The sequence below is a fragment of the Muntiacus reevesi genome, chromosome 2 (genome assembly GCF_963930625.1).
Source record: "Muntiacus reevesi chromosome 2, mMunRee1.1, whole genome shotgun sequence".
NCBI lineage: Eukaryota > Metazoa > Chordata > Mammalia > Artiodactyla > Cervidae > Muntiacus > Muntiacus reevesi.
The window spans coordinates 265,721,362-265,845,172 of record NC_089250.1 but is presented as its reverse complement, the minus strand read 5'-3'; the positions used below and the strand labels follow the sequence as shown (position 1 = coordinate 265,845,172).

The 123,811-nt window shown below is 50.4% G+C and overlaps 8 protein-coding genes, 1 non-coding gene and 2 pseudogenes across 10 annotated transcripts in view; 6 read left to right on the top strand and 5 right to left on the bottom strand.

Annotated features, from left to right (window-relative positions):
* Positions 1 to 957, top strand: part of DACT3 (dishevelled binding antagonist of beta catenin 3) — a 9,904-nt gene extending 8,947 nt beyond the window's left edge. Inside the window, exon 4 of the mRNA XM_065926360.1 lies at positions 1 to 957. This exon is cut by the window's left edge and continues 1,307 nt beyond it. Within this exon, the coding sequence (XP_065782432.1) occupies positions 1 to 93 (93 nt within the window). The 3' untranslated portion in view covers positions 94 to 957.
* A 6,345-nt stretch (positions 958 to 7,302) lies between these two features.
* On the top strand, positions 7,303 to 11,862 carry GNG8 (G protein subunit gamma 8). Of its 2 annotated transcripts, none has more exons than XM_065920661.1 (3): positions 7,303 to 7,395; positions 11,167 to 11,252; positions 11,656 to 11,862. In XM_065920661.1, exons 1-3 carry the CDS (start codon positions 7,383 to 7,385, stop codon positions 11,782 to 11,784), a joined length of 228 nt encoding a protein of 75 aa, XP_065776733.1. In that variant the 5' UTR covers positions 7,303 to 7,382; the 3' UTR covers positions 11,785 to 11,862. The 2 variants fall into 2 exon arrangements, with proteins under 2 accessions (XP_065776733.1, XP_065776732.1); XM_065920660.1 differs by lacking the exon at positions 7,303 to 7,395 and adding an exon at positions 7,822 to 8,383.
* A 6,637-nt stretch (positions 11,863 to 18,499) lies between these two features.
* Positions 18,500 to 22,261, top strand: PTGIR (prostaglandin I2 receptor). Its single transcript, XM_065920659.1, has 2 exons — positions 18,500 to 19,626; positions 20,691 to 22,261. The coding sequence occupies exons 1-2, from the start codon at positions 18,859 to 18,861 to the stop codon at positions 21,075 to 21,077; spliced, it is 1,155 nt and encodes a 384-aa protein (XP_065776731.1). The 5' UTR covers positions 18,500 to 18,858; the 3' UTR covers positions 21,078 to 22,261.
* A 7,085-nt stretch (positions 22,262 to 29,346) lies between these two features.
* CALM3 (calmodulin 3) lies at positions 29,347 to 37,264 on the bottom strand. The gene is made up of 6 exons (XM_065926359.1): positions 37,068 to 37,264; positions 32,829 to 32,859; positions 30,494 to 30,637; positions 30,125 to 30,231; positions 29,609 to 29,744; positions 29,347 to 29,525 (listed from the first exon to the last, which is right to left on the bottom strand). The coding sequence occupies exons 1-6, from the start codon at positions 37,068 to 37,070 to the stop codon at positions 29,497 to 29,499; spliced, it is 450 nt and encodes a 149-aa protein (XP_065782431.1). The 5' UTR covers positions 37,071 to 37,264; the 3' UTR covers positions 29,347 to 29,496.
* A 14,587-nt stretch (positions 37,265 to 51,851) lies between these two features.
* On the top strand, positions 51,852 to 51,923 carry TRNAA-AGC (transfer RNA alanine (anticodon AGC)). Its single transcript has one exon. It is a non-coding gene; the product is annotated as a tRNA-Ala (tRNA).
* Positions 51,924 to 69,127: 17,204 nt separating this feature from the next.
* PNMA8B (PNMA family member 8B) lies at positions 69,128 to 71,676 on the top strand. The gene is given in 11 exon segments (XM_065919382.1): positions 69,128 to 69,215; positions 69,825 to 69,971; positions 70,055 to 70,459; positions 70,462 to 70,562; positions 70,564 to 70,704; positions 70,707 to 70,964; positions 70,966 to 71,009; positions 71,011 to 71,264; positions 71,361 to 71,518; positions 71,520 to 71,573; positions 71,575 to 71,676. Coding segments are annotated over 11 exon segments (1,752 nt in total).
* A 2,959-nt stretch (positions 71,677 to 74,635) lies between these two features.
* Positions 74,636 to 77,677, bottom strand: CCDC8 (coiled-coil domain containing 8). Its single transcript, XM_065926358.1, has one exon. The coding sequence runs from the start codon at positions 76,719 to 76,721 to the stop codon at positions 75,213 to 75,215; it is 1,509 nt and encodes a 502-aa protein (XP_065782430.1). The 5' UTR covers positions 76,722 to 77,677; the 3' UTR covers positions 74,636 to 75,212.
* A 7,845-nt stretch (positions 77,678 to 85,522) lies between these two features.
* On the top strand, positions 85,523 to 87,187 carry LOC136158832 (splicing factor 3A subunit 3 pseudogene; annotated as a pseudogene).
* A 6,567-nt stretch (positions 87,188 to 93,754) lies between these two features.
* PNMA8C (PNMA family member 8C) lies at positions 93,755 to 94,355 on the bottom strand. Its single transcript, XM_065920837.1, is given in 3 exon segments — positions 93,755 to 93,885; positions 93,888 to 93,968; positions 93,971 to 94,355. Coding segments are annotated over 3 exon segments (597 nt in total).
* A 219-nt stretch (positions 94,356 to 94,574) lies between these two features.
* Positions 94,575 to 100,084, bottom strand: LOC136157524 (actin-related protein 2/3 complex subunit 3 pseudogene; annotated as a pseudogene).
* Positions 100,085 to 119,133: 19,049 nt separating this feature from the next.
* On the bottom strand, positions 119,134 to 123,055 carry PNMA8A (PNMA family member 8A). The gene is made up of 2 exons (XM_065920658.1): positions 122,801 to 123,055; positions 119,134 to 122,655 (listed from the first exon to the last, which is right to left on the bottom strand). Exon 2 carries the CDS (start codon positions 122,565 to 122,567, stop codon positions 121,098 to 121,100), a length of 1,470 nt encoding a protein of 489 aa, XP_065776730.1. The 5' UTR covers positions 122,568 to 122,655; positions 122,801 to 123,055; the 3' UTR covers positions 119,134 to 121,097.
* Between the last annotated feature and the right edge of the window lie 756 nt (positions 123,056 to 123,811).

Here is a 123,811-nt window from a genome sequence, read left to right as displayed (position 1 = left end):
AAAGTCTTTGTGAAGATCAAGGCTTCCCACGCGCTCAAGAAGAAGATACTGCGTTTCCGTTCGGGTTCTCTCAAGGTCATGACTACAGTGTGAGTTTAGAGGTTTGCTTGGGATCCCCCTTCATGGCCTCTGCACCACCACACCCCCAATCACTGACCCTTCTACACCTCCTTTCCAAAGACCACCATTCTCTCTGCTTCCAAAGACCCTTCTTCACTGCCCCATTCATTGCAGTCTTGGTTGAAAAGGCTCCTCCTCCACCACAGGGAGGAATTGGGGAGGAGCCCTATTTGACCCAGTTGAGCTGCGGACTCTGCAGCCCTTGGGCTAGAAAGTTCCCTTTCTGTGGGCCTCACTTTCTTCATCTGTACTATGGGTGTACTATGGTATACAGAAGGGGTAATTCAATTTGAATTTCCCCATTTTAGTTTAGACAGTTAGTCCGTTTTTTCCTCTTCGTTTCTCTCACTGAACCCTCTTATTCCTAGTTTCCATGCCCAGTTATGGCCCCCGTTCACATTCACAAAGTGCCCCCTCCACGTCCTTGAACCCTTAGGATATCCCCTTAGCACCCTGGTCAGAGACTTTGTGGCTGACCCAGAGGGTGCTTGCAGAGTGCCCTGGAAAGGGAAGGAGCACTGACTTTGGGGTTTTGAGGGTCAAGTAGGAGTTGGTGACACCAGGAAAGAAAGACTCTTTCACCTCCCTCCCTGGACAGATATGAAGGATTGGGAGGTAGAAGAGGGGAAGGAAGATGGCTTCTATCTCGTGGCACCCCCTGTGAGAGGGAGTGGGGGAAGCCCAGGATGACCCTCAGTTGTTCCAATCCAGTATTTTTTCTTTTCTTTTTTTAAATTACTGTATTTATTATGACGATGGTGACTCCCCAGTGCACAGGGGGGCCAGAATCTGTGTGTTTCTTTAACCTCTTTGTAAATAAATGCACAGTGTTACATATGTGGTGGTGGACTTTCCTTCCGTGGTTAAATGGATTTTTCCTTTGGACTACTATTTATTGAGCAACTACTGTTTGCTTTGGATATGATAATGTCAGATCCAGATGTTAAATCCTAACCTAGGTCTCAATAGCATTTTTTTTTACCACTGAATATTTTATATCAATGAATCTAACCTTAGGTTGAGTTTTGTTTGGTCATAAATATGGTTTCATAAAATGGAAATAATAAAGAAATAAAAAACAAAATGTTTAGAAATGGAAATAATATAGGTAAAGTGACAGCCCCAAATGCCTCCTCTCAGAAGTCATCATAATCAGTTTGATGTGCATCCTTCTATGTTTTCCTTTATGTGTTTGCATACATGTAGGAATCCTAGTAGCTATATAAATATATGAGACTGTACATATGCATGAAGTGAAGTGAAAGTCGCTCAGTCAAGTCTGACTCTTTGAGACCCCATGGACGTATAGTCCATGCAATTTTCCAGGCCAGAATACTGGAGTGGGTAGATCCCCTTCTCCAGGGGACCTTCCCAACCCAGGGGTCGAACCCAGGTCTCCCTCATTGCAGGCAGCTTCTTTACCAGATGAACCACCAGGGATGTCCATACATATTAATATACATATAGTTATACTCCATCCAGCTAAAACTATTTACATAAGTTGAGCCATATGTATACATGGTTTAACAGTTTTTTAATCTGTGCCTGGAGATTTCTATATGGGAAAGGTTTTAATTAGTTGAATTTCTTTGAGAGGTTAGTACTATTTATTAGCTTTTCTGTTTACTTGTTTATGCTTTTCTATTTCTTCATATGTCAGTTTTACTAAGTTGTAGTCTAGGTATTTTTTCATCTCATCTAAATTTAGGTGGTGTATTTTCCTATCATTGTAGTAGCTGCATATGATTCCAATGGGGTTGGGGTTACCCATGATCTAACCTTATTGTCAGCTCCTCAATTTTTTCTATTTTAGACTTTAAGAGCCTTTCTTAGCTCAGTAGGCAGTGCATCAGTCTCATATTTTAGACTTTAGTGCAATTGTTTCTTTGTATATGCCTCTTTGTGCATATACATATTTCTGTAGGATCCTAGAAATAGACTCACTTGGTCATTACAGTACAATCATTTGAAATTATAATTGACATAGTCACAATTCCTTCCACTGAGACTGCCCTCAGTTGACATTTCCAACAGTAATTTCTGAGAGGCCCATTTTTTTTTCACCCCTTCACCAAACAAGAGATGCTATTAATCATTTTCATTTTTCCAATCTAGGGGAAAAATGTTTTTATTTTAATTAGCATGTCTCCCTACTTTCATACAACACATTTTGTATGCTTGTTGGCCCACTTGTAATTCTCTGAATTGCCTGTTCACACCTTTTGCCCATTTTTCTTTTGGATAAGCCCAATAATTATACTAACTGCATGGATGGGTAAATAGAGACTCAGAGAGGGGCTATTACCCTGGTCACAAAGCAAGAGGGAGCCAGGACTAGGATCCAATCTCCACTGACTCCACAGTCTGAAGAATGGGTATTTGTTGCTGCTTTGACCTTTGTGACTACATGCGCTACACGGGTGCGTCCACCTCTCTGTCCCTTTGACTTCTGAGAAAGTAAGGTCTGCTGTACTCACTTGTATGTCCAGGGCCCACTAAGGCAATCTGGATATAGTAAGGAACAAAACAGAGAAAAGTCCTTGCCCCGTGGAGCTCCCCTTCTGGTAGGTGTGAGTTGTAGTGGTGGTGTGTAAAAGATACTTCCTTTTACAGCAACAAAGTTTTTTTTTTTTACTTTTGTTTTGCTTTTTTTGCTTTTGGCTGTGCCACGAGATTTGCAGGATCTTATTTCTCTGACCAGAGAACTGAGGCATTGCACTAAAAGCGCCATCTAAAATCACTAGACCACCAGGGAACTCACAAAGTTATATTTTAAAGTTTCCGGGAAAAGTCATTGCTTCTCAGGCCCTTGGGAATATTTCTCCCATCTCTGTTTCATAAAAGGAGCAACTAAAGCTGAAAGGGGGAAGGGACTTGTCTAAGGATACGCAAATCTCTCAGTGGTCAAGATGGTTGAAGTGCAGATGGCTGACCTTTCTTCCTTTTTAAGACTTTAGTGCTTAATCATAAAAAATAACCAACACTCTATGAGCACTTACTATATGCCAGACTATTCTCAGTGACTCATTTAATTCTCACATTCTCACGGAGGTGGATATGATTCTTATGCCCAGTAAAAATTTTATTTATTTATTTATTTGACTGTGCTGGGTCTTAGTTGTGACATTTGGTATCTTTAGTTGCAGCATGTGGAATTTAGTTCCCTGCCCAGGGATCAAACCCAGGGCCCCCCCTCCATTGGAAGCCTGGAGTCTTAGCCACTGGACCACTAGAGAATCCCTCTTACGTCCATTTTGATGGAGAAACCGAGGCACAGCTCTCTGGAGTCACTTACCAGAAACCAAGAAGTAGCAAAGCCAGACCTTTAAGTTCAGACTGCCTACGAGTCCATGCTATAAGCCGTTGCCCCATCAGCCTATTTCTGTATGGATTATCTCTAGACAGATACACAAGGGACTGCTCACAGGGATGGAGGCTGGGCGCGTGGCGGGCAGGAGGGGATGCTGATACAATAAATAAATAAATTCTATAATTTTTAAAAGGTGATAAGGACTGTGAGGGGGAAACTGAGCAGAGATATGAAGGAATCGGGAGGGATGGGGAGGCAGAGGAGTTTTTAAGTAGACTGATCAGGGTGTTCTAATTGAGAGGGTGACTTTTGAACAGAGACCTGAAGGAGGTGGGGAGTTGAAGCTTATGGATCTCTTGGGAAAGAACCTCCCAGGCAGAGGGATCAGCCAGTGCTGAAGCCCAAACAGTGCCTGGTATGTTGGCAAAATAGTTGGGAGTCCAGAATGTCTGGAGCAGTGAGTGACAGGGGGAGAACGGGGCCTGGGGAGGGTTCGGGGGAGGTGAGGGCAGAGAATGGTCTGGGACCACTGCATCACGTGGGGTCTCATGGGCCATGGTGAGGAATTTGGTTTTTATTCCTCCAGAGAGATGAGAGCCATGGGAGAATTCAGAGCAGAAGAGCAACTTAGATGTTTGGGGTGTGGGAGGAGGGGGTTAACAGCTCTATTGAAACATAATTCACTACCATAAAATTTGCCCATATAAAATACAGGACTCAGTGGTTTTTGTTTAAAGTTTTTTCCCCCTTGTGATGGGAACTTTTAAGATGGACTCTCTTAGCACCTTTCAGACATGCAATACAGGATTATTAATTATACTCACCATGTTGTACTTTATATCCCATGACTTACTTGTTTACAACTAGAAATTTGCTTTTAACTCTCTTCACCCATTTTACCCATCCCCCAACTCCTCAGGCAACCATCAATCTCTCTGTCTAGGAGCTTGTTTTTTTTTTTAGATTCCATATATAAATGAGACCCCCATGGCACTGTCTTTTTCTGTCTGACTTATTTCATCTGTTGTCCATCCATGTTGTGACAAATGGCAAGATTTCCCTCTTTTTTATGCCTGAATAATATTCCATTATATTCACATTTTCTTTATTCATTCCCATCAGTGGACACTTAAGTTGCTTCCACAGTCTTGGCTATTATAAGAAACGCTGCAATGAACATAGGGGTGAATGTATCCTTTTCAATTGCTGTTTTCATTTTCTTTAGATAAACACCCAGAAATGGAATTGCTGGATCATATGGTAGTTCTGTTTGTTTGAGGAAACTCCAAACTCCATTGTGGCTGCACCCAGCTTACATTCCTAGGAATAGTGCACGAGGGTTCCTTTTTCTCGATATCCTTGAATGACACCTGTCATTGCTTGTCTTTTTGATGATGGCCTTTCTGATAGATGTGAGGTGATATCTCATTGTGGCTTTGATTTGCCTTTCCCGGGTGTTTAGTGATGTTGAGCACCTTTTCATGTACCTGTTGGCCACCTGTATGTCTTATTTGGAAAAATGTATATTCAGATCCTCGGCCCATTTTTTTAAATCAGATTTTCTTTTGCTTTTGAGTTGTATGAGTTCTTTATATATTTTGGATATTAGTTCTTTATGTATTCTGGATGTTAACCCCTTATCTTGTACATGGTTAGCAATGTACCTCATTCAGTAAGTTGCCCTTTCATTTTGTTGATTTCATGTGTAGAAACTCTTAATTTGATATAGTCCTACATTTATTTTTGCTTTTAGTGTCAAATCCAAAAAATAAAATAGTATCTCCACATCTGATGTCAAGTAGCTTACTGCCTATGTTTTCTCCTAGGGCTTTTGTGGTTTCAGTTCTTAGGTTCAAGTACTTAATTCATTTGAGTTAATTTTTGCATAAGGTGTAAGATAGGGATCCAGTTTCATTCTTCTGCATGTGGCTGTTGAGTTTTCAGAACACCATTTATTGAAGAGACTATCTTTTCTCGATTGTATATCCTTGGCTCCTTTATTATAAATTAATTGCCCATGTATGCGTCAGTTTATTTCTGGGCTTCCTATTCTGGCCTGTTGATCTATGTGTCTGTTTTTGTGCCAGTACCATGCTGTTTTAATTACCATAGCATTGTAATATAGTAAGAAATTTGGGCACATGATGCCTCCAGCTTTGTATTTCTTTCTCATAATTGCTGTGGCTATTTAGGGCCTTTTCTGATCTCACACACATTGTAGAATTGTTTGTTCTATTTCTGTGAAAAATGCCATTGGAATTTTGGTAGGGATTGCACAGAATCTGTTAATTGCTTTGGATAGTATGGACAGCTTAACAATATTAATTCTTCCAGTCCGTGAACACAGGATGTCTTTCCATTTATTTCTGTCTTCTTCAGTGTCTTTTATCAAGGCTTTATCAATGGCTTTTATTACAGTCACAGAGTTGTCCTGTGATTATATTATCACCACAGTAAATTTCAGAACATTTCCATCACTCCAGGTAGGAACTCTGCATCCCTTATCTGTCATCCTACAGTCTCCCCAGCCCGTGGGGATCCACTTTTGTAGATCTATTTTTGTCCTTATAGAGTGGCCTGTTCTGGAAATATATGTGGAATCACGCAATACATAGTCTTTTGTAACTGTGTATTTCACTTAGCATAATGTTTTAAAGTTTATCCATGTTGTATCACATGTCAGTACTGCATTTCTTTTTATTGCCAAATGATAGTCCATTATTTGAATAGACCACATATAGTTTATCCATTTATCAGCTGATGAACATTTGGGTCATTTCCACTTTGGGGCTTTTGTGAATAATGCTGCTATGAACATTCAAATACAAGTGTTTGTGTTACTACATGCTTTCATTTCTCCTAGGTAGATACATAAGAGTGGAATTGACAGGTTATCTGGTAACTCTGTAATCTTTTGAGGAACTGACAGAGTATTTTCTAAAACGGCAGCATCATTTTACATCCCCACCAGCAGTGTATGAGAGTGTCAGTTTCTCCACATTCTCACTAGCACTTGCTACAGTTATCTTGGGACTTTGTTTTAAACAGGGTCCCTCTGGCTGCTCTGTGCCTAACAGGATGAGGGAGACAGGTATTAATAGAAGCTGGAGACCCAGTGAGTAGGGACTATAATTGTCCAAGCTGCAGGGCATGGTGCCTGGACCAGAGTGGGGGCAGTAGAGGAGGTGAGAAGTGACTGGATTGTGGACAGACTTTGAAGATGGAGTTAATGGGATTTGTTGCGAGAGCAGTTGTGGGGTGTGAGAAAGGGAGGGGGGATCAAGATTGACCCATCAACTGAGATGAATAAGACTGTGGTAGGAAAGTGTTTGGCAGGTGGAATCAGCTCAGTTCTGGGCAACTGAGTTTGAGATACTGCAGACGTTCATATGGAATGTGCGGTAGGGATTGGGGATTCCATGCTAGATTTATTGTTGGCAGTCACCGCATGTTTCTTTAATAATTCAAGTCAGAATTGAATCTGCAATCCAGGGTCTCAGTTTCTCCCTCCAGAAAATGGGATCAGGAGTGCCGCTGTCATGAGGCTGGGGAATTCCTCTGCAGCACAGGGAAGGATTGCACATCTGGAAACCAAGGCAATGCGTAGAGTGGAAAGGTCCGCAACCGGGAAGAGAAATGGAGGTTACGCTTGGTTCAGACAGTGTCCGCCTGTCCGTCTCCCCGCCCCCAGCCTCTGGCTGCCATTAGAGACGGAGGGAAGATTGGGTCGTCACCCTGTCTTTCTCCGCTCTGAGCCGTGTTTCCTCCTCCGGGGCTGCCCGGGCCAAAACTGCTGATGGAAACCAGCTGCGGGAGGCGCCGAGGTTAGGCGTAAACCCAGGCCCCTCCCCGGCGCCGGCCGACCCCGCTAAGGGAGGGGGACGGGGGCGCCCTAACTCCCCTCCGCTCTTCCGCAGCCGGGCCCGGGGCCCTGGCACGTCCGGCGCGCCTGATGCTTTCCAGATGTGAGCCTAGTTCCCCTCCCCCCAACCCGGCCCTGTTGCTCCCGCGCGATAGGGTGTTGGGGAGCCAGGGTCCGATATCCCCCTATCAAATTGGGGACCCAGGCCCGTATCCCCTGCCGGCCGGTCTCGCTTCCCTGTTCAGGCGGTAAAAACCGAACTGGGATGGAAAGACTGCAGTAAAGACGCTTCTCTCCCCGACCTCCACGTCTTCCCGGGGTTCGGCCTCCTCCCCTTCGGCAGCCAGCTAGGGAGGCGAGGTCGGGAGCTGGCCCCAAGATCCGCCCCTCGCGGCAAACCACACCCTGGACACGCCCCCAAATACCCGCCCCGAACACGCCCCTTCCGAGCCCCGCCCCGAACCACCACGCCCCTTCGGCGGCCCTGAGGTCTTGCCTCCCCGACGCGCCTCTGCCTTCTGGTCCCCTGCGGAGGGCGCGGTCGGTCGTGTCTGTCTCTCTACCGCGTTCTGTCTGTGTATCGGTGTCCGTATTTCTCAGTCACAGCTTCTGACTCTACTTTTCTGTCTGTGTGTCTCTCTACCCTGCACGTCTCAATCTCTGCAACCCCCTGCATGTCTCTGTCTCTCTCCTCTCCAAATTTCCGTCTCTGTGTCCCTATCTCTGCCTCTGTCTCTCCTGGCACCTCTCTCCCCTCTCTCTGAATTTCTGTGTCCCAGTCCATCTTCAGTGAGCTTTCTCTAGCTCCCTTCACCTTCCTGTGTCTCTCCCACCTCTAATTCCCAGCCGGCCGGCGGGGGCGCTTTGCCCTCCGGGTTTCCACCTCCTACGGCTTTGGCGCCGGCGGGGTGGGCGGCTCGGCGGGCCGCGGGCGCCCCCGTGTGGCCGGCAGGGAGCTGTCAGGAGACGACTGCGGGCTGAGTGTGCCGCGCCCTTAGGGGTGTGTTCAGGGCAGGACACTGTGGGCGTCCGTGGGTGACACTCGCTGTGAATGTGTACTACTTTGAGATCGCGCGTGACGTCCAGAGGTTGTAAGTAGCTGTGTGACCTTGTGAGATTTTCTGTGACAACCATAAACTGGGCGTGACTGTGTGAAATCGTGTTCAGTTCAGTTCAGTTCAGTCGCCCAGTAGTGTCCGACTCTTTGCGCTCCCCATGGACTGCAGCACGCCAGGCCTTCCTGTCCATCGCCAACTCCCGGAGTTTATTCAAACTCATGTCCATTGAGTCGGTGATGCCATCCAACCACCTCATCCTCTGTCGTCCCCTTCTCCTCCTGCCTTCAGTCTTTCCCAGCATCAGAGTCTTCAAATGAGTCAGTTCTTCAGTCATGTTACACCGAGACATTGTGTGTGACCATGTATGTGACATATCGGTGACTGGATGTGACATCATGAGTTTGGGTGTCCCTGAGACACTATTTGGGGGACTGTGACATCGAGAGACCATGTGTGAGCAAGAGGTCATGTGTGATAGTGTGCAATATGGCAAGGATGGGAGAGTTGTGTGTGTCCACGGGGAGATAGTGTGTGAGAGAGGGCAAGAATGAATGAGAATGACCCACCAAGTAATGGTGTGAGAAGCAGTGTGAGAGACCTGTGGGGAGGGAAGCTGAGTGTGAGTGACCTTGTGAGTGTGCGACAAAGATGTGTCAGCCACAATGATGACGTGTGAGATGCCGGGTGTGACTGTGTGTAACACAGATCGTGTGGGACCCTGAGAGACTGGCAGAGTGTCATGTCAGTGCATTAGAGGGTGTGCAACTGTCCAGGGTGCTCAGATGAGCGTGCAAGAGAAACCTCATGGGTGTAAGTTGTGACATTGGGAGGCTGCGGTGTGAAGGCAGCACCTGTGTGTGATACAGACTGTGTGAGGCTCAGCAAGACATCTTGAGAGGTTGTGTGTGATCCTGTGTGGAACTGTGTGTGTGTATACACTGGAGGCTCAGAGGTCGTCCCTTTGACTGTGGTTGTGTAAAATGTCACTGGTGGGCCTCTCAGATTGAGGGACTGTGTGACATTTCGAGAAGTCGAGTGACTGTGGCCCTGCGGAAGGTTAGGGTGGTTCAGGAGACTGTACACAGCGAGGAGTTGTGCATCTCTGCGAGGGACTGTGGGTATGATTCTGTGTGCTGAGAGGGGATCATCTGGGATGGGGTGACACGGAGGCTGTGGGTGGGACAGGGTGGCAGAGAGTATGTAATGGAGTGTGAGGCTGTGTGGGACCCACAGGAGAGATTTGGATGACTGTGGGATGAATGCGGCAGAGCAGGGGGACTCATCCTAAGAGACTCTTTACCTGTGAGAGTGTGTGTGTGTGTGTGTGAGTGTGTGAGTGTGACAGAGATAGAGACAGAGATTGAGAAGGGAGACAGACAGAGAGAGAGGAAGGGAGAGAGACATAGACACACAAAGACAAAGAGAGAGATGGACAGACGTAATGAGAGGACCCAGAGAGGAAAGATGCAAGGGTGATGGGGATGCTGGTGGCAGGAGGAGGCGGGTCCTCAGGGGCTGTGCCCCAGGAGAGGGGGCGGGGCAGAACTGGGAGGGGGGACCCAGACGCTGTGTCTCTGCCACCCGCCTGCCTTCCCAGACCTGAGCAGCAACAGGTAGGGTGCTGTGGTCCTGAACCCCGACAGCTGGTCCCTCTGCCTGGGAATGAATGAATGCGTGAGTGAATGAATGACTTTATCCTTGCTCATCTCCATCAGCCTGTCTTCCCCTCTGTCTCTCCGTGTGTCCCCTCCTGCACCTCCACTTCCTTCTGTCTACCCTGCCCTTTCTCGCCTCTCTCCCCTCTATCACTGTCCCTCCCCTAGCGCTCTATGTGCCCCTCTTTCTGTTCTCTCCCACCTCCGTCACTCCATCTCTCCCCAAGCCTTCCATCGCCCCTTCTCTTTCCTCCCTCTGTCCTTTCGTCAGCTCTGTGCTTCTCTCCCTGTATCACTCTCTTTCCTCACACCCCTGTCTCCCTCCCTCCCTCTGTCTCTTCTCTCTCCATCGCTCCATCCCTCCCACCCATCTCTCCATCTTTCTCTCCCTCAGTCTCTTTATTCCCCCCTCCCCCTCCCCGTCTCTCTCAGTTTGTCCCCTCGGTTTGTCCCTGTCGCCATCCTCCCTGTCCCTCTCCCAGTCCTGGCTGGGTTGCCCCCCTCTCCAGCCCTTTCTCTGGCTGCTAATGAGCAGAGGAGCCTTTGAGGTGGCCAGGGCTGGGATGGGGGGCTCCCCGAGGGGGGCGGAGGGGGCAGCTGCTGCCAAGGCCCTAATGAGGCCCCCTCTGCTCCCCTCCCGCCGTGATCTTAATTCCTTCTTCTCCCTGGAGCCAGCGCTAATTGGCCTGGGGAGGGCCCCCTTCTGGCTCATGTGCTCTCCCCAGGAGGTGAGGACACCTGGATCTCTGGATCCAACACCTGTGTTCCTGTCCTTCTGTCTCTCCCTCCACCTGATTCTCGGCCTCCCATCTGTGCTCCCCCCCTGCCTTCCCTCTCTTCTCTGTTCCCTCCGTCACCTGCCTCTAGGTACCCCATCTGTGCACCCCTCCAAGCCTTCTCTTGGCCCTCTTGGCCCTGTTCATTGGTCCCTCTTTCGGCCGGCTTCTTGGTTCCCCATCTACGCAGATCTCCATCTCTCCCCTTTTCTTCTGTTTTTCTGTCTCTTCCTCCACTCTGGACACCGCATCGGTGAGCCCTTCCACGCACGCCCTTGTTAACTGGGTTCCACCACCACCACCAACCCTATCTGGGGACCCAGCTTTGCCCTAGCCTACTCCTTCCCCTCCACTCCCACGGGCTTTTAACCTTTTCCCGCCGCAGCCATGTCCAACAACATGGCCAAGATCGCGGAGGCCCGGAAGACCGTGGAACAGCTGAAGCTGGAGGTGAACATCGACCGCATGAAGGTGCTGGGTCGGGGTGGGGAGGAAGGCCGCGGGCTCCGGGGCTGGAGTCTGGACTGGTCAGAGTTGGGAGTGGAGCCGGGAGTCCGGGTGGAAAGATCCCCTTCGGAACCAGACTGGACTCCAAGGAGGGGGGTTGGGAGGGTGGGGGGAGGGGCTGGACCGAGAAGGGGCGGGGGCCAGACATGGGGCGGGGCCTAAGGTCGGGGCCTGGCCGTGGGAGGGGCCCGGGCAGGGGGCGGGGCCTGACCAGGGGCGGGCCTGACTAGAGGAGGGGCCCAGGAAGGGGCGGGACCCAGGCAGGGGCGGGGCCCAGGCAGGGGCGGGGCGGGGCCCAGGCAGGGGCGGGGCGGGGCCCAGGCAGGGGCGGGGCGGGGCGTGTACATCTCCCCCTGGGTGCCCGCAGGTGTCGCAGGCAGCGGCCGAGCTCCTGGCCTTCTGCGAGACTCACGCGAAAGATGACCCGCTGGTGACGCCGGTACCCGCCGCAGAGAACCCCTTCCGAGACAAGCGCCTCTTCTGCGTCCTGCTCTGAACCCTCCCGACAGTTTAACCCCCACCCCCCGTCAAAATATGAATCCAATAAACGTGGTGACTGCGGGGGTGCCAGTGCTCTCGGGGAAACTGAGGCACGTGCAGAACTTGGGGCCACCATGGAGGAGCCCGTGTCCCTTCTCATTCCTTCTCCGTGTGTGTGGAGTGGGGGCGTGGGGCGAGGTTATGTGGATGCGGGGCGTGGGGGGTGTCAGAGGATATCCTGCGTCCTGGCTCTGGCCTCCACGGAGTGTTTCCGCAATCCTGAATTGATTTAATCGTCCCAACAACCCCAGAAAGCAGTTGGCTACTTGTATGAGGAAACTGAGGCAAAGGGGGTCCCTTACTCAGAGTCACAAGATAAGAGATAATGGGGTGAAGACTGGACGCTCCCGCTCTCTGAACCTCTCTGCTGGCGGCTCTTCTCGCCTCTCTCCTGGGATGGAGGTCCTTAGAATACCCAGTACCCACCTTTATCTTCCCCGGAATGATTCCAGCCCCTTTTTTCACATGGGCCTACTCCCTACCACAGCGCCACCCCTACAAGCCCTGAACTTGTCTCTGTTCCTTTTTTCATTCTTCCAAACACTCTTGGTCCTGTAATGGTTGAAACAGGGGTCATGGACACGACCAAGACAGCCCTGGCCCTGGGTTACTGGGGTTCAGAATCCAGTGGAAGTGACAGTCCTCGGATAGTGATGATTCAGAGTGGGCAGGGCTGGGATGGGGGAATTCAGAGGGAAGCCCTGACTCAGCTTGAAGGTCAGGGAGGGCTTCCTGAAGGAGGGGACATCTGAGCTGGTACATGGTGGGAATTAAACGTGGGGACCCAGAGAAGAGAGAAGCGGGGCTACAGGAGACAAGGGGGACATGGATTACGGTGACAGCCCTGATTCCTCTTCTGTGTTTCTCACCTCATACACTGGTGATCTCCAGTACCTGTATTTGTTGTTTAGCCGCTAAGTTGTGTCTGACTTTTGGGGACCCCATGGACTGTAGCCCACCAGGCTCCTCTGTCCATGTGATATTCCAGGCAAGAATACTGGAGTGGGTAGCCATTTCCTTCTCCAGGGGATCTTCCTCACCTAGGGACTGAACCCTTGTCTCCTGCATTGCAGGTAAATTCTTTACCACTGAGCCACCAGGGAAGCCCTTTAGGACCTTTATAGCCTGCAGGTGAATGAGAGTGCTTCACATAAAAGCCCATCTTGATGGCTTCTTCCATTTGGAAGGTCTGGGTGACCTCAGAACTGCATAACCTCCAGGGTGACCAGAGGCTATGAGGTGGGGCCCTGGCTTTCCAGTTTGCCAAAGCCCCCAACACACCCTATTGTCTCCCAGTGAGGGACACTGGGGGTCAGATACTATTTATCACAGAGCCTGTGCCAGGAGCTTCTTACAGAGAAACGAAGAGAAAGGTAAAATGCCTTGAACCCATGATTCTGTTGAAAATAAAGAAATGCAGACTGGGTGAGCTATGGGCTTAGTTAATTATTTAACCTGGTTGGTCTGAGGTCCACTGAGTTTGCCACCCCTCCCCTCTCCACATGCCCCCTTGTCTTGAGTCTGCACCCCTGGATCTGGTCAAGATGACTCCCTGAGCCTCCCCTTCCCAGAGGGGCTGTGCCTGCGTCTGGAAAGTGCTCCATTATTCACATTGAATTAGGGTCCCCTGGGCCCCAAATCTGAGCTTCCTGTTGAATTGAGGCAAGAGACGCTGTAATTACATCTCCCTTCTGCCTCCCACCTCTCAGCCTGGCTCCGGCCCTGGTTGCATCATGTCTGTGGGAGCCCCGGGGGAGATGGGGGGACAGAGAGAGCCAAGGATGAGCTGAAGGGAGGAGGAGTGATACTGAGGGGAAGTTGCCAGAAGGATTCTGGAATTTCACAGACTCAGCATCCTTGCATCTTAGAACCTGAAATGCAAAGGAATCTCAGAAACTCAGAGGGCTGGAATTCTGGAGTGTTTGAACCCTGTGGGGCCAGGATGGTAGGGTCCTGTCCCCTAATTGGGCTAGGAATCCGGAGCTTCACACTTCAGAAGTGTATGGACTTCTTGAGCCTGGCCTGTTAGACCCTTTGAACTCTGGGATCTTGGAGTTGGTCTCGGGGAATGGGAAGCTGGGGAGAAGAAAGTGGGGTTAGCTGACCTAGTGGTGGGGCAGGGAGCTGGAGCAATGTGTGCCTGCCTGGAGGAGCAGGGCTGGGTGAGCCTGTACCCCGACTGAGGCTGGGAGAGACGAGAAGCCAGAAGGGAGCAGTCCTGGGTGACCAGCCTCCAAATTGGATAATCTCATTAGTGGGTATGATTCTGGGGCAGCACCCGCTTCTGTTTCCCCTTTCCTGCCACCCCCAGCTGTGAGGTCAGCTCTGGGGTCAGGCTCAGGCCTAGTCAGAGCCAGGCCAAGAGGCAGAGGTGAAAACCTGGGGAAGAACTGGCATTCAGCAGTTCCCTCCCACTTCACCCCAAATCCCAGGGCTTCGGGCTGCCCCATCCAGCTGTCCTGCCTCCACACCCCACCCCACATGCTTGGCACTGAGGGGCCGGAGAGTAGGAGTGGAGATAGCGGAGCCAGAAGGAGCCACAATCATGGCCATCACTTATCAGGAGTCTGGTTTCACAAGCCCCATCTTACTACATTCTAATGGCAGCTCCCACAAGGACTCTGCTTACCCCCATTTTACAGACATGGAAGACCCGCACGGAAAGATAACCTGGTCAGCTGGGGCTTGAGGTTGGAGTGGGAGGAGCCAATGAATGACCTCGGGAGGGGCCGGAGGGGTTCAAAAGGGGCCTTGAGGGACAGAAGTGAGGGGATCCCAGGGGAGGCACCCAGCCCAGACAAATGCAGGGCAGGGGCGGCAGAGTAGGGACACCAGGGGCCGGTGAAGGATGCGGCAGCTAGTAGGTGGGCAAGGGCCCATTGTAGGGTGGAAAACGGGGTGGTGGGCAGAGAATATTGGCCTCTAGCTGTAAGGGCTGGGGCCGGCTAAGGAGGGATGGGTCAGGATGGATACATGGCAGCTCCTCACAGCAGTGAGTGGGCACAGATGACAAGTGGGCCTGGTAGGCATGAGCAGCTGGTGGCACGTGGTGGGGCGGGGCGCGGGTACGAGGTGGGGCCAGCTTCCTCCCAGGTCACGATCTGGAGGACGGAAGCCCGGGAGCCGGGAAAGGGTCAGTCCCAGGGCAAGCTGGCATCTTCGGTCAACAGCGAGACCAGATGCAGGCCTGGGCAGGCAGCTGTAGGCACTGGCCGGCAGGAGTGGGAGAGCTTGTCCCGGTCCCATTTCCTGGCCTGCTTGGTGCTTGTCCCCATGAGAACACTCGCCCAGATGGAATGACTCAGCTGACTGCCTGCCCAGGCTCCAGCTATGACCTTTCACTCCCACACCACTTGGGACTACGCCCACATCGGACGGTACCACCTCTGAGTCCCTCAGCCCTATACACATGCTGGTTTGTTGAGTGAATAACAACCCCACCAGTAACTGTATTAGAGCTCCCTAAAAGCAGGCAGAGTGAATTCCATCTGTAAACTAGATCCATCTAGTCAAACCTATGATTATGCTGGTAGTCATGTAAGGATGTGAGAGTTGGACTATAAAGAAAGCTGAGCACTGAAGAATTGATGCTTTTGAACTGTGGAGTTGGAGAAGACTCTTGAGAGTCTCTTGGACTGCAAGGGGATCAAACCATTTCATCCCAAAGGAAATCAGTCCTGAATGCTGAATATTCATTGGAAGGACTGATGCTGAAGCTGAAGCTCCAATACTTTGGCCACCTGATGTGAAGAACTGACTCATTTGAAAAGACCCTGATGCTGGGAAAGATTGAGCACAGGAGGAGAAGGGGACGAAAGAGGATGAGATGGCTGGATGGCATCACTGACTCGATGGACATGAGTTTGAGCAAGCTCCAGGAGTTGGTGATGGACAGGGAAGCCTGGCATGCTGTGGTCCATGGGGTCACAAAGAGTCAGACACAACTGAGCGACTGAACTGAATCTTTGTTCAGTGACTGAACAAAGTACAACATGTACTTTGTTGTACTTTGTACAACATCTCAACAAAGGCAAGGCAGCCACTTGATGAAGACCATCAAGATACATACGGACACACGTGGGCTGACACAGCCATGAAGAAACACGTGGTCACCAATGAACAGACAACACACCAATAAACACAGATACACAAAGAGACCTCACAGCAAAGAATACCTACCCACCGCTCACACACACACCATGCTGATACAATGCTCACTTAGGTGACCCAAACCCACACACGAAGTTCACAGGTCCACAGTCTCTAGCACGCTCTCTTCCGGGTACCCATTCTGCCCCCACGCGGTGCTGCATGTCCATTCCCAGTCCTCCCGGGGTTGTCCTCTGTTTTCTGCAGTGCTGCCCCGGGGTCCCTCTGGGGAGGCTCGAGTCCCTTCTCAGCAGCGCGTGGCAGGGGGAGGGTGCTGACTCACCCATGCAGAGCAGTTCCCTCCCACAGCTCTTCCCACCCCCGGAAGCCACCACCCCACCATCCAACCCAGACCAGCTGGGGTGACCTCTCACAGCTGAGTAGGAGGCTGGGGGCTCCCCAGAAGATGAGCGTGTCTGACCCGGCATGGATCCCAGGGATTCTTAGGAAGGAGTGATAGTCGTCACCTCTCCTGCCTGCTCTGGAGCACAGAATTCATATCAAGGTCGCCAGGGCTTCTGACCCTCAGCGGCAAAGGTGGGGAAACCAAGGCCAGGAGGGGGGTACCGTCTGAGACCCCGTGGGTCAGAGGAGCAGCATGGACTTCCCGAAAGCTCGACAGTGCCTGGCAGGGGAGGGGGGGCAGGAAGCCAGTGACAGGGAGGCTCCAGGCACCAGAGCACCCCCTCCCACCCCTGCAACTCCCCTGATGCTGAGACAGGACGCTAGCCTGCCAGGCGTCATCCTTCATTAATATGAGAGAACTTCCTGAGTTCCCTTTGGTCTGGCTGGGGATCGCGCAGAGTATGAGGGGGGAACCACGTGGCCAAGCAGGCCTGAGACAGACACCAGCACCCTCGGAGCAGCGCTGAATGGTCCCTCTCCAGAGCCCCCGGTGTGGCCGGAGCCGGGGCACCCATCCTGGCGGAAGCTGGGAGTGCCAGCTGGGCGTGGGTGATAGGGAGATGGGAGATGGGGGAGGGGGGCGGATCGTGGTCATGGAGGCAGGGGTGACATGAGGACAGAGAGGAAGTCGGTAGCTGCCCAGGGTCCAGTCCTTGGGGTCAGGACCATTCTTCCCGGCCTTGGATGTGCTATGATATCTACACGGGTTCTCTCCTTGTTCCACAGAGGGGTCTGGGATGGGCCACTGGCCATGGTCAGCCCACCAGGCCCACGGAGTCAGTGTTGCCCCATTGTACAGACAAGGAAACTGAGGTCCCCTGGCTTCCTTTCCTGGCCTTGGGACCATCCCATAGCAAGGAGGTGGTTGACTGGGGACAGAAACTCCAGTCAAATGGCGTAGGATCTTGAATTGGTCATTTCTGCCTTTAAATGGCCTTCCTGAAAAATAGGGGGCATCTGAGAAGGTCTCTGAGGTCTTATCTGACCCTAGGGTGAGGAGGCCGCATGGGAAATGGGCTCAGTGGGAATAGGGACTGGTGACCGCTGTGCTGGCCGCGGGCACACACTGGCAGACCACACAGGCGGGAGGGTGGTGCCGCTGGCAGTGTGTCTGTGGAGGGCTGGGAGACATTCTGGAAGAGCAATGTTGGAGCCCTGGACTGGACTGCTGTCTGTGGCTAAAATATTATTCCTTGAAGTCAAGGTCACCAGCGCTTGGCCTGGGGCCTGGGAGGGCGCTCCCCTTTGATACTGACCAGTGGAAATCCTGGCGGGGGGAGCTGTCCCCTGCCCGTGGATGTCTGGTCCCTCCTCCCCCCACCGACGGGGCTCCAGGGACTGGCATTTCTTTTTTCTGGCAGGGCTACCTTTTCCCCCAACCTTGTGGAAGGAGTGAAGTGAGTCCAGGGAACAGAAATCTCAGTTGCGCCTGGAAAACACTCCATAAGGGAAGAATTTCCTGGTCGTTTCTCAATCCTTAGGCAATGCCCTAACCCCGAGGGGCCTGAGCCTAGAATAGATGCCAGAGGCCACCCCCAGACCGCCTCACAGACTGGCTGTCTGTGCCGCTCAGGTCCTGTCCGGTCCCCACAGGCGAGTTCCCAATTCTAGGGAGATGATGACTCAGGTGATCCCCACCCGGGGTGCCGCTGGGCAGCGCTGGGAAGGCAGAAGGGTGCAGAGTCAAGAGCGAGCCGGAGGAGGTGGCAGGTGGTTCAGGATGGGGTCCGTGAGAGGACGCGAGGAGGGAGAGGGAGACGCGGGAGACCGATGGGTGTCTTGGGCAGGGGGGTGGAGGGGAGCGCGCCAGGGAAGGCGGGAGGGAGCCAAGGGGCCTCTTGGAGAAGGCAGGGGGAGGGAAGGCGGGGCAGAGAGAGGAAATGAAAAGCCGGGGTGAGCGATCGGGGCTAGATGACTTAGGGAGGGAGGAGGGAGGGACGTCGGGAGAAGCTGCCACTCAGAGCCGGACCCAGAGAGCAAGACCTGGGAAAAGGAGCGCAGGGGGACAGAGGGGCTGAGAGTCGGCAGAGGTGCGGTGAGGAGGGGCTGGGCAAGCAGAGGTGCAGAGGAGGGGATAGGTCGGGAGAGGCAGGGAGGGAGGGAGGAGAGGTGAAGGGAGTGGACCAGGGAGGAGACTGAGCCAGAGCCGGAGCCAGAGACGAGGAGGAGAGAACGAGGGGCTTGGCAAGGGCGGGATTAGACGGAGAGGCAGAGGTAGCGGAGGAAAGAAACGGGAGGGAGAGTCAGGGAGGGAGTCTGGGGAGACAAGGGCAGAGAGAAACAGATGCCCCAGAAGTGCGGAGGGTAACCTGGGCCTCCCCTCCGCCTCCAGCTGCACCAAGGACCGGGGGAGCAGGGAGCGAGGTGCTGGGCATCACAGGGGTGGACCCGTCTCCCCTTCCCTTGCCACCTCCCACCCCCTACCTCCCCGGGGACCCCTCCAGCCCCGCTCCCGGGAGGCAGCCGGAGGCCGGGGATGGCGGATTCATGCCGGAACCTCACCTACGTGCGGGACTCGGTGGGCCCGGCCACCAGCACCCTGATGTTCGTGGCGGGCGTGGTGGGCAACGGCCTGGCGCTGGGCATCTTGGGGGCGCGGCGGCGGTCGCGCCCCTCGGCCTTCGCTGTGCTGGTCACCGGGCTGGCGGTCACCGACCTGCTGGGCACGTGCTTCCTGAGCCCGGCCGTGTTCGTGGCCTACGCCCGCAACAGCTCGCTGCTGGGCCTGGCCCGGGGCCGCCCGGCGCTGTGCGACGCCTTCGCCTTCGCCATGACCTTCTTCGGCCTGGCCTCCACGCTCATCCTCTTCGCCATGGCCGTGGAGCGCTGCCTGGCGCTCAGCCACCCCTACCTCTACGCCCAGCTGGACGGGCCCCGCCGCGCCCGCCTGGCGTTGCCAGCCATCTACACCTTCTGCACGGTCTTCTGCTCGCTGCCCCTCCTGGGCCTGGGCCAACACCAGCAGTACTGCCCGGGCAGCTGGTGCTTCATCCGCATGCGCTCGGCCGAGCCGGGCGGCTGCGCCTTCTCGCTGGCCTATGCCAGCCTCGTGGCCCTGCTGGTGGCCGCCATCGTCCTCTGCAATGGCTCCGTCACCCTCAGCCTCTGCCGCATGTACCGCCAGCAGAGGCGCCACCAGGGCTCGCTGGTCCTCGGCCCCCGGGCGGGCGAGGACGAGGTTGACCACCTGATCCTGCTGGCCCTCATGACGGGCATCATGGCCGTGTGCTCCCTGCCTCTCACGGTGAGTCCCCTGGGCAGCTCTGGTGGGCGGTGGGGAGGAGGGCAGCGCCCAGGTCTAGCTGCCACCGTTTGCACCCATTTCACGGATGGGGAAACTGAGGCTCAAAGAGGTCAGAGACTTTGTCCACAGTCAAACTCCAAACTTTACAGAGACGTTTCTCCCTGCTTGCTTCTGCTCCATTTGACTCCTCCTGACCCTTGTCTCCCCTCTTCCACATCCCTAGCCACCCCCTGCCAGTGCTACCCCCCACCAACCTTCCCCTACCCCTGCAAGACTAATAAGATCCATCATTCAGGATTGCACTCTGTCTACCCTGTGCTCAGTGGTTTAGAAATCCCTTCTCTGATCATCTCAAGAATGATCTTACGCATCTATTCCACAAGCACTTAGCAAGAAATGTGATGAAGTTTCTGTAGGCATTTCTACAAATGGGTGGTGATGATGTCTTTTGCCCTCGATCACGCAGAGGCAGGGCTGCACCCTGGGCTCCTCTGATGCCAGGGTCTGATCTCCTTGCCACCCCGCTCCCCATTTCTCCAGCCCCACCCATGTAGCTGCCCTTGGGCTCTCCTGGACTCACCCCTTCCCCACAGGAACTCCTGCCCTTTCTCTCCCAGAGGGCAGCAGGGCTGATCCTGGTCCTCTGGCCCCCAGTCCTCCTGATACTGTCCGGACCTCAGCTTCTCTTTCTGCAAAATGCAAGGGCTAGGGTTAGAGTTGAGAGTCACCAAACCTTTGAGGGGGTGACGGAGGACTCAGAGATGGCACACACACACACACACACACACACACACACACACACACAGCCGTGGGACCCAGCCTCACGGCCCCACCTCTCCCCCTCTAGGGCTTTGCTGACTGTCTCCTGGGGCTTTCTCTCCCTCTGCCCCTGGATGCATTTTTTATTTAGCTCTCATCTTCTTTCTTCCCCTTCCGACAGGCCGCGCCTCCCTCATTTCCGCCAGTGAGCAAGGGAGAGGAGGGGGTCCAGAGTGGGGTGTGTGTTGAGGGGTGGGGCAGAGGAGTCCTGGGGTGCTTCTTGATCACTCTCCACTTGCCCTCAGATCCGCGGCTTCACCCAGGCCATTGCCCCGGACAGCAGTGAGATGGGAGACCTCCTGGCCTTCCGTTTCAATGCCTTCAACCCCATTCTGGATCCCTGGGTCTTTATCCTCTTCCGCAAGTCCGTCTTCCAGCGGCTGAAGCTCTGGTTCTGTTGCCTGTACTCGAGGCCTGCCCAAGGCGACTCTCGGACGTCCCTCTCTCGGACTGCCTCGGGGAGGAAGGACTCAAGCGCCCCCCCTGCTCTCGAGGGGAAAAAGGGGAACTGGGTGCCTTTGTCAGCCTGGGGCGAGGGGCAGGGGGCGCCCTTGCCAGCCGCACAGCCACCCCCCAGCACCGTGGGAACACCCTCCAAACCGGGGTCCGAGGCAGCCTGCTCCCTCTGCTGACATCTGCCCAGTGATCTCCCGCCCTGTCTTCCGGCCGCAGCTGCCAGATATTCAGGGACATGACCGATGGCTGCGGGCGGATCAGCCTAGAGATGGTTCCTGGAGCCCTGCCGGCCGGAACATGGACCCTCTGGATTCAGGGGATGGTCAGCTGCTATTTCTCCTTCTTCCGGGTGGCCACGAGGGGCTGCAGGAGGAGGGAGATGTGGAAAGAAATTATCCTGGAACATAAAAAGAACAGTTCTCTCAAAATATCCGGCGACTTGGCTGGCCTGGTCTGGCCCTCACTTGCCCATCCATCTCACTGTCTAAATATTTAGAAGGCAGAAATGTTCCCAGCGGCTTCTGTGCGCTCAGGTCTGCTCTGGTTAGGGTTCTGCCTCTGATCTTCCTTCATTCAGGGTGCCCCTGATACCCACCCCAAGGCCCCAGTGGACACCCCTGAGCCCGGCTCTGCGTTGGCGGGGGGGGGGGGAGGAGTTCCCCAAGAGCCACCCTCTCTCTGCCTCATGAAACCCTGGGGTTCCCTGACAAGTTCCCTGTCTCCGTTTCCTTCCGATTCCTCATTGGACTTGGGAGGCCTGGTCCACCCCCCTCTCCACCAGGGCAGAAGGGGTGACTGTTGCCTTGGGAGTGACACCACTGGACAGATGCCTGAGAAAAACTGCATGGCTTGGTGAGTTGCAAGATGTGGATGGTAGGTGGCTAGAGAAGCTGGAGAATGATGGGGTGGGAGCTACAGAACCCAGGGATGGCCCAAGGACTCAGACCTAAGTCCTGTACCTATCCTGGATAAATAGCTGCCCCACCCCCAACTGCCCCTACAGAGCCTGACCTCACGCCCTGTGTCCTCAGAACCCTCGCAAGAATGTCATCCATTCATTCATTCATTCAACAAATAGTGAGCCCTGAATCTACCAGGTGCTGGGGACACAAACCGGTCTCAGCCCCACCTGGGACTCCTCTAGGGTAATTTCCAGCCTTCAAGTCCCCTTCTGATAGCTGGGGCTTTTCCAGTCATCCACCCCTCTCTCGTCACAGCCATCCTCTGCAGAACTCAAGGGTTTTCCAGGAGTGAGCATGAAAGAAAGTGGTGCTTCGGGTGGTGGGAGGAGGTGAATGGGAAAGCCCCCAGACTCTCCCCGGCCCTGATTCAACTTTCTCACTTGCTTCAGGGTTAAAGCAATCGTTCTGCCTCTGGGAGGGGTGAGGGTGGGGGTGGGTGGAGGAATAGATGAGGCAAGAACTTCCTATAAAGAAGGGCGGCTAAAGTGAGTCCTCCACCTCGTGAGTTACACCCTCCTGGTTCCAGCCTACTATTATTAGAGCCACTCTATGTCGGCTGGAATCAAGGTCCAGAGAGGGCAATCACCAGCCCCAGGTCACACAGCGAGGAGAAAGAGCAGCCTGCAGGTGGAGCTTTTTTATTTTTTTCCCCTCCGGCTGTGTTGTGCAGCTTGTGGGATCTTAGTTCCCCATTCAAATCTAGGGCTCTTTGAAGTGCAAGAGTGGAGTCCTAACCACTGGACCGCCAGGGAATTCCCTGGTTTATTTTTTTATCTCCTTAATCCAGATTGGGTTAGTGAGATTGCCTTGGTTTCCTTTAGAATGGTGATCGTAATCTAGTACTTAATTTACAGGGCTGTGCTGAGGATTAAATGATTCAATTTAATCATTAAAAAGCAATTTAGCATAAGACCTGGAGCAAAGCCCACAATATGTGTTACTGTTACTGCTGCTATTGCCAGCGGCTATGGCTATTTGTTGTCTTTGGCATCTGAGCACATGTGGCTTGAACACAAAACTTTTCTCCATTGTTCTGACATTGTTCCACACCCACCCCCCAACCCCAAGTCACTTTGTTTCATTTGAAGGAGTGGCTGTGAGAGGTAAAAATAGATCAAGATGACTGCTTAATGGGTAGGGGGTTTCCTTTTGGGGGAATGAAAATATCCTGGAACTAGAGAGTGATAGTGGTTGTACAATGTCGTCAACGTACTAAATGTCACTGAGCTGTACATTTTGAGATGGTTAAAATGGTACATTTTGTGTTATGGGTATTTTATCACAATTGAAAAAAAAAAAAACAATGCGTGTAATACTGGAAAAAATTGAGGAAGTTTTTTTTTTTTTTTTAAATTGAGGAAGTTTAGAAACTTTACAGCTGTCTTGCCAAAGTCATATTGTATCGCTTGAATTCAATAATAAACATGTTGGCTTGTACGAAAGCAAACCAGAAAACAGGTCAAGCAACATCAGACGAGGGTCTGGCCCTGGTTACCAAATCTGCCTCAATAGGAACCAACTCAAGGGACCTGGTGTGGAGGGGTTGTGTTTCAGGCAGGAGTCAAGGGTGCACCCCCCAGCCCCACCTGCTACCTGTCCAGTAAGATTCCTGGGAAGTGGGGGGGGTGCACATTTCCTCTGGGCCACCCCTGAAGGTGGGTCCATTCTGGCCCCTCAGAACTCGCTGAATGGCAGCGCAGGGCTGGGCTTTTCAACCCCCAGCACCCCAAGGTGGGTGCCACTATCAGTCCTCTTTTTCGGGTGTTGATTAAGGGAAGGAGAGGATTCAGTGTTGAAGCTGATTTTCTGCTGACTTTTACCCACCAGGCCTAGCATCTCAGGATTCCGCCCCCTCCTCTGCATCCCACTGTGGATGTCTAAGCTGTCCGGCAAGGGCCCCAACTCCCGCCCCATCTGCCGGGATCTGGAAGCTCCTCTCCCTGCTGGTTCCTGGGGTAGCGTCTCGCTGTCGGCCACAGTCCTGTCTGGAGCTCCTGTCTGAGTGGCCCCTCCCCTGCCTGCCAAGCTCCAAGGGCTCCCACTGCCTGGAGCCCAAGGGCCAAACTCCCACGCTCTCTGCTTGGCCACAGTAGAAAATCGTGATTTCCCCAAAGAGCACAAGACCTTTCAGGCCTCCACTTCTTTACTCATTGGGCTCACCCTTCCTGTAAGATGTTTCCCTTCGGCATTCATCAAAAGCACCCTTGCCTTTCAAGGTCCTGCTGAGGCTCCTCCTCATCCTTGAAGGCGTCATCACTCCTCTCAGGTGCTCTAGGCACTTCCGGGGCTCCTTGGCGGCCCTCACTGCAGACTGTAGCGCAGACATCTGTTCATTCATTCAGCAGGCTTTGATTGAGGGCTTCCTGTATGTCAGGTTTTATCCCTGTGATGTTGGGGACACAGTGATGACAGATAGCCTTGGCTCTGCTCTCCTGGAGCTCACTCTTCAGAGTGGGCAGGGCTGGGGGATTGGGACCAGGGAAGGTGGAGTTTAGGGAGAAGTTCAGGGAGGGCTGCATGGAGGAGGAGATGGCTGAGCCAAGATGGATCTGAGGACTCTAAGAAAGTGAACCAAATAAAGAGGAGGGCTTCTGTGGTGCTCAGGGTTCTGACTCTGGTTTCTAATGCCTCCTTTCTTTCATCTCTCATTCATTCATCAATTCAACATGCATTCCCTTGAGCCTGCTCTGGTCTCAAGGCAGCTCTGTGCCGTTAGGGAGATAACAGGTGTCTGATGTTGCCTTGGGCTTACCTTGCTCACAATCCAGTGGGAGTGACAATTTTCCCCCCCCTGCAGCATGTGGGATCTTAGTTCCCTGACCAGGGATCGAACCTGTACCCTGCGCCAGTGGAAGTGCGGAGTTCTAACCACTGGACCGCCGGGGAGCTCTCAGGGGGTGACAGTTTAATAATCTCAGAAATATACATTACAATAAGCAGTAAAAACACAAACTTATAAGCTGTGAAATGTACTGAGAACAGAGTACAAGGGAGGTGCCAGCTCTGGTCTGGGGTTGGAGTCAAGAAGTGAGAGACTAGGAACAAGTATGTCTCCTTCACGGAGACTTTATGCACTTTTAACTTCATTTCTTTATTCATTTCTGATTTTGGAGCACAGATGGGACTTAAGCATGCGCGCCCATATACGCCCTCGCGGGTTCTCGGGAGTTGCCGCTCTCTGGTCCCTCTGTAGTCACTGCCCCACCTGCTGGCCACAGTGGGAATGACACTGAGATGAGGTCCCACAGCCACTCCCTCCCACAAGTGCGGGGAGCCTGGGTTTCTCGCCTGTGAGCCCCGGGTGGGCATGTGTCCCACCATGTGACCCCCTGCCTAGTCACTTTCTCAGTGACAGGCTTTGAGCTGGCCCAGCGGATCCATGAGGCTGAGTTGGAAATGACTTCCACGGCCAGCATCAGCTGATGTGTGCTCCTCCGCGTTTCCCCGGTCCATTAGCAGTGCAGAGTGCCATCTCTCTGCCTGTGGTTAATAAAGAATGGGAAGGGGAAGTCATGCCTTTTTAATAATGCAGGTTGTATGGGAGTAAAAGTCTTTCAAAAACTAGGGCCCAAGGGGGGAAATAATCGACAGGCAGTAGAGAAGTGCAGGCAACGCGCTGGGGTGGTTAAAAGTGTGGGTGTTTGGGATGTGAATAACCTGGGGTTCAAGTCCCAGTGCAGCCACTTCCAAGAAGAGTGCTGTGAGAGGCTTTACTTCCCAGGCCTCTGTTCCTTTCCTGTAAGCTCTTTAAAAAAAAAAAAAAAAAAAATATATATATATATATATATATATATATTTTGTTTGTTTGTTTGTTTTTTTGATACGCCACATGACATGCCAGTTTCCTGACCAGGGATCCAACCTGGGTGCGCCCCTCCCCACCTCCTCCCCACCCCCGCAGTGGAGGCTCAGAGTCTCAACCACTGGACTGCCAGCGACGTCCCTCCTGTCAGCTTTTGATAACTTGTGCTCATATGCCCACTGGGGAGGATACATGTCATAAATGGGAAAAAAAAAATGGGAAAAAATTTTTATTAGGACTCAACCTGGCCTGGGTGAGACATAAATGAGATGATGTCTAGAAAGTGGCACACCCCTCTGAGGTGAATGTTTTATGTTCCTCCTTTGAGAGATGGTTGTTTCCCATTTTGCAGATGGGTAAACTGAGGCTCAGAGAAGTGAAGTCACTGCTCCAAGGTTATGAAGCAGGCAGTGTCAGAGCTAAGACCTGAGGCTTAGTGAGTATAGACACTGAAGTGAGTGGTCGCACTGTTTTGGAGCCCAATTCTGTGAGTCACCAAGACCTGTCTTCTTCTGAACTGTAAGACCAGAGTTTTCCACAGGTATTCTGGCTGCTAAGAAGGCAGCCCTCATCCCAGATTCCACTGTTTTGACCCCAGCCTCAGCCTAGCCTTCCCCTTATCTTTGGCCTGTCAGTCACTCAGTCGTGTCTGGCTCTTTGCCACCCCATGGACTGTAGCCCACCCAGCTCCTCTGTCCATGGAATTCTCCAGGCAAGAACACTGGAGTGGGTTGCCATTTCCTTCTCCAGGGGATCTTCCTGACCCAGGGATGGAACATGAGTCTCCTGCATTGAAAACAGTCTTTACCATTTGAGCCACCAGGGGAAGCCCTCTGGCCTACCTGAAGTCAGTTTTTAAGAGATTTACTATGTTTGGCTGTGCTGGGCCTTTGTTGCCATGTGTGGGCTTCCTCTCATTGCTGAGATTGGAGGCTCCTCTCCGGGTGCGGTGCTTGGGGTTCTCGATGCAGTGGCTTTTTTTGTGGAGCACGGGCTCTAGAGTGTCAGTAGTTGTGCTGCATGAGCTTACTGACCCTGGGTGCATGTGGGATCTTCCCCGATCAGGATCCAACATTGGCAGACAAACCCTTAACCACTGGACTACCAGGGAAGCCACCACCACCCCCTGCCCCCTCCCCCTTTTTAAAATGACCATTTACTCTGAAGCCACAGGAAAGCCCCTGAGTTTGGGCCTCACGAGGCTTCTCCATCCTCCCAAGGCCAGGCGAAGGTGAACAGGCAGTTTTTTACTCCACTGAGCTGTTTCTGCTCACCTCCTGCCTGGTCCCTGTGGTCAGAGACAGACGTTAGACTGTGTCTATTGACCGTTCACTTCCACCCCTGAGAGGGAATCAGATGGGTTTTGTAGCTGGGGACTGGGCCTCCCCACCTAATTTTTTTTTTATATGGACGGTTTTAAAAGTCTTTGACTTTGTTACAATATTACTTTTATCGAAGGATAATTGCTTTACAGAATTTTGTTTTCTCAGACCTCAACATGAACTTGTTTTTGTTGTTTTGGTTTTTTGGCACTATGTGGGATCTTAGCTCTCCTTGAACTGGAAGGCAAGGTTTAACCAGTGGACAGCCAGGGAAGTCCCATGCTTTCTTTTCCATAGCTGCGCTTACCTTGGGGAAGTTGAGGGGCTTTCTAGGGTTTACAGTAGTTGTTTAGTCCTTTGTCCTTCGGGACTGACTGAAGCTGTGAGCTCAGGAACACCTCTTTTCTCCCCACTGTGTTCAGTTCAGTTCAAATTTAGTACTTAGCCTGCCAATGGGCACTGGTTACCTCGTGGCCAGAGGGCCCTGTCAAGAATCCCCCACCTGGCCTGGGCCCCCCGTCAGACCCGGCCTTCCTCTCTCCTTGGATGATGCCCTTCCTCCTCCTGCACAGCAGGTGACCATCCATCCACCTTTCAGCTTGTCACTGGTTTGCCCCCAAACCGGGCCGTTGCTGTGACGTGATGGACCTGCCTCCGCCTTCTCGGGCCTCACCGTGTGGCCCTGTGTGTGGCTGACAGGTGGCCCTACTAAGGCGGGGTTGGTCCTGCAGCCACGTGCAGGCGCCGAGCACTCAAAGCTGACAGGCTGGGACACCCTTGTGGCTAAGCCTCCACACTCCCAGTGTGAGGGGCCCAGGTTTGGTCCTTGGCCAGGGAACCAGATCCCACAGCAGACAGACTCTTTTGGGGCAGGGTTTCAGGCCTGTGCAGGGAGCAGGCCCAGAAACCAAGACAAGAAGGGAGGATCAGTCAGGTAGTCACTGTATTTTATTGGAAAACATTGATATATATTTTTCTTCACAGCTTGAACACAAATATTGCCCGGTTTGAAAAAAAAAAAAAAGAAAAACCAAAACACTCCGAAAACGTCCACAGCTTCACGCCTACCTGCCCTTACCCTCAGCTCTTGGCTGGGTCTCCCGCTATGCCCCCACCCTTCCCTGGAGGCTGGGTGCCACAGGGTGGACGAGAAGATTCTCAAAGCTGGGCAGGTCCCAGGAAAAGCCACTTGATCGACCTGAGGGGTGGGGTGGGATGGGGGTGGGGGCAGATGAAATGAACGGAAAAAGGAAAAAAAGAAGAAAAAAAAAAATCCAGACGACCGAACTGCCCATGTTGACTTACTTGTCCCAGAGGCGAAAGTCAGAAGCCAGGTTGCGGATCATGCTCTCCGCTGGGGAGTGTGGGGGCAGGCAGGTGGGCGCACAGACAGCACAGATGGGGCTGGGGAGCCGGCCGAGCCACCACGGGGAAGCGGGAGGGGCCGGCGGGCCAACAGGACTGTTTTATTGCAGGTATGTTCTCTTGAGCGCGTGGTGGGGCACATCCTCCCAATCCCCGCCCCTCAGCTAGCCCGGCATGGTTTCAGACAAAATTAAGAGTTTTAAGGGGTATAAAGAAAAAACGGAAGGATGAGTTGCATGTGACAAAGCGGCCAACCCCACGTGCGTTCCCACGAGGGGACCGGGATGCGGGAGGGCGGGGGCGTTACGAGGGAGCGGTGTGGGATGTTAGCACCAGGACAGCTTGAGATCGCTTCGAGAACACGGGATGGGGGGAAATGTGCAGGGGCACCAGGGGAGCGGTCCCCACCCACCCCACCTCAGGGAGCCAGTCGAATGGCTTCAGAAGAGCAGCCAATGGGATCTGAGCACTGCCCAGCCTGGCCAGCCTCCTCACGTGCTAAGAGCATGCCAGCTGCCAAGCCTCCCTCACCCCCTGGCCTCCTCCTGGGCCACATCCAGGCAACACCGAAGCTCCGGGCCCTCCCCACCACCCTCAGTCCTTCTGGAACGCCCCGCTGGGCACTCCTGCCCCGACAGGCTCGGGGATGGACACAGGGTGTCACAGGCTGGTCGCATGCAACAGCAAGAGGTGTGCCTCTCTTGCGCCCGGCCCTCCTGAGGGCCTCGGCCCCTCCCCAGCAGGTCCCGGGACAGCGCCGGCAGCCACCCTGGCACCCCAAAATAAGATGACGAATGAACAGAAACAAACCAAAATGGATGCGAGCCACCCGGGCTGGAGGAGGAGGGCAGAGGCCCCCTGAAGGGGACTGGGGGCTCATCTTATGAATGCATCAGGCCTTGGAAGATGTGAATGGAAGGCGGGAGGGCCGAAGGAAGAAATGGCGGGGGCCTGGAAGGAGACTCGGGAGGAAGAGAAAGAGCAATCATGCAGCTTGGGACAAATCTTTTGTTGCTTTATCAGATTCTCAGTCCATCAACTGGTGTTTGCTAAAACCGGGATAGGCAGGGAGTGTTGAAGAGAGTGCGCGCGCGGGGAGAGAGAGAGATCGAGAGAACGGGCATCACCAGCTGCCCGGGGGCCTTCACTTTGCAGTCATCATCTGTACAAACTCTGTGGAGGGAAAGACAGGGAGGTCAGCAGAAAGCAGGGTTCCCCCAGCTCCTGCAGGCATGGAGACGGGGCTGGCGGCTCACCTTCATAATTGACCTGGCCGTCCCCGTCAATGTCGGCCTCCCTGATCATCTCGTCCACCTCCTCGTCGGTCAGCTTCTCGCCCAGGTTCGTCATGACGTGGCGCAGCTCTGCAGCGCTGATATACCCATTGCCGTCCTGCATGTTGGGGGACAGACAAAGGCGCTGAGCGTGAGGCGTTCGTCTGCCCGGCGTTTTCTTGGGGGGCAGTGGGAGAGACCCCAGCACATGCCGTCCTGGGTGTCAGGGGACAGACAGAGGCTCCAAGCTTGAGGCATCCGTTCGCCCGGCTCTCTCCTGGGGGGCAGCGGGAGAGAGACCCCAGCGCAGGGCCTGTCAGTCACCTCCCTTGGCACAGGCAGGGGTTTCCTGCAGTGGTAGAGCAAGCCGGCAGTGGGGCTGGCACTGGAACGCTGGCCTCCGGAAGTGGTGACTCCGGTTAGGCTGGGTGTCCCGAGACCCCACCTGTCCTACTCTTTGCCGGAGGGCCAGGGCCCCTCGGGGAAAGGCCTGCTCACCTTGTCAAACACACGGAAGGCCTCTCGGATCTCCTCCTCACTGTCCGTGTCCTTCATCTTTCTGGCCATCATGGTCAGGAACTCGGGGAAGTCAATGGTCCCATTCCCTGCGAGGTGGGGGGGGGGGGGGGGGGGGGAGACGCTCTGCGCCTGAGCCCGGGAAGATGTCCCCAGGGCCCTGGCGGAGGAGACGCTGGTCGTCCACCCCGGAGGGCGGCTCCCCGGGGGAGGGGGGGAGACGCTCTGGGCCTGAGCCTGGGGAGATATCCCCAGGGCCCTGGTGGAGGAGACGCTGGCCGTCCACCCCGGAGGGCGGCTCCCCGGGGGCACTGGGAGAGGGCTGCCCTCCCACCCTGGGTGCGGGCTCACCATCTGCATCCACCTCGTTGATCATGTCCTGCAGCTCGGCCTCAGTGGGGTTCTGCCCCAGGGACCTCATCACCGTCCCCAGCTCCTTGGTGGTGATGGTGCCGTCCCCGTCCTTGTCGAAGAGGGAGAAGGCCTCCTTGAACTCTGCGGCGAGGAGCACAACGAACCAGAGGTGAGGGCACGGCAAGGCCTGAGAGTCAGGCCCGCCTCAAGAATCCAGAAGGGATCCGATGCCAGCCCAAGTCTCTCGCCTCTGTACTGGGCACAGGCCGCTTCCTTCTTCCCTTCACCCCTCACGGAGCGCCTGCTTAGGGACGGGGAAAGTTGCCTGCTCCGCCTGGCTCACTGAGAATACTGGGGAAAACGGGCTGACAGTGGCCTTAGATCCTCTACATTTCTTTTTGGTCCCTGGCTTCAGTCTCTCCCTCGAGTGATGAAACAGACCAGTGTCCTGGAAGGGAGGAGAGCCAAGGAAGTCTCCATCTGAAGTGTGCCAGCCAAGGTCAGTGGGCCAGGAGAGGAAGGGCAGGAGGGCCTGCAGGACAGCGCCGGGCACCACGGCATCCCGCCCGACGCGGACTACCAGCCCGGCTCTCAGTTTCCAGGCCCAGCGCGTGGGTCGGAGTGTGGGGGTGGCCGGCAGCAGGGCGCGGCTGATGGACTGTGTGGGGTAGGCGGGGTGGGGGGTGTGGAAGGAGAGGGGACGGCTGCCAAGCCAGGAGGCCGAGGAGCTGGGGGTGCTGAGTGGGAAGGCCACAGCTGGGGCCGCATCAGGAGCGGGAGGAGAAGCACGTGGCTCCTGCCCTCCCACTGGGCCCATTTTGGCACCTGGTGCTCCCTGCCCCCAAACCCTAGGGGAACAGATGCCTGGCAGCCTATTCCCAGAGGGTGTGGGCTGGGGTGAGGCGGCGGACAGTTTGCTAATGGGGACGGGGGGTGGGGGCGATGTGGAGCGTGTGTTGGTGTCAAGCGGGGGCAGAGCTGGGGCTGTGGGTGGCCAGTACGGGAGCCACACGTACAGCCGAGAGGCTCTGCCCCGGCCTGAACCTCTGGGCCCTGGAGACTCCGAGTCTCCTGGGGGATGCTGGCGCCTCCCTGTGCCGAGGCCTTGTTGTTCTCAGGGGTCACGCGGGCACCCTGCACTCAGGATCAATGAACAACAAGGCAGCTCTCTGCTTTTCACTCAGGATCAATGAACAACAAGGCAGCTCTCTGCTTTTCCTTGGTGGGTCTCCAAAGTTCAGAAGCTGAAGATGTGGGGGAAGGAGGAGGAGAGGGGAGTAAAGAAGAGAAGGCAAGCCCATGCCCGCCTCTCCCACTTCAGAAGCTGGGCTCTCTGTGCGTGTCACATGCAGCCTGTGGACCCTGACAGCAAAGCCGGCTCCAGGGGCTACTCTGTGCTGGCCCATGGCTGTGGGACGTAACTGGGAGCTGGTCTCTGTCCTCTGTAGTAGCTCACAGTCTGGGGGGCGGGGGTGGGGGGACAGGACACGGAAACCTTCTCAGCACACAGTACTTCCTGTAGCTGTGGCCACAGGGCTTTAGGGGAGCCTACAGACATGAATTACATAGGACTCAAGGACTTCTTTAAGCTTACTGGAAGATATGTGATCGTTCCCTTGTTCATTTAGTTATTTAGCCAACAAAAATGTACGCAGCAACCATTATGTTGCAGGCACCAAAGGTACAGCAGGGACCAACACACAAAAAAGCCCCCAGTGAGGATCTCATCTAGTGACAGGGAGATGCAGTCGGCAGACATCAGAGATTAATTTCAGATGGTGAGAAAGGCTAGTAAGGAAACAGAGAGTGATGGAAGGCTGTTTATTTGAGATGGGGTCAGGGAAGGCCTTTCCAAGATGACATTTGAATCAAGACCCAAAAGAGGAGAAGGAGCTGCCTGGTGCAAAGAGCTGGGGGAAGACACTTCCGGCCCAGGAAGAAGCGAGTGCAAGCATGCGCGAAGAGGAGTGCAGAGGTGGGAGTGACAAGCCCTCCCCTGGGTGGCTCCTGAAGTGGGCCAGGAGCCCTGCAGGGAGTTCACCTTCTGAGCCTAACTGGCAGGAGCCAGGACAGACGGCTGGGCTCACACTGCAGCCACAGATTAAAAGGCCCGGTGACCCCTGGCCAGGAGAGGAACACGGCCCTGCTGCCTGAGGAGGGCCTGGCTCAGGACTGTGGGGTCTGGTGTCACTGGTGCGCTCTCATACACGTGAGTCTGTCAGATGCTCCTCCTGGCTGGCGTTAAGACTTGGCTGGGGATGCAGAGGCATTCATGCGGCAGGGTGAGGGGAGGAAAAGGGGGTGGGGGAGGGAAGGAGGGAAGCAAGCTCACCTGCGATCTGCTCCTCGGTCAGCTGGTCAGCCTGGAAAAGCAGGAAGGAGAAAGTTAGTCACAGGCTGGCACATCTTTCCTTGCTCAGCCCGGCCCCCGCTGGTGCGGCCAGCTCCACATGGTAGTCCATGTACCTGGGCAAGGGCGGTCATGCCAGAGCCAGTACTGGATCAAGTCTGGTGATTTGGGAGGCTGGAGACCCAGGCCAGCCTGACCCAGGGCCCTGGAGCCAGCCCTAGCCCAGCTGCACCTGCGCCGGTTCAAGTCTCAGTGCCGTCACAGCCGCTGGGAGCCCCAGAGGCTGAGTGAAGGGAGCAATTGCCCTGGAAGCCTAATCAAGCAGCTCTTCTAGAAGGCTCCAAACTGAAGCAGGCCAGGCCCAGGGTAGGCAGCCGGCTCTTTCCTAGTTTCTATGTCACCAATTTGGAAGCACCAGGTCCAAGCACTGCAGACCCAACTGGCAACAATTCTGCCAACTGGTGTATGTGGAGTGCCTGAAAGAACCCTGGGAAGGCAGGGGGGCAGCCCCCACTCTCTTCGGTGCGGGGCACCATTCACTCCACTGCTCCTTTGGGGCAGGAAGGGTGAGTGTCGGGGAGCGGACTGCAGCAGGCATGGCGCTGGTGGCAGAGGCTGGAGGACGCAAGTCACCTCCCCCTGCTGCGCTGCAGTTTTTAACCCTTGCGGGCCCTGGCCACTCTGGGGAATGGCCAGTCGGGGTCGGGCAGCCCCTGCCGCCCGCCTGCCGGGCTTGGGGGTGGGGCAGAGGAGAAGCAGAGGCCAGCCTGTCCTGAACCAGTCCAGCAGAGGGATTCTCTGGGGGAGGAGCCACGCGGGAATGGGGGAGCTGAATCCCAATGTTTAGCTTTAGGCAGTAAAACAGGAATTTTCCTTGGGGTCCCTGAGTGCTGCCAGAAGGCATGGCTCGCCCTTGGACCACTGCCCCTTTCCTCATTTCCTCTTACAACTAGGGAAAGGGGCTCCACATCTACAGCAGGCTTCCAGCTCTGAGTCTGATAGCCCCTCAAACTAAGGCGTGCCACTGTGTGTACTAGCGTTATTCTACACAGAGATTCCAGAACTTCCTTGGGAATCTAGCAAGAGCCCCACCCCCACCCTTCTGCCCCATCCCAAATGTGAAGACCAATCATATTAGAACAAGTCTGACAAGTCCTTTTTCTGTCTCTTAAATATAAAGGAAGAAGGACTCGAGGCTAAACCCCAAACAGATAGAACAGGAGGGGAAATCAGGGTGATGATTACAGAAGGGAAATGGCTAAGGGCGGGGGAAGCAGGAATGTAGAGAAGGAAACACAGCACACATCAACATTCTGGAAAAGTCCAAAGTCTAAAGGGAAGGTTAGGAGGCCAAAAGGAGATACTTCTGCCTCGCTTTCAAAAGAGACCCAGGGCTGCCAGGCTCCTGCATGCCAGCCTGGCAGCCCCAGGCCCACGAGCCCTTTGCTCCTCTGCTTCCCTTGGCTTCTATGCCGATCGCCTAGGTCCTGACACCCGAGAAAGCTGCTGGGGGAAAGTGAGAAGACAGGATGGGCTTCTGTTACCAAGGCCAGGCAGCACCAGGAGTGGGGAGGAGGGCCCGGGGAGGGCTGCCCTCCCCCAGCTCTCATCCATTCCCCTGGCCTACGTGGTAAGGGCCAGGCCAACAAGGGCCCTCCGAACCCCTGCCACACGATCTTGGGCAGCACCCGCAGGGGCTGGGGGCAAGGAGGCTGGGGCAGGTTGCAGAATGAATGCCCGCGTGGTGCTGAAGGCTGGTTGTCCACCGCTCCCTGCCGCCAAGCTGCAACGCGCAGAGGAGGCACTGCCACTGTTCCAGGCTTGCTGCAAATAGGCGTGGCTCTGCCTGTAGGGCCGTCACACTCCCTTCCTCCCTCTTAGGAAGACCCTCTCCCCTGCGCGGGGAAGGAAAAGGGCCCAGCTCCCAGCTATAGATCTCAAAGCAAGGTTGCTGCCCAAAAAACTGATCACTGCTGGGGATCCCTTCCTTCTCAAGGTTTTTTCCCTTTCCACATCTGCAGATTTTTAGCTTTCACCAAAAACTATCTGCAAAATAACCCAGCTGGTCCCCTGCTTCCCCATCCCTTTAAGCTCCAGCAAGAGGCTGGACAAGGAAAAAAAAATCCTGGGGTGGGGGAGGGAAGAGGGTATAATTTCTCTACCTTGCCCCAGCCCCCAGCCAGTGCCAGAAAGCAGTGTTAGATGAGAACAGAAACCAAGGCCAGGGCCCCTCACCCGGGCCAAGGAGGAGCCACAGGGCTCAGGCCAAAGTCCAAAGCCAGTTAACAGTGACTTGTCCCACCCATACCTTGCTGATTACAAAGGGAAAGAGAAACTAGTGGGGCCAAAGCTCAGGTCTTATTTGGCAGGTGGGGGCCTCCTGGTGCCTGTCAGTGATTCGGCGCCCGTTTAGCAAGGCTCTGCTGGGGGAAAATGGGGTAGCGGCAAGAGGAGCCATCAGGTCTGTGTCAGCAAGTATGAGATCTGATACACAGCAGCGGCTGCCTGTTTTCCCCAGCCTTGCCAGGGAGGGTGGCTGCACACGGCTCCAAGGCTGAGCCTGGGGGGGGGCTGGGGGCTGTGGGTGGTGGGGACCGGGTAAGAACTAGTCTGCTGGTTTTCTCTCAAAGCCCGAGCTGTGGGAATTAACAGAAGCACTCAGGGAGGGCCCCGAACAGAACAAGTGGCCCTGGGGCTGATGAAGGGGTCCCTCTGGAGGTCCTCTCTGCAGCCCCCACCCTGAGGCCATAGGAACAGGCGTGCGATTGTCACTGACGCCACACTGTACTGCACTGTCATTTGGCACAAGTGAGGAGATGCAGAGCAGTGTGTGGAGCTGGAGACCAAGTAAAACCAGCATTCCTGTTTGGAAAAGAACAGCTCTCTGGGTCTGAAAGGGGCAGCAAGCAGGTGAGGTTCAAGGCTTTAAAAGCTGGCTCATTTGATGCATCCTAAACTTTGCTCCTCCCCACCCCCATTTCATGCAGCTTCAGTGCGCAATAGAGGCCCCAACAGCTCCGCCCACCTGCTCCCACAGCCTGGTGCCTCCTGCCCAACCCCATTCTTCCTGGGAAAGGGACCCCTGAGCCACTCCCTCTTGCCTCTGCAGCCCACTCCCCATCCAGACTGAACAGTCTTTGTCCCAGCTTTGCCCTGGAAACTTCCAGGGAGCTACCCACCACATCCACCTCCAACCCTAGGCCCACCTCGGCTGCCATTCATTTTCTTTAACATGTCCCCGGATCGCCTTCCATCTCACCTCCTTACCACAGAAGCCGAAGTTCTCTCCCACCCTTCACTTTGGAAACCCACCTCTTCATGAACCCAAACACAACGCCCTCCTTCCTCCCACCAAAACCCCCAATTTCCCTTTCTAGTTCAATAGTCTTAACCCAATAGGAACCTCAGAACATTCTCTGGCTGCCCCTCACATAAACCACGAGGCGCCCTGTCCCCCCACCACTTACAAGCTCACCATCCCTTTTTGACCCCTTCCCCGACCCCATCCTTTTCAGCCCCCGTAGGCTTCCAGGGCATCTTCTAACCTTGGCTGCCACCCACCCCAGGCTCTTCCTTCCAGAGCATGCACCTCACCCTCCTCCTCCTTTCTCTGCAATGTCGGTCCTTGGAGAACCCCCTTTTCTCCTCTCAAGGGTCTGATCTGCAGAAGCGACCCTCCTCCCTGCCTCCCGGGAGGGCTCCCCCTCCATCCAGGCCCAGCTATCCACCACCCCCTCTCAGGGAGTTTCCCAGCAGCCCGGCGTCCCTCCGATCCCCCTTCCCTGCTACCTATTAGGACCCAAAAGCCTTTATCAGGGCACAAGTCACCTCCTTCCCTAGCCAATGACTCTTACCTCGCTCCCCTGGAATCGAAACACCCCACCTTAGAGACCAAACGCCCCATCCTGGGTCCAAGAGTCCAGATGCTCCATCCTCGACTCAAATGCCCCCTTGGAGGGCTCAAGTGCCCTTTCTGGGGTCTAGACATCCCACCTGGTGCTAACTGTCGCTTCTGAAAGCCCCCAACTCCCTTTGGGGATCCAAACGCCCTACTGTGGGTTCAAATGCCCCCGATCGAGAGGCAGAGAAGGGTCCGGAGGCGCTCTCCGGGGCCCAAACGCTCCTCCCCCTCCATTCTGAGTCCACTCGTGCTCTCGGGGGTCCTCCTCTGCCGTGTCCGCCTCAGTGCCCCCAACCTCGGCGGCTCTCAGTCTCACTCACCATGGCGAGGGCCGGGTGTCCGGAGCGCGGGTATCAAGGGTCCTCCGGCGGCGGCAGCAGCTGCAGCAGCTCGAGCTCCGCCGCGCGTCTGCGCCTCCACACTCACTGCCTGCAGCGCGCGCCGCCGCCGCCGCCGCCGCCCGCCCCAACGGTCCCTCAACGGCCGCCGCGCGCGCCCCGCCTCGCCCGGCCCCGCCCCGCCCGGTCCGCGCGCCGCCGCACTGCGGCTCCCACGGATCCCTCCGCGCCTCTCTCAGGACTGTCGGGCCCGCGGCTCTCTCACTCCTCACAGGGTTGGGTTTATGGCCGGCCGCGCGCGCGCGCGCGCGCGCACCCGCCGCGGAACTACTTTCCGTCGCCATGCGCCCCGCCCCCTGTGCCCACTCTACTTTCCTCCTCGGCGGAGGGGCACCGTTCGGCTGGCGCGTGACGCGTCCCTGTGTGAGACGCGCCGCTATTGGGTCCGGGCCACGGCGGAAATAAGAACGCGGTGCCGATTGGTCCGGCCTTCCCTGCAATGCGTCAAACTGGGGCGAGCCACTGCGTGGTGGTGGTGGGCAGCCTGAAGTGTGTGACTGTGTGGAGCTATGAGGCGTAAGGAAGCGAAGAGGGAAATTGTATGACTTCTAGAGAAGCAAATACATCGTCTTCGTGGTCAGGGAATGGTAAAAAGGGTGGCGGAAGGTGCAGAAGTACTTTCTTGATTCTCCCCTCTGACAGATGGAAGATGGTGCAATCCAAAATGCTGGTCGGAAGCCCCGCCCCCAATTGGGCCCTAGGGGTGGTGGGGTCTTCAAGGTTCAGCTTTTAGCCTGAAAGTTCCGCTCATCGCCCATAGGGGCAGGTGTCTGCAGCGTGAGACACACTCCACAGGTGTGTGAAGCCCCTGTCCTCGCTTCACTTCACTTATAATCGCTTCAGGGTCTGTGAAACGGGCTGTTCCAGAACAGCCCTGAGAACGAGGTATTCAGTCATTCATTCAATAAGCCTCAGTGGGGTGCCTGCTGTAATTCCGGGATCTGTGCTTGACTGGGCGGGGGAGACCAAACTTCCCAGCCATTGTCCTGCTGTCTTGTAAACCACCTGAGTCTTGCACTCCTTGTTCCAAGTTTCCAACCACAGAAGGAAGAAGAGTGGGAAAGTTAGCTACGGGCGCTCAGAAACGGCAACCCCCCCCCCCCCCCAATTTCTCTTGTTTTGAATTAGGGCTATATTTGCGTCTGTGCCCTACCCCCTCTCGGTGATTGGCTGACGAGTGGCAAGTGAGTCAAGCTGGACCAGTCTTTATGTTACACCTGGAACAGCCTGTAGGCTGAGCCAATGAGAGGACTTCCCTGGGTTTTTGGATCTAGACTTTTGGGGGCAGGAAGTCTTTTCCTTTTTGTGGTGAGGCAGTGAAGACATAGGTCTGGACCTATCTATGACATTTTTCACACCCAGAGGAGAGAATAAAACTGACTCCAGGGAGAAGCAATGAAGAGGTGGAGTGAGAGAGTCCTGTTGCCATTCCCTTCACTGATTCCAGCTTGAGGCCAGCTGCCTCATGCCAGGATTTTGATATGAGCTATTAAAATGTCCCATTTATCCCAAGCTGGTTTGAGTTGAGTTTCTGTCACTTAAAACTAAAGAATTTCTGATGAATGTGACCCAGGCTAAACTCTGTCTTGGTCATCAGCGTTGACCCTGAAACAGAGAGGGCCAAGGACCCAGTCATCATTTGCTGAACAAATAAGCAAAGGAAGTCACACTCATGCTCTCTCTCCCTGTTTCTCCTCTCCCTGTCTCTGAGTCTCAATTTCTACCAGGAAGACCTTACCTTCTGAATTACTTAGGTGGGCTTCCCTGGTGGCTCAGAGGTTAAAGTGTCTGCCTGGAATTCGGGAGACACCAGCTCGATCCCTGAGTTGGGAAGATCCCCTGGAGAAGGAAATGGCAACCCACTCCAAGTACTCTTGCTTGGAGAATCCCATGGAGGGAGGAGCCTAGTAGGCTACAGTCCATGGGGTTGCAAAGAGTTGGACACGACTGAGCGACTTCACTTTCTTTCTTTCACTATGAAATGATATACTACTATCAGTACGTTTGAACACATACTGTGTTCCAGGCACCATTTCACCTGCTGTTAGTTCATTTAATTCTTACAACCTCCCTATGAATTTGTTACTTTCACTTTCCACCATTTGAAACTTTTATTGCCACTGGAATTAGATGAGATCTGAGAGGTATAAAGCCTTGACCAGGAACAGAGAAGGGAAATAGCTTGCCTCTGGTCACACAGTAGGAGGCAGAGTCAGGATTTTCACCCCAGCAGTTTGACTGAAAACCTCACACTCTTAACCACATTATACAACCAGTGAGAGAGACCTTACTTGTTTTCCATTATCCATTTTTCCTGTTTCCCAGCCTAATAGAATTTTAGCTGGGCACATTGCCATCCTAAGTAAAAATGACATTTCCTAATCTTCCTTGCAGTTATGAGTCCTCATCTGACAGAATTCTGGCCCAAAAGGATGTGAGCAGAAGAGATACATGAAACTTCTGGGTATACCCTTAAAGGGAGAGGACATACCTTCCCTTTTCTTCTTGCCTGCTGGTAGGGCGGCCATGAGACCAACGGTGACCATACTCACCTGGGACTTTGATGATTTTCCTGAGGAGAGCCCACCTTTCCTTCCCCAGGGCCAAACTTCTATTTGAGAGGGAAATAAACTTCTACATCACTTAAGCCACCAGTATTTTGGATCACTTGTTTATAACATATACATGTCCTCTCTTTGGTTACTGCCCTTGTTTTGGTGGAAGCTGACTCTTGTGCCTAATTTAGTGAGAGGTCATGTGGTTCAGGTGTTAACCAATCAGCACGTTCTACTTCCATACCTCTGACTTCTTCAGAGCCAATTGTATGACTTTTTCTCTCTTTTTTGTATTTTTTGCATGTGTGACATAGTTTACACTCAATAAAATGCCACAGATCTTAACTGTTCAGTTGAATTGTGTACACCCATGTAACCACCACCCAAGACAAGTTATAGAACACTTCCCTCACCCCAGAAGTTAGATCCCTGTGGCTCTTTCCAGTCGATTTCTGTTCCCCTCAAGCAACTGTTGTTCTGGCTTCTGTCACTGGAGATTAGTTCTGCCTGTTCTAGAATTTTGTAGAAATGGAATCCATATAGCATGCGTTTTTCTGGTCTTGGCTTACTTCACTCAATGTAATATTTTTAAGCAAAAGTTGCATGGAACATACTTACACTAAAATATATTTTTTGTTGATCTGGAACTCAAATTCAACTGGAGTCCTGAATTTCTAATTGCTAAATCTGATGATCCTAATCTCATAGTGCTTTCTTTCCAGGACTGGGAAATGATTTTAAGTGACTGTACAGGGGACCACCTGGATTTCCAGGCTTTGGGGTGTCTAATGCTACAGCCCGGCAAAAATCTTGACGGCAGCTTCAAGTGTTCTGAACTTTAGGAAGGATCAGTCAACTAAAGCTCAACCCCATTATTGTCAGGGAAATTCAAATTAAAATCACAATAACACACCAGTTCACATCGACTGGACAATCACCTAGTCCAATAATACTATCTGTTGCTGGGCCCATACGAGCATCTGGTGACCTTGTTATTTCTCTGACCTCATCTCCCTACGCTCTCACCTTCATGCTCTCTCTTTCAGCCATATCAGCCTCTTTCCTTGAACACATATGGCTGATTCCTGTGTATGACCCTCTGTGTTATTTCCTCTCCTTCAAATGCTCTCCCCACAATAGTCATGTGGTTTGTCTCCTCCTTAGCTTTGTTCAAGTGACACGTCCTCAGTGATGGCCTCCCTTGATCATCCCATTTAAAATTGTAACCCAACACTCCAAATTCCCTTTCCTTTGCCTTATTTTTTCATAGGCGTGACAACCTTCTCAAATAAGATATACTTTTCTTATTTATTCTATTTACAGTTTGATTCTACCACTGGAATACAAGCTCCATGAGGTCTGGTCTTCTTTTTTTTTTAATTTTTGTTTATTTATTTATTTACTGTTGCCTGTTGCTGCACGGGCTTTTGTCTAATTGCAGAGAGTGGAAGGCTACTGTCTGGTTGTGGTGCATGGGCTTCTCATTGCAGTGGTTTCTCTTGATGTGAAGTACGGGCTCCAGAGTGCTGCGGGCTTCAGTAGTTGTCATGCCTGGTTTCATTAGTTGCAGCTCTCGGACTCTAGATCACAGAATCAGTAGTTGTGGTGCACAGGCTTAAGTTACTTTGCAGCATGTGGGGTCCTCCTGGGTCAGGGATCAAACCCGTGTCTCCTGCATCGACAGTCAGATTCTTTACCACCGAACCACCAGGGAAGCTTGGGTCTGGTCTTTCTATTTTGTTTACTGTTGTATCTTCAGTACCAAAAGCAGAGCCAGAAATATAACAAGTGCTCAGTAAATATTTTTTAAAATAACTAGATAAAAATGGGGAGGTGGAAATTCTCCTGCAGTGCTGCTGGGAGAATATATTGATACAGAGACTCTAGTGAGTGTCCCCTGGAGAACAGGCTAGGTTATAGTACAGTAACAACTGCAAAAACCTCAATTAACACAGTACGTTTCTTTCTCACTCACATAAAATCCAGCTAGGGTCTTAGTCTCTCCATGGGACAGCTGTCCTCCATGTGGTCGCTCAGTGTCCCAGTCTCTTTTCTCTCTCCTGAAGTCCTCTTTGTTGCCACAGCAGGAGAAAGAAGACTAGAGAATGTCCCAGGGAGTTTTCATTGTCTTAGTCGAAGTGACATCTGTCACTTCAGCTCACATTTCATTGTCCAGAACCGGCCACACGGTCCCATGTAACCGCTGAGGGATAGAGAAGTGCATTTTCTTGTGTGCCTCCGAAGAAGAAATAGGAAACAGAGCATGGTGACCATATCATGGTCTTGGTCATGGAGCGCTAATTGACCACCTCTATAGACAACTTGGACATGTACATTTGCTAAAAATCTAGCAATTCTGCTCCTAAATGTATCCTTGATCATTTCAAATTTTTTGTTTGTTTGTTTTTGGTTTTTCTTTGGCCATGCCCCATGGCTTGTAAAATCTTAGTTCCCTGATCAGGGATCGAACCTGTGCCCCCTGCAGTGGAAGTATGGAACCCCAATCACTGAACCACCAGGGAAGTCCCTCAAATTGTTTTGGATGAGCTTCACAATAAGAACCACATTTTATATCATAACACAACCATATTTCATATACATACATATTTTTTCAGAAAATATATATTTAGTCTGAAACAAAAATTTCAGAAACAGAACTTAGTCTCATTATGGGCAAGGCACTCTTGATGTTTTTGAAACTATTCCATTTCATGTTTCAGAAGTTATGCTCATTGTGACCTACTGATTCTACCAGCCTCATCATGTGTGTGTAGGTGTGTGTGTCTGTGTGTGTGTGTGTGTTAGCACTTCCTTACTTTCTTGTCTTATAAACTGCTTCAGACGCAAATTGTATAGTTACTGTTTCAGTCCTAGAATCAATCATTTCTCTAAGGAACCTTGGCCCCTTTTGTTGGAGAATGATGTTAGAAATGAAGATCTGGGCTCTAAGTGTCCTTGCTGCTATTGATGATTGCTTTTTTAAACTCTCCCTCTTTGCATTATTATAGTTATTGCTCCAAGTATCCTTAAATTGATCACCTATCTGTAATTACTACCACATTAGCTTTTCTTTAAAAATCTTAATGGTTATCTCACGTGGTCTGAAGACAGGTGAGACCAGGACTGATTCAGTGGCTCGACGATGTAACAAGGAACCCAGACTTTTTTCTCCTTCTTCTCTAGTATCTTCAATATTTTCTGTCTTCAAGCTCATTGCTTTATGGTGGCAAGATGGCTGCCACAGCTTCAGACCTTACTTCCCAAGGCAGTAACTGAAGTCAGGATGGAATGGAATAAGATTCTTTTATTTCCCTTTATCAGAGAGAATAAATCTTTTCTCAAAACCCCTTCAAGTTTAATTGGCACATAATGGATCACATGATCACACCTAAGTCAATCGCTAGCGAACAGGAGCAAGGTTTAGACCAATCAGGGTTCACCTTTTGGGACAAGACTGGCTTTCCTTGAGCACATTGTTACCTGACACCTGGTCAATGCAGGGGCTGGGTTAGCAAGAGAGAGGGATGTGTGGTGGGAAAAAGGTCCACCCCATGGAAATGTTTTGGATTTCTCTTGGGAAATTCCTGGGGGAAAAAAAAAAAGGAGGAGAGTTAAGTTGTCTATGATATGGGGAGACATTCTTAATCCCCTTCTGTGTGTGTGTGTGTGTGTGTGTGTGTGTGTGTTAGTCTGTCATGTTAGCTCAGTCGTGTCTGAATCTCTCTGATCCTAAGGACTATAGCCCGTCAGGCTCCTCTGTCCATGGGATTCTCCAGGCAAGACTGCTGGAGTGGGTTGCCATTCCCTTTTCCAGGGGAATCTTCCCAACCCAAGGATCAAATCCACATCTCCTGCGTTGTAGGCAGATTCTTTACCATCTGAGCCACCAGGGAAGCCCAAGCCTCCTGCTTTTCTTGTTTCTATTTTGTCTCCAAACTTTTTCTCCCAAAGCAGTTTCCTCAAATTCACCTTCTTCCTTCTGAAGCTGATTCATCCCAGCATTACTGTGTGAGGGCATCCGGGGCTGGAGGGTTGGCCCTACTGTCTTCTATGTGTGGCTTCCATGTCTGCACCCAAGCAGCTGTTACAGTTGCTAAGTAGGCTGAGTCACTTCAGTCATATCTGACTCTTTGCAACCCCATGAACTGCAGCCCTCCAGGCTCCTCTGTCTATGAGGAGGTATTCTCCAGGTAAGAATACTGGAGTGGATTGCCATGCCCTCCTCTGAAGGATCTTCCTGATCCTGGGATCAAAACTGCATCTCTTATGTTTCCTGCATTGGCAGGCAGGTTCTTTACCACAAGCGCCACCTGGAAAGCCCCAATTAGCAGGAAGGCAAAAAACAGGCCAAGAAGGGCATTTAGGGACTTCCCTGGTGGTCCAGTGGCTAAGACTCCATGCTCCCCAATGCACAAGGCCCAAGTTTGATCCCTGGTCAGGGAACTAGACCCTACATGTTACAACTAAGAATTCAGATGCCACAACTAAAGATCCCACATACTGCAGTGGAGATCGAAGATCCCACCTGTTGCAAAAAAGACCCAGTGCAGCCAAATAAATAAATAAATATATTTTTAAAAGAAGAGAATTTAGGGTTGTCACTGAGAAGATTCAGTAGTTAGGGTAAGTAATTCGAGATGCTGTAACAAATAAATTCCTAAGTCTCAATGTCTTAACACAAAACTATATATCTCACTTACCCGATGTCTAACATAGCAGTTCCTTTTAGGCAGATGATCTACAGGGCCCCAGTTCCTTTTCTTTTATGGTTCTGCTCTCCCCAGCAGGTTTCCCAGGTGGCGCTAGCAGTAAAGAACCTTCTTGCCCATGCAAGAGATGTAAGAGTCGCAGGTTAGATCCCTGGGTCAGGAAGATCCCCCAGAGGAGGGCATGGCAACCCACTCCAGTATTCTTGCCTGGAGAATCTCCATGGACAGAGGAGCCTGGTGGGTTACAGTCCACAGGGTCGCAGAGTTGGACATGACTGAGCAACTTAGCACGCATGCATGCATCCCCTGCACACTCAGACTCCTCTTCTGGATCCTCTATCCAGTCAGAATTTGGGAAAGGAGAGGGCATAGAGCATCATGTGGTTACTTGTCCTGGAAGTAGCGCATGTATTTTGACTGCGTTTCATTGGCTAGAACCCAGACCCATGGCCAGCTGTAACTGCAAAAGAGACTGGGAAACCTATCTGGCCGTTTGCCCAAGAAGAGGAAACAAGATTCGATGGACAGTGGACATTTATTGCCACAGGAGATGACCCAGACATTGCAAATGTCACTTCTGCTTGCATCCTCTTGGTCTAAAATTGTTCATGACCACTTCTAACTGTAAGAGAGGCTGATTTTGTAAAACTGATACTTTATGGATCTTTAAAACTATGATCGTCTTAACTTTAAGAATTAACTTTGGGGAAGAATTGGCATGTCTTCTTTTGAAATTTCCTCATTTGACGCCTACTAATGTGGGATAGTCTAGTCAAGGCTATGGTTTTTCCAGTGATCATGTATGGACGTGAGAGTTGGACTGTGAAGAAAGCTGAGCAACGAAAAATTGATGCTTTTGAACTATGGTGTTGGAGAAGACTTTTGAGAGTCCCTTGGATTGCAAGGAGATTCAACCAGTTCATCCTAAAGGAGATCAATCCTGGGTGTTCATTGGAAGGACTGATGCTAAAGCTGAAAGTCTAATACTTTGGCCACCTCATGTGAAGAGTTGATTCATTGGAAAAGACCCTGATGCTGGGAGGGATTGGGGGCAGGAGGAGAAGGGGACGGCAGAGGATGAGATGGCTGGATGGCATCACCAACTCAGTGGACATGAATTTGAGTAAACTCCGGGAGTTGGTGATGGACAGGGAGGCCTGGCGTGCTGTGATTCATGGGGTTGCAAAGAGTTGAACAGACTGAGTGACTGAACTGAACTGAATGTGGGATAGGATTATTTCCAGATATTTTAAAGTATTTTTGCTGACAATGTGAAAGGAGCCCAATTTCCCACAACATTCTCTAGTAGCCCAGGGTCTATTGACATGGTGATTTTTTATAAGTGATCTTGAATCCAGCCTCCTATTGAAAGCAATGCTTGCTCGGTCATATCTGACTCTTTGCCATCTCATAGACTGTAGCCCACCAGGCTCCTCTGTCCATGGAATTCTCCAGGCAAGAATACTGCAGTGGATTGCCATTCCCTTCTTCAAGGATCTTCCTGACCCAGGGATCGAACCCGGGTCTCTCACACTGCAGGTAGATTCTTTGCTGTCTGAGCCCCCAGGGAAACCTGCTACTGAGGTCGATTCTAATACTATATCAGTTTGTTCTCTGGATTATTTCTAGTTCACTGCAGATTCACTTTTTTACTCAGGATCATTGCTGCTCAAGATATTGTTCTTTCTTTCCTTTTGCTTTTTGGCCCCACTGTGTAGCATGTGGGATCTTAGTTCCCTGACCAGGGATGGAAGCTGTGCCGTCTCCATTGGAAGCTCAGAGTCTTGAATGCTGGACCACCAAGAAAGTCCCAAGACATTGTCTGTGCCATCATGATGCAACCATTCTTAAAGCATGCTCTGTTTTTGTCTCCAGGATGTTCTTCCAAGTAACTGTCACCCATGCCCAATGTTAGATATATGCAGAGAGCCAATGACATCTGCAGGTTGACTGCTGCCTGACTGACATTTGTCGAAGAGGAGGTTTGCATTCAGACACGTTATAATGGGCAGCTGAGAATCAGTATTATTCACAGATACGTTTATGTACATATTTTCTGGACATTGATAATAAGTTGCAGACTTCATGTCAGATTACCTCTAAATGCTTAAATGTGAGTTTTCTAAGAACAAAGACATTTGCTTATGCAATCATAGTTTGTGTGTGTTAGTTGCTTAGTCGTGTCCGACTTAACAACCTCATAGACTGCAGCCCACCAGGCCCCTCCGTCCATGGGATTCTCCAAGCAAGAACACTGGAGTGGGTTGCCATTTCCTTCTCCAAAAGGAACTATAGAAAGAAAGAAAGTGAAGTCGCAAAAAAAAAAAAAAAAAAAGAAAGTGAAGTCGCTCAGTTGTGTCCGACGCTTTGCGACCCCATGGACTGCAGCCTACCAGGCTCCTCCATCCATGGGATTTTCCAGGCAAGAGTACTGGAGTGGGTTGCCATTTCCTTCTCCACCAGGGATACATAGATAGTGGCAAAGCTTGGGTTTGGACACGGCCTGCCTGGCCCCAAAGGCTGGGATCTTGTTGTTGTTCAGCCGCTAAGTCACGTCTGACTCTTTGAGACCCCACGGACTGCAGCACACCAGGCTTCCCTGTCCCTCACCATCTCCCTGAGTTTGCTCAAACTCAGGTCCGACCATCCAACCATCTCATCCTCTGTTGCCCCTTTCTCCTCTTGCCCTCAATCTTTCCCAGCATCAGGGTCTTTTCCAGGATCTTGACCTTGGTGCTATTCTGCCTCTGGAATTATCCATGGAGTTATCTGGAGGTCTTTGATAAACTATTGAATAAAAGGCAGATCCAGCCCATGAATCCTTAAATATTCTCCCAAAGAGATACCCTCTCCCCAAATGACACTTTTTTTCTTCAAAACAATTTTTAAGTTCTTGGATTCTTAGGGTTTCAAGACCAAAGCTAGGCAGAATCTTCAGCTTCCCATCTTCTCCCCAGTAAAATGTCCCCTCCTCCTAGAGAGGGAGCAAGGAGAGATGCAGGGGGAGATATCACTCTGCCCTAGGCTGCCTTCAAGAGTATGGCAGATCTTCTTTTCTGGAAATGGCTGCAAAAACCATCTATGGCTGCAACAAGGCTTCTAGAACCTTGCTACTCCTGCATCAAGAGTGGAGTCTGTGTCTCCTTCCTTGGGAACTGAGAGAGCCTTGGTGACTGCCTTGACTAATAAAGTGGAAGTGATGTTATGTAATTCCAAAGCTAGCTCACTTCCGAGTTGTTCTCTTGGGACACTTGCTCTTGGACTCCAACTGCCATACTGTAAGGAAGCTCAAGCAGCCAGAGGAAGAGGAGGAAATGAAGCCTCAAGCCCTCAGTTCCAGCTGAACTTCTCACATGAGTGTGAGGACACACTCATGTGAGTGTGCCATTTTTTTTTTTAATTTGGCCATGCTACACAGCATGTGGGATCTTGGTTCCCCAACCAGGGATCTAACCTGTATCCCCTATATTGCAAGTGCAATCTTAACTGCTGGATGGCCAGGGAAGTCCCCCAAAGTGTGCCATCCTGAAAGCAGGTGATGCCGTGTGGAGCAGAGTACTGTCATTTCCTTCCCTGAATTGCAGTTTTGTGAGCAAAATGAATAGCTATTGTTTTAATCCAGCAGGTATTGGGGGTGATTTGTTATGCAGCAATAGATAACTGTGACACACACAAAAACCAAGTAGCTACCAGTTGTCTCTCGGTCTCTGCAAGGGATTGGTTCCAGGATCTCGCCCCCGACTCTCCCATTAGATGCCAAAATCCTGAGATGCTCAAGTCCCTTACATAACAAGGTATAGTATGTGTGTATAGGCCATGGATGTTCTCACATTGACTTTAAATCATCTCTAGATTACTTATAATGCCTAATACAGTGTATTTGCTATGTAAATAGTTGTTGGAGCAACTATTCACAAATTCAAGCTTTGCTTTTTGGAGCATTCTGGAATTCTTTCAAATATTTTTGATCTGAGGTTGGTTGAAGCCATGGATGGGGAACCCATGGATACAGAGGGACTGTAATCAGAAATGGTACAGCTGTTGCCTAGGTCCAGAAAACACTTTTTGCATCAAGTCAGGGCCACACTCTGATCCAAATCCTTCAGAAGAGCAGAACCCTTGGAGTCAGGCAGATACGAGTTATCAATCAGGAGAATTTAGTAAGATTATGTATCTCAAGTGCTTAGCCAAGAATATAGCATGTAACAGGTGCTCAAAAACTGTTAGTCACAATTTACTAGGACTGTTCTATGGATAGACATTGAGAGTCTCTTGCTGGATATTCTCTCTCAAAGGTAAACTGGGAGGCTTCTGAATCCCACCACACTTCCTTTGGGCTGAATTTCTCAGCCTAAAGTCAGAGAGCATGCATGCTCACTCAGTCATGGGCCACTCTGTGAAACCATGGACTGCACCCTGCGGACTGTAATGGAATTTTCTAGGCAAGAATAGTGGAGTGGGTTTCCATTTGCTACTCCAGGGGATCTTCTAGACCCGGGAGTCGAACCTGTGCCTCGTGTGCCTCCTGCATTGGTAGGCGGAGTGTTTGCCACTGAGCCACCTGGGAAGCCCAGAGTCAGAGAGAGAGATCTGGGTTTGACTAACTTGTGGCTCCTCCAGTTTCTGGCTGTGTGACTTTGTGCAAGAGACTTAACCTCTCTGTTTTTGAAGTCCACATCTGCAGAAAGTCAAGAGGTCATATTCCCTCCTTAAGGGGTTGCAATGAGATTGGCTAGTGTGGAAGGCTTAACACAATGCCTGGCATACAGTAGGTGTCCATAGTGTGTGCTGAGAGACGAGGGGGTATTCCCTCCATCCTCCAGGGATCTTCGTCCTCGCTCTGTCCTCCACCGCGAGTCTGACCACCAGGTAGGTGGTGGTGGTGAAAGGTCCAGAGAGGAAAGGAGGGAAGCGGTTCTTCTAGCCGGGTCAGCCCTGTTGTTCTCTCATTTCCCACCAGCAGGCGCTCTGATGAAGTTAGGATTACAGCTCATCGCCATTGCGGTTACCATAGCTAGACCCGTCTGTGCAGATCTGACTGCACGCGGCTGAGTGCATTGGCTCTCTTAAATGAGACACGATTCTCAATGTCTTTCTTAAAATTAAGAAATCTGGCAGAGTCACGGGCTTTTATATTCACTATATTTGCGGAAGAAAAATGCCAACCATCCTCTTCTGATGGAGAGAGAAAACCGACATGTATTTATTCCTTTTAATAATAGAGATGATGTTATCACCATGGCAACAAATGATCAAGGAAGACAACCAATCAGAACTGCAGGTTTCTCCCGGAGGTTATTTTTCTCAAGACATGGCAACAATTTTTAGGAGACTCTCAACGACTCTTTTGTTCAACTTATCCTTCAAGGACAGTCTTAAATGAACAGACCAGGTTGGTGACCTCCAGGTTGCACAGAAAAACCAGATAGGTGTTCTCAGTTTGCTTCCCTTATGGGATGGATTCTTTACATGTTTTATTATGCAAAACAGCATCCCTGTATGTAGCTAGCTGCAGGGGAGAAAGAACATCTTTACCTCTTTTTTACATTCTAAATATTATTTTTATTAAAAATTCCAAATCACTTTTTCACACTCCCTTGGTTAATAGCTGGGGACTTGCATGTTAAAGAGCTGGTTCTGAATCTTTTGGGTTGACATCACAGAAAAAAGCAGCACCTTGATCTTGGACTTCTCAGCCTCCAGAAGTGTGAGAAAATATACGTCCATTGTTAAAGCCACCCAACTGTGGGTATTTTGTTATGGAAGCTTAAGCAGACTAAAACATTGAGTTCCCTTCTTCTGCCCATAGTCTCAGTGGCCCACAGACTAACACACACCTCTCTTTCACCTCTGTCCCCTAAACACTCCTGAACAAGGGATTTTGTCCCAGATGAGCCTGAGTGGGTGGAAGTTGAGAAAAAGTTCTATTTTCCTGGAGTTCTTCTCTGGTTGAGGCATTGTCATAACATCCACTCTTCATCTTCCTCCCTTTGCAGCTGTGTTGTGTACACAATAAAAATATAGAAACTGAGCTCTGCAGAGCTGCAGCTTCTCAACAGAAGCTACTCTAAGTATTTTGAACAGAGAAAATTTAATGCAAGAGATTTACTAGAAAGGTGTCCATAGGATCAGAAAAGCGAGAGCCAGAAAGGATGGTGGGGGCAAAAAGAAGTAGCATGTATCAGCCCTTCATTCCTTTTTTTTTGGCTGAATAATAGTCCATTGTAGGGCTTCCCTGGTGGCTCAGTGGTAAAGAATCTGCCTGCAATGCAGGATACAGTCTTGGTGTCGTAAAGAGTCGGACACGACTTAGCGACTAAATAACAGCATTCCATTCTGTGGATATGCTGTAATTTGGATTTTTTAAAAAATATTTATTTATTTGGCTGCACCTGGCCTTAGTTGTGGCATATAGGATCTTTTAGCATGTGGGATCTAGTTCCCACATGGATGGAACCATGGGAACCACCAGGTCCCCTGCTTTGGAAGCCCAGAGCCTTAGCCACTGGACCACCGGGAAAGTCTCCTGCCATACTTTATTTATTTTATCTGTTGATGGCCATTTGGGCTGTTACCACCTTTTGGCTGTCATGAATAAGGCTATAATGAACATAGATATACAAGTTTTTGTTTGATTACTTCAACATTTCTGTTCTCAGGTGATGAAAAATGCTCTAAAATTGATGGTGTTGATGGTTGTGCAGCTCAGGGAATAAACCCCAAGTCACTGACTAGTACACTTTAAAAGGGTGAGTTTTATGGTATGTGAATTATATACCAATTAAGCTCTTTCAAAAACCCTGAAAACGCTCAAACTTAATTTGACATTTACCCGCATAAATTTATGATGGGAGGCAAAGCACACAAATTCTTCCTTCACAGGTCTGGACCTTTCATTCTCCAGGGCTCTGTCACGGCAGGATGCCCTGTGTGAGTCCAGTCGTGTCTGACCCTCTGTGACCCCGTGGGCTGTAGGCGGCCAGGCTCCTCTGTCCCTGGGATTTCCTAGGCAAGAACAGTCGAGAGGGTTGCCATTTTCTTCTCCAGGACATCTTCCCCACCCAGATTCCCCACCCAGACTGTATCCTGCATTGCAGGCAGATTCTTTCCCACTAGCGCCACCTGGGAAGTTCTTATGGTGGTTGCTTTTCTTAGATGGCGGCTCAAGTCTCCAAGAGATCAAGATGGAACTGCTTGTCCTCTTAAAAGCTCGGTCCTGGGCTGGCATAATGCCACTTCTGTCATAGTCTGTTGGTCAAAGCAGCCAGGCGTTCTGGCCCAATCAGCCTAAGATTACCAGGAACGAGTCTGTTGTATTATTTGTTAGGACTACCACGACAGTGTCTACAGCAACGTAAGTAAATTCAATCCTGCTGTTCTCCCACTGACCACCAGATAGCGCACTGGATTTAATATTAATGCTTGCCACGGAAGAGCTACCCGGGGATATAGCTCAGTGGTAGGGCGCATGCTTAGCATCCATGAGGCCCTGGGTTCAATCCCCAGTACCTCCATCTTCATGTTTTGTGCTTCCCTAGTGACTCAGACGGTAAAGAATCTGCCCGCAATGCGGGAGACCCAGATTTCATTAGATCCCTGGGTTGGGAAGATCCCCTGGAGAAGGGAATGGCTACACACTCCAGCATTCCTGCCTGGAAAATTCCAGGACAGGGGAGCCTGGCGGGTTACAAGTCCACTGGGTCGCAGAGTCGGACACGACTGAGCGATGAACACAACAGGTAGAAGAGCAGACACTGCTAAATGCTTTTGTTAATTTAGTTGAGATGAGACTTCTGATTTCTTTCTTCTAAAATTTTTATTTATTTTTAATATATTTATTTAAATATATTTTAATTTTAATAATTTAATAAAATAATTTATTAAAATTTAAAATCTATTTATGTTTTTGTGCAATTATTATTTAATATATTTAATAATATAATTTATTTATTTAATATAAATTTATTAAATAAATAAATTTATTTATTTTTGGCTGCACTGGGTCTTCATTGCTGTGCTTGGGCTTTCTCTAATTGTGGCGAGACAGCTCTAGATGCAAGCTCTGTACTTGTGGTATGTGGGATCCTTCCAGATCAGGGATGGAACACATTTCCCCTGCATTGGCAGACTGATTCTTAACCACTGGACCACCAGGGAAGTCCGAGTCTTTCCATTTCTTTATCTAAAAGCAAGTCTCTAAAAGACTTGGGCCTTTATTTTGTAATGTTTGTGGAAAGATAGAAATAATCTTTTCCTGATTTGATAGAGAAGACCTACAATTATTTATTCTTTAAAAAAAATACACAAAGGCTATTTAGTCTTGTTATCACCATGGCAACAAATAATCAAGGAAGACAGCCAATCAGAAACCTAGGCTTCTTTGAGAGGTTATTTTTCTTTGGAAATTGCAACAATTTCTAAGAGAATCTCCCAGACTCCTGTTCAAAATCTCTTTCCCAGGACAGGCTTCAGTGAACAGAGAATAGAGGAGGTTGGTAACGGAAAAATTCACTCAAGTCTTCTGGTTGTAAAGGAAAATAAGATGGATGTTTTGGGATTATTCTCAGTCTGTCGATTTATCGAAGCTGATTTGATTTATTGATTGATTGATTGTCTTTTGGCTGCTCCAGGTGTCGTGTGGGGATATTGGTTCCCTGACCAATGTCGTTGACAGTGAAAGCACAGAGTCCTAACCACTGGACTGCCAGGGAGTTCCCTTGTCTGAAATTAATTCTTTAGAAGGATTTATAATGAAAAATAGAATCCCTCTCATTGAAAGTGCAGGAGAGAAAGGACATCTTTATCTCTCTCTCTTTTACTGTTTAAAAATTATTTTTGCACTGTGCATGAATTCACCTCAGTCATTAATAATGTTGATTGGATAACCTGACAGTCACTTCCAACCTCTTCCCATGTATTGCTATGATACTATAATAGGTGATAGACAGGGAGGCCTGGCGTGCTGCAGTCCATGGGGTTGCAAAGAGTCAGACATGACTGAGCAACTGAACTGAACTGAACTGATAATAGCTAAAAAGGTCAGCTCCACTGTTTTCCAGACCTACTTGCAGCTACCGGTATGTGGTAACCTAGTTCTGGGCAATGAGTGTGCTGGAAGCTTTGGGGAATTATTTTTGCTGCTGGATAAAAGAGGAGAGGCATGAGAGGAAAAGACTCTGTCATCACACCTACCTCCCTGCTTTTTTGCTTGTTGTGTGAGAAGGTGATGTCTGGAGCTTGGCAGCCATTTTGTAACCATAAGGCAACAAGGTGGAAGGCAAAAGCCAACAAGTGGAGGAATAGATTCTTGGTTCTCAGTAACATGTTGATTAATTAAATCCAAAAGCCTCTTTCCTCCAAAATTTTAATTAAAAAGCTGAGAAAAAAGCTTAAAAGCTTATTGTTTATGTCTGCTGTCAGTTTGGTTATCTGTAACTTGTAGCCAAGATACACCAGGCTGATCCATGTTCCTTCCCAGATTATGCTAGAGCAGGGCTCCCAAGCTCAAATATCCACAGAGACCAGGTAGATAATGTGAAAATGAAGCTGCTATAACCTTATTTTCCTTTTATTTTCATAAACTTATAAAAGGAGAAAAAAAGCACGCATCCACTTCTTAATGCCAGGAGACTCCCCACTTTCTGGACAAAGTGAGTTAATTATAACAGGATCGGTGATGTTTTTGTCAAGGAGTTAAATATTTGCAGCTAGAGCAATGAGCTTTACTTCCTATTTTAAAAACATGCAATGGATAAATAAAATTTCCCACCCCCAACATTTAGAACATACTTTGTAGGAATTATGACCGCAGGGTGAAGAGTTACATTCCAGAAGAGATCAACCCAAAACCAGTGGGGTTAAAGTGGCCTCTGATAGGCAATCTTCTCATTCATTCATTTATTCATTCATTCAACTAACCCTTAGCTTCTCCTCTGTGCCACACACAGTTCAAGGCGATGGGGACAGAGCAGTGAACAATCGGGCACTGGTTCCTGTTTGTTTGGATCTTACAGTCTTGAAACCTAATCAGAACCTTCCCCCACCTGTCTGGGAAATATTTGTGTCAACAGTCTCTCCAGGGGACTTCCCTGGTTGTCCGGTGGTTAAGACTCTGTGCTTCCAATGCAGGGGGGTGTGGGTTCAGTCCCTGGTTGGGGAACTAAGATCCCTTATGCCTCACGGTATGCACCCCCCAAATAAAAATAAAACCAGAACAGTCTCTCCAGGCCCAAGTTTCTTATTGTTATGTGCTGACTTGTGTCATTCCCCAAATTCATATGTTGAAATCCTAACCCCAGCACCTCAGAATGACTGTATTTGGAGATAGGATGCTTAGAGAGGGGATTATGTTAAAATGAGCTTAAATTGGATTACCAGGTCCTAATCCGATAGGACTGGAGGTATATGAACAGGAAATTAGGACACGGACACATACACAGGGCATAGCTTATGAGGACCGAGGCAAGACAAGGAGAGTGGCCTCAGAAGAAACCAGCCCCCGTTGACAGCTCGATCTCAGACTCCCGGCCTTCAGAATTGTGAGAAAAATTAATTTCTGTTGTTTCAGCCACCTAGGCTGTGGTGCTTTGTTTTGGCAGCCCAAGCAAATAAATACACCCATCAGCACTTCTAAAAATTTTTAAATTAAAAAAAAATTTTTTTTAACTTTAATTTATTTATTTAGTTTCCTTGGGTCTTAATACAGGGTGTAGGCTTACTTGCCTCGAGGCATGTGGAATCTTGGTTTCCGCACCAGTGATCCAACACACGTCCTGTGCATTGGAAGGTGGATTCTTAACCACTGGACCACCAGGTAAGTCCCCCCATCAGATCAGCACCTTTGAAACTTGTGGCCAATGGTTTCAATCCTAGTTGTAATCGATTCAGAATCTAAGTACTTGAGACTTATTTTTTTTTTAATTTCCAGGAATACCCTGACGGTTCAGTGGTTAGGATTCTGCACTTCCACTGCAGGGGGTATGGGTTTGATTCCTAGTTGGAGAACTAAGATCCTACATGCTATGGTGCAGTCCAAAAAAAAAAAAAAAAAAACCAAAACCCTGGATTAAAAAAAATTCCATGAAAAGATGAGTCATTCATCACATGCATAGCACCCAAGTTTTCTGTCGACTATTCTATGAATTGTCTGAACATGCTTCCTAATTATCCTGCGAAGTCCTTCCCTGAACTGTTCCCAAAAGGCTTCAGATTTGTTCACTTTCCTGGGGGCATAGTAAGCCCAAATCACAAATATGTAGTATTTGATTGGGCTTCCCAGGTGGCGCTAAAAGTAAAGAACCCACCTGCCAATGAAGGAGACCCAGGTTCAATCCCTGGGTCAGAAAGATCCCCTGGACGGGGGCATGGCAACCCACTCCAATATTCTTGCCTGGAGAATCCCATGGACAGTGGAGTCTGGCGGGCTACAGTCCATGGGGTTGCAAAGAGCCGCACACGACACATACTGCACGTGGCAGTATTTGATTCTTTCAGTCATTAGATCTAAATCTTCTGCTACAAGAGATCTGTTCTGGGTGGGATTCTTTACCCTCCATCAAATGGTATAGTGTAGATAAGGAGTGTACAAACTCTCAGGGCTTCAGCTGGGATGGTCAACTGCAGCATCTGCCCATGACCTCTCCATGTGGCTGAGGCTTCCCAAAACTTAGCAGTGGGTTTTCCAAGACGCTTTCCCAAGAGCAGGTGTTCCAAGAGCAGAAGCTGGCAGCCTTAATGTCACCACCACTTCCTTCTTAATAAACTCCATCTCCAGATGGGGAGGCCACCAGATAAGGAATTTGCACTTACCTTTAGTTCATCACATTAATCTAGTAATTTTATACGCATTAACTCAATCAGTTCTCAAATAACCTCTTCACGGTGTTGGCATCACCATTCCATCATTTTTTTAAAGAGGTTCTGAGATGGAGAGTGGTCCCTGGTCTGGGCAGCCCTGCTCTTTTGTCATCATCGTCCAGCAGAGGGCGCTCCACAGAGTCCCCATCCTATTCCTCTGGCTCCTAACAACCACAAAGCCAAGGCTTATGTTTACCTCCTGCCTGTGAAAAAGTGAAAGTGTCAGTCACTCAGTCGTGTCCGATTCTTTGCGACCCTATGGACCGTAGCCCACCAGTCTCCTCTGTCCATGGAATACTTGGCAGCTGGGGCTGTACCAAATATTTTTCTTGAACGATCACAGCTAAACTTCATAAGAACATCTGAGGTTGAATTTTACAGATGAGGACGTTGAGGCTCAGGGAGGTAAGGGCCAAGGTCGCCCCCATAGTCAGTGGCAGTTGAGGGGCTCAGCTGAGGACAGCCCAATCCCCAAACTTGCTGTCCTAGGAAGGTTCCTGCAGCCCAGAGGGGTCCCATCTCCCAGCATGACCCAAACAGCGACTCCCAAGTTGGCTTCTGTCCCTGGGTATCCAAGGAGGGGCTCGGACAGTCCAGCTGGGCTGTGGGGACACACCCAGGCCTTTGTGCCTCCCTCAAGATGTGCAGGGGTGGGGGGAGCCTCCTGACTTCCTGGGGATGGGGTCTTGGTCACAGATACACAGATGGCTCCAGGACATGAGGACCTGGAAGAGCAGAGATGGAGATGGTGATTCAGGGAAAACATTGCGCTGGGCAGTGGGGGCTGGTGCCCATGTCACTCAGGGATGCTTCTTCCAACCCAGAAGCATCTGCACTTGAGACAGTGTGTGCTGATGCTCTGCAGAGCCAGGCCGGGTTCCTGGGTGGACTCTAGGGCCAGGCTGCGACTCCTTCCTGGGGACATTTCCTGCCCTCCTAAAGACAGGCCCTGGGGCAGCTTCAACACTGGCCCAGACCAGCCTCAGCCCCTCACAAGTCCCTGCTAAGGGTCCCTTCTGGCATTTAATTCACCCAGATGCTGAACTGGGGAAACCTATCACCTTAAATTGTCATCTTAAGTCAGGGGCTACAAGATCAGTGCTGGGGGTGGTGGTGCGGTGGACAGCCACCCGAGGGACCCACAGACCTGTGGGAAGGGCGATGCCCATCATTGCCACTGAGAAAACCTGGAAATCTAGATTTTCCATGAACTGCTCTGAATTGAAAATCTTTGCAAATAATTAGGGTTTCTGTTAAACACTAGGCAGGTCGAGTGACAGATTCAGCCTGTGGACACCAGCAGGAGGCCTTGGCCCCGAGAAGCTGGTGCGTTTGTACCAGCTGCACTTCAGATGGGCAGGGTCTTTCCCTCTACTCCTCCTCCTCCTCCCCTGCTCCTGGTCCCCTGGTCCCCACCCCTCCCTTCCCCTCCCCCAGCTCTTCTCCCCTCCCCCAGGAGCACACCCCCCTGCCTCTCAGGCTTCTCTTCCTGGAATCCTCTCCTCCCCCAGCAGGAGGGTCAGCCTCCTGGCTCAGCTGCACCCTGACACTCTCCTTGTTCGGCTGGAACCTCCATCACACAGGCCAGCCCCCATCAGACTGGGGTGGCGGACGCTGGCCAGAAGCATGAGTCTGGAACCAACCAGGGCTCCAGGGAGATATGGAAGAACGCCCCGGCACTGCTGGGCTCCCCCGGTGCCCGGTGTCCGCGGACACACTCGCCCCTGTGCTAAGCCGGGAGACCCAAAGCCAAGCCGCCTGGGTGGGCCCTGAGGCCGTCCCGTCACCTGGGGCTGCTGCCTCCGCGGGGCTCATTACACGTTACATTCTTGCATCAGGATCGCTCGCGCCACCTGCAAAGCAGGGACTGAAAGGACCAGAGAGCGAGCGGTGGGCGGCGCGCAGAGAAGATCCCGGAGCGCCCGGTACAGCGGAAGCCGCCTTCGCGGCGGGGAGGGCGGAGGGCGCGCGGAGCTGGGGCCGCACCGGCAGCTGCAGCCTCGCCCCCTCGGGGCGGCCCTAGCTGCACATGGGGTGCAGCCTCCTGCCCCAACCCGTCTGCTTCCCACGCGCCGACTTGGGGCCCGCGGGCGGCGGAGCCCTGGGCGGGGCTCGGCCTGCGTCCCGGCTCCCGCGCGCTCCTTCCTGCTCTTGCTTCCCGCGGCTTCCTCCTGCGTTTTCGTCTCGGGAGGGCGCCCCTCCAGCCTCGGCCGCCGCTCCCCTCCTCTCGGGCTTTGCGGGTCCCTGACGGGGCGGGAGCTGACGCCGCCTGCTCGACCCAGGGCCCTGCAGGCCGTGCGGGCCCGCTTGGGCCAGGGGCTTCCTGGCTGCCGGGTCCTCGGACTCGGCCTCCTCGCTCTCCGCGCCCTCCAAAGCCTCCTCCGAACCTGTGTCCTAAGCCCCCTCCGACGCCTCCTCCGACTACCGGTTCCCGCGGGCGGCCTGCAGCGCCAAGACCTCCCCCAGGTGGCCTTTGGAGAATTTCAACCTCCCGCCCTCCCAGGCCTTTTCCTTTTTCCCCCTCCATCACCTCAGCCACGTCCTCGGTCTCCCGGAGCGCCGCGAGCTCCAGGAGACTCTCCCCCATCTTCCTCCTCATCCCGCGCCCCCCAGCTCCCCAGGGGGCCCCAGGGAGCCTTCTTGCCCTTGGAGGGGGTCTGGGGCTCAGCCCTAGTGACGATGCCTTCCAGCAGGTTCCCTAACGTTTCAGGCATTCCTCAGGACCACGCAGGCCATCTGGCGGCCTGCCTCCTCCACCTTCATGCGATTCGGAGGTGTCCTCGACAATGACGAACAGGACCTGGAGCAGGACCTCTTGTCTTCCTTGTCCTTCAGCCCAGCGACTCCACCACAGAAACCATTTTCAACATCTCCCTGCGAGTTTTGATGCCTGATGAAATCCCATGGGCCACGATGGCTAGAGCTTGGGGTCCTCCACATCCTTCTGGGTGACCTGGCCGTCTCACTTCTAGGACCAACCTCCCGAAGAGTCACTGCCTTCGAGCATCTCATCAGGTGTGTCCCTCTTGACCACAAGGACCACCAGGTCGGGATGTCGCTCCTGGCTCCTCTGACGGACAGGCTCCTCAAACCAAAGGGCTCTTTCTCTGTCACCTCCTTCTTGGTTTTGTCCAAAAGAGTCACATGGCCAAGAACTCCATGGGGACCCTCTGCCTCATTCATGTCTCTGCAGGCCTTCCGTGCAGCCCGTCTGGAGTGCTGTGTGTGGCACAACACTCGGGGACTGTCCTGGCCATTTGTCCCCACCCAAGTCCTCCTCTTCCACCTCTGCCATCCCGATGCAGGCTCTGAGGGAAGAAGGGTTCTTCGAATCACTTTCTGCAGAGGTACATGGCTGCCCTCCTCGGTCCCTGTTTTGGCCTCTGGCTCTATTTTTGTGACCCTCAGCTTACTACCATGCTAGCCTTGCTGGCTGCACCAGGAAGGGGGACCTGGGTCTTCTAATTAGGAGGGGTGTCCCCGGGGGCTCTGGCCTCTGTAGCTTGTGGGGCCTTCCAACCAGCAGCTATCGTTTCATCTGCCTCAGGGCACTCATGTCCTCGGAGCGATCCTTGTACAGAATCCTCCAGACGCCGTCCTTGTCCGGAATCTCCTTGGGAATGGTGGTGTGGTTAATGTCCTCCACAAACTCTGCCAGGACGCCCTTGGCCTTCTTGTCACTCGCGACTCTCATGTTCTGGGCAGGAAGACCAGCTGCAGGACAGCTTTGATAGCTGCCTGCTCCAGGTCCTCTGGGGGGCCCCCTGCACTAGTTGGGGCCTCCTGGATGACAAACCACAACCACAACCCTAGATGTCGAACCCTCCTGCTCCAGCCAAGTGTGACCCACGCAGCCCCTCCCAATCCTGCTAGTTTCTTTGGTCAGCATCAGGCTTTGGCAGCAGGCTTTGGCTCCCGAGGCCCTGGCACCGCCCCCCTCTCCCATTGGCTACCTCCGGTTCCATGGCAACCGCTTTTAGGCTGTTGCCAGCGTCTGAGCATTTGTTTTGAGAAACCCAGTGAAAATGGGAACGTGTGTTTTGTTGGTTCACTGGACGGGTCTCACACAGAGAACTCCATTCCACTGACTCGGGGACCAAGTCTCTGGGGACCCGGCCTTAATGTGGGGAGGTGATCAGTCCTCACTCGGGATAATCTGGGTCTGGAGTGAGTTTAATGGTGAGGGCCAGGAGGCGGGGTGTGGACTGAAGCCGAGGCTGGGGTGGGGATGCAAGTGGGAAGTCTGGGTCCCAGCAGGACTAAGGGCCCTGAAGGTGGCCGGGTGAGACGGAGGCTGAGTCGGGGTCTAGCAGCGTCCCGGGCCTGGGGCAGAGGTATGGTTGCTGTCCGGGTTTTACAGCCCTCTGGGCTGGGGTGGGACCTTCTCCGTAGAGCGGAGCAGGTGGGGGGCGGGGCTCGGAGGTCAAATCCCGCCCATGGGAGGGGCCTCAGGCCAGCCCAGATCATCTTGATAGTGACCCTCAGGAGGCCGCTTAATGGTATCTCAATACCTGCCCCATTGACACCCCAAGGGCTCCCCAGTATGATCGAGACTGCACCCCATGACACCTCCGAACTGCCCCTTCAAACCCTAGGGCCTGCCGTCCCTCCTCCCCTCCCCACACTGCGGTGGTGACCCAGGCCCCAGGCTTCAGGATGGGTCCCAGGTAACGACATTCATCCCCTCCTTCCAGAATATTAGAGATAAAATCAGCAATTCCTTTCTCCCCAGCCCAGCTGATGGCCAAACTGTAGGTGTGCGCAAGTGCGTTCCCACCTGCAAGCCCAGACGGAGAACTTTCCTGCCACTGGTTCTGCTTGGGGGCAGCAAGACCGCCTTTCCTGCTGCCCTGTTGGCATGAGACCTGGGTCCCCAGGAATGAGGGGCAAGAAGCCTCAGGAACATACGGCAAGCGAGAGTACCGGGTCTGAGAAATCAGGAAGACCCTTTCCGAGTCCCCTCAAGTCCTGCCCTAGCCCTTGGAGCGGAGGTAATGTCTGGCAGGGCCCTGAGAGGCCCCTATGCCCCGTCCTCTTTGGACGCTTGGAGAATGCTGTAGGGAAGCTGATGACACGAAACACTGGGTTTCAAGTAAAGAAGCCATATATGTCCTGGGATATGCTGAAAAGGGACTTCAGTGGCTCATGTCACTACAAAGTCCAGGCTGAATTAGCTTCACGTCTGGCTGGTTCCAGGGCCTCTACTTTCGTTTATTCAGCAGAAGACTCATGACCAGCTCGCATTGGATCGGCCGGGCCACGTGCCTGCCTCTGCCTCAATCACAGTGACCGGAGAGGGACTGAGAGCTTTGATTGGCCAGGTTTCAGTGAATGATGGTTCGTGATCCCCACAGGAACCACCTGGATCACTCCAGGTGAGGGAGAGGATGCCGCAAAGAGAAATGGACATGAATGACTTAGGAGATAGGGGTTGGAGGTGTTAGGGCGATGTGTATGGACACTAGGCTGGAAAGCGGGAGATTCTGTCCCAGTGAGATGAGGGGCAGTAGTGAGACTCAGTACCTGGATTGGGGAGGGCCTGAAAGGGCTGTGGGTATTTGTTGGAGAATCTCTGGAGTCCTGATGGGGAGAAGAGCATTCACCCATTTAGCTGCTCACTGGTCATTCCCGCCTGGAGACTTCATTCATTCATTCAGTGTTCCTCCAGTGTCTCTTCTAGGACCCACCTGTACAGGTCACTGGGAACACTGATGATTAAGATGGGCTCTGTCTCCTGGAGCTCAGAGCCTCCGTGATCACATACGGAAGTGAGTGCTAGAAACGAAAAGGCTGGATCCTCAGGGGAGGAGGGTCGAAATAGCTGGAGCTGATCCTGGATCGGGACCCATTTCCCAAAATAGGTGACACTGACCTGAGTCTGAAGGGAGGAGGTGACCCTCTGTGAAGTAGGGACAGGGAAACAGTGCTTTTGAAGGGGTTGGTGTACAAAAACCTCAGCGGCAGCATGAGAACAGGAGACCGGAAGAGCTGATGGAGTGAAGTGTGGCTGAGTGGGGAAAGCTGCAAGGCCAAGTCCACGGGGAATTGTGAGCTGATTGTGCCAGGGATGTGACCAAGGAGCTGTTGGGTCACCAGGACCAGAGCTGGAAGTTTCTCTGCAGTTTAGGCGCTGTGTGACGCTGGGAGAGTTAAACATCTCTGAGCCGCACTTTCCTCCTTTGTGGGATACTTTGAGCTAATGTGTTGAGTTAGGCACGTATAGGGCTTCGCACACGTCCTGAGGTGCAGCAGGGCTTTACGTGGCGGATATTGGTATTAATCCTCCTCCTTCTCCTCAGTACTGTCCTAAAACCCTTTTTGTCTGGAGAGAAGATGAGACGATGCTTTAGGGATTTGCTGCGTCAGAGCGCCCTCTGGTGGGCACAGGGAGACATGGCTCACAGAAGAAAGAAGGCCCAAAGGTTTCTATCTTAAAGATCTTTCTTCCCTCTCTCCCTCCCTCCTTCCGATCTCCCTGTCTTCTTTCCTTTCTTTCACATACATTCCCCCAGGACCCTAACTGGAGACCCAGCGGGGGTCCTGGTTTCAGGCAGGCGTTCTCCCTCCCCTCCTCAGCTTGGAGTCGTCCCCAGTCTGGGAGTCTCAGGGCGCGCGGGGTGGGCGCGGGGGGTGCTGGGTGGGGCTCCCTGACACATGCCTACGGACCTGACCAAATCTCCAGCCCAGTGTCCCCACACACAGCTCCGGTTGGTGGTGGCGCCCCTTCAGCCCACGAGGTCCGAGCTCCCTGCGCCCCAGGGCAGGTCCGGGTTGAACCTGGTGAGCCCGAAGGATAACCTAGCGGGGCCCTCGGCGAGGGCTCTGTGCGTCCATGGGCAGGCGCGACCCTCCCAGCTCCTACGGGGTGGGGGGGTTGAAAGAGTGCGAGGGGCGGGGGTCGCTGGGTCAGGGGACCCTGCATGGAGGTCTCCTTATGGATTTGATTTTGTTCACGTGCTTATAGTTGCGGATGTGGGTGTTTCTCTTTGGGGCTGAGGCGTATGTAGTTTATCTGTGTGTTTCACTTGTGAGGACTGGGTGTGTCTCTCCGTGGGTGTGGGTGGGGCGAGTCTCGGGGTGTGTGCACGTTGTGTGTGTGTGAGCGCGCGCGTGTGTGGGTATGTATGTAGGCTGAGTCCAAGTGCGTACCAGTGTTAGTGTGTGTGACGCAAGTGTGAGTGTGTGAGCCAGGGTGTAAGTGTTTTGTGAGTGTGTGATCGTGCGATTGTGGCACGGGCTGACCTGAGCCTGATGTCACACCTTGAATCGAGCAAACCTCCAATACCAGCCCCTTCAGTCTGGAGGGAGGGGCGGGGAGATAGATCTAATGTCCGAACCTGAAGTCGCAAGTGTCCGGCCTGGGACCCCCTCCCTCAACAATCTCCCCGCCTCTCAGGGATGTTTCGTGTGGTAGAACCGCGGGGAGGGAATAGTGGAGGCTCTGCGAGCGGTAGGTGAAGGTCTGACGGTGCCACGTGAGCCGGTTGGAGTGTCTGCAGGAGAGGGCTGTGGCTCCCGCATTGACCACCAGGCGGCGCTGCAGGACTGCTACTTGACGCACCTGCGACGGAGCCTTCCCAGAGCTCGAGAGCGTGAGCGAAATAATGTGCTCAAATAGATTCAGCTCCGATGTAGGGGGCTGGGGCTCAACACTAACAGCAAAAACGATGTTATTTACAGATGCCAATACATGCGCGCTGATTATTTAAACGCAAGTGTACGCCCTTTTATTGTACACATTTTACAGATGGGAAAACAGATTCAGAGAAGGTAGATGACTTGCTCAGAGTCACCCAGAGCTGGAATATGAACCCAGGCGGTCTGGTTTGACTCAAGTCAGGTCCGTGTGACTCCAGAGTGCCTGGCTGGACCCGTTCCTCGCTGTGTCCCCAAACTCCGGAGGGAGAGGAGAGGGGGGAACTGGACGCGGAGGAGTGAGGGCTGGGGAAGTGGCCAGGATGAACTGGTGCAGAATGTTAGGGACCCGAGGTGCTGGAATGGGGACTCGGTACTGGGACTCGCAGTGGTCTCTGCGTAAGCTGCCCCCATTGCGATCACGGTAAGGTGTGGGTGATCTGGAAGCGACTGGCTGTTGATTCATAACCTCAGTAAGACTTGCTGAGGGCTGCTGGCGGGGGGAGGGGGTTGCTGGGCACCAGAATGCCACAACCTCTCCTACCTTCCTGATGATGGCAAGAGAACGTGACCCCCATTTTCAGGGGCATGAATGGAGGCATGGAGAAACACCAGCCCAAAGTAGTAAGGATGGAACAGGTGCATGCTGGCTACTTTTTGCTGCATAACCAACCACCCCAGGGTTTCCCTGGTCGTTCATGCGGTAAAGAATCTGCCTGCAATGTGCGAGACCAGGTTCAATCCCTGGGTCAGTAAGATCCCTTGAAAAAGGGAATGGCAACCCACTCCAGTTTTCTTGCCTGGAGAATCCCTTGGACAGAGAAACCTGGCAGGCTACAGTCCCTGGTGTCACAAAGAGTTGGACATGACTGAGCCACTACACACAGTCACATACACAAACCACACTAAACTCAGTGTCATAAAACGCAAAATGTTTTATTATGTTCATGGAGTCTGTAGGTCAGCATGATGAAAAAGCACACTGGGGATGGAGTTTTTCAGTTTTGCAATGTCTGGTGCCTCAGCTGGGGTGGCTCTGATGACTAAGGTCTGGAAACAGCCAGAAGCTTCATCAGTCATGTCTGGTACCCCATCTGGGATGAACTGAAGACTGCGCTTAGGTGGAGATATTGACTTGAACACATACATTGGTCTCTCTATGTGAGTTGGGCTTCCTCACAGCATGGCGTTTATGCTTCAAGCGGGAATGTCCTGGGAAGGAGGTTTCAAGAGCAAATATTCCAAGAGAACTGGGCAAAAGCCTTATATCTGGCCTTGGGAGACACAGCATCATTTTTGCCTTACCTGTTGAGGCAGTCACAAGCTTGTCCAGGGTCAGATTCAAGAAAAGGGAATGTGAACAACCCCACTCCTAGATGAGGATCAGAGAACTTGTTGCCTTGCTTTAAAACTGTCATCCATGTCTCTTCTTTGAGGAGTGGACAGGAAAAAGGTAAAATGTGATGAATGACCATCTTGCAGCCTTGCTCAGCAGGTAAAATTACAGATAAGATACGTAACTGGTATTGCTCTAGGACACTTTACCAACAGTGATTAGAAAGTGGGTAACATTAGGGAGTTTTAGATTGACCTGTAGACATTGTTATATTTAAATTGGATAACTGGGACTTCCCTGGTGGCCCAATGGTTAAGACCCAGAGCTTCCATTGCAAGGGGTGCAGGTTCAATTTCTGGTCTGGGAACTAAGATTCCACATGCCATGTAGCATGGCAAAAATAAAATAAAATAGATAACCACTACTGTATAACACAGAGAACTCTGCTCAATATTATGTAACAACCTAAATGGGAAAAGAATTTGAAAAAGAATATATATGAATCACTTTGCTGTACATCTGAAACTATCACATTGTTAGTCAACCATACTCCAGAACAAAATTAAAAATTTAAAGACATGAGAAATGAATGGAGATGGATACCATACAAGGAATCATGCAAGTGCATCATAAACACCCCCAACCAGCAATGCACAGTTTGCAAGAACACATGGAAATAAAGGGACAGACATGAAAATGTACAAAACAAAGCTGGCCAGGGTGATGGAGGAATGGGAGAAGAGGGTGCGGATCAGATGTCATTTTAAAGACATGGAGGCAGGTGGAGTTGACAGTTCCTTGGATCTAGATGTCCTGAAAGGCATGCCACCGGCCACTGAGACTCAGACACAAGGCAGTGAAATGAATTTTGCTTTGAGGATCTGCTGTTGTTTCCCTGGTAACCACTGGAGGGAGAGATTGAAGAAAGAGGAGCAGAAAGACTACAGAGTGGGGACAGACAAGCAGTGAACTTCATTCCCATGAATCATTTATAACCTGCAGGAGAAACACCACCAATCACCTTTTTCTTATCTGAGGGCCCTAGGGTACCTTTTGTTGTAATCTCCAACTCAGTGATTCTGGAATTGCTTGGTCTCAAGACGTCTTACATTATTAAAAAATTCAAGGACCCCAAAGAGCTTTTGTTCTTGTGGGTTCAATCTGTCAATATTTACCATTGGAAGAATGTCAACTGAGCAATTAGAAGTATTTTCTTATGAACTTATTTAAAAATAGCACTAGCAAACATATGTCACGTGTTCACCCAAATAACATATGTATAGCTGTATTTTCCAAAACAAAAACAAATTGAGAAGAGTGGCATTGTTTTTATCTTTTGGGAAATCTCTTTACTGTATGACTCCACAGAAACTGGTTTCCCATACCTGCTTCTGCATTTGTTCAGCTGCAATATCTCATGTGCTGTTGCCTCTGAAAAATTGCACTGAACACTCGTGAGAGAATGTGAGTGAAAAAGACAGATAATGTTTGAGCAGTATTATGAAAATGGTGTTGGTCTCATGGACCCCCTGAAAGGTCCTTGCGGAATCCTTAGGGGTCCCATGACCACAATTTAAGACTCTCTGCTCCAATACTGCTGCTGTTGTTCAGCGGCTGACTTGTACCCGGCTCTTTGAGACCCCAGGGACTGCAGCACCCAGCATTCCCTGTCCTCCCATCTCCGGGAGTTTGCTCAAACTCATGTCCATTGAGTTGGTGATGCTATCCAACCATCTCATCCTCTGCATCTCATCCTTAACAAGCAGGCTCGGTGTTTGTCCTCAAACACAGGGAGTGGGAAGAATTTTGCAGGACATTTGATAAGCTCTCTCTCTCTCTTTTTTATTTCCAGCTTGGAGGCAGTGGCTAGGCCAGTCATGGGTCCCATCTCTGTCCAACAGAGCACCCTAATTCCAGGACAGATATCCAGAGAGGGGCTAGGCAGGACATTGGGGTTCCCAATGCCCTGCCTGGCTGGCCCTTGCTCTCTAATTTTCTACTCGGCTTCTGGGACCATGTTCCCGCTCAGCTCTGGCTCTCTTTGATCAGGAGAGAAATGAGGGAGAACTCCATCTGTGGAACAGTGGCGGCCAGAAAATGGAACAAAGATCCATTGCACCTGTCTTTCATGAATAAATGTGGGCTTAAGTATGAAGAGAAATTGAAATTATGCAAGAAGGATGGTGGGGGCCTTAGAATAGAAGCTGCCATAGTCAGTGGTGATGAAAATCACTTTTAAAATGATTCTGTGTGTTTGTATGTTACATGGAGTTAGGTTCTGAGCTGAGATCACTGTGAATTGATTTTTTTTTTAATAGGTGAGAATGCCTGGTGGGATCCCCAAAAGTAGGGGAAGATGTGGATCAGTTCAAAGTTCATGACTGTTGCTGGCAGCCTACACACAGGCTTCCCAGATGGGGCGCTAAACACTTCAGGTGCCCAGATCACGTTTGCAAACTGCCCTCCGGAGGTCAAACTGCTGTTAATAGAAACTCCTGAAATATACTTCAGGGACTTGCTTCTGAATCTTAATTTCTACTTCTTCACCCCTACCACCACCACCCAACAACCATTGGTTTGTTTTCTGTATCTATAACTGTTTCTGTTTTGTTATTTTTGTTCATCTGTTTGTTTGTTTTTAGATTCCACATATAAGTAAAATAATATAGTATTTGTTTTCCTCTGACTTATTTTGCTCAGCACAATACCTTCTAGGTCCATCTGTGTTATCCCAAATGGCAAGACTTTTTACTTTTTAAAATGGATCTTTAAATAATAAATTCCATTATATTTAGTGGAATATTACTCAACCATATATATATATAAAATCTTCTTTATATATAAATACATGTGTAAATACTATATATAATATACAATAAAGATGAAGGAATCTTGTTTATCCATTTTATCCATTCATCTGTTAATGGACACTTAAGTCGCTCCCACATTTGGCTATTGTAAATAAAGAATAATGTAAATAAATGAAAATCTATTCCTAAAATTCATTTCCCCTGGTTTTTATATATTGAAAGTAGCTGTTAGCAAACTTACATATTACACATGTGGCTTGCCTTGGGGGCTTGCATTATATTTCTTTCAGACCACTGCTCTAGAGAAAAGAGTGACATCCATTTGGTGGAAAGGAAAGAAAAAGGGAGAAGCAGGGAAAATGAAAGCGGGAGGGGGGGGGTAGGTAGGAGAGTGAGTAAGCAGTTTGGTTTGCCCTAGGACCAGTTGCCATGGTAACCTTGCAATCAACTCTCTTCCTACATTAAAAACAACAAAAACAAAGTGTTTTGGTTTCTTTTTTAAAAATTTCCTTCTTTATTTATATATTTATTTGACAATTAAATGTATATACTTATATTAAATGATTGTATAAAGGGTCAAGAAAGAATGAATTCCAATTGCCATCTTTCAGGGAGCACCAGCTCTGGGCCAACCTCTGTTTCAAGGGCTTTTGGGGATCATCTCATTTAATCCCCATAAGGATCCTATGAAAGTGAAAAGTGAACATGTTAGTCGCTCAGTCGCATCTGACTCTTTGCCACCCTATGGAGTGTAGCCCGCCCCAGGTTCCTCTGTCCATGGGATTTCCCAGGCAAGAATACTGGAATGGGTTGCCATTCCATTCTCCAGGGGGTCTTTCCAGCCCAGGAATCAAACCCGGCTCTCCCGTGTTGCAGGCAGATTCTTTAACATCTGAGCCACCAGAGAAGCCCAAGGATCCTATGAGTAGGGTTAATGGTTATGGCCATTTCACAGAGGGGTAAACTGAGGTGTAGAGAAGCCCAGGAAACTTCCCAGAGTCATAGCGAGGGCAGCAGCAGAAGCCCAATGACTGGGCCACAGCGCGTAATTTACGTAGAGTTGGGGTGAGGCTTAGCAAGGATGATGAAGGGGAAGTGTGTTCGGGGTAGCTATGACATTCACCCATCCCAGCCTGTGGACCAAGTCAGGATCAAGGTCTTTTCCGGAAGTGATGTCTAATCTCACTGCTGATCACACCCACACACGAACCATATGCAAAAACACACAGTTAATAGTAGGTGTACCGGCTACAGAAACATCTGTAAGAGTGAGGCCTCACTGAGCGAGGCTGGACCCCATCAGTGAGGGTTGTGGACCCTAAAGTGTGCCAGCACCTCGCAGCTGAGGCCTGTGTATCCTAACTGAAGCCGATTCCCACTGAGTGAGGCCTGAAAAATCTGAGCGTGGCTTGCACCCCAAGAGTGAGTCCTCGTTCCACCGTGGGCGGCCAGAGGCCCTTGATCTAGGTCTCTGCAGCCTGAACGCCACCTGTACACGGTGGAGGGCTAGAAGCGCCTACCTCTGAAAGAGATCGCGGGTCTCCCTAACTGCTGTCCCGCCCCCTGTGAATATGGCCTTTGGGGGGGCTCATCACTGATGGTGATCCCAACCCCCAGAGTCTTCCTTTGCTTGGACTGGTCTAGAGCTGGATCCCTTCAGACCCCAGCAACTGCGACCCAGGCTGCAGCCCTGGCGTTGCCATGGTGACGCGGCCCAGCTGGGAGCAGGGGCGAGCCTGTGTGCGCAGGCGCAGGGCCGAGCAGCCGCCTCCCCGCAGAACTGCAGACTGAGCGAAGGGCGCACGGCCAGACGTGGCCGCGGCTGGGCGAAGGGGACGCGCCTCTCCCAGCCGCTCTAGGTGCCAACCGCGCCGCCCTCCCCAGCACCTGGCCCGGGCGCCGCCGTGTCACCCCGCCTCGGTCAGGCACAAAAGGCGGAGCGGAGGGGCCGGGGGCACCCCTGGATTTGCCACGCAAACTCCCTGTTGGGTGCTAGGACCCCCATGAGGAGAGAGCCTCGGGAAGGGCCGCCGGGTCAGCCGCCCGGGAGCAGCAGGAGCCCGAACCTGGCCACGTTCACCTGAACCTGAACTCCAGGCCCTGCGGCGCTGTTCCAGGGTGGCATTTGCCCAGGGCCCCGCAGCCCACGTGCGCCTCGGGCTCCCTCCTGCCCCGCGATCAGCGCCAGAGGCGGCACCGTGGCCACGGGCCCTGGTGCTGGAGGCTGGCCCTGGACGTGCACGGGGCCTCCCAGAAAACGTGGAGCCGGCGGCCATCCAAGCCGTCCTGCAGCCGGTCTTCCTGCCCCAGGGCACGTTCGGGCTGAGGCGCGCCAGGGCCATGAGGGTCGAGAAGGCCAAGGCCACCGTGATGGAGTTTGTGGAGAACATTAATAATGGCGCCATCCCCAGGCAAATCCGGGCAGGGACGGCGTCTGGAGGGTTCTGTGCAAGGAAAGCGCGTCGGACACGAGGCTCCTGAGGCAGATGAGACGGTGGCTGCTATAGGAACCTCTCCCCTCCCCGCGAGGCGGCAGTGGCCAGGGTCTCCGGAGACAGGTCCACCCCTCCCGCTTTGGAGACCCAGGCCGGTGGATCGGAGCCGGCGGTCATGTAGGCTGACCTCGCTCCTGGTGCAGCCAAAGATGCTAGAACGTCCGTAATCGAGGTCGTGGAAACGGAACCAGAGGCAGCAGATGGACCCAGAAGGGCAAGAAGAGGGACTGCGGAGGGCGGCCATCCACAGCCGGGAAGCGGGAGTCCGAAGAGTCTTCTGAGGAGAGCCTGGGGCTCCTGATCCAGGAGATGGACCCGGAGGGCCTAAGCGGGGATGAGGGTCATAGCACGCTGCAGGCCGCCGAGGAGGAGTTACTTAGGTAGTGGGCCCTCCAGAGCCAAGGAGACGACGGGCAAGGTCCTCCGTGAGCTCTTGGCCCTGGCAACGGTGACGGACAAAGCCAAGAAGAGGAAAGATTTCCCCTCAGCCCCACTCCCCACCCCACGTCCAGGGAGGGGTCGACTGATCGACCATACTGGCAGTGGGAGACACGTCGGATGAGGAGACCACGGACAAGGACGCCTCCCCAAGCAAGTCCCAGGAAAACGGGGATCAAGAAAAAGAGAGGGTGGACAATCCTGGGTTTGTGGCCATTGTGGCTTACACAGACCCCTCTGCCCAGGACGAGGTGTTGAAAATGGCTTCAGTGATGGAGTCGCTGGGCTGAAGGACAAGGAAGACAAGAGACCCTGCTCGATCGAGGTCTTGTCCGTCATGGCCGAGGACACCTCCGAACCGCGTGGAGGTGCAGGAGGCAGGCCGCCAGGTGGCCACCGAGGTCCTGAGGAAGGCCAACGACAGCACCTGCTGGAATGAGTGCGTCTCCACCAAGACTGAGCCCCAGACCCCCTCCAAGGGGAAGAAGGCTCCCCGGGGCCCCCTGGGGAGCTGGGGGGCTGAGGAGGAAGATGGGGGAGGGGCTCCTGGAGCTCGCGGCGCTCCGGGAGACCGAGGACGTGGCTGAGGTGATGGAGGGGAAAAAAGGAAAAGGCCTGGGAGGGCGGGAGGTTGAAATTCTCCAAAGGCCACCTGGGGGAGGTCTTGGCGCTGCAGGCCGCCCGCGGGAACCGGTAGTCGGAGTAGGCGTCGGAGGGGGTTTAGGACACAGGCTCGGAGGAGGCTTTGGAGGGCGCGGAGAGCGAGGAGGCCGAGTCCGAGGACCCGGCGGCCAGGAAGCCCCTGGCCCAAGCGGGCCCGCACGGCCTGCAGGGCCCTGGGTCGAGCAGGCGGCGTCAGCTCCCGCCCCGTCAGGGACCCGCAAAGTCCGAGAGGAGGGGAGCGGCGGCCGAGGCTGGAGGGGCGCCCTCCCGAGACGAAAACGCAGGAGGAGGCGGCGGGAAGCAAGAGCAGGAAGGAGCGCGCGGGAGCCGGGACGCAGGCCGAGCCCCGCCCAGGGCTCCGCCGCCCGCGGGCTCCAAGTCGGCGCGTGGGAAGCAGACGGGTTGGGGCAGGAGGCTGCACCCCATGTGCAGCTAGGGCCGCCCCGAGGGGGCGAGGCTGCAGCTGCCGGTGCGGCCCCAGCTCCGCGCGCCCTCCGCCCTCCCCGCCGCGAAGGCGGCTTCCGCTGTACCGGGCACTCCCGGCTCTTCTCTGCGCGCCGCCCACCGCTCGCTCTCTGGTCTTTTCAGTCCCTGCTTTGCAGGTGGCGCGAGCGATCCTGATGCAAGAATGTAACGTGTAATGAGCGCCCGCGGAGGCAGCAGCCCCAGGTGACGGGACGGTCTCAGGGCCCACCCAGGCGGCTTGGCTTTGGGTCTCCCGGCTTAGCACAGGGGCGAGTGTGTCCGCGGACACCGGGCACCGGGGGAGCCCAGCAGTGCCGGGGCGTTCTTTCTTGCTCTCCGTGGAGCCCCGATCCCTTCCAGACTCATGCTTCTGGCCAGCGTCTGTGAGCCTCTGTTCCTCATCCCAATCTGATGGGGGCTGGCCTGTGTGATGGAGGTTGCAGCCGAACAAGGAGAGTGTCAGGGTGCAGCTGAGCCAGGAGGCTGACCCTCCTGCTGGGGGAGGAGAGGATTCCAGGAAGAGAAGCCTGAGAGGCAGGGGGGTGTGGTCCTGGAGAAGTGGAGAAAAGGTAGGGGAGGGGAAGGGATGGGTGGCGACCAGGGGACCAGGAGCAGGGGAGGAGGAGAAGGAGGAGAGGGAAAGACCCTGCCCATCTGAAGTGCAGCTGGTGCAAACGCACCAGCTTCTCAGCGCCAAGGCCTCCTGCCGGTGTCCACAGGCTGAATCTGTCACTCGATCTGCAGTGTTTTCAAACAATGGGACTTCTTTGCCACACTTTCAATTTGGGACAATTCACATATGGTGTGTTGGCTTTTCCCTGCAGTACCAAGCAGTGCAACTCCCACAGGTCTGTGGCTCCCCCTAGATGTCCACCAGCTCTCCCCTACCCATCTCCCGTGGGGTGACAGTCCCCTGGGCGTTGGAGGGAAGGGGTGAGGCGGGAGGATGCCCGGTGGAAGCGCACTCAGGAGGCAGAAAATCCTGTGCAAAAGCCCCAAGCCACTATGGAGACTGGGGTTTATTCATGTGTAACCCTTGAGGCCTCGGGTGCCAGGATTCCCTGCTGGGCATAGGGGAGACCATGTCTCCAGACAGGCCACCTGCCTTCACAGGGTTGGCAGTCTATTACATTCCACGTGACTGGAGTTGATTGTGAACTCTGCCGAGGTCCCTGGACTCGGAGCGTGCAGACATGCCGGGAGCGTGTCCCTTTCTTGGTCCTGGGACCCCTAGGAGGAAGCTGTCCCTCCCCTCGGTTGGCTCAAACGGAGAGAGGGACGTCCTGAGATTCTCGGGAATATCTTCTGGTCCTGGAACGGCCCGGAGGGAGAAGCCAGAGAGCGATAAGCCTTTGCCACTGTTAAGTTCCCTAAGACCCGGAGCCCACGAAGCCCCGCCCCACACAGCACGCTCCGCCCCCCTGAGAACTAGGCCTGCGGAAGAAGCGTCAACTCAGGCGAGCGCGGCCGTGGTCTGTTTACCCACTAGGAGGCGCTCTAAGACCAATGGCTTAAATCAGGCGCACAATGACCCTTCTTGGGGTCCACCGCCTTGAAGTTCCTCCTGTTTTCTCAAAGCCAGGCAGCCCCAAACCGACTTTCCAGTAAAGCTGCAAAGTAAGGTCCTGAGACAAACTGCATCCACATCTCCTGGGAACTTCTTAGCAATGCATATTCTCAGGCCCAACCCAGACCTATAGTCAGTTCAGTGGCTCAGTCGTGTCTGACTCTCTGCGACCCCATGAATCGCACGCCAGGCCTCCCTGTCCATCACCAACTCCCGGAGTTTACTCAAACTCATGTCCATCGAGTCAGTGATGCCATCCAGCCATCTCATCCTCTGTTGTCCCCTTCTCCTCCTGCCCCCAATCCCTCCCAGCATCAGGGTCTTTTCCAATGAGTCAGCTCTTCACATCAGGTGGCCAAGGTATTAGAGTTTCAGCTTCAGCATCAGTCCTTCCAATGAACACCCAGGACTGATCTCCTTTAGGATGGACTGGCATGGTTATTTGCTGTCTGTTTTCCCCGGGGCTAGGATGGGTTAGGGGACACAAGACAATACAGAGAGAAGTCCCCCAGCTCCCACGGTGTGTAGCAACCCGATTATAAGCTCACTGTAGCAACTTGATACACTGCTCACTACCACACCACAATTCACTTCTTTGGCCCGTTCCTATTGCAATGATTTTTCTCGAATATATCCAGTGACCAAGCTGCCCCAGATTCTTTGCCGCACAGCCTGCTCTAGCAATTCACAGCTCTTGATGTGAAGGGCCCCTGAACCCACACTTTGGACATGTTTCCCAAATTATTCTTCTGTATGCGGTAACCAAGAAGAGATGAAGCCTGTGAACTGCAGGACCTGGACCCACCAAGCCTGCAGAACCCAGGGGTGTGGGCATGGCAGGAAAAGTGACTTAAACACGGGTCAGCATCATGGAGGGTGGGAGTAAAGGGGACACAAGGCTGTGACAAAATCACCCCAGAGCATTCTTCAGTTGCCAAGCCAGAGCCAAGAAATAAGTTGGTAAATATTTTTATTTGCATATTGACCTGCGCCCTCTTTTCCAGTTCCAGGAGGCAGTGAGTGAAAGTGTGCGGGCAAAAGGGGGAAGAAAAGGGGGAAGAGGAAGGGATTTCTTCTTTGCTTCGCTCCCTTTTCCAGCTGAGCACCTCGAGTTGCATTTGAGGAAGTTAAAATCATGGGGGATGCAACTCCATTGTATGGGTTTCTTTCATTATATTCCTTGGGTTACTATAAAGAGTCTATATTTTTTAAAAAATCAATGCGTAGGGAATTCCCCGGCAGTCCAGTGGTTAGGACGCAGCGCTTTCACCACTGGGGAGACCTGGGTTCAATCCCTGGTCAGGAAACTAAGATCCCACAAGCCATGTGGGAAAAAAGAAAAAGAAAGATAGAAAAAAAAAAAAAATCAATGCATAGAAAATACAATTTTAATAAAAAGGGGCATTCGGTAGAGAAGTGAGAGGCACTGCCGGGCCCTCACCCTACCTCCGTTTTCAAGCGTGGAGAGTCAGAGACGGGCCGTGGGTGACCCACACTGTGGCCAGGCTGGGGTCCTCCGCGGCCCCCCTGCCCTCGCCTCACAGCTGATCCTCTTGCTCTTCATGCTCTGCCCCTGCTCTGGCCTCGGCCCGCAGGACCCTGAGGCTCCTGCCCTCGCCTGCCCTGGGGACTCCCTTGGGTAGCGTGGGCAACCGGGGAGTGTGCCAGAAGGCTCTCTGGCGCTTCCGAAACCATGAAAAACGTCCGGGGGTCTGGAACCTCACTGTCTTGACCGGTTTCCGGGTTCGAGCTCCTGCGGTGGCCCCTGTGGCCCTTCCGGCAGCTGAGGATTCAGCCTCCTGGACAGCCGGGGTCTCGGCCCTCTGATTACAGGCAGCTTCTGCCCCATCAGGTCCGGCCTCTGCTCCCTGGACAACCGGGACCTCTGCCCTCGGATCCTCTGCAGCTTCTGCCCTCCGGTCAGCCGGGGCCTCTGCCCTCTGATTGTCCAGGGCCTCTACCCCTTGGACAGGTATGGCCTCTGCTCCCGGGACAGCCAGGGCATCTGCTCTCTGATTATCCACAGCCTCTGCCTCCTGGACAGCTACGGGCCCTGCTCTCTGATTATCTACTGCCTCCCCACTCTGATTACCTACAGCCTCCACCCTCTGATTATCTATGGCTTCTCCCCTCTGATTATTTACAGCCTCCACCCTCTGCTCATCTGCAGCCTCTCCCCCCTGAGCTCTGGATGCTGTTTCCTCCCTCCTGCGACGTCTGAAGGAAGCCCAGTTGATCTGGGGCCTCCATCGCCTTGGGGGGGTCTCAGGCACCCGCCCATCTCGTGCATTTCCCACGTTACACCCCAGGCTGGCGCTGCCTGGCACCGATGCGCTGTCCCTCTCCACCCTGGTAGAGGCCTGCCTGGCCTCGCCCACCCCGGGGCTGGACTTCGGTGCCCAGCCCTTCACCCTCCGCTTCAGCTTCCCCCAGGACACCTGGGTGACACACTCCCGCCACCTGTCCGCTTTGGACTGCTGGGGCCCGGGGCTGTCGTCAAACATGGGCACGGGCAGGTTCACCCGTCGGCGGGGAGGCGGCGCGCTGGCTTTCTTCTCCCCTCGCCGGAGGAAGGCCTCCACCAGTTCCTCATCATCCTCGCTCTCCAGGTCGCTCCCGAGGAACTTGCTGCCCAGGTAACTGACGGGCATTTTGCGCACCTTCCTGCCACTGCCGGCGCCTTTGCGGCCCTTGTCAGCCTTGTTCCTGGAAGTCTCGAAGTCGCTGAACTCGCTGTCACTGGCGTTACTGCTGTCATAAGTGCCCACGACCAGCCGCGGGGGTGGGGTCACCATCTGCTGGACTCTCCTCCTCACTCGGGGCTCCTTAGGCTTTCTGGGGGGCTGGGGTGGATGCGGGGTGCTCTTCTCGATGATGCGGGCCACGTCCTCCAGGGTGCGGCCTTCTTCTTCCAGAAACTGGATCAGCCGTTCCCGAAATTCCGCCTCCTTGGTGGCCGGCTTGGAGATGACCCTCCAGACGCCTCCGGCCAGCCGGACCTCGCGGGGGATGAGCAGATAGTCCACGTCTTCCCCAATCTGCAGCATCCCCACCGTGGAGTCCTCCTCCCGGCGGAACACCTTGCCGATTTTCTTAAAGGTCCCCACGGGCTTCAAGGCTTCCACGAGGACGTCCAGATCCACGTCTTTGCAGACGTCCGGGACGCTCCAAAGGATGAGACAGTCGGGGGACGGGAGGAAGCCCCAGGGGAACCAGCCCCCCACATGGCTTTTCTCGAGCGTCTTTAAGATCTCCAGGGTGAAATCTGGGCTGGGGGCAATGAGCCCAAACTACTCGTAGCCTCGAGTCTGGGGCGGGGGCGGGGGGTGGGGGTGGGGGTGGGGGGTAGGTTGCTCTCCCCGCAGCGCTGCCCGGAGAGTCTCACCTCCCACTTTTCTCTACAAGTCCGGTCTCGATCCTCTCCCCGCTAAGGATTAGTGAGAATCAATTTCCAGGATCCTTACGTGAGCCGGGGTGAGGTCAGTTCTGAGGCTCCCAGCCCACTGCAAGCTGCAGACGCGGTGTCCCGGCTCCAACTGCGGGCGCGCGGGGCTGTCCGGTGGTTCTTCCTGCTCCACGGATGCGCCTGGAACTTGAGAGAGGACTTCGCAGACAAAGGCGGCTCAGCCTTGGCTATTCAATATGGCTGAGGCGCCCGGAGGCCGCGGCGCAGCTCCCCAGGAGGGTCTCCCACCCCTAGACAGGCTGCCGCCCCAGGCCAGGCTGACCTTGCCGCGCCTCCCGCCTCCCACCCGAGGAGCGAGCGCGCGGGCAGGAAGTTCCTCCTCGCCGGCCCCCAGGATGGGGCCCACCTTCCCCCTTCTCATCTTACACTCCGGGACTCGGGAAGACTGACAGGGGGGCCGTCCACTCCCTTCGGGACGCCCTCATTCCCCTCCCCCACAGGGGTGTGGCCGCGCCCCGGGCCTCGCTGGGGCCCGGTCTTCCCAGCCGATCGCCCCGCGCCGAAGCGAAGCCCACGTCAGCAGCTTTCCCCGGGAAAGGCGGCCGTTCCCAAACCTGCCATCCCAAACGTGGGGGTTCCAGCCACGCCCGGAAGGTGGGCGTGCAAATGGGGCAATCCCTCTGAAAGCCGTTGGCACTGTGTATTACTATTTTAAAATCACGTGACTTTTGATATCAGCAGTTCCTACTTACAGACCCAGACTGGCAGGTAGAGAACTTGGTATCAGCTCCAGGATGGAAATTGGCACACAGTAGGTACTCTAGAATACCTTTGAGTGAATGAATGAATGGTTGGATAGGATCACAGGCTTCACTGGACAAGAGACTGAGCCAACTCCCGGAGATAGTGAAGGACAGGGAAGCCTGACCGCGCCTGTAGTCCATGGGGTCGCAAAGAGTTGGACACGATTCCCTGGTGGCTCAGACGGTAAAGCGTCTGCCTGTATTGTGGGAGACCCGGGTTCGATCCCTGGGTTGGGAAGATCCCCTGGAGAAGGAAATGGCAACCCACTCCAGTACTCTCGCCTGAAAACTTCCATGGACTGAGGAGCCAAGAGTCGGTCACGACTGAGTGATTTCACTTCACTTAGCCACCAAACAACCACCACCTGATCATCAGTAGAAACTCTGTTCTTACAGTAAAATATTAAGCAGCTATGAAAGAAAAAAGTGACTGAGGATAGTCACCTTTTATGGAGCACTGCTGCTGCTGCTAAGTCACTTCAGTTGTGTCCGACTCTGTGCGACCCCATAGACGGCAGCCCGCCAGGCTCCCCTTTCCCTGGGATTCTCCAGGCAAGAACACTGGAGTGGGTTGCCATTTCCTTCCCCAATGCATGAAAGTGAAAAGTGAAAGTGAAGTCGCTCAGTCGTATCCGACTCTTAGCGACCCCATGAACTGCAGCCTACCAGGCTCCTCCATCCATCGGCTTTTCCAGGCAAGAGCACTGGAGTGGGGTGCCATTGCCTTCTTTGTTATGGAGCACTAGCTATGTATTAATACTAGACATCACTCTGTTAATACAAATTAACTCATGAAATCGTCACCAAAGCATTATGAGACAGCTAATACGATGCTCATCCCCATTTTATAGCTGAGAAAATAAAATCATTTGCTCAAGGTCACATGGCCAGGAAGGATGGGAACCTGGACTTGAATCTGAAATAGTCTGAGTGGGACTCAGTGTGGGAGTGTATGTGTGGGGGGAACGGGAGGCATGTTCACATGCATAGGCCAAATGGCATAGACGGGAGCATGTTCTGTTTGGATGTACGACTGAGTGAGTGAAAGTCACTCAGTCATGTCCAACTCTTTGCGACCCCATGGACTATACAGCCCATGGAATTCTCCAGGTCAGAATACTGGAGTGGGTAGCCATCCCTTCTGCAGGGGATCTTCCGAACCCAGGGACTGAACACAGGTCTCCCGTATTACAGGTGGATTCTTTACCAGTTTAGCCACAAGGGAAGCCCAAGAACGTTGGAGTGGGTAGCCTATCCCTTCTCCTGCAGATCTTCCTGACCCAGAAATCAAATCAGAGTCTCCTGCATTGCAGGCGGATTCTTTACCAATTGAGCTATCAGGGAAGCTTTGGATGTAGGCTGCTGCTGCTAAATCATTTCAGTGGTGTCCGACTCTGTGATCCCATGGACTGCAGCCTACCAGGCTCCTCCATCCATGGGAGTTTTCAGGCAAAAGTACTGGAGTGGGTTGCCATTGCCTTCTCTGATGTATAAACATTGCCAAAAGTGGCTGTGTATGGGGAGAGGAGAGGGGGACGGGGGACCCCCAGAAGTGGCAGACATATGTACTTTTCACTCTATATTCTGTTAGATGGCTTAGATTTTTTTTTAGCGATCAAAAATGTTCATTAAAATAAGATAAATTAGGACTTCCCTGGTTGCTCAATTGGTGTGCTTCCAATGCCGGGGGCACAAGTTTGATCCTTGGTTGGGGAAGTTCCACGTGCCCTGCAGGTCAGCCAAAATAAATAAGTAGTTACACTTTTGAGGATTTCAAGTTTGTTTGTTTGTTTGTTTTTTAAGTTAAATTAAATAGAAGGTCCTCATATGTGGCCACAAACCTATGATCAGAATCCCTGGGACTTGGGGAATAGGATTTGCAAAGCTTCCCAGGTAACTTTGAGGCCCACAAAGTCCTATCATACCTGCCTCCTCACTGTTCATTCAACAAACAGGCTCATTGCCACCTCAGGGCCTTTGCACAGACTGTTCCCCAAGTCCAGAAAGTTCTGTTTCCTTCTCCTCTTGGCAATCTCCCTCTGCTCAAAGGTCATCATTTTACAGAAATCATACTGCACTGCCCTCCCCGTCAAACTATTGGGTGACCTCTACCCTCTCCAGTGCCTTCTAGCCCAAGAATCCTTAACCCGTTCTGTTTCAGCGTGTAGGACTGCGTCCATGAGATTACAAAGGAGACTGATTATAACGAAATAGAATTGTTAAAGAAAAATCTCAGCAACAACAAAATCTGTAAACTAACCACGTTAACATAAAAATGAACACGTGTAATTTTAAGTCACCACGTGTGATTTTATTTCACTCTAGAAGGAAACACGCAGATGTTTAGGGAAAGTGGGAAGGGAGCGAAAAGAAAGGGAAGGGAGAGAGGGAAGAAAGATGCTTGGGGGGGGGGGCGGCGTCGGTGGGGGGGGGGCGGCGGACCGTTAAGGTCTCAGCGAGGCCTTTGCACAGTTATTGGCTCATTCCGGTTGTTTTTGTTTTTGCAGAGCCAGGTCGTTAGGCTTCGCTGGGTTTTCTCCTCCTCCTCCTCACAAACTCCATCCCAGTCGCCGCCCGGGCTCAGCCCCGTCGAGCCTCCCTTTTGCACAATTTCTCGCCTCGCCGCCCAGCGGTCTCCATGGCAACGAGGTGCGCTCCACCCCTCGGGTAGGCTCTAAGGAGGTGGGCGGAGGGAGGGGCGGGGCAGCCCCTCTTCTCAGCTTATTTCTTCTCTAGACTTTATTCCCCAGATCGGCTTCCCTGAGAAACTGTCTTGTGGAAGCTGGAAACTAAAAATTTCTAGGACACCTCTGGTTGAGGAAAGTTGGTTTAAGAATCCAACTCTGAGGAGTCAAGCCTTCCGCGTGAGAATGACCTCGCAGATTAGGCGCCGGGTTTTGTAACCGGTAGAAATCGTGTGTGGTGGGGGAAGGGGTGGAGGATTATCCTAGAAATAAAACCCTCACATGTTCAACATTCTTAACAGAAATTGCCAACCCCTGAGCCGTCCCGCTGTTGGCTGTTTTAGATTGCCTTCATCTCTGGCAGGCGAGATTCTTCAGCCGCCCCAGAAAAAAACGATAATTATAGCTCCCACTTTTATACTTGTTTAAAAGAAATGAAAAAAATCCAAAGAGGATGGAGGAAGAAAACAAAACATGGCTCAGATTTCTCTACCCAGCTATACTTGGTTGCCACTTAAAAAAAAACAACAACAATAAAAGTGACACATTTAAGAAAATGCTGAAGTTACAGAAAGGTGTAAAATGAAAAATGTCTCTCTCTCCAGTCTCTCACAAAGTAACCACAGTTAAATGCCTCTGTACTTTTCCAGAAAACAAACAAACAAACAAACAAACAAAATTGCTTGCATGGGTAGAATTTATTTACCCCATGAGGATTTTTAATATCCTGAATTATTTTCATCACATCAATTACTTCCTCCTGGTATCTTCTTATTCATTTATTTATTGTTTCACCCTATGAAAATACTGGGGATTCCCTGGTAACTCAGCTGGTAAAGAATCCACCTGCAATGCAGGAGACCCCAGTTTGATTCCTCAGTGGGGAAGATCTGCTGGAGAAGGGATAGGCTACCCACTGCAGTATTCTGAGAGAATTCTCAGTATTCTGGAGAATTCCATGGACTGTATGGACCATGGGGTCTCATAGAGTCGGACACAACTGAGTGACTTTCACTTTCACATGAGAATACTAGCCCCATGAGAGCAGGAATATTTGTCTGCTTTCTTCAGTGCTGAATTCACAGAATCTAGAACAGTGCTGATGGGAGCTCGAAATATTTGTTGAATGAATTAATAAGGAGATTGGGCTGGACCTAGTGTTATCAAACTTGCTTTTTTAACTTAATAGCATGTCTTGAACTCTTTCCATATCAAGCAGATCCATCTCAATTTTCCTCAACAGCTTCCCCCTTTGTGTAAGCCCTCAAACCTGGAATGTAACAATACTGATAATAATTCATTTTTTTCAAGCACCTATTTTGCCCCCAACCCTGTGTATTTTCTCTTCGAATCCTGCAACCCCTCCGAAACAGGTATTATTCCCATTTTCCAGATGAGGAAAACTGAGGCTAAAGGTAGTCACACAGCCAGGAAGTGGCAGAGCTTTGAACTACTCAGGTTTCTGAGGTTCTAGCCCCATACTGTTTTATTATTATTATTTTTTGCCACACTGGGTTTTCATTGCAGCGTGCAGCTTCCCTGTCTTATTGGGGCCCACAGGCTTCTTGATGCATGGGCTCTCTAGTTGTGGAGGTCAGGCTTAGTTGCCAGGGAGCATGTGGGATCTTAGTTCCCTGAGCAGGGATCCAACCAGCATCACCTGCATTGCAAGGTGGCTTCTTAACCACGACACCACCAGGAAAGTCCCCTGCCCTACACTCTTAAGCTCCTTTATTTGTCCTGTTGCCTGTGGAGGGGTGGGGTGGGGAGTGAGGTTGACAGGCAATCTCCGAAGACTTCTCTCCCAGGTGACATATGTAACCTTGACACAGTCACTCAGTTCAGTTCAGTTGCTCAGTCACGTCCGACTCTTTGTGACCCCATGGACTGCTGCACGCCAGGCTTCCCTATCCATCACCAACTCCCAGAGCTTGCTCAAGCTCATGTCCGTTAAATCAGTGGTGCCATCCAACCATCTCATCCTCTGTCATCTCCTGCTCCTCCTGCCTTCAATCTTTCCCAGCATCAGGGTCTTTTCCAATGAATCAGTTCTTTGCATCGGGTGGCCGAAGTATTGTAGTCTCAGCTTCAGCATCAGTCCTTCCAATGAATATTCAGGAATGATTTCCTTTAGGATTGACTGGTTTGTTCTCCTTGCTGTCTAAGGGACTCTTGCCACAGTCCCCATAGGAACACAGTCCAAGGGACTCTTGGCACTAAATTTGTTCTAAATGCACATAAATCAGATCCCTGTCTAGAATGAATAGGATATAAATTATCCACACTTTTGAACCAGATACCACTGGGTTAATTGACAGCACATAGTAGGTCCTCAACAAATATAGCAGGAAGTAGCCTTGTGGTCCACACTCCGCCCACATAATCGGGCCACTCCCACCTCCCACCCTCCCTAATCCCAAATCTAAAGGCTTTTGGTGAGTACAGAAGCAAAGCTGGCCGTTAGAGCAACCATATAGTTAAAGAAAGATTCATTCATTCATGTAGTGTATTTCTCTAAAGTAGCTATTCTCAAATCTGGTTGCATACTATAATCTCTGGGAATAGTTTTAGAAATCCCAGTTTCCTGAGTCTAACCTATTGGATCAGAAGGTTCAGTCTGAAGTGGGTAGGGTACTGCATTAAAAAATCTTTCCAGGGACTTTCCTGGTGGTCCAGTGACTTTGCACTCCCAGTGCAGGGGACCTGTGTTTGATCCCTGGTCAGGGAACTAGATCCCACATGCTGCAACTAAGACTTGGCACAGTCAAATAAATAATAAATATATATATTTTAAAAGTCTATTTTTTTAAAAAGTCTTCCCAAATGACTCTGATAGAGGTGATGGCTGGTGGGGCTGGGCAGAGGTAGGAGAGGAACTGAATGTGCCCATAGGAACTTGACCGACTGCAAGTACCACAGTACCAGCAAAAAGCCAGATTGGAAATTAGGGTTTGTCCAATGTTAGCAATGGAGACAAGCACTTTAGAGTGGTGGAGGTGGGGAGGCCTCTCAAGTTGAAAAATATCTACCCAAAGATTTTACATCCCAATCCCTGGAATTTGACAATGTTGCTTTATTTGGAAAAAGGGTCTTTGCAGATGTCAATAAGGATTTGAGATGAGATTGCCATGGGTACATCTGGGTGGACCCTACCTGCCATCTGGAATGTCCTTATAAGAGAGAAGCAAAAAAAAAAAAAAAAAAAAAAGAGAGAAGCAGGACTTCCTTAGTGGTTCTGTGGTTAAGAATCCCCTGCCAGTGCAGGGGACATGGGTTCGATCCCTGGGCCGGGAAGATTCCACATGCCACGGGGCAACTAAGCCCGTGTACCACGACTACTGACCCCATGTACTATATACAACTACTGAAGCCTGCCTGCTAGAGGCCATGCTCGGAAACAAGAGAAGCCATCGAAACGAGAAGCCTGAGTACTGCAACTGGAGAGTAACCCCTACTCACTGCAGCTAGAGAAAGCCTGCACACGGCAGTAAAGACCTAGCATAGCCCAAAAACAGAAAAAAAAAGAAAGAAGCACAGGAAGATGATGCAGACATAGAAAAGAGGCACGGAATCAGAGGAGGCGATATGAAGATGGAGGCAGGGACCAGAGTGATGGGGCCCCAGCCCAGGAACCCCTGGAGTCACTAGAAGCTGGAAGAAGTAAGGAAGTCTCCTTCGTAGAGCCTCTGGAGAGCGCTCAGCTTTGCAGACACCTTGATTTTGGACTTCTGGCTGGCAGGACTGTGATGAGAGAATAAATCACAGTTGTTCTGAGGCTACTGGTCTGTGGTGATTTGTTACAGCAGCCACAGGACGGGACCCCAGACCCCCTAGTGTAGCTACTAATTCCTTAGACTCCAATGGAGAAAACTTTAAATTAAAGCCTTCAACTTTTATTCCTTGACCTTGTCTCTGCAGAATAATTATTGCTGAAGTGAAAGAATTCTTGCACTGTGTCCTGACGCCCAGCAGGCTGTTTTGGGTGATGGGAACCTTGGAAATGTTTTAAAATGCCTCCCATCACGGCCTGCAGAATTTCTGTCTGCTGCCTGCCACTGGTTGCCAGCCTCATACCAGGGCGATCCAGTGGTTAGACCTCCCTTCTCTCAGGAGTCAATTAAACCTTTGGCATTTATATATCTTTCACTGAACTTTCTCACAAAGTCATCTCCCCCTTACTGACCACTTGATCTTACAGACAACATCTTTTGAGTCTTCATGACCACCCTCAGCAATAGGTACTACTATTATTATCAACCCATTTCACAGATGGGAAAAATTGAGGCATGGAAATGAAGTAGTGCGGCCCACCTCCAGACCACCCCACTGTTTATTTCATTGTCAGCTTTACTGAAAGTATACTTTACATCTTATACAACATATTCTTTTAAAAATGTCCCCTGTGGTAAGTTTTACAGTCATGATCACCACCATCAAGATACAGAACCCTAAAAGAATCAACTCCCCAAAAATATTTAGAACCCCCCAAAACTTCCCTTGTGCTTTTTGTGGCAGTCCCCTTTTGCCTACCCCCCGACCACTGATCTGATTTCTGTCCTTCAAGTGCTGCTTTTGCTAGAATTTTATATCAAAAGAATCATACAGCATGTGCCCTTTTTGTCTGGCTTCTTTCACTTAACATTGTGATTTTGAGATTCATTTGTGTTGCTGTGTGTATCTGTAGTTCATTTTTTTGGTTACTATGTGTGATTACTCCACAGTTTATCTGTTCATTGTCAGTGGAGATCTGGGTCCTAGCAATTTTATGATTAATGTGTGTTAGTCTCTCTGTTGTGTTTGACTCTTTGCGACCCCCTAGACTGTACCCCACCAGGCTCCTCCGTCCATGAGATTCTCCAGGCAGGAATACTGGAGTGGGTTGCCATTTCCTACTCCAGGGTTTATGATTAAAGTTGCTGGGGTTGCAGCGGCAGCGACGGCGGCGGCGGGGGAGGAGGAGGAGGGAAGATGGAAACGATTCTGGAGCAGCAGCGGCGCTATCATGAGGAGAAGGAACAGCTTATGGATGTCATGGCCAAAGAGATGCTCGCTAAGAAGTTCACGCTCCGGGACCGGATCAATTCTGACCACCGCACACGGGCCATGCAAGATAGGACCCAATGAGTTTGCTGAATTCTATAATAGACTCAAACAAATAAAGGAATTCCACCGGAAGCACCCAAATGAGATCTGTGTTCCAATGTCAGTGGAATTTGAGGAGCTCCTAAAGACACGAGAGAATCCAAGTGAAGAAGCACAAAACCTGGTGGAGTTCACAGATGAAGAGGGATATGGTCGTTACCTGGATCTTCATGACTGTTACCTCAAATACATTAACCTGAAGGCCTCTGAGAAGCTGGATTATATCACTTACCTGTCCATCTTTGACCAGTTGTTTGACATTCCTAAAGAAAGGAAGAATGCCGAGCACAAGAGATATCTGGAGATGCTGCTTGAATACCTTCAGGATTACACAGATAGAGTGAAACCTCTTCAAGATCAGAATGAACTTTTTGGGAAAATTCAGAATGAGTTTGAGAAGAAGTGGGAGAATGGTACTTTTCCTGGATGGCCGAAAGAAACAAGCAGTGCCCTGACCCATGCTGGAGCCCATCTTGACCTCTCTGCATTCTCCTCCTGGGAGGAGTTGGCCTCCCTGGGTCTGGACAGATTGAAATCTGCCCTCCTGGCTTTAGGCCTGAAGTGTGGCAGGACCCTAGAAGAGCGAGCCCAGAGGCTATTCAGCACCAAAGGAAAGTCCCTCGAGTCACTCGACACCTCCCTGTTTGCCAAAAATCCCAAGACAAAGGGCACCAAGCGAGACACTGAGAGGAACAAGACATTGCTTTCCTTGAAGCCCAGATCTACGAATATGTAGAGATTCTTGGGGAGCAGCAACATCTCACCCATGAAAACGTGCAACGCAAGCAGGCAAGAACTGGAGAAGAGTGAGAAGAGGAAGAGGAAGAGCAGACCAGTGAGAGTGAAAGTGAAGATGAAGAGGATGAGATCGTTTACAACCCCAAAAACCTGCCCCTCGGCTGGGACGGCAAGCCCATTCCTTACTGGTTGTATAAGCTTCATGGCCTAAATATCAACTATAACTGTGAGATTTGTGGAAACTATACCTACCGAGGTCCTAAGGCCTTCCAGCGGCACTTTGCTGAATGGCGTCATGCTCACGGCATGAGGTGTTTGGGCATCCCAAATACTGCCCACTTTGCTAACGTGACACAGATTGAAGACGCTGTCTCCTTGTGGGTCAAGCTGAAACTGCAGAAGGCGTCGGAACGATGGCAGCCTGACACTGAGGAAGAGTATGAAGACTCCAGTGGGAATGTTGTGAATAAGAAGACATACGAGGATCTGAAAAGACAAGGACTGCTCTAGTGTTTGGGGATGTGTCTCAGCTGTGGGCCTTGCCCAGGCTTCCCTAAGATCTGCTTTTCTATTTCTCCCAATCAAATGCTCCTAAAGACTCTGCTACTTAGTCTTAACGGACTAGCATGCATCTTGTAGAAACAAGGCATGCTGGCAGATTGCAGGGTTGAGATGTGTTTTATCTTTGTTTTATATTAAAGGAGATTCTGTTGGAAAATAAAAATAAATAAATAAATAAAGTTGCTATGACTATTTCAGAGCCTCTGTTTTTCACTGCAGGTTGTATAATCTCTGGTTGCAAAGAATCTATAGCATGGGTACCATTAGCCCCACTTTACAGATGAAGAAACTGAGGCCCAGAGCAGTGAAGTCAGCTCCCTGAAGGCACACAGCTAAACAGGTGGCAGAGTCAAGAGTTGAACCCAGGCCTGTGTAGCTCCAAAGCCTTTGCCTCTCCCTCTATTGTGTGTTCTGTTGATGCCAGCCACAGTTGGGTACTATCGCTTGAAGGTCAGAACCTTGGTGGATTCACCAGCCTGCCCCTTGGCACTCCACATTCCAAAGCAGCCTTTTGTCAGCACACAGAGTATTGTCTCCTGAGGAAGCTGGGTACATATTTATCAAGTTCTGGAACCAGAGATCTAATTACCAGGTTGACGTGTTCTTTGTCAACACAAAACGTCAACTGTCACTGGACCCAGAATCCCAATGACCCACACTGAACAGCTTACCCCTGTCAGTCACTGCTAAATCACTAAAAGTTCTGAACAAATTTACTCCTCCCATAAACCTGGTGAAATAGGTTACTATTATCCCCATTTTACAGATAAGCAAGCTGAGTCACCAGGGCATTAAGTGGTTTGTCCAGGCTCAAGCTCTGCAAAGTGGAGGAGCCAGGACTCGAATCTAGGCCATCTGTTCAACACTCCTCCTCACCTCCAAACCTCCACACACCATACTTGCTCTTTTAACTGGCAGGCTGCCTAGTGAGGAAACCAATTAGAGGAATTTCAGAGTTAGTTCCACTATGCACTTGCGGAGATATTTATCTTGTGTTGTGTCAAGGTTTTGGATCAGGAGATGTGAACCTGTAAGTCCCATAGCTCAAGGGATGGGAGGATATAACGAATTAATGAGGATGAAGGACTCTCCCCAGTGCCTGCCAACACAGGATAGCTGTTACTGTTTTTATTCAAGAGAAATTTTTTCACCTTTCCCAGCAGCCACTGGAAGCCCATGAAATAGGAGAAAGCTGTGTGTTTTGTGTTCTGTTGGCCATGAGATCTGATAACACTCCTTTTCAAAACAGTGCGGGGGCTTCCTTGGAGGCTCAGTGGTAAAGAATCCACTTGCCAAAGCAGGAGACACAGGTTCAATCCCTGGTCCGGGCAAGATCCCACATACCAGGAACAGCTAAGCCCCCGCACAACTGTAGAGCCTGTGCTATAGGTCTCAGGAGCCGAACCTACTGAGCCCATCGGCCCTACGGCCCATGCTCCACAACAAGAGAAGCCACCACGATGAGAAGCCTACGCGCTGCAACTAGAGAGCAGCCCCCGCTCGCCCCACCTAGAGTAAAGCCATCGCAGCAACGAAGACCCAGCACAGCCAAAAATAAATAACATTAAAGACAAAAACAATGCAGCCCTGGAAAACTTCAGGCACCCCACAGAAGCAGTTTCCAAAGCATTTTTTTTTAGCAGTCAGATTGCTTCTCCAAATTAAATCTACCTTGGATCCCCCAACACATCGAAGAACGGGCTATGATCGCATTGGATGCTTGTGCTCAGTCCCTAAGTCATGTCTGACTCTTTGCAACCCCATGAACTGTAGCCCACCAGGCTCCTCTGTCCATGGGATTTCCCCCAGGCAAGAACACTGGAGTGGGTTGCCATTTCCTTCTCCAGAGGATCTTCCCGACCCAGGGATTGAATTCACGTCTCTTTTGTCTGCTGCATAGGCAGGCAGATTCTTTACCACTGAGCCACCTGGGAAGCCATTTATTTTATAAGTTCATATTTGTATGATATAGCGTCAACCACAAAGAACAATGATTTTTAATTGAACCCACATTTGAAAACAGAGGTTTACAAAGGCCAGTTGCAGCCTTCCATCAGCTAGCACATCTAATTTACTTAGGGTTTGTGGTGTCAGCCGTGTCTGGACCCACACAGATAAGTAGCTTCAAATGGTAACCATTTTATGCAACAGTTTGCATACTATCTCAGGATACTCTTCAGCTGGTCTAGAAAAACTCAAAAGAGAAGTGGTAGGAGTTTGGGGTTTTATGAGCAGCCTTGAACAATCACTCATGTCGTGTCTACAAACATGAATGTTATATGGGAAACACCCCAAACCCACAAGAAACACAAATGCAGTCTTAACACTGCAGTATGATGAGAAGAAATGTCACACTGGCCTTTGTTGCTATACAGTGAATGTGCTTTGATGGGAGAATAACATACGCCACAAATGAATGTGCCTGAGGGTTGTGTAGCCTTTATTCTGTAGACTATGAGGAAACAAGAGACAAAATAGTACAATAGTCTGTGAGTGAGTATGCACAGGTTGGCAATTTACAAGGAATACAAAGATCAGTTGTTCAATCAAGTCTTGTCTGACTCTTTGCAACCCTATGGGCTGCAGCACACCAGGCTTCCCTGTCCTCCACCATCTCCAGGAGTTTGCTCAAACTCATGTCTATTGACTAGATGATTCCTTGGTGGCTCAGATGGTAAAGAATCTGCCTGCAATGCGGGAGACCTGGGCTCAGTTCCTGAGTCAGGAAGATCGCCTAGAGAAGGGAATGACAACCCACTCCAGTATTCTGGCCTGGAGAATCCCATGGACAGAGGAGCCTGGTGGGTTACATTCCATGGGGTGGCAGAGTCTGACACAGCTGAGCAACAAAGATCAGTAGAGAGCTACAAACTTTTAGACCATGGATGCTCTTGCAAGTTGTTTAGATATACTTGTGAGGATGGCAGGAATGGCTTTATTCCAACCATTGCCCAAAACAAATGCTTCTGAGGCTGATGGTAGATAGCCACTTGCGGAATGGACAGAAATCAGAGTCTTGCAGGCTTTAGATCATGTCAAAGAAGTGAACTCTGAAACTTCCTCTGTCTTGACAGCTGCTGTAAATGCAAGGTCTTAACAGGAGTTTCTGACTACCTGAGGGTGGGTGGCTTGCCTGCATCCTGGCTGCCAAGGTCGGGGCATGGGGAAAGGACTTCCACCTCTTGGTTCTGGGAGGGGGCAAAATGGAGGTAGCCTTGCAGAAATAAGAAAGGGGATTGGGTGCTGGAATTCACAGACATGACTGACACCCACCATCATAGTAAATTGAGTGGCAGGGGAGGGGGGCGGTCTCCACTATTAGAATTTGGCAGGTAAGGATCTGAGTCTATCTCTGTAAATTGCATTTTTAAAATTATTAATTTGTTTTTGGCTGTGCTGGGTCTTTGTTGCTGTGTGGGCTTTTCTCTAGTTGCAGAGAGGGGGGCTACTCTCTAGCTGCAGTGTGAGGGCCTCTCATTTAGTGGTGGCTTCTCTTGCTGTGGAGCATGGGCTCTCGGGCACTCGGACTTCAGTAGTTGTGGCACACGGGCTCAGCAGTTGCGGCTTCCGGGCTCTAGCGGACAGGCACACTCAATACTTTGGCCCAGAGCACACAGACCCAGCTGCTCTGCGTGGCATGCATGATCTTCCCAGACCAAGGATCGAACCTGTGTCTCCTACACTGGCAGGAAAATTCCCCAGCTGCATTTTAAAAAAGAAATTCAGCTCACATCTTTGCAAACCCTTGAACTAATGGAAGTTTACAAACTTCTAAGTCAGATGTCCTGACAGGAGGTCTGTCTATCCACAGACACTTGCCTTTTACTTGATTGTTTTTCATTGTGGTTTTTCCTCACCATTACGGGGGACGCAGCTTATAGACTTGGGGACTATCCATTAATGTTGTAATTGTTGTTTTTTTTTGCCATGCAGAGACATGCGATCTTAGTTCCCCAACCAGGGATCGAGCCCATCCCCTCTGTAATGGGAGGGTGGAGCCTTAACCACTGAACCACCAGGGAAGTCTGTAAATTGATCATTCTTGAAGGTAACCTCTTAATTATTACTGGTTTTGGACCATTCCCTGGAATGGTCTTTTGTTCTTTAGAGAGTGGAGCACAAGTAGAGCTTCTGAGATTTAATTTGGGGAGAACCATATCCTCACCCCGGATTTCCTAGGTGGCGCTAGTGGTAAAGAACCCACCTGCCAATGCAGGAGACTAAGAGACGCGGGTTCGATCCCTGGGTGGGGAAGATCCCCTGGAGATGGGCATGGCAATCCCCTTCAGTATTCTTGCCTGGAGAATCCCATGGACACAGGAGTCTGGCGGGCTACAGTCCAAGAGGTCGTAGAGTCGGACAGGACTGAGGAACTTAAGCACATGCACACACCCTCACCCCAAGCTCCACTCAGAGCAGAAAGGTCCCACCGCTGATCAGTCCTGTAAGGGAGACCCAGCCTGCAGAAGACAGTGACAGCTTTTTTCCAGTCACACGCAGAGCAGTGAGGTTTCCATACCTGGTAAGGAGGCAGCTCACATTCTCTGCCATGGTATCTGCGTGCCTTGTGCAAAAGAGTGGCCCATTGTGGACAAGCTTGCACCAGAAGTATATTAGAAGTGAGAGTGAAAGTCGCTCAGTCGTGTCCAACTCTTTGCAACCCCATGGACTGTATAGCAGGCTCTGTATTGGAGTGGGTAGCCTTTCCCTTCTCCAGGGGATCTTCCCAACCCAGGGATCGAACCCAGGTCTCCCGCATTGCAGGCAGATTCTTCACCAACTGAGCAATCAGGGAAGCCCAGTTCTTATAAAAGACAAGACAAAACAAAACAAATGGCTCTAGACTTTGCAATGGGCGGATTTCCAGCAGAGTCCAAAGCTGAAGGGGTCTGGGCCTCCTCCCCACAATACCCACCCAGCAAGAGGGTTTGTCCCCAACATCAGGCCGCTATGAATGGCAAAGGGGATCGTGGCCTTGCTCCCGAGCATAGATCTCCCTGAAAGGTTCTTCCTGCTTGGCTATTCCTCAACTCTGGTAAGAGACCTTCTGCAAAACCCTGGAATTCTGGACCCTATTTCCTCTTCCACTTTTTGAAAACACCTGTTTACGCAGGCACCAGAAGCAGCCCACAGTTTCCATAGCAACCCTGTGACCGGCTGCTAGGTTCCAACTGTGACTGCGCAGCTGGTACCCTGGCATCTCTGGGTTGTTACACTCTGTGGATCTTTGGGACTCATCCTCACTCAGAAGTTACCCTCACCCCACTCAAATAATACCCACATGGGTATTCAGGTATCATTCCCACAGCTATTCCCTTTTCCAGATCTTTCAGACCCATGGAATGAACTCAGGTCTCCTGCATTTGCAGGCAGATTCTTTACCTTCTGAGTCACAAGGGAAGCCCCAAATGTTGTGCACAACTACTCAAATATTACCCATTCGAGTTTATATACTCACTCATACCCGAGATGCTACCCACACACTCAAGTGACCCATGTTCACTCATATGTATTCAAGTATTCAGGCAACTCAGACAGTTACCCACATGTACTCAAATATCTAATATGAATGAGGTGAGGGCAAGAGGGCAAGGTTTGGGTCTCTTTTGTTCCCTGATGTATCCACAGTGCCTGGAATAGTGCCTGGTGATGCTTTCAAACTGTGGTGCTGGAGAAGACTCTTGAGAGTCCGCTGGACAGCAAGAATTTCAAACCAGTTATTCCTAAAGGAAATCACCCTGAATATTCATTGGAAGGACTGATGCTGAAGCTGAAGCTCTAACACTTTGGCCTCCTGATGTGGTCTTTTCCTCACTGGAAAAGACCCTGATGCTGGGAAGGATTGAGGACAGGAGGAGAAGGGGGCGACAGAGGATGAGATGGTTGGATGGCATCATCAACTCAATAGACATGAGTTTAAGCAAACTCTGGGAAGCCTGGTGTACTACGGTCCATGGGGTTGCAAAGACTCGGACACGACTTAGCGACTGAACAACAACACTGTAGGTGTCCGGGAAACATTTGTTGAGTGAATGAATGATCCATACTCAACCAGATGTTATCCACATCGGTTCGTATGGTACCCACACCCACTCAGATGCTTCCAAGTAACTCAAATGTTAACCACTCACTAGGAGGGGGGGAGCCTGGTAGGTTGCAGTCCATGGGGTCGCTAAGAGTCAGACACGACTGAGCGACTTCACTTTCACACATTGGAGAAGGAAATGGCAGCCCACTCCAGTGTTCTTGCCTGGAAAATCCCAGGGACGGGGGAGCCTGGTGGGCTGCCGTCTGTGGGATCACACAGAGTCAGACACGACTGAAGTGACTTAGCAGCAGCAGCAGCAGAAGGGATAGAACCTTGTGTTGGATATGCTCAGTTCTGTATCCCCAGCTCCTAGAACAGTTCCCAGGACATGGTAGGTGTGCAATACACACCTGTAGAGTGAATGAATGAATGGACCAGTGATCCCCACTCAACTAGCTGTTAACCACACCCACTCAGATGTCACCCACAAGTTCACTCAGATAAAAATATCCACCTTCACTCACACTAGTCAAATGTTACCCATTCTTACTCAAAAGTTACCCACTCTCTTGAATGATACCCATCCTCACCGCATCATCCACACTACTCACATGCCCCAAATTTACTTAGAGGGTACCCGCCTTCCCAAGTCGCTACCCACACTCACTCAGCTGATGCCCAGCCTCACTCAGCCACCCCCATGCCCACCCAGGTCACCTCACAGCTCCTTGTTAGATGCGTGGTGCTGTCGACGGTTTTTCTTGTGCTTCCTCTTGCCTTTCTTGCCATCTCCAGCCTTGCTCTCCTTCTCTGGGGAGTCCAGAGGTGGCACTTCGACCCCCAGTTGGTGGCCCCAGCCCCTGACTTCTTCCTTGGCCCCTACACACAGCACCTCCTGGCAGGAAGCTCTCTGGGGCCATCACTGTTGGGCGCAGTTCCTGTCTCAAGACCCCGGACACATCCTCCACCGTCCCACCCTCGCTCTGCAGGAAGAGGGTCAGCTTGGTCAGGAACTGCTTCCGGGGCATGTAGACCATGCTCCAAGTTCTGCCCTTGCCCTTGATTTCCCCGGGGATCACGGCGTAATTGATGCCCTCAGTCAGCCTAAAGGTGGCTGCCCTAGAGTTCTTTTCTTCCACAAAGGCCTTCCCAGCCACTTCAAAGTTTTAGGGTGGAGGCAGGGGGCTTATGATCTCTTCAAACTTCTCATGATTGCAGTCTTCTGGGATACCCCGGATCATCAGGGACTTGTAACTGTTCACCTCAAGGGCCTGGCATCCATGCTCCAACAGTGCAATGTCCTTGCCCCCAAATAACATCTTGCCCAGCTCTCCGAAGGGAAAGTATGCCTGCTGGTGCACACCTGAGCTGCCTCGGGAATCCAAAAAGTTATCCATGATGCCTCGCTCAAAGGTGAAGGGAGAGGCCTCAGAGGGCCCAGTTTGTCCACCTTGGTCAGAGATGCCCTTGGCCCTGCCCACAGGGCTGCATGCATCCAGCCTTCTGTAATCTTCCCCCGAGGGGGCGTTTGGGAATTCCTAGGGACTTAAACAGTGTGATGCAGGTGGTGGGTGTCTGCCAGCCGTCTGGGGGATCCTGAGTCCCGGGCCAGGCCGCACCGTGAAGGGTCTGGAGATGCTGCTCCCTCGTTCTTGGCGGTGGTCTTCAAATGTCTTGCAGGCTCTGGCAGTCTTAGCAGATCTGGGACTGCTGATCGTGCCGGGGCTGCTGCCACTGGGGTATCGTGGGTGGGTGTCCAGCAGGTAGGAAGGCTCATTCTTTGCCACTGGCCCAAAGGCTACCCTCACCGCCCTGTGGCCTGGCCGAGACATGGATGCGGCCACTCACTGCACTAGCTCCCGCAGTGACGTCACCGCCTGCTGCTCCGAGGCCCATTGGTCTCCATGGCAACCGTTAGAGCATTACCTCCGCAGTTCACTCTGCCCGGTCGTGTAGAAATCAGAGTCCGAGGGGCTCATTCAGGGCTGAGGGGGTCAGCCTCCTGCCTTCAGAAGTACACTGTTTTCTCCCTTGAGAAAATGACTGATTCAAGGAGTTGTGGGACAGGCAATATACAAGATGATTTTGTAACGTTTTGGGGGTCAGAAAGTAAGGAAATACTCAAAAAATGATGAGAACAGGTGGAAGGGCACAGAGCCAGCTTGAAGGGCTCCCACAGGGCTTCCACGGGTCAAATCTGGACGTTTTGAGGCATCAACAAATGAGGGCAACAGTTCATAGCCCCTTGAATAAAATAAGGGTCCATGAATCTGTGTGGATATAAATAAATAGATAAATGGAAAGTTGGGTGGAAGAATGTGGGCTCTTACTTTTCCTTGTACAAAACATGAATCCAGGAGAACAAAAATACCTTTTTTTTTCTTTTTCCCTCCTGGGCCACAGTGGTATGTGCCATCCCAAACGGGATTGAACCTGTGCTCTCTGCCATGGGAACACGGAGTCTTAACCACTGGCCCACTGGACCACCAGGAAGTCCAGGAACAAGTGTGTTCAACTAGAAAGATCCTGCATGTCACAGTGAAGATCTTTCATTGCAACGAAGATCCGGCCTGCCCCAACTAAGGCTCAATGCTGCCAAATAAATAAATAATTTTTTTTAAAAAGAATTCTAAGAGTTCTCAACACAAGGAGAGAAATTTTTTTTTTCCTTTTTCTTTTCCTTCTTTTCTTTTTATTGAGAAGAGGTGGATATTGGCTGAAATTACTGTGGTAATCATTTCACAATACAGGTAAGTATTTCACAATACACCTTCAACTTACTCAGCGTGTGTTAGTCGCTCAGTCGTGTCCAACTCTTTGCGACTCCGTGGACTGTAGCCCACCAGGCTCCTCTGTCCATGGAATTCTCTAGGCAAGAATACTGGAGTGGGTTGCCATGCCTTCCTCCAGAGGATCTTCCCGACCCAGGGATCAAACCCAGGTCTCCCAATTGCAGGCAGATTCTTTACCGTCTGAGTCACAAGGAAGTCCAAAACTTACACAATGATGTACGTCAATTATTTTTCAATAAAACTGGGGGGAAAAGAGACTTGTAACAAAGATATTTCTAATAAACTCCTTGCAAAAAACTTTGTTTGCCATGAATTTATGAATCCTTGGGGCACCATTGCATATCTCTGGGTTTATGCACATTCCAAGTTGAGAGGGAGGGGACAGAATGGTTCATTTATTGGATCCACCAATATTGCCTGAGAAGTCTCCCTGTTCCCGTCTCCAGGCAACAACATGTTGGGCATACTTGAGTGAATCAAACAAGCTCTGCTTTTAGGAGCTTAATCCAGTGGTTATGACCGGCCAGGCCAGCCTGTTTACAGCCAGGGAGAGAAATACTATAATTATCACGAATATAATATTCTGATCCTTGGTGTGGAGTGTAGAATACAGAGTATAATAATTGGGACATGTTTTGCTGAGGTTTAAAGAAAGAACTAAATAAAATATTCTGGGGAAATCTGAGCAGCTGATCCTATCTGGACTCACCCGGGAAGGCTTCCTGGAGGAGGTGACACTGGAAGGGATCTTGAAGGACACATATAACAACCACAACAACAATATTGTTTTTAATTTATTTTTTTTTAACAATATTGTTTTTAAAAGGCATCATTGCTGTCACTTACATAGGGTATGCTCCGTGCCAGACAACATTCTAAGCCCTGCATCTGTCATTTAATTTTTTAAACCACTTAAAACAAAATTGAAATATAGTTTATTTACAATGTTGTATGGCATAGCCATAAAATGGAATATTATTCAGCCAAAGGAAGGGATGGAATTCTGATACATGCTTTAACATTGATAAGCCTTGAAGACACTATGCTAAGTCAAAGCTGCCACACACAAAACACCACATGTGTATGATTCCATTTACATAAAATCTCCAGGATTTCCCTGGTGGTCCAGTGGTTAAGACTCTGTGCTCCCAATGTGGGGTCATGGGTTCAGTTCTTGGTCAGAGAAGATCCTGCATGCCGTGCAGTAAAAAAAAAAAAAAAAAAAGTCTCCAAAATAAGTAAAGGTAGAGATAAGTAAATAAAGTAAGAGATAAGTAAGTAAAGCTGTAGAGATATAAAATTGATTAGCAGGTGCCAGGGATTAAGGGAGGGGGGAATGAGGAGTGACTGCTTAATCAGCATCAGATTTCCTTTGGGGGTGATGACAATTCTTGGGCTCGACAGAGGTGATGTTTGCACAGCATTGTGACGGTACTAAATGCCACTCATGTACACTTTAAAATGGTTACTTTTAAGGCTTCCCTAGTAGCTCAGTGGTGAAGAGTCCTCTGCCAGTGCAGGAGAAGCAGGTTTGCTCCCTGGTCCAGGAGAATGCCACATGCCGCAAAGCAATGAAGCCCTTGTCCACAACCACTAAGCCTGTGCTCTGGAGCCCAGAACCACGATTACTGAAGCCCTAACGCCCTTGCTCTGCAACAAGAGCAGCAACTGCAATGAGAAACCCACACACTACACGAAGAACAGTCCCTGCTTGCTGCAACTAGAGAGAAGTCCTAGAGGCAACGAAGACTCAGCGCAGCAAAAAATAAATAAATAAAAGTATTTTTAAAATAAATACAGGTAATATATGTAATAAATATAATAAATAAATAAATAAAAATAAATACAAGTAATGAAAGTGATAAGGCTTCTCTGGTGGCTCAGATGATAAAGTATTCGCCTGCAACGCAGGAGACCCAGGTTCAATCTCTGGGTCGGGAAGATCCCCTGGAGGAGGGCATGGCAACCCACTCCACTATTCTTGCCTGGAGAATCCCATGGACAGAGTAGCCTGGTGGACTACAGTCCATGGGATTGCAAAGAGTCGGACACGACTGAGCAACTAACACTTCCACACTTTATTCCTGCTTAAAAATGGTTAACTTTATATTACATGAATCGTACCTCAATTTAAAAAAATTTAAATAACTATCTTTGGCTCAAATGTTTAGAATGTTGGTTGGTCTATTCACTACGATGGGGAAACTCTAGGGAGAAATGAGCTATGAGGTCAGGAATTCCGTTTGGGTGGGTTCTTAAATTTGATATGCCTCGCAGACATCCAAACAGAGTTAGACGTACAAGCCTGGAGTGGAGGGAGGAGATGGGGCGGGGATGTAAATTTAGAAGTCATTGGCACATGGGAGGAATTTTAAGCTGAGGAGCAGGGTGAGATCATCTAGAGAGAGTGTGGAGAAAGGAGAGAAAACAGTGGATCAATGTCAGGCAGAAGAGGAGAAATTAAGAGAAAGGATTAAGGATTGTGCCAGAAGGGAGTGGGCAGGAGAACCCCAAGAGTGTGTACCTGAAGAACAAAGAAAGGAGTAGCAAAAGACTGGAACTGGCCCAAATATCCATTTATAAGGGCTTCCTTGGTGGCTTAGTCGGTAAAAAAAAAATCTGTTTGCAATGCAGAAGACCCAGATTCGACCCCTGGGTTGGAAAGATCTCCTGGAGAAGGGCATGGCAACCCACTCCCGTATTTTTGCCTGGAGAATTCCATGGACAGAGAAGCCTGGTGGGCTACAGTTCTTGGAGTCGCAAGAGTTGCCTTAGAGTCTAAACCACCACCACCATCCATTTATAGACTGTTTAGCAAATCATGGTGCATCCATATAATGGGAGACACACACATGTAAAAAAAAGCGGGAAAGAGTTCTCTTTGCTGGTATGGCAAGATTCCCTTTCTAGGAAACAATGTACTGAAATCCTCAAGATGTACTGCTTACATAATAAAGCAAGGTGTGTGTGTGTTTAAAGCTAAGGGGGGAGTTACAAAGAGAAAAGTAACAATTCATGCCAGAGCAACCTAGCAGATGCCACTTTAATCCAGTAATCAAAGCGAACATCCCCAGTGGTAGAATATACTGAAATCAGGTGCCCTTGCAATGACAGAGCAAGGAGAACACATCCAGGGAATCACTTCCGGGGAATTCCTGCCAAAAACACATCTGATCCCCAGGAGACACCAGACAAACCCACACGCAGGGTCATTGAACAAAAGAGGCCTGCCCTCTTCAAAGTGTCAGGGTCACAAACATCCAGGAAAGATGGGAAGGGCTCCAGAGTGAAGGAGCTGAGAGAGAGACGGCTGAGTCCAACTTCCGGTCTCACATGACATCTCAGGCTGGAAAAATACAGTTGCTGGAAAGGATATGGCTAGGGCGATTGACGATACTGAATATGGACTTTGGACTGGATAAGCATGTGGTGCTAATGTTGAACTTCCTGAATTTTTAAAAAGTAATTTTTTTCTTTATCATTATTTATTAAGCACTAGCTTAATACTGCAGACATTTCAAATCACCAGTCAACAACTCATTCTCCCCCACCCATCCCACCCTAAATTCTTGATAAAGAGCTCTTCAAGTAAAGACACACGCTCTTCTCTCTGCTGTATAAAGCTTTAAAACTTTAGGAAATAAAGGCAAAGAACTGTGCACATTTTTCTGTAAATGCTGCCCACAGCTGTGGAGACAGTGTCTGCCCAAGGCTGTCTTTATTTGTCTAGGTCCTGGAAGACTCTTGTTCATGAATTGTCCCTTCACAAAGCAAGTCCACCACTTGCTGGGTTTATCATTCTGAGAGTCAAAAACTTTCTCACAAAATCTCAGTCCAGCCTCTTGCCTCAGCTGTTGTAAGTAGGGCCTCATCACTGCATTTTCCTGTTTGTTTGCAGGTTTGGCCTAAATAGTATTAGGTGGAAAACCAGGCTCCCATGGAATAGGAAAATTAGTGATTCCCAGTGTATACATTTCTTTCTCGCCTTGGCTTTTAGAATTGCACTTTTGGAGTTTCTTTAGACACTCAGAAATGTAGAGAGTTATATATATCAAGGTCCTATCGGCTTCATTCTTAATTTCATAGTTTTTGAAGAAGACATTGGCCTTAAAGTAATAGATAGCTTCATCCACAATATCTGCCTCTTTTGTCTCTCTAGGGGCAGGTCCTTTGAACTGACTTCTGATGGGCAACAGTGCCATGCTTCCAATGAGTTTGGTGTCAGGGTCCATGAGGGCAGAGTGGTAAGCTGGCATCTTGGAAGCTCCCGGGTCTCAACCTCGATGAAGAGAATCTGGCTAGAGCTTGGTGGTTCTGGTCTGGTCAAAAAAATAGTTTTTAATTTAGGTTTTACTCTCTTTTATTTCATTTATTTTTATTTTTAGTCTTTGCCAAGTGGCATGTGAGATCTTAGCTCCCGGACCAAGGATGGAACTTGTAGCCCCTGCACTGGGAGTGTGAAATCTTAACCACCGGACCACCAGGGAAGTCCTGAATTTCCTGATTTTTGATAACTCCCGTGGTTGTGTGAGAAAAAGTCCCTCTTATTTTTAGGGAAGGAACACTGACATATTGAGAGGTAAAGATGCATGATGTATGCAACTTATTCTCAAAAGGTTCTGAAAAAAAAAGAGAGAGAGAGAAAAGGATGGAGAATGGAGTGTGTCAGTTTCCTAGGGCTGCCATATCAAAATGCCACAATCAGGATACTGTAAAACAACAGAAATATATTCATCCACTTTTCTGAGACCGAAAGTCTGAAATCGATAGGGTCATGCTTCTGCAACGTCTAGGGGAAGTCATTCCTGCCTCCTTACCTCTTTCTAGCTTTTGGTGATTTTTTAATTTATATATTTTTATTTTATTATTTATTTAGGCTGCACTGAGTCTTCGTCAAGGCACATCAGATTTCTCGAGCTGGGGCGCTCCAGGGCTTCTCTAGTTGCGGTGACACCAGTTCAAATTCTGGATGGGGAAGATCCCCTGGAGGAGAACATGGCAACCCCCTCCAGGATTCTTGCCTGGAGAACCCCATGGACAGAGGAGCTTGGTGGGCTACAGTCCAAAGAGTCACAAAGAGTCAGACATGACTGAAGTGACTTAACATGCACGCTGCCGGCCAGTGGATCTTAGTTCCCCAACCAAGGACTGAACCTGCACCCCCTGCATTGGAAGGCAGACTCTTAACCACTGGACCACCAGGAAGTCTGCTTCCGGTGGTTTGCTGACAAGCCTTGGCTTTCTTTGGCTTACAGCTGCACAACTCCCCTTTCTCCCTCTGTCACGTGTGCCTCGGTCTTGGTGCACAGGACTGTCTTCTTCCAGGACACCAGTCACATGGGATTCGGAGTCCGTTCTACTCCAGTAAGACTCCATCTCAACTGATTCTGTCTGCAACCACTGTTTCCAAATAAGTTCACATTCTGAGCGACTGGGGATTATGACTTCAAGACTTCCATATATCATTTTGAGGGGAGGGACACATCTCCTAAAAGGAAGAAAAAGGGAGGGCTGGGGAGAAAGAGCGAGAGAGGGAATGATGATTTATACATGGCAGAAAATTACAGGGAGGCAGTTCTTAGTCCCGGTTTGCATCTCAACTGTAAGCTTGAAATTATTTCAAAGTAAGAATTTAACCAGCACAGAGCAGAGAGGATTTTGGGGAAGGGGAGGACAGCCAGATAAGGGCAGAGAAGCAGCTGTTTTGTTGACTTTACACAATGGAAGCCCTTGCACCTTGGTAAGAGTCGCCCCGTTTGAGAAGTGGAGAGAGGAATCAGCTACAGAGGACTGGAAGAGTGAATGAAAGGTGTATTTGTCCAAACCTAAGGATGGTGGTTCTTTGAAGGTGTTTAAAACAGGAGAGGGACTTCCTGGCAGTCCAGTGGCTAAGACACTGCACTTATACTTTGAAGGGGGCAGGTTCGATCCTTGGTCAGGCAGCTAAGATCTCACGTGTTTCCGGGCATGCCAATTTTTTTTTTTTTAAGGAAAGGAGAGGTGGTAGCTGGAGGTGGGGGTCAGGAAGGGAGTCTAAAAAAACAAGAAATGATGCAAGAGAGATTGTTAAACAGGTTAGCGCGAGATGGAACCTTCCCCGAGTAGGGGAGACGGGGACCCCATTGCAGAGAAGGGACTGGCTTTTGGTGGAAGTGTGGCCATTTCCTCCAAGAACAGAAGAGAAAGGCAAGTATATGTTGGGAAAGGTGAATTTCAGGCTGAGAATCTAAAGAGGCAAATTTTAATTTTATTTTATTTTTAAATAAAAATTTATATAGTGCTCACACAGCAGACCCTGTCCTAAGCAATTTGCAAATATGACTCGTTTTATTTGCAGAAAAAATCCTCAGAGAAAGATATGGTTATAATTTCATCCCCATCTTGCAGACGAGAACACTGAGGCCCAAAGAGGGGAAGTGTCTTCCCCAGGGTCACACAGCCGGTTAAGAGGCAAGTCTTCCCAGAGTTGAGCAGTTAGGCTGCAGAATCCGGACTCAAACCCTATCCCATAACACCTCTGCCTGTCTCGCCTCTGTTCTTAATAAAGGAAGATACGCGCTCAGCAGCTGGGGATTCGGGCTCGGTGGGGGCACTTGGAGGTTCGAGGACAGCGGAGAATCACCAGCCACAGTCTTGGAGAGGAAAACTTTCTAGAAAAACAGGAGGGTTATGCGTCTGAGGTTTGTGGTCCTGGGTTTTCTGTGAAATTGGGGAAGCTGGCTGTGGGAGCTCTCCCTGCCTCGTGGCAGGCCATGGCATTTGGACGAGGAGCAGGCTCGGGGGTGGGGGGGCCTTTCCCCAGGCCCCAGCCCATCTGCAAATCCTCCCTGCGCTCTTGGCCTTGGAACCTGGCGCCGTCTGGCTCCTTCCAACCCGCCCACCTGGTGCCGTTGGAGCGGAGCTCTGAACCAGCACGTCCCCAGGCCGAGGGCGAGGGAAGGGCCTGGAAGGGTGTCCACAGGCTGAGGTCCAAAGGAAACAAGTTCCGCTCCAGGAGCGGAGCGCACTGGCTGGGGGTGGGGAGCTGTGGGGACGGAGGGAACGGAGGGAACGCGGGGCCCAGAATTTGGAAGCTTCGCTTTGAACCCCCGGGACTGGGTAGGGGTGGGGATGGGGGGGGGGGGGCGGACAGGAGTGGGGGTGGGGCTGTGGCGGGTCCCCGCCCACGGTTCTGGCGAGTAAGATAGGCCCGGGACTCTGGAGTCAGCCAGATGGGAGTTTGAATGTCAGCGCTGCAAATTGCATCCAAGTTTCTGGATGTAACTTGAGGCTCTGTGGAGGGCTGAATAATGTCCCCCAACGCCAGTTGCTCTGCTGATCCTGCAAGCGTGTCACTTCCTGTGGCAAAGGACTTCATAGATGTGACCAAGTTAAGGATCTTGAGATGCAGAGAGGAACCTGGATTATCTGGGTGGAGACCCAACAGAATCGAGAACATTCGAGGCAGGAGGGTCAGAGGCAGAGAAGGAGGGAAGCCAAGTTCCAAGTGATGCAACAAAGGGCCTGGGTCAAGGAGTGCAGGCGGCCCCTGAACACTAGAAAAGGCAGGAAAGTGATTGGTGCCCAGAGCTCCATAAGGAAAGCGGCCCTGCTGACCTGCACAGACTTCTCACCTCCAGGACTTAAGACAATGAATGTGTGCTGTGTTAAGCTGCTGAGATTGTGGTGATTTATTGTTATTGTTGTTGTTCAGTGGCTATGGTGTCTGACACTTTGCTACCCCATGGACTATAGGATGCCAGGCTCCTCTGTCCTCTGCTGACTCCTGGAGTTTGCTCAAATTCATGTCCATTGAATTGTTGATGCTGCCTAACCGTCTCATTCTCTGCCACCTTCTTCCTTCTCCTTTTGCCTTCAATCTTTCCCAGCATCAGGGTCTTTTCCAATGAGCTGGCTCTTTGCATCAGGTGGCCAAAGTATTGGAGCTTTAGCTTCAGCATCAGTCCTTTGAATGAATTTACAGTAATTTACTACCATAGCAGAAACTTGGTAGAGCAAGTTTCTTCATCTCCTAGGACCTCAATTTTTTCTCAGTCTGTAAATTGGGGATAACTGAGTCATCACAGCATTGTAATGAAAGGTTTTTTTAAAATAAACATTTAAGTATATATGTATGTGTGTGTGTGTGTGTGTGTGTGTGTGTGTGTGTGTGTGTGTGTGCTATGTGCTAAGGTGCTTCAGTTGTGTCCAACTCTTGGCGACCATATGGACTGTAGCCCACCAGGGTCCTCTGTCCATGGGATTCTCCAGGCAACAATACTAGAGTGGGTAGCCATTCTCTTTTCCAGGGGACCTTCCTGACCCAGGGATCAAACCCAGGTCTCCTGCATTGCAGGCGGGTTCTTTACCGTCTGAGCCACCAGGGAAGCCTTTATATGTTTATTCAGGTGCACCAGGTCTTAGTTGCAACACACAGGATCTTTGTTGCTGCATGCAGGGTTTTTAGTCGTGACCCCTGGTTCCCCTGCATTGGGAACGTGGAATCTTAGCCACTGGACCAACAGGGACCATCTCCATTCTAGAGAAGGAGAAAGAACAAAAGAAATGAATAAACTCTATGGGCGATAAGATGGTGGTAAGGGCCGGTTAGCTAACAAATCAAGAAAGGGGCTTGACAGAGCTGGGGACTGCGTCAGGGAACCTTTGTGGAGAAAGGGACATTTCAGTAGAGACCGGAAAGAGATGAGAGAACAAGTCTTGTGGAAATCAGGAAAGAATCTCGGCAGAAGGTTTTAGCAAGTACAAAGGCCCTGGGGTAGGAGCATGCCTGGAGTTTTCAAGAGAAAAAAGCAACAAGGCTAGTGTGGCTGGCAGTGAGAAGTAGGGGGAAATAGGGCCAGAGAGATGGCAGGTGGAGGAAACGCAGATTGTCTGAGGTTTTGGGTCCAAGGCAAGGTCTCCAGCTTTAAAAAAAATCTTTTGGCTGTGGCATGTGGGCTCTTAGTTCCCCAACCAGGGATCAAACCTATGTCCCCTGCCTTGAAAGTGCAAAGTCTTAACCACTGGACCACCAGGGAAGTCCCAAGGATTCTGGCTTTTATTGGGAGTGAGCTAAAGAGAGATATAATCTGACTTCAGTTTTAAAGATTCCTTCTGGCTGCTGAGTGGGGAACACACTGCGAGGACCAAGAGTAAATCTGTGATCCCAGTTAAGCTACAATCACAGGAATAATAATAGGGTTTGTTGGAGCAATAAACGAGGCTGTGTTTGTAGAGCAGGTGCCTGGCACATATGTTAGACTCTAATAATTACTGTTGCACTATTATTGTTGCTGCTGTTATTTCTCCCTTGTCACAGAAGATTTCAGAGTCACAGCTTACCATGGATTGTCCCCCAGGCTGTAAATCCTAGTCCCCAGAGAGAAGAATCATCCTTACCCTTCACAGAACCTTCTGTTTCCTTCTCTCACACTACCTTATTCATCACAGTCATGACACTGGACTCCAGTGGTTACTATGGTAACCCAACAATTGTTCCCTGCCCCTTTCTTCACTACCCACCTCTGGTTTTGAGGCTGAAAGTCAGGGACTCATTTTTCCAGCATTCTTGACTTCTACTCACAGTCACGTGACATCATTATGGCCAAAGAGGTGAAAGCAGAAGTCAGCTGGGGAGCTTCTGGTAAACCTTTGTGTCCCTGATAACAAGGATCTTCCTACCTTGATTGTAGATGTGATGGTCAGAGTTGTGGCAGCCATTCTGTGGTCATGAGGCAAGAGTCATGATCATGAAAATCAATACTCTAAGGGATGCTGAGGCAGAAAGACCAAGAACCTGGGACACCAGATGTTATTGGACCAACACATGAAACTACCTTCTTCCAGATTTTGTGTTATGTGAGAAAAATAAGTACCTATTTATTGATATCATCATGTCCTAGTATTTGCCATCGAACACATTCTTTACTGAAGAGAAACTGGCCCAGAGAGTCATGGGCTGAAACTCAGCATTACCCAGACAGTTGTTGGAGGTGCTCAGACAGAAGTACAGGAGGGGGCGAGCTCTCAGACCTTAAGACCAGAGAGAGACAGCCTCAATTCTTCTTTGGAAAAAAGAATTTGGGGAATGTGAACTTAGAATGTGCCAGGAGCTTCTCCTGAAAAACAAAAATTGGTCTCAGATTCAAAAGATAAAGCCAACAGGCAGAGACATGCAGAAAGGACAGAGTGAGAGACAGAACCACTTAGGTTCCCAGTTGTCCTAAAGGTGCCAACAAACAATAAAACCACCCTGCTCTGCCCACATCGTGTTTCCAAGAGCCAATTCAGCTTTTTAAAAACAGAAGCCTGGGGTGGGAGGGAGACTTAAGAAAGAGGGAAAATAGGTATACTTACGGCTGATTCACTTCGTTGTATGGCAGAAACCAACATAACACTATAAAGCAATTATCCTCCAATTAAAAATTAAAAAACAGAATCCTAAGCCTCTAGACTAAAATAGCCTAATAAATAAAGCCTCTTAACTCGGTGCAGTCAATACATAGGGGAAATGTTTGCTATCAGTCTTCCCTGGAAAGAGACTCTATGAATTTTACACCAGAATCTACCTGTGACTTGTAGGTCCAGAGCTGGGAAAGGAATATGTACCTTTCTATGAGGTAGACTTCACGTGGGGAAACCATAAACTTTATTCCTCCTGTTGTATCAGTCAGTCAGGGTAACAGCTGCTATAACAAACAAACCCCAAAATGTCTAATGACTCACACAATGTTAGGAATTTATTCTTGCTCAGGTAAAGTCATGGTTGTTCTTCATTGCAGGTGATTTTCCTCAAGGTGTTCAAGGAACTCCAAGAACCTGAGTTCCTTTCACCTTCTGGCTCCCCCATGTTCAACTTTTGGCTTCTTAGGTTCTGGGGGTCATCTCTGTTCCAGCTGGCTTGAAAGAGGAACAGATTTAGAAAATCATGGGCAGGAGGTTTAAATTCTCTTCCATTCATGTCCTGTGGCTTAGAACTTAGTTATGTGGTCACACTTAAATGCAAAGGAGGCTAGGAAAGTGTCTTCCAGAGGTGTGCACAACAAAAGAAGGAACTGGGTTTGCAGAACTACTAGGAATCTCTGTCATGCTGCATAATCCTAAAACAATAATATAAAACACAATTACAGATAATATAATGATGATGATGTGGTGAAATGAGATGTTGGTCTAGCTAGCATCTGTTTTAGAACCACTACCTTCATGTTCCTCAGGAAATCATGCCTCTCACCATCTCTTCCCTGTTATTCCTATGGCATGAACTCTATATCTGGTCCCAGGGTCAGCACATGACCCACTCAGTCAGGAACAACTCAACCTGGGACTTTTCCTAGAGTGGCTCAGAGAGGGGTCTCTTTTTTCTCTTTCCCCTGGATGAATCTGGGAGGACAGAAGCCCAGAGTTGCTGGAACTGTGCTGTGAATACAGCTAACACCCAAAAAAACTCTAGAGACAGAGGGAGACCGATTCTGTGAGGCCATTGCTCAGTGCGTGGATTCTGCCATGCATGAAATCAAACTATCCTTGAATTATGTTAGCCAGAAAAATCCCTTTCTAGTGAAAATCACTCCGTCATGTCCAACTGTTTATGACCCCATGGACTATACAGCCCATGGAATTCTCTAGGCCAGAATACTGGAGTGGATAGACTTTCCCTTCTCCAGGGGATCTTCCCAACCCAGGTATCCCGAGTTGCAGGTGGATACTTTACCAGCTGAGCCATGAAGGAAGCCCAAGAATACTGGAGTGGGTAGCCTATCCCTTCCCAACCCAGGAATTGAACCAGGGTCTCCTGCATTTCAGGTGGATTCTTTACCAACTGAGCTATCAGGGAAACCGAAAAGTCCCTTTATAAGACAATGTTATTTTATTTAAGGCAGTTTGAACTGTGGTTCTGTTATTTGCAATGCACCGATGTCCATTTAATTCCCAGGTGGCTCAGCAGTAGATAATTTGCCTGACAATTCGGGAGACTTGGGTTCCATCCCTGGGTTGGGAAGATCCCCTAGGGAGAAAGAAATGGCAACCCACTCCAGTATTTTTGCCTGGGAAATCCCATGGACAGAGGAGCCTGGTGGGTTACAGTCCATGAGGTCACAAAAAAGTAGGACACGACTGAGCAACTGAGCAGGCATGCATGCGATGAAACTACTGGCACTCTCAGTATTACTCTAATTATAATAATAAAAAGTTAAAGGGACTTCCCTGATGGTCCATTGGTTAAGAATCCACCTTCCAATGCAGGGGACTTGAGTTCATTTCCTGGTCGGGGAACTAAGATTCTACACCTGCGTGCATGCTAAATCGCTTCAGTCACGTCCAACTCTGTGCGACCCTCTGGACTGTAGCCCGCCAGGCTCCTCTGTCCATGGCATTCTCCAGGCAAGAATACTGGAGTAGGTTGTCATGCCCACCTCCAGGGGATCTTCCAGATGCAGGGATGGAGCCTGGGTCTGTTAATGTCTCTTACATTGGCAGGCGGGTTCTTTACCATTAGCGCCACCTGGGAAGCCCCAAGATCCTACATACCGAGGGAGAACCAAGCCGGTGCTCCACAACTACAGTCCACGTGCTGCAACTACTGAGCCTGCGTGCTCTGGAGCCTTGGAGTCACAAAGACTCAACACAGCCTAAGTAAACAAGTAAATAAATAAATGTAAAAAAAAAGTAGATGGATTCTGGGTCCATCTGGAAAGTGGAACTGCTAATATTTCTTAAGAGATCCTGTGTGATATATAAGCGTACACGAAGATGGTTGTCTGGCTACTTCTGCTGTTACCACACACACACACACACACACACACACACACACACACACACACACACGTATCACACCAACATAAATGCATACAATTGAATACATATGCACACATATACATGTATATATACCCAACCATGTATATGCGTATGAATACACATAAATACATATGCATCTATATACACATAAAAATATACATACACTTATACACATGTACATACGACGTATGGACATAGACACATGTACATACACACCAGCACACACAGGCCCACACACTTAGAGAGAGATGTGCTGAGATATTCATAAGCATTTCTTCTCTTTTAGAAGGAAAAATGAGAATGTGTTATGGTCGTTGGCTTTGGGGGAGGCAGAGGAGAAGGGTGATGGGGTGGGTGCTTTCTATTTTCAATTTTGCACTGCTTGAATGTCTGACACTGTGCTTACCTTATTTTTAAATGCCCACAGGGGCTATTTCAGCAGTGGGTTAATGGGTCATTTCTCATTTTCTTCTTTATATGGTTCCTTATTAAACAAAACCAAACCACCACAACCTAAAAATAAAATATGTTGGAAGCCAAGACCATATTATTGGCAGCAGCCACAGTGATTCTCTTTTCTTTTCTTTTTTTTTTCCCTCTTCCTTTTTCTGCATCTCTGCTTGCTCTTGTAAATCTGTCACTGAATAAAACGCAACCCGTGCCTGTGAGATTGTTTAATCCAGCAGCTGCCACCTCTCACATTCCTCAGGCTCCAAAAACCGACAAGAGCATCTGCTAAGGATTTATTCGGCCTTGTGACCTAAGAACTTGGTAACAAATGCCTAGGCAACAAGTTTGAGCACAATGGTTTTCTATTCTAGACGGCTTCAGGTTGGCAAGTTCAGAGTATTTCGCTCATGAGTTTCTCATTTGTGGTAAGAAATGACAAGTTTCACAATTCTGCTCAGAAACTAAAACAAAAAACAAAAAAACTCACCCCACTGCACCACTTTGACTCCTTCTGGATCTGCGTTACCAATATTAGAAATGACAAAAGTTTCACAATTTGATCAGAAATTTAAAAAAAAAAAATTCCCCCACCACACCGCTTTGAATCCTTCTGGATTTGTATAAGAGATTAGAACGGACAGTTGTTTAAAAATTGTTAACAACAACACCAAAGAAAATTGTTACCAGAGCTGGGACATTGTTGAAAAGTAAGTTGAGACCAGCTCATTTAACAACATGAAAATGTTAAAGAAAGAAAGAAAGAGAGAAACAATGAATAAGTTTTGGAAGTGGAGGAAGGAAGAAAAAACACTTCGATGGAATGATTTCCAATCTATGCATTCAGTCTGTCAGTCAACTTTTTAGACTTCCTGATTCTTTGATCCTATCCAAGCTTTAGAACTCAAATGTATCAAGTTTGCTCCTCATAGTTTCTGAGTTCTGTTTTTCTGCTTAGAAAGAGATTCCTCCAACTTCTAAGTGTATGTTTGGTTTTGTTTTAAGTGCATGTTTTGATTCACCATTTTTTTTTTTTTTTTTTTTTGTGGAGTGCTTGATGGCTTCCTGGTTTGCCTTTCAATTTTGGATCCATCTGGATTTCAGTGAAAGGAACACAGAAATCTAGCTTTTATCCCCTCAGTCTCCAAAGAAAGGTTTGGACATGTGTTTTTTATCTTGCCTGCCGAATCACAACACTGCCTTATTCAAAACTGAAAATCTGGTACTTGTGGGCCCCAAGTGGTTAGGATGATTACCCACTGATGACGCATTTTATTATCTGATAGGGCTTAATCTTGCCTCCGCCATGCATTTTGCTTCTTCAAAACCTATCTGTTACTCTTGTATGGTAACAATTTTCGACAGTTTATCTAGCAAGCACATGTCAATTTTCAGGAGGTGAACAGTGGGGAGCTTTCATTTTAGAGTCAATAAGAATCTCAGCTATTCACATTGCTTAGCCTGAATGTCAAAGTCATGGGGAGGCACCCAGCTCATGTCCCCCACAGCATGCGATCACGAGTCAGGTGTTACACATTCACTGGTTCTTATACAATTATTACTCAGGGATTGGAACCTTCTCCAGGACGGCAGTGCCTGAGGTTTACTTGTCACGGAGTTGAGCGTGACAAGGCATGTGCTTTGTAGAAATAGTTGGTGGAGTTTTGCAGGCACGGACCTGCCCAGACCAAAAGTGTTTAAAAACTAACCAGCATCCACAGGCATACACCTTCCAAGACAAAGAGACTTTATAAGAAGTGCAAATATTTGTCCATAAAATGGTAGGAAATGCTGCCAATAACAGCAGAAAAATCTGGTTAACTTAGCAATATCTGTAAATGTGGTTTGGGGATAATTTCACTTTTTTTTTTTTTAAGTACAGTGTCGCCTTTCTCTGAGGAATCACCATGACAGCTGGGACCCTGGACACATACAGTAAATCCCCTACATATGAACAAGTTCCAATCTGAGATCGAGTTCATAAGCCCAACAAAGATAGTCCAGGTACTCAACTAACACCATCTACCGTGTAGTGCTATAATAGGTTTACAATACTTTCACACAAATAATGCATAAAAAACAAGCACAACAATAAAACATTTTTAATCTTACAGTAAGTACCTTGAAAAGTACAATAGTACAGGACAATAGCAGGCAAACAGGTTGCTAGCATTGACTGAAGAAGCAAGAAGAGTTACTGACTGGAGAAGGGAGGGGAGGCGGGAGATGGTAGGGCTGAAGGGTCGTCAGCAACAGGAGACGGAGGGGAAGATGCGATTTCACACACGCCTGATGTTGATGGGACACACGTTGGGACACACGTCTTTGAAAGTCTGCAACTTGAAGGTTCGTATATAGGGATCTTACTGTATTCTAAAAACCCGATTGCTCAGTACAGTGGGGCTCAGTTTTGTGTGCTCCCCACATCACCCCAATTCCATTTTGGTCCAACCAACCACACCCCCAAATTTCTCCATAAACTTCCTGCCTGCAAGGTTCCACCCTTTGAGGGTGTGATGGATTCTGTGTGTTCGAGGTCAGTGCCATTGTCTACTATGTGAAGACGAGGACTTTTCCAGTGGGCCAATGTGTGACGCTGGCAGAACTCACAGTTGTCTACACCCGGTTGTGGCTTTATACACAGGTTCTGGAACCTTCTTTCCACCAGGTCTTCCTTAACACCTGCAGTTTCCTCACCTGCATGAACCAGTCCCAGTTCCAGGCTGTTTTGGGGGAGGTGAAACTCTGTGAGAAAATGACCCAATGTGATGCTTAAAAAGTTTGTAGGAAGTGAAAAGGTTAGTCGCTCAGTTGTGTCCGACTCTTTGTGACCCCTCCGGCTGTAACCCGCCAGGCTCCTCTGTCCATGGGACGCCCCAGGCAAGAATACTGGAGTGGGTTTCCGTGCCTTCCTCCAGGGGATCTTCCTGACCCAGGGACTGAAGCAAGGTCTCCCGCATTGTAGGTGGGTTCTTCACTGTCTGAGCTACCGGGGAAGCCCCCTTGAAGGAGTTACCACGGGACACGTTTAAGACTACGTTGCAGGAGAAAACTGCTAGCAGCAGGTCCCCTGGGACCCCAAACAAAAGTCATTTTGCACATTTGGCAGCTGTGGCCAAATGGCCTTTAAACCAGTTCACACTCCCAATAACAGTGAGTGACACTGTTTCATCACATCCTGGCCAGCGCTGGCTGTTACACAACTTTTGAACATTTGTCAGTCAGATACATGGACAAAGAAATGTCCTGGTTGTTTTCTAGACCCTTGGCTCTATTCCATTGATCTCTCGGGTCAACCTATCTCAGTCCATCCTTATCTCATGACTGTTTCTTTAGCTGGGCTTCCCAGGTGGCGCAGTGGTAAGCAATCCGCCTGCTACTCCAGGAGACTCAAGAGGCGCAGGTTCCATCCCTGGGTCCGGAAGATCCCCTGGAAGAAGGAAGGGCAACCCACTCCAGCACTCTTGCCTGAGAAATCCCATGGACGGGGAAGCCTGGCGGGCTGTAGTCCGTGGGGTCGCAAAGAGGCCGACACGACTGATCAAGCATGCACTTCTTTCTTTGAGTGTGATGTTGAACCTCTTTATGTGTTTACTGTGGACACTTGTTTATCCGTAAACTTCCAATTCGAGGTTCTTGCCAATTTTTCTCAACTGTTCTTCTTTCTCTTAATGTTTCTTTCTTTAATTTCTTAAAGGTCATTTAATGACCGATTTGTAAAGGGAAGCATGGAATCTCTATTCTTCCCCAATTTGTCACTACCTTTTGACTTTATGTTACTTTTTTTTTTAGTTACTTTTTTCCTCACGTAGAAACTTTAACTTTTCTGTTAGTCACAGTGGTGAAGAAGCAGGCTTTCTTTGATGGTTTTGGGTTACAGGAGACTCAAGCCCCTCGCTGGGTCTCTGGGGTGCCGACATTTAATAAGATCTTTGCACTTTGCAAGTCCACTCAGCTTTGACAATCTTCCTCCCTTCCAGATGATGTGGAAAAAAGGGAACCCTCCTACGTGGTTTGTGGGAATGTAAACTGGTGCAGCCACTGTGGAGAGCGGTATGGAGGTTCCTCAGAAAACTGAAAATACAATTACTGTATGACCCAGCAATCCCACTACTGGACACATATCTGGAGAAAACTCTAATTCTAAAAGATACATGCACCCCAGTGTTCCCAGCAGCACTGTTTCCAATAGCCAAGACACAGAATCCACCTAAGTGTCCACTGACAGATGAATGGTTCAAGAAGACATACATAATGGAATACTACTCAGCCATAAAAAAGGATAAAATAATGCCACTTGCAGCAACATGGATGGAACTAGAGGTGCTCATACTAAGTGAAATGAGTTGGAAAGAGAAAGACAAATACCATATGATATCACTTATATGTGGAATCTAAAATATGACAAATTAACCTGTCTATGAAATAGACTCAGACTTGTTATTGCCAGAGGAGAGGGGCCTCGGGGAGGAATGGAGTCGTAGGGTGGGGTTTGAAAACGTAAGCTATTATTTATGGACTGGATAAACAACAAGGTCCTACTGTATAGCACAGAGAACTATATTCAGTATCCTCTGATAAACCATGATGGAAAAGAACAGTAAAAAAGAATATATATATATATATATATATATAAAGCTGAATGGCTTTACTGTACAGCAGAAATTAACACAACATTGTTAACTCTACTTCATTTAAAAGATTAAAATAAAACAATTTTAAAAAAGGAAAACTTCCTCCCCTTCAAGATGATCAATGATCCAACCAACTTTCCCTCTGCAACTTTTGCAATTTTATTTTCTACATTTGATCTGTTTGGAATTTATTTTGCTATCAGGAGTGAGCGGTTTTTCCCCAGTTACCTATTACCCCAAGACCACTTTCTGCATAATTCCTCTTTCCCACGCCAGTTTGAAACTCCACCTATACTGCACTCTTTGTAGATTGGGGTCGCTCTGTCTGTTCATTCTGTACTGAACTATTCTAATTATTGCAGGCTCATCATACAGTTTAATATTTATCAGATACATAGTCCTGCAGCCAGGCCTCTTGCACGATTGACATACCTCTTTTTTCTGCGTGTTTATTTTGGATGTCTCCCTCCCTATTTCTACACGTTGACAGTTTTAAAAACAGCCAGCCTGCCCACATAGGAAATGCTTCAGTTAAGGGTGTAGGAATCATGGAAAAACAGTGGGAGGGAAATTTTTGCTTCAGAGCTTTGCCCTTGAACGTTCTGTAAGTGCTCACATTTCTTATCAAAGTGTGAAAGTCACGGGGGAAACACCCAGAACAAGCCTGGAGCATGAGAGCAGGCCTTAATCGCTGACATTAGCTACACATTGACCAATGTTCCACACCGTTCCCACTGAGGTGGGGGCCCCACGGCTTTACTTTACTTGAGCGTGACCAGACTTGTACTCTCTGCAAACCCTCTTGCTTTTCCAGTTTTGCAAGAATAGAAGAGCCCAGGCTGGAATTTTAAAAACTGACCCTTGGGAAGCTTAAAAACTTTCCAACTGAAAACACGTTGATGAAAAAAAAACTCAAATGCACATCGAAAGAGGACAGCAAAAGCTTTCTTCCAAGATCTGCAGCATGGCTCATTTACAAGGCAGCCAGAGAGGGCATTTGGCTCCGTGGCTTTTTTTAGGGGGTGAGGGGCTTCACCCCGAGGCATATGGGATCTTACTTCCCTGACCAGGGAGGGAACCCGTGCCCTCTGCATTGGAAGGGTGGAGTCTTAACCACTGGACTGCCAAAGAAGTCCCTTGTGGCTTTTTTAATATAGGGAAAAGTATAAAGGAGAATATCTATAGTACCACCTCCCCCTGAAAAGGTCCATGATCCAGGCTTCTTTTACTACAATTTTTTAAAAATAGCATTGAAATTCACGTGACATAAAATTAACCATTTTAAAGTGTCCAGTTCAGTGGCATTTAGTAATCACAATTTGCGGAAACCACCACCTCTATCTAGACCCAGAATATTTTCATTGCCCCAAAAGGAAACCCTGAACTCATTAAGCAGTAGAGGTGTGACAGTCTTAGGGGAAATCTGTTGGTCCTCCCTGCAGCCCTGATGACCACTATCTACTTTCTGTCTCTACCGATTTCCCAGTTCTGAACATTAATATAAATAGAATCACATAATATGTGGCCTTTTGTGCCTGACTTCTTTTACTTTCCCTTCTCCAGGGGATCTTCCCAACCCAGGGATTGAACCCAGGTCTCCTGCATTGCAGGCAGATTCTTTACCGGCTGAGCCATAAGGGAAGACCAAGAATACTGAGGTGTAGCCTATCCCTTCTCCAGGGGATTTTCCTGACACAGGAATCGAACCGAGGTCTCCTGAAGTGAGGTTCAGCCACATGTAGCATATGTCAGCACTTCACACCATTTTATGACTGAATATTGACTACTTAAAGAAACACCCAATATGGGACTTCCTTGGTAGCCTAGTGGTTAAGACCCCCGAGCTTACACTGCAGGTGGCATGGGTTTGATCCCCGATTGGGGATCTAAGATCCTGAAAGCTGCAGGTGCAAACAAACAAACAAAACACCAATATGAGTGCATGGTTAGAAACTGACAAAGTACAGGCAGCCAAAATAAAGTATGGACAGCTGAAAAGCCCCCCTTATACCCTCTTCACCTGGCCTTCAGCTGGCCTCCACCCAGTCCCAAGCTCTAAGGGTGAGCATGCAAGCTTAGTCACTCAGTCGTATCCGACTCTTTCGATCCTATGGACTATAATCCGCCAGGCTCCTCTGTTCATGAAATTTTCTGGGAAAGAATAGTGGAGTAGGTTGCCATTTCCTCCTCCAGGGGATCTTCTCCACCCAGGAGTTGAACCCACATATCCTGTGTCTCTTGCATTGCAGGTGGATTTATTACCTGCTGAGGCATTGGGGAAGCCCCACTCCCATTTTAAGGGTAATCACTATAAAATATATATGTACCTGTACCTTCCTAAAACAAGTATATTTCTATGCATTTATTAACATAATAATGTTTGTTTATTCCTTCTTATAAAATATTCAGCAAAAGAGATCCTAATGCATCTTTTTTCGGCAGCACGGTTTGTTCACTGAATAATATGGCTTGGATGAAACTTATTTCTGCAAGCTGGATGGGGAAGGGGATGGGCGGGGGATGGGCAGGGCGCGGAATAGAGTTTGGTGGAGGGAGCCTTAGGCATTTAGGGGGCTGCACAGGTGGGTTCCATTTGTGAAAATGCATCCAGCTGAACACGCATGATACACCTACCTTTCAAAAAAAAGATTTAAGAAATATGGCCTGACAGCGCTCAGAGATCCATTTTATCCTGACAACCACACAGTGTTCTTTTCGATGGTGGTGCATAAACCTTTGGAAGACTATTTCCAGTTTCCACCTCCCTTTTACAAGAGCGCTATAATCAGCAGCCCTGGCATCCCTCAGCACAGTTTGAAGAGTGTATTTTAAACTTTGATGGCCAGAACCATGTCACTCTCAGGAGGATGTACCGATTTCCATGCCTATTAAGAACACTTGGGTAAAGTCTGCTAAGTTGCAGGTTTTTCCCTTTCGGCACTTTGAATGCATCGTGCCACTCTCTTAAAAAACAAAAAAACAAGGAATAGTTAGTAGCCTGCTCCCCCAAACTCTCTCCAGCACTGGGCACCCCTAAACTTTTGCATTATTGCCCAGTTGCTATGTGAATGATGAGATTGAATGACTGTTTGACTTTGCACTTATTTTAATCATGCATGGGAGAGGCGGGGAAGCAGGGTGGTATCTTGGATAACAGCCTATCTTGGAAGCCCAGGCTCCAAACCTGGGCTGTGTCATTTGCCAGTGGAGTGAACTTAGCCTGGTTATTGACCTCTAGATGATGTTCCCTCATCTATAAAAATGGGGAGGAGCATAATAGCACCTCCCTCCCCGTTTTTTTTTTTTTAGGTTTAAATAAGTAGATATTGTGGCTTCCCTGGTGGCTCAGCAGTAAAGAATCCGCTTACGATGCAGGAGATGTAGGTTTGATCTCTGGGTCGGGAAGATCCGCTGGAGAAGAGACTGGCAACCCACTCCAGTATTCTTACCTGGGAAATCCCATGGACAGAGGAGCCTGGCGGGCCACAGTTCAAGGAGTTGTACAAAAGAGTCAGACACAACTGAGTGACTAAAGAACAATTACTTCTCTTTTTATGTAAACATTTATTAATTTCTTTTTAAATGTATGACTGTGATCCTTCTGGAAGGTAAGGCATACAAAGCAGGAGGTAGAGAACCCTACTTTAGTAAAGAACTTTAGTCCTTTATTCCAAATGGCTGTCCAGTTTTCCTAACACTAGCTATGCTTGGAAAATCTTCTCTCCTGCTAACTCAAAATAAAGGTCTACTTCTGGACTCATTATTCTGTCCCACTGTTTTGTTGGTCGATTTCTTTCTCTTTTTTAAATTAAAGAGCATAGTGGATTCACAATATTGTGTTAGTTTCAGTTTTCCAGTAGTCATGTACGGATGTGAGAGTTGGACCGTAAAGAAGGCTGAGTGCTGAAGAACTGATGGTTTTGAACTGTGGTGCAGGAAGAGACTCTTGAGAGTCCCTTGGACACCAAAGAGATCAAAGCAGTCTACCCTAGAGGAAATCAGTCCTGAATATTCATTGGAAGGACTGATGCTGAAGCTGAAGCTCCAATACTTTGGTCACCTCATGCGAAGAGCCCACTCATTGGAAAAGACCCTGATGCTGGGAAAGATTGAAGGCAGGAGGAGAAGGGGGCAACAGAGGATGAGATGGTTGGATGGCATCACTGATTCAATGGACACGAGTTTAAGCAAACTCCAGGAGATATCGAAGGACAGGAAAGGCTGGTGTGCTGCAGTCCATGGGGTCTGTCTTGTTCCTGGCTGTCTCAAGGTAGATGACCAATAAATTTTGGCTAAACAGAATCATGGATGGATGACCAAGCTGTACCTTCTGTCCCTCCTGGCTGCATGCAAGCTGCTCCTCAGCATCGCCCACCCACCACCCCCCTTTCCCTGGAGGCACCTCTGGCCGGGCCTTGCTCCAAGGTACACCACAAACAGAACACCGCCCCATCTAAGAGGCAGTCTGAGAGGCTTCGTTGGAGACCTGACTTCCCCTGTACCCCACGGAGCCCCATCCCTGGGTCTTCCCCCACCTCAGGTCACATTCCCCCCACTACCAGTCTTTCCTGGTGGATTGGGTCTAACTGGAGGGAGTGACTGCTCCTGGGAGGTACTTAAAGATCTTGACCAAATCCGGCTTCCCCCTGGGGGCGGAGGCAAGGACCCAATTAATCTCTGACCTGGGTCTCTGTGCTTGCACTCCAGGGTGTAATTAGCTGCCTATCCTCAGAGTCCAGCTTCCCTTTGGTCTCCAGGGCATCACGTGACTCTGGTACAGTGGTCACCATGGTTCAGGGGTCCCTAACAGGGGAGGGGCTTGGGCGGAAGGAAATTTAACTCGATTTTTCACTGAAAAACCTCAATTTCTGTCTGAGGGGAAGAGAGGGTTTTCATCTTCTAGCTGCTTTTAAAAGTAAACTCTCCCTTTCAGGTAATCCACACCACCAGTTACCTGTTCTTAGAAACTTCTAGAAACCCCAGGATCTGGGGGCGGGTTCACATTGGTGGCAGATCATATAGTAATGAGGGCAGATATCTTGATGGCTTCCTCTCGTGGAAAATTGACGATTCTTCCAGCTTGAACCCAGGTTTGACAAGAGCTCCCGCTGGGGCTTCCCAGGTGGTGCTAATGGTCAAGAACTGGCCTGCAATGCAGGAGACGTGAGAGATGGGGGTTCAGTCCCTGGGTTGGGAAGATCCCCTGGAGGAGGGCATGGCAACCCACTCTAGTATGCTTACCTGGAGAATCCCATGGACAGAGGAGTCTGGAGGGCTACAGTCCATGGGGTTGCGAAGAGTCAAATACAACTGAAGCAACTTAGCACGCACACGCCCTAGGCTGGGAGTTAGGACAGTGTGTATCGTTCAGTGTGGGGGGAACCCTTTCTTCAAATTTAACAGTTCATGCCACTGGCATCTATAAGAGACTCAACAATCAATTAGTTTGCTAAACTTTATTTGATAACATGTACATTTACATTTACTAATCATGGTGTCAATTTGTTAACACAATGAAGCCCTAATGGACCTGATTTTGAAATCTGGAGCTGGAGAGCCACAGCTTGAAAGGCCAATTCACTCCCATGTTTTGTTTTGCTCAGACCCAAGGATAACCGTGATACACACAGATGAAGAGCTGCAAACGGAAATTGTTTCCTTTTTTCCTGCATTCTCAGACTCATCCAGAATTTTGAAATGAATTGTCATGAGAAACCTGCTGAATCACTAACAACATCTAATAACTATTCACATCCTTTATCACAAAAAAGTTAAGTCATAAGACAGACCACGAAATTCTTAACAGAATATGAATTACTGTGCACTGTGTTGATACGTTTTGCTATCAAACAACACAGCATCACAGTAGCACAATAACATGTGGATCACAAAGGGAAACTTCTTTCAGAGTGTTTGTTTCATGACAGGGCATTCGCGGAACCAACTTCTCCTACTCGGAACCTTTCCTATCAGCTGCATTTACAAGAAAATTAGATTATATGCAAATTAGATGGTGAAATCAACAAAATGGATACTTGTACCAAAACACTGATGAACACAAGGTAATATTTTGATAGTCTCTGGTGTGACTTGTTGGGCTTATGATACATTCAAATAGTCACTTTAAAAAAATAAATACATGAAAAAGTAGATTTGGATAACTTCTTTGAGCACAACTTGGCTTCCCCAGGATACAGTCTGGAAATCATTGAGCTCGGGTAACCTGGCCCTCCCTCTCCTCCTGCACACATGGGAGACAAGGCATTCTGGTCTATTCAGAGGGTGCAAATGATCAGCCAATTTTTAAAGAATATTTTCCTGTCTCTTCCTATAATGGGAGATTTGGTCTTCAGCCTCAAAGAGAGTTTCGGGGGGGGGGGGGCACGGGATGGAAGAAGAGTCAGGGGACCCAGGATTGGCAGAGTCCTTCCCTCCCCATCATTCTTTTTTGACTGCGGGTTTCCTGCAAGGGTTTCACCCAAATGGGAATCCAAGTACCAGTTTTATTAACAGAACTTTAAGTCAAACACTTCAAGGCTTAAGTGCGTAGGAACCTTACCACCTTCTGGATAGAGAACTGGAGGATGGACACGGAAAACTAGTAGGAGTGAGGAAGTGAAGTCTGCAGGGAAGATCTTGACTTAACCTACCCAAAGGTTGAAGCAGAGAGAGGATATAAGGGACCTCTTTACCTCGCCAGGCCCTGCAGAGAGAGGTTGGCTCACCATCCAGAAAAGGAAGCAGGGAATGGGGGAGAAAGGCCAAACATAGGCGACCATAACAGTGAACCAGCCTGTGAGTGAGTCACAGTGAATGCTCTAGAACTTTTCCAATCTACCTCGTGACTCTCCATCCTCTGAGGCTGTGTCTAGGAGGAGGTGAAAAAGCAAGCCCAGCCAAGGAAAAAAGGCACAGGGCTATGCTTCCCTCCCTAACTCCTTCCACCTGAGACCTTACATACTATTGACCGCTGAGAGTTGGATCTCTACAAAGTGAGTTCCTAAAACAATCAAAGGTCAACAAGAGCAACTTTGTTCCCGACCTGGAGCCTCTTTCTTGGTCTTCTTTCTACTGCTCAGGTGCAGATGGTCCCCGCTATGTTCTGTGGATAAGTCAGAACAGCTCAAGAGAAGCAGGGTGTGTCGGGAAAGATTTTTCACTTCCTGAGACTTCCTAAGTCTTTGAACATGTTGATCTCCCAACCAGGCCTCCAGAAAACTCCAGTCTCAAGGCCACCCACTCTGACGAACACGACCCCAAACACGCCATCCTCATTGAGGGAGATGGGTCAGATGAAGGGAGAGATAACTGGAGAATACCACAGAGACACACTCATCAACAAGGGATAGGTGAGTGGGTTTGCTCTGACCTCCTGTCTCCACAGGTATCCCCAAGTGTGGGCCTTCGGGGGCTCCTAGGAGGCGGGGTCAGGGCTCTCGGCCTCTGAGGCCTCAATTGGTGGGTCACTTGCTTCCTCCTCTGCACTGGGGTCCTCACCCACCACCTGACTCTCTGCCCCCTTGGGTTCCTCCGCCCCCACCTGCCCCCGCTGCTCCTCCCCCTCCATCCACTTGTTGACACAACCCAAATGACTTCTGTTGTCATTCTCACTAGAGGCATGCGGAGGGCCTTGTGGCTTGGCCTCTGGACCCTGTGAGGTTGAGGTTGGTGACTCATGGGGCTGGAGGTCCCCAGGGGCCTTCTGGTCTGGTGCACCCCGGCCGGAGCCTGGCCCTTTCTTTGAAACCTCTGGCTTCTTCTTGGGGTCTTCCGAATCGACAAGGACATAAGAGACAGGGCCCAAGCTCACCTTCTTTTTCTTCCTCATGGGGGCAGGGCTCTTTGCCGAGGCCCAGCCCATGGCCTTCTTCTTCGGGGGGCCCTCCAGACCACCGTCTTGGTCTGACTCAGAGGCAACTCCCCAGCTTGCAGCTACACGAGGCAGGTTGCTGGGAAGCTTCCAGGCACATTTTACTGGGGGCTTCTTCAAAGCCGACCGCTCCTGCTTCACACATGGCTTTTTGCTGTTCCTGACAGGTTCTAACATCTCCGTATTTTTACCATCATCAGCTTCAGGATGCTTCAAGAAGGCCGAGCTGTGGGAATGGCTGCCTTGGGATTTCTTCCAAGGCACTGGTTCCTGCTTGGGAGTTTTTTTCTGCTTCTTTCTCCTGGAGCGAGTCAGAGCTCCAACCTTTCGAACCAAAGGTTTAAGAGCGTCACCCCCATCTGCCAGATCATTCCAGCCATCCGGGTTCTCCATCTTCAAGGCAGAGCCCCTCTCTACAGCCCTCCCTGGCTCCTTCTTGACCTTCCTACCTGCTGCTGAAGCCAAGGATGCTACCGCTTGGGCCTCGGCAAGCTCTTGCGCCCTAGCTTCCTCCTGGCTGCGCATTTCGGCATCCATATAGTAGATGATTTGCACTACAGCCCCCAGAAGCACCCCCAAAGCTTCTGCCCAATTCTCGGGGGACCGATTCTGGGTCTGGGGAGGTGGGGCCCTGCTGAGTTCAAGCAGGCGCACCACATCCTCCAAGGTGCGCTCCTCCGCGTCCAGGAATTCATTCAGGTTTTTTAAGAATTCAGCATCCTGGGTGGGGTCCCTACAGACCACTCTCCAGATGCCCCCCCTTCCTGGGAACTCCCGGGGTATGGCCCTCAGATTCACACCCTCCCCGACCTCAACGAGGGCAGCTTTGGCATTTTCTTCCCTCAAAAAAATCTTGTTGAGCACGGAGTACGGGCCCAGCGGGGAGAGGACCCCATTCAAGGTCTCCTCGATTTCCGCTTGGCCACAGTCCTCTGGGATGCCAGTGACCAACAGGGACCTGTGGATGTCCGCTTCCATCCCCCGACACCAGTCCCCCAGAAGGTTCGCCGCCATGGTCGTGGACACCGCGGGGCTCGATTCCCAGCTGGGCTGAAGCGTCTCCGAGGCGGACCGCGCCTGCAGCGGACCCTAAGCAGCAATCCTGAAAGGTGACAGGAGAGGGCGGTCAGAGAGCCGATAAACACCGCCAGGCTCAGAGCTCTCAGCTGCCCCCTCCACGGTGGGCCTGCAAGAGGCCTCGCGCTTTCCCAGGGCCTTCCTCCCCAAACCGGGCCCCGGGTGCTCACACGTGTCCTGGAATCTGCCGAAAACCGCGCTCAGCCCCTCCCCCGGGGCCTTTCTCGGCCCGCCTGGCAGGGTACGGCAGCCCCGCCTCTGAACGGCCAGACGAGCCACGGAGAGGCCGCCGGGATGCAGCCGCTGGCCAGGTGCCAGCTTGGGCAGCTCCGGCACAGATGCTCTGGAGGAAAGGCCCGGGACGCCAGCCTCCGCCCCCGCTAGGACTCTGGGCGCCTCGGCTGGGCCCCAGCAACCGCGCTGAGCCGAGGCAGGCATCTCAGTGCGCGCTTGCGCACTTGCTCCCGCGCGCTGCCCGCGGTCTCCATGGCAACCGGTGGTTGCTTCGCAGCGCGTGGGGATCGGCTGGGAACGCTACTGTTGACCTATTGACTCAGCCAGGGACTTGCATGTTCTCCGATTGCCCCTCCTGACCCAGTCTTTGAACCCTTCTCTACTCAAAATGTGGGCCTCCAGGATGGGGTTTGGGGGCGCTGACTTCCCTGGCTGCGCCAACTACCCCTCTTATTCTCCTTCTTCCTGTTGGGTTCAGCCAACAGGACCCCTAGGAGACGTCAGAAAGCGTAAGGCGAGAGGAGAGAGCGCCTTCAAGCCCCTTGACTTTCCCTAACAAAAGCCACAGTTCTTGCTGTGAGCCGTCTCAGCTACGTTTTCTTGTTCTTGCAATATCCAGAAGTTTCTAGAAATGTCTTGAGTTCCCCCTTCCCCTCCAAGCCTGGGGATAGTGCTTCGTATTTCCTTGCCGGTTTCTTCAACCCCCTGCCCTCAGGCAACACCTTTTGGTTTGTTTTGAACACCTTTATTATTCATTAAACGCTCCTCAGTGACTCATGCCATGTTTCCTGTCGGCCCTCACTGATACAGCTAGCAATGAGTCTTCTTAACTGTGTGATATTAGACTAATAATTTGAGCTCTCTGAGTTCCTTGCTCTTCTTCACAGTAGGAATATCATTGATTCCAGGTTCAGTGATTTGCTGAGAGTTTTCCTGGGACTCAGAAA

Excerpts from the sequence above, each read along its gene's own strand:
- CALM3 (XM_065926359.1), bottom strand. Across the intron at positions 30,638-32,828 it reads GACCGAGGAGCAGATCGCAG|AGTTCAAGGAGGCCTTCTCC; the intron begins GTGAGCTTGCTT and ends TCCTCGCCGCAG. Across the intron at positions 29,745-30,124 it reads CCTTCCGTGTGTTTGACAAG|GACGGCAATGGGTATATCAG; the intron begins GTGAGCAGGCCT and ends CCCAACATGCAG.
- CCDC8 (XM_065926358.1), bottom strand. The coding sequence starts at position 76,721 with ATGCTGCAGATTGGGGAAGACGTGGACTATCTGCTCATCCCCCGCGAG.
- PTGIR (XM_065920659.1), top strand. The coding sequence starts at position 18,859 with ATGGCGGATTCATGCCGGAACCTCACCTACGTGCGGGACTCGGTGGGC. Across the intron at positions 19,627-20,690 it reads TGTGCTCCCTGCCTCTCACG|ATCCGCGGCTTCACCCAGGC; the intron begins GTGAGTCCCCTG and ends ACTTGCCCTCAG.
- PNMA8A (XM_065920658.1), bottom strand. The coding sequence starts at position 122,567 with ATGGCGGCGAACCTTCTGGGGGACTGGTGTCGGGGGATGGAAGCGGAC.
- GNG8 (XM_065920660.1), top strand. The coding sequence starts at position 8,344 with ATGTGTACTACTTTGAGATCGCGCGTGACGTCCAGAGGTT. Across the intron at positions 8,384-11,166 it reads GCGCGTGACGTCCAGAGGTT|CCATGTCCAACAACATGGCC; the intron begins GTAAGTAGCTGT and ends TTCCCGCCGCAG. Across the intron at positions 11,253-11,655 it reads TGAACATCGACCGCATGAAG|GTGTCGCAGGCAGCGGCCGA; the intron begins GTGCTGGGTCGG and ends GGGTGCCCGCAG.